General features: G+C 43.3%; 1 protein-coding gene across 1 annotated transcript; it reads left to right on the plus strand.

The window, feature by feature from the left end:
• Nucleotides 1–72,607: 72,607 nt before the first annotated feature.
• Nucleotides 72,608–101,074, plus strand: LOC142492104 (uncharacterized). Its single transcript, XM_075594805.1, has 6 exons — nucleotides 72,608–72,925; nucleotides 73,400–73,459; nucleotides 74,263–74,326; nucleotides 94,944–95,249; nucleotides 99,512–99,601; nucleotides 99,917–101,074. The coding sequence occupies exons 3-6, from the start codon at nucleotides 74,323–74,325 to the stop codon at nucleotides 100,327–100,329; spliced, it is 813 nt and encodes a 270-aa protein (XP_075450920.1). The 5' UTR covers nucleotides 72,608–72,925; nucleotides 73,400–73,459; nucleotides 74,263–74,322; the 3' UTR covers nucleotides 100,330–101,074.
• The last annotated feature ends 36,803 nt before the right edge of the window (nucleotides 101,075–137,877 follow it).

The following is a 137,877-nucleotide window of genomic DNA, read 5'->3' on the forward strand; positions in this document are numbered from 1 at the left end:
TTGCCTTGAGAATTCTGCACTAAAACCAATCCAATGCTGTGAGATTGCTGCAGCCAGACTAATGGCCCATCGGATTAACACAGCGGGGGTCCCTGCATTTGAATGGGACTCACTCTGTGTGAATCCTACCGGGCTGCGAGTCCAATTCAAACGCAGGGACTCCCGCTGTGTTAATCTGATGGGCCATTACAGCTTTCTGTGGACTATCTCACAAGTTACAGCGAGATGGTCACAGATTTTCCTTGGCAAGTGGTCTAAAAACGGCAGTTGCATCTGTATATCGGAGAAACAAAGTAAAATACACCCTATACTCATGGGAGTACAGATCTAACCATTATAACCCGTGGGTGAAAGGTGAAGGTTAGAGGTTAGAATAAATATCTATTATAAATAATTTAAAAGGTGTGTAATAAAATTTGTAAATAAATGTCAATAGAAAAATTGTAAAGATGAAAAAACACAAAATATAAACACTCAAAATGGATAAAAAATGGATAAAATGGAAAAATGGCTAAAAGTGCATGTTCAGTCCTAACAGGGACAGCCTCTGCAATGGTCGCTCCGTATTAATTCCTGCAGAAAAGACACACAGCTAATTTCCTGTCAAGGGTTCGTAGATCCGGGTCCAGTATCAGGGTTCAGCTCTGTCGGCAGCAGGTTATATTATTAGGGTATACTCCTTCCTTCCCTTCCGGTCCAGCCACTGTTTATCCCAATTGCTAGGGTCAGCTTTCACTCACAGCCAAAGTGATAGCAAATACTAGCTGTTTTACAGGCTCGAATAATGCAACACTCGGCTGCAGGCTACTATTGCTCTTACTGAGTGGCAATTAAGTTCACTTAGGTCCTGGGTTCTGGCTTCAAGTTTAGGATCCTTGTCGGACCTTTTATCGCTCACCATGATACAGTAGCTATTGAACTGTCAAGGGATTAGCAGCCTTTTGTTGCACCTCACCCCCAGCCTACAGCATCGAGCGTTCCTAGAGTCATATGCACCGTGCTACTAAGCATCTGCGCTCACAATATGAGTATACATTTACCTGTTTGTAAGTGTGGTTGTTGTCCCTATATACCTTAATTTTAGTTTGAGTCCATAGGACAATTCTTTTAACTCACCAAATAGCAACTCTGATTTCACTATACTTTGTGTCTGGGACGTCCATTGTTCTATAATACCTATGTGTAGTTTCTCCATACTGTACATCATCCATTATCCACCCCTGCTCAGTCCTTAGCCTCTGACCTTTTGTCTCTACACAGATTTGCAAGTGCATGTAATTGGGGGCTTCCTCTCTGCCTAATCTCAACCTCTGGGGTGACCCTCTGGCATTGTTATACCCTTGCTCCTAACATACCTATTGCACCCTATACCTGTTACCAACTGGTTGAGCGGGTGTCCCTCTCTTGTCCTGGTGTGCAAACCCTCAGACACCACTCTCTTGACACAAGATGGCAATAATCTTCCTACAATAAAAGGAATGTAAATAATAAAAAAAAGACTAATGTGGGTTCATTATTGTGTTGCCATAACTTACAGGTTTTGTGAGGGATTCAAGTACTGTAAGTGCTGCAGTGTCGCCCTAACTCATGTCAGTAATCAGTTTGCCTAATCCCCAAATGTAATATTATTGTGTTTATTTTTGCTTGTGTAGCCCCCTTTCCCCATAACTAAGGGAAATAACGGTGCTGCTGTCACTTTTTTGGCTACCAGAAGGTCTGAGCCTCTGCCATAGGGAGCCTGGGGTATTGCCTGTTCACCTCGGTGCAGCGCCTCCACCAGCGAGGGATCCCAGCGTAGTGGGAGTAACCCCTCACCGGAACCAATATACCCAGTAATTACACTCAGGGATATTATAAAAGTATTTACTGAACGCATATGAAACACAAAAAGAAAAACAAGGCCATGCAAGACCGCACCCATACAATAACACCTCCTGGGTGGAACCCCCAAAGTACTTGAATGCCTGGGCACTTAACCCCTTAGTGTCCACAGACTAGTCCCTCCCCAAAGAGCCTGTGTGGGATAGCGCTACCCACAGTGTGTTTGGCCATTGGTGCACATGAAGAATACCTCCCTGGTCCTTGTCCAGACCAGGTCAACAAGTAATGGACTCCGTGGATCCGCGACGTGGTCCCCCGCTGTGATCTACCGGATCCTCTGCTGTGCTGATCTGTAGGTGGTTGCCTCAGAAAGGGCCTCCAGCTGGATTGTACCCCTTTAAAATAGTCTCCGACCATATGGCCTGGATCTGGTCCCAAACCGCAGGCTGTACTTCACCACTTGTGCAATGTTCTGCTGCTGATGTTTCTCACTGAGACGTTACATGGGAAGGGTCCTTTTCTAAGGCCTTTCCCTGCAGAATACACAAACTATAGTGAGTCGTGGGATCTATCTTGGACCTGAGGGGGAAATCTGTCCTAGTCTACTGTTCCCTGGACATTACCTTCACCCTCTCCATCCTGCTCCTGACTGGCGTGGTTCCTGAATTCATGCCAAACACCTATCTTTCCTGGCCATGAATCCAGCAACCCTATTGGATGACACTGCCCACCTGATTGGCGCATCCCAGGGACACTGCGCATCCGTCCTGCTCTCTGATGGCTGCCGGGGGGTTGGGGACCCTTCTGTGCATGTGTGCCTAACTGTCATGGTGTCCCCTGCTTTCCAGGTGCATCACAGAGCCTCCGGAGCAACGGAGCTCTATCTCCTTGCACACCCGCCGCCTTGCAGTGGTCCCTGACAGCCACATGCCGAACCGGCAGCACCCGATCACTTCTGCTGCCATCCCTATAGTCATCCCCAGTCCCGCAGCCCAGAGGTAAGAGGGTGCCTGGCTACATCCTCCCCCTGGTGGAGACTCCAATTAACTCGCTTGGGAACAACGTAACACAAACATGACACAAGTTATATAATAAAAATGCAAGATAATTATACAATTTAACACATGTACAACTTTAAACAATGTTATACATTTCAATTAACATGTTTATGACTGAAGCTAGCTTGTTCTTAGCCTGCTGCTGAGACATAATGGGGTGCCCCTAGCAAATCATATGCCACTCTAGTGGGAGGACATCTTAGTCGCTGGCTCGTTCGAGTCTCTTTCTCGATGGCTGCGTCATGGGAGAGACTATCATTGGCTTGAGGCCTCGACTCTCTCATAAGGGGTAAACTTGGTTGAACAAAGTCTCTACTTGGGTGAACAAAAGTCTCTACTTGGCACAAAACTTGGACTTCTGGGATCGAGCGGGCGACTTGTTGAAGCCGCTGGTGAGGGTACTTGAGGCGTGGGCCCATTACCTGGTGCTCCTTCGGGAGATGCCCCTTGACTTCTGGGTACCCTTTGAGAGGGTCCCTCCCTAGGATCCTCTGCTTTTACGTTGAATGTCTCTTCACTGTCAATAGGATGGTTTCCTCGTTATCGTCCGATCTTTCCGGCTCACTGTCCAGTGATGTAGCCTTTATCTCTGGCTCGTCCTCTCCGACTTGTGGTATAGGTAGAAGATGGTTCCGATGTCAGACCCTTACCCGGCCAGCTGTGTCTTTTATATGGTAGACCGGGAGGCCCTGCATCTGCGACTCAACCTCGAATACTCCGTCTCGCCAGCAGTCGGCCAATTTATGTTTCACGGGGATTCCGAGGTTGCGTAGAAGCACGGTGTCTCTAGGACGAATCTCCCGATGTCTGACCTTGTGGTCATAGCACCTTTTACTGTTGGGATTCAGCTGAAAAGCAGACTTTTCGGCTAGTATAAAAGCCTGTTGCATGCTTTCTTGAAGCTGTTGCACGTATCGGAAGTGCGTCATATTGTGTACCCCATCAGTTGATACCCTCAGACGCACGTCTACCAGTAACCTGGATTCTCGCCCAAACATGAGGAAGTTTTTGGGTATAATAACAGCCTTACAGAGGCCTTCGCTGCTTCCCTGGCACTTAATTTAAGTGCCTTCGGAAAGTGCGTGGGACCTCTGTAAACCCTGCACCCCCGCAGACAATCTCGGACCCCCAGTTTGGGCACGGCTCGTGTAGGACACACATCCAGCGTTAACAGATAATGAAGGTAATGTACAGATATGACCAGATATATTATTGTAAGGAATCCGTCCTGGGTTTGGCTGGATCACTCTTACAGGGCTATAGAGTTCCAGACAAACTCCTCCCTGCACTGAACAGTCAGAATCACCTGCTCCTGCAACTAGACTGCAGCCTGCTTTTTGCTGCCTCCTATGCAGCTGTGTCCCATTGGCTGCATGTGCTATTTAACTGCTGCCCTTCCCCCCCCAGGAAGTGCTGAACATAGACTTTACTTTCTCAAAGTAACTTGCTTACCACAAGCAGCTCTGTTTTGCCGCCTACCCTGACCCTGGCTTGTGTACGGATTACCCTGCCTTCTCCAATCCTGACCCGGCTATGCATGACTATGGACTTCGTGGTCTCAGGTCAGTGTATATCAATCCCCACCTCAGCCGCACGGCCCGGCCTTGGTTTGTGGTGAGCATAATCATTACAATTACCAAGTATTCTGCCAGGAAACCGTTGTTGAAAGCTGATTGTCCACTGCCTGCTCATGGACACCCTTCCCCCCCCTCCTTATGGGAGATCTGCATTCTACATGTGTCTCTGGTGCTGATTAGCTCACCTGCTGTAGGTCAGGAAGCCTGAGTCTCAGCGAATGGTACAGATGCAACGGCCGTTATCCGAACATAGCAACAGGACCAGCTGGTAGTTCTTTGGTACAGTGCCTCCATCCTGTAGGGAGCTTCCAGAGGCATAGAGTAGACCCTACATGAACCACTTCTCAGTAACCACACAGAAGCCAGGAACCTTTAATTTGGCATGCCATGATCCGCTTCTAATGCACGAGAGATACTAATTTCCACCCGACAGTCGTAGCACATACCTGACTAGGCCCCCAAGGGCTTGAGGCCCTTGAGGCTAGTTGCCACCCACTTACCCCCAGATTGGGTAAGGTAGACACCACCTCACTCTCCAGGGAGCAGGCTACATCCTGGAATCAACAACACTAAATTTGGTTTAGGAGCCTCTTATATTCCTGGGGAGGAGTTAATAACCCTGCCCCAAACTGAGAAAAGGGAGACCAAAAAGCGCACCAGCACAAACAGAGCAGGAAGAACCCAGGACAAAAAAAATGATTAAAAGATTCTTTTTCAAGGAAAAACGCTGCGACGTTCGAAATGCATTGGATGGGTCTTTTGTCACATTAAGTGCCCTTTTAATCATTTTTTTGTCCTGGGTTCTTCCTGCTCCGTTTGTGCTGGTGCGCTTTTTGGTCTCCTTTTTCCCTGTATTGGATTGAGTAGCTGCACAGCCTGCCTGCCTGCCCTACCAGGATGTGAGTACTTGTATATTTTTCAGGGGAACCTGCCAATGAGACTGATGGTGAGTGGGTTGCACCACACACCACCTGTCTTCAGGAGGATAGTACCCATTATATGACACAATAGATACTATATCAATTGTTAGTACCCTGGTACTGCTGCGGCACAGTTTATTCGAGCATTTGCCCGTTCTGTGCCGCAGCAGTAGCCTGGCGCGCGCCCGAGAGTGACGGGCGCGCGCCGAAGCAGCGGAAGAGCGCCCTCCGATCGGGGCGCTCTCCCTACCGCTGCTGGGTCCGCCGGGTCCCCCGGAACCCCCTGCCGCTGTCCCGCGATCGCGGGACACCAGGGCTCCCTCGGGGAGCCCCTGGACGCGCGTGCAGGGGGCGCACGCTCCCGAAGACGCGTGACCGCGCGTCTATGACGCGCGGCACGCCGAGGGGCGGCCACTAGCAAGCCGGAAAATCTCCCGGCTTGCGGATCTGGCCGCAGTGTAATAAACTGTGTCGCCAGTGTACAGTGGTCTGGCTTATTATCATTTTGAGATATACCTGCATTTGAGCGCTTCAGCTATTTTCCATACTGCCCCAAACTGAGCAGGTTTTAGAGGAGGAACCGGTGTCACACCCCACTACGTGCGACCCATTAACATCCCCTCAAGGCATGACGCTCCAACTTGTCATCTAGCCTGCACCTGGCTATGGCAACAAATTATCCAGTTTACCAACGGACTCACATCCTGGCCAATGTGAAAGGTATTTAACCCCAGCACAGTTTGCACTTACCAGGACTTACATGCAAGGGACATGGAACACATAGCCAGGGGCACTAGGCTACACATAGTATTGAAGCAGGGGATCTCCGAATCTGAACCACACGAATTTCAGCCCCAGGAACACCCAGGTTCCTGAGATACAGGCCCTGGTATCTTCTGTAAGTTTAATTCTCTCGTGTCACGTGATCGGGACATTTAAAGGTGCAGAAGATATCGTCACCCCATACCGGCGCCTGTAACTCGGGAAGCAGAGGATTCCTGGGGCTGAAATTAATTTGGTTCATCTCCGGGACCCCTGCTTCATTACTATGTAAGAAAAATTGTGATCGCCTGTTAGAGATGGAGAGGGACTGCTTCTGTCTGCTCTCATCGTGCATGCTCTTCCTGACTGGTGCAGCTCGGTAGGATTAACACAACAGGAGTTTCACACAGAAGCCGGGAACCCACTGTGTTAATCCTGATGGGATATTTCCCCCCAGCTCTGCACTTGGCTGTGATCACTCCACGTTTGGTCTGCGGTTCACCAGCACATGTGCATGGCAGGGTGGGGATAAAGTTGGCTAAACGGTGTGCATTCCATTCAGTTGGCCATACTGTACCTTTACCTTGCATGCACACAAATTCAATTAACCGCATGTGTTCCATGCATTTTACATAGAACAAGCATGCGCATCCCGACATCAGCACAGTGTAATTAATGCATCTATTTTATCGCAATACTTTTGCAGGTGAACTGGACAAAATAGCTGGAAGAAGGATTTCAAATTTCCTACTTCAATACATTTTTGAGTCATCTGAAGTTTTTTTAGTGTAATAAGGGGTGAGATACATTGCATTTATATTCAAGACACACTAGCACCTCCTATAGTTACTGTACAGTTCTACACCTGTGAGGAATCAGGGAACATGTCCTTTGCTACGTGTTCCCTCCTTATCTGTCTTATCTCAGACCGCTCTGGCACCGCTCTGCTTATAGAGCGCATGCGCAGCTCTTCTAGTGTGCCACGGAGCTTAGCTCCGCCCCTTTGGATGCACCGCGTTTCTCATATGCGCGGTGCGCACAGGTGACGACGTGCACCTCTCCCCAGCTGCATGGCAAGTATTCAATTAGCCCACTTGTCTCCTGCAGCCATTCCTTGCCTCCGCGGAGGCCACGCCTCTGCTCCGCCTCCTTTGCTACTGGTTCCTGTTTCCCTTAAATACCCTGCATATCCTGTCATACCTCGCTGAGCCTAACCTCTTGTAGCCTTGAGCGCCTATGTCTGTTGTGCCCTGCTCTTTGTCTTGTGTTTGTCTTGCAGTTAACCCTTCGTGTACCGACCCGGCTTTTCTTTGGAATATCTCTGCTGATCTCTCCAACCCCAGACCATGGCTATACGGACTTCCACAATTCTGATCTCTCCAACCCCAGACCACGGCTAACGGACTTTGACTATTGTGAACTCTATACTCCAAGACCTCAGTAAGTATCGACTAACCCACTCTCTCCAACCCAGACCCAGCTACGTTTGACAATCCGCCTGCCAGGCACGCTTCCGCTGTGTGGGTGCATGGTTTTCTACCTCCCCACCTCAGTACCAGAGTCCTGTTTTGCTCATGGGCAGCGCAAGCATTAACTCCATTTTATGGCAGTGGGCCATGCCTTAGTAGGGTCCAACATGCAAATAAATGCCGAGGATTTACACTTGGTTTGCCGCAAAAAAAAAAAAAAAAACAGTAAACCTGGCTACAGCTGTACAGAACACATTTTTTTTTTGTTTCTAAGATTATGTTTGGATTTCATACAGGATGTACGTAATTTAGCATTTTTTAAACCATTGTTACAAGATTGGAAATACATAACATATTTAAAATGCAAAATAAACTACATGACATTAAAGGGTATTATTACAACATTCATTAGAAAGAAAGCATGATTCATAAAAAGTAAGTACAGTATGTAAATGTATCATTCCTCTTATTTTAGAGCTAAAATAAAGATCACTCAATTACAGAAACACAATGCCAATTAAATATTACAAAATTTGTTTAGCAGTTTATCCTACCTACATACAGGTAAACCCCGTTATACCGCGGTCCTCGGGTTCCACCCGAGACCACCGCGTTAGTAACGGGGTCGCGAAAAAACAAAATGGCCGCAGCGGAAATTAAAAAAAATAAAAATATGGCCGCTGCATCACTGCTACCGCGTCTGCCGGAGGGAAAGCTGAGAACTCTCCCACCATTCCCAGACTCGGTGGGGCAGCGGCAACCACACACAGCTCTTACCTGGCATCTGGCAGCTCTGCTCCCCGTCTCTGTTAGTGTTAGGAATGCCTAGCATATCACTGCTGTGTTACGATCGCACTGCGCATGTGCATGGGATCGGCTTTCAAAGAAGAGACTATGGCGTCCCTGCTTTGTTTACATGAGCCATGTGCCGTGACGTCACATGACCCTGCTGGAACAGAACTGCAGAGGAGCAGGGGGAACAGGCAGCCCACATCACACAAGCCGCACCGAGTGCAGCGAGTGCACAGAGTGCCCACAGAACACCGTGTGAACACCGTGTTTGAGAAGGGGGTTACTGTGAGTAAGGAGGGGGTTACTGTTTGAGCAGGGGGGATATTTTTAGCAGGAGGGTACTGTACTGTGAGCAGGGGAGGGGATACTGTGAGAGATGGGGGGTACTGTAAGCAGGGGGGGTACTGTGTGAGCAGGGTGTACTTTGAGCAAGGGGGGGCTGTGAGCAGGGGGGGATGTTTTGTCTCAATTTTGCCCCCCCCAAAAAAAATTTGCGTTATAACGGGTCGCGCTATAACGGGGGTTACCTGTATCTGTAAAAGGGCAGTCTTGAATTAAAACATGTACAGTACTGATCTAGCAGATGTTAATAACCCCAAAATAAAGCACAAAATAGCATGCACTTTATCTCCTTAACCATGGTTTTCAATAGAGTTACTGTTATATAATAAAGAAACATTAACGTAACACATTGCATTAATGTGCATACAGTAAATGTCAACTACACCTGTAGATTAGTAGAGAAGGAGAAAAACTGGAAGAGCACTACTGTACAGTAGGTATCAAAAAAGTAGAATGGAGGGTGCGTATCCCATAAAAAGATTATTTATTGGTCATGGAAAAACAGGGCAATGGAGATCCCTACCAACGTTTCACGCTTCACAGAGCGCTTTCTTGAGAAATTGGTAATTTATTTTATTCTAGCCTATTGCTAAATTAAATCCACATTTCAATGCATTACATCATCAATAATAATTGTATTATTTAAAGAATGCCATTTAAATTTTTTATAAACTACTGTATTATCTGTGATTTATTTACCTTTATTGAATATAGGCCATGGAGAACAGCATTTTTTAATTTCCCTACATATGGAACCAGTTTGGTCTATGGGTGTGTAGGTTTGTGCAGATAACTAAGTGTACTTGGTGATGATAAGGATGAAGGTTGTATGTTGGTCATCCTCTATATTCAGATGTAGCCAACATTATTGCTCCCACTGACGTGTTGCAGCTTGAAATATAATGCATGCTAGCAGACAAAGTGACTATTGTTTTATGGTAGTTCGTAGGAAAGGGGTTGGGGTAGCATACTATTTCACCTGCGGGAGAGTGAGAGTGGGTGCTATAACATTGGCTTTATCTGTTTGAGACTTCAGTATGTAGGGGAATTTGAGCGTGTATAATATAATCACATTATGTGAAAAAACTATTAAGTGTGCCTGTGTGTGAACCACTATGTGTATGTGATTGTGGATGGATTGTTCGCAATGGGTTGGGTTCAAAGGAAAAAGACTGTTAATACATGTATGTTTTTGTGAGTGCTTCACTGAGGAGGCACTAAAGTAAAAACATCTCATGGACAAAAAGAGGAGAGATGCAAGAGGGTGAGAGAAGGTGAGAACTGAGACAGCCAAAATAAACATGATGTTAGCTTTAAAACAAGTATAATATAAACATGTTTCATAAGGGATATTGTTTACTAATATAAAAATGTAAATTTTAATCCATAGATTGTGACTGTGGCTACCTAGTTCGTCAATGGGGTCTAGATAGCCACAATCAATGGTAAATTGAAGGAAATACATTTTAAATGAACAATATTAAAAAAACACTACTAGCCCCCCTCTCCCTTTGCTTACCTTAGTGGATAGTAAAGCATTGCTAAAAACAGGCCTTAAATAATGCCTCGGGCATCTCATTTGACAGGAAGACAATGAGTTAAGATCCTAGAAGAAGAAAGAAGAGAAGAAAACAATAACTACTCATCATCATCGGAAACTGCTCTTTAATCAACTTACTGCTGCGGCCAGCTTCATTCTAAGACTTACCCGTGTCTTCCCGTGGCTTTTTTCGGCTGGCGCTAAACTTGGCCGCGCGCCAGCCGCATCTTCCCTGCATCTTCCCCATCCCTCACGACCCCCTGGCTGCTCTGCCTCTGCTTCTCCGGGTTCTAGGGGTGCACACACGCATCCCCCCTTACCCTGCAACCCCTTCAACCCCACCACCCCTTCTCCGGGTTCCTGACAAGCGAGCACGCACCCTGGCATGCATGACCGGCGCACCAGTGACGTGCGGCACGTGTCGGAAAAAAAAAATCAGCCGCATCTGCCCGCACATTGCGGTGGCGGCCGCAGGAGAATGAAAGCGGCCGCCACTGTAGAATCCATTGCTTTGGGTTAGTTGATAATCCACTGATGGATACCAAGGGTGGATACGCATTGATAAAAGGCCATCGGGCAAGGATTTATTGTTCCGGACAGATTTCTTTGTTTGTTTATGTTGTGTCATTGGGCAGGCATTAATTTGTCATAGTTTTTTTTTGTTTTTGTTTCTACTGACCATAGGGTAGGATAATTTAAATTTTTTATGGTTGGCATGGCCTGTATTGGATGTTTATGTCGGTGTCCATGAGGATTAGGAGGACTTCCTTCATCTTGGCAGGGGTGTACATTGATCACAAATGTCACTATCTAGACCCACATTGTGGGCTTACAGATGCAGCGGCCGTTATCCGACCATTTCTCAATTTGTTTTTCGAAATCTCCCTGAGATCCTTGCTAGATTTGCTGCAACAGACTAATGGACTAATGTTAATCCTATCGGGGTCAACCTGTCTGTAAGAGACTCACAGTAAAGTCCTGAATCAGTCACTCTACCTGCGTGCCTCTAACAGGCGATCACACGGGTTTTATTTCATTTTAATACTATAGTATTGTAGCAGGGGGTCTCCGGAGCTGAACCATATTGATTTCAGGTCCGGGAACCCCCTACTTCCCAAGTTACAGGCCCCGTTATGGGGTGCCGGTATACCCGCCATGTTAAAATCCTGTGTCACATGACCGTGGGATTTTAATATTGCAGGAGATACCGGTACCCCATACTGGGGCCTGTATCTTGGGAAGCAGGGTGTCTCTGAGGCTGAAATCAATGTGGTTCATCTCAGGAGACCCCCTGCTCATGCACATTATGAATAAAAATGAAATGTAATCAGCTTCATTACCTTAGCGGCTAACCGCTAAGGCAATGAAGGGGTTAAGGTAGACTACCAGGTTTATTGGGGGCAAAGGGGGTGAGTGAGGGGAGTAATAGCCCCAGGGTGGGTGGTTAGGCCTCTTGGGTTGGCATTTGGAGGTGTTAACCCCTTAATTACCTTAGTGGTAGTAACCGTTATGGTAATGAAAGGGTAAACCCCTCCCACTACACACCGAGGCCTGACCACCCACCCTGTGGCAACTATCACCTTCAATCAATCCCTCTACCCACAATTAACATTACAATGGCTACTACATACTGTACCAATACACAACCCACCCCCTGCACCCCCAACAACCCCATAACACATACAGTACACTAATGGGCAAAATTACTATTATCCAGATAGGGATAATAGTGCATTTGCCCATTTAAAATAAAACATAAACCAGCAGCATAAAGTAAATAAAACTTGCACTTACTCCTGTAAGCCTGCCAGGAAAAGAGCGTACTTATCCCCATCAACATCCTTGTCCTCCGCTGTCAGCAACAATACAATAAAAAAAATACAAACTAACCCCTTAATCACTGTAGTAACCATTATAGTTATTAAGGGGTTAACCCAACCTCCCCCAATACCCACCTGGGAAGCCTAACCTCCCGCCCCAGGCAACTACCCCAACCCTCCACCCATTGATTGGCACAGTGTTAAAGCATGCCCATACAAATATGGGCATGCTTGACCACTATAGCATTAAATGGTTAAGCTAAAAAAAAAAAAACAGGCCCAAAATAAAACACAGTATTACATAGAAAAAAAGCCATTACAAATACAAATCAATTGGTTGGCACAATGGCACACCCTTGCCAATGGCTGGCATCACATGGTACTGGAACCAATAGGATTTGGGGTCATCCTATTGGTTGTAGTAAACCATGTGATGCTCGTCATTTTTTTAAAGATGATTTGAGATCATCAAGGGATGATGTCACATCCTTTAAAAAACTGGCTTACTAGAACCAATAGGATGAGCCCCAATAAATAAAAAGAAGGATTGAGTGAAGGGATAGTTGCCACAGGGTGGGTGGTTAGGCCTCGGAGAGTAGTTGGAGGGGTTAACAATTTCATTACCATAGCGTTTACTACGCCTAAGGTAATGAAGGGGTTACCCCTCCCAATGCCCACCCAAGAGGCCTAGCCACTCATCTTGGGGCTATTACCCCCTTCACTCACTCCCTCTGCCCCCAATAAACCTGATAGTCTGCCTTAACCCCTTCATTGCCTTAGCGGTTAGCCGCTATGGTAATTAAGCTGCTTTACATTTTATTTTTATTCATAGTGTAAGTGAGCAGGGTGTCTCCTGAGTTGAACTGCATTGATTTCAGCCTCGGGGACCTCTGCTTCCTGAGATACAGGCTCTGGTATGGGGTGCCTGTATGCCCGCAATGTTAAAATCCTCCGTGTCATGTGACCAGAGGCCTTTAACATTGCGGTGGTCATTTCAGGAGACCTCCAGCTCACACACTGTATGAATAAAAATAAAAGTTAAGCAGCTTCATTACCTTAGCGGCTAACTGATAAGGCAATGAAGCGGTTAAGGCACATCCGCTAAGGTAATGATTTTTTCTTTGGGTGGTTGGGGGGGTTGGCATGTTTGATACTAGTGCAGGAGCAGGGCGCCTTCTGAGCTGAACAAACTTGATTTCTGCCCCGGGACCCCTACTTCCCGAGATTCAGGCCCTGTTATGGGGTGTCAGTAGCTCCTGCAATGTTATAATTCCATGGTCACATGACCCACAGGATTTTAACATGGTGTGGATACCGGCACCCCATAACAGGGCCTCTAACTCGGGAAGTAGGAGGTCCCTGGACCTGAAATCAATACGGTTCAACTCCGGAGACCCCCTGATACAATACTGTAGTATTAAAATTAAATAAAACCCCTGCAATCGCCTGTTAGAGGCACGTAGGTATAGTGACTGATTCAGCCTCTTACTGCGTGTCTCTTACAGACAGCTAGACCCCGGTAGGATTAACACAGCATGGACCACTGCTGTGTTAATACAATGGGCCATTTAGTCTGCAGTGGATCATCTCAGACCACCACACACTACAGTGTGCGATTCAACCATAGAAATTGTCAGATAACGACCACTGCATCTGTAGGGTAGCAACAGTGACAATCAATTGATTAAAAGGTTAGATTTTGATTGTGTTCTTATTTATTGTAATGTACTGTATATTTTGTGTAATGTATTTCTGTAATGCTTTCAATTGGAAATATCCCTGTTAGCCACATTTGTTTAATTTGCCTATTGGCCATAACTGTGGAGGTACTGTAGTTGCCCCGGAGTGGGTGGTTAGACCTCCCAGGGGGATGGTGGGAAAGGTTTACCCATCCCTTACCTTTGTTGTTAATAGTACAATAATGTACTATATACTAAGGTAGTCAAGAGGGGTAAGTAGTGTATTTTATAATTGTTAATTTAATATTTATTTACATCAACTTACCATTAATTGCCAATGTGGCAAATCTAGACCCCCATTGAGGGCATAAGAAACTACAGTGACAAACAATGGATTCAAAATATGTTTTTAACATGGTGTCTTTGTTTTGTTTCTGCTTAATTTAGATTTAATGTATTTTATATTATGTCTTTCATGTATTGTATAAGCAAGCTCCCCATTAGTCACATTTGGCTAATAGGTCTATCGCCAATTACATTAGGGGGTCATTTTGTTGATGGGTGGGGATAGTGGTCCATTTTGTTGTGGGGTGGGGGTAGTGGGACTAATTATGGGGTAGGTGCCTTGGGGAAGGATTGAACGGACGGGGGAGTTAGGGTGGGGGGTGGGGGATGGGGGAAGGAAGAGGAAATGGGGGTGTTTACCCCTTGTGTGCCATAGCGGTTGTACCAGTAAGACATACAATGAGTAGTAGGATATGTAGGATGTTTTGATTAACCCATTGGTTACCTTAGTGTCCATAATGGCATTCATAAACCCTGCCTTCATGGCCACTATGTCTTCCAAAAAGTTAATACAGAGTTAATGGGTTAATTATTTGGCCTAGTCCAGAGTATTCACTTTGGCTTCCTACAGTATATAGAATGTAAAAGGGTTCCAATTCAGAAACAAGGCAAAATGATTGTCTAATACCTGGCTTTAGGTGTTTCCAGAACATAACGCCAGGTATAGCCACCTCTTTTAAAAATGCTGCTGAGGTTATGCTTTGAGGTGGTCCCCGTCTCATTGCATATCATTAGCACAAATGTCTATTAAAATGAACAACAGGTCATCTTTACTTTAACACAGCACTTAGCGCATTGCTAATGAGCTTTTAAGATACCCGTTAGCACTTAACAATACGTTAACCAAATTTAGCAGATCATTAAGTATTTAATGGCCTTCTGTGGATCTACCCCTTAATAATGTGACACTGGAAGAAATACTGTAAAGAAATTGCTACAATACACACTTCCATGACAGATGGCAACAACGCTATGTGGCTTTTAATATTGATCTAATATATTAATTCAAGTGCTTTAATTGATACTTTTGCTATGTTTTTTTTAATTTTACTTGCAGACATTACTCATAAGAAATGTTAAATTACCACACATTATGACACAAGCTGTAAATACTTAACTAATATTTTAGCAATTTTTGTCGGCACAGACACATGCCATCACAGATGGACAAGCTACTTAAAAAACAGAAACAAAGAAAACAGTAAATGTTTTATTAATGCAGTATACTAAGCCTAAGCTGTTGAATAATGCAACAGTAATTGTGTAGAGAATACATATGAAAGCTATGATTTTGTTTTGAATATGAAATATTAGTACAGGATACATACTGTATAAAAAGTGAATGATATAGGTTCATAACAGAACTGCAGTGTCACCGACATCTGCTTATTTTTCATTTATTTTTTTGCATCTCTTCTGGCTCAAGCTGCTTAAGATACTTATTTTCAACTATTGTATAATAACTGTTTGTCAAAACAGTTGTTGCATCTGATTTTTCTCTGGAAAATAAAGGTAAACAAAATATGTGAAAGCAATCATTTCATAAATTGTGTTTCAGGGGAAACTATTGCTTTTTAATATCCTTCTGCATACAGTATATCAGTTCATCAGCAATTTGAACATGTGGAGAGTTTCCATATCCATACTAAAGAGTAGAGTGTACTCTGCCAGTGTGCTTTATATGCCAGTTCATAGAATGAAGTTGCATCGTGTTCAGTATGTAAGTAGGTGTCATGAAAAGCAGAATATTGTTAATTTAGAAAATCTTTATTTAGAACATTTCTTGCAGCCCAGGTTTACAAAAATGTACACCCAATGTTGTTGATTTTCGCAAAAGTTTATACTGCTGTTAAGTTTGCTGTTACTCCAGTTGGAGATATGAAGAGAGACACGATAGAGAGACACGATAGAGAGACCCGATAGGGAGACCCGATAGAGAGACACGATAGAGAGACATGGAGAGAGACATGATGATTTAGCAAAAGTATAAAATTGGTGTACAATGTGAAAGTCTAATATTTACTCACGAATGAGAATATTTTACACATCTACTCATAAAGTAGACATAGATCTAGTAACAGTTAGAAATTATATATTTTTTGTATGCAGAATCACAAGAATTATGGACGTTTTATCAATAATGTGTTTATATGATATGTTTTGGAGTTAGTCTGCTTCATCTTAAATTCCATGTCAGCCAATTGAACAACCTATGCTGTGCATATTGTATTGTCATTTCTATTCGTGAGGATATGTGATGTTTTTAAGGCAGTAGTATGCGTTTAAACTTAGAACTTACTTGGGGTAGCATTGCAGGTGTTGGATTGCACTTAAAGTGTTCATATTCAAAATAATATTTATAAATGTACCTAGCGTTGGAGAGGAGGTGGACTTCAGTATGCCTGTATCCTGCAGCAACTTCTTCTACTTTAGGTTATTACTGGGCAGCTTTCTGTGTGCCTCCTCCTCCACTGCTAATATTCTACACTTGTTAGCCTGCACCATTACCTTCCACGCTTTCAGCAGTCTCTCTCAATACGTCTCTTTGTTTTCTCACAATCATCACACTGTGCTTTCCCGACTATCCCATCCTTAAGTACAGTATGCTCAGAAAAAAATTAAAAAAACAAGGAACACATAAGACACAATAGTGTAATTCCATAAGAACATTGATTTAATCTAAAAAGGGAACTAATTGCCTTACAATAATACTGATAAATGTATGCTTATCATATCAAGGGATTGAAATGTCTTTCAGCCAATAAATTCCCCAATTTCAATCGCCTTGCCTTGCTCTCCAGGTGAGTACTTCCCTGACGTCTGCATGTGCATCTGCTTTATTGTGTACGGTGACATCATTTCCGTACACAAAACCTCTTGCGTTCAGGTTCTCTACTCAGGACTCCTCTATGGTCGATTGTGACTGGGACAGAATTTTTTTTAGTTGGAGATTAAATGTACTGTATGTCTGTTTCTTTGTTTAATGACTCCATACGGTATCTAAAGTAGATGTTTTACTTTTGATTAAAAACCCTGTAAGCATTTAATGGAATCTGTGTCAGATATAAACTTCCTTTCTGTGTGTGTCATGGGACATGATGACAACTCCTTGCAGAAAAAAAACAGCTTGCAGCTATGCATATATGCTATATTCCACTATTGAATATAACATTTAACGTTTTAACCTGACTAGGAGCCAAAAGTCTCTTTAGATTAGTCTCTAAAGACTACATCTGGTCTTGATTGAATTAGTGGACCCAAAATAGGATCTAATTTCAAAATCCTCCAGTGTTTATTCAAAATACGTTAATTTGGACTTACTTGGTTCACTTTTTGGTTACAACGCTCTGACAGAGTTGAGATTGGGTCCTTTACCCATAGTGGGATGGTAAAATTTACATGTTATATGTTGGTATATTATGGGTTTATTATTTATTTATGTGAACTAGTGTAGTATGTATATAATTTATTGTTATATTTACATTATTTGTTGTCATTTGACTAATTATTTATGGTATTAAAATTATTGTAAACCTAATCTGTGGTGCGCAATGTGTGCATTGTTTTTTTTTGGGGGGGGGGTTAACCCCTTAATTACTATAGCGGTTACTAATCGCTAAGGTGATTAAGGGTTTAGAAGCCATAAAATTGTATTTGTTATTGTTGTGCTCCTGGTGGAAATGGACATGGAGGATGATGATGAGTATGCCCTTCATCCTGGCAGAGGAATTAGAAGTTTGATTTACTTTATGGTGGCTGAAAATATTTTATTTTGAAAGGGCAAATGCACTATTATCCATATTTGGATAATAGTAATTTTGCCCATTACTGAACTGTAATGGTAGTTTTGGGGTAGAAAGGTTGCCCATTCCTTGCTATTGGGTTATCTTTGCTCCCATTGAAGGCGTAGGTAACCACACTGGCAATGAATGAGTGTATTGTTTAGTATTGTGTTTTTATGTTTATTGTGAATAGTGCGGATGGGTGAAGGTGGTATGTGGCCCGTGGTGGGTGTTTATAGCTACAAGGTGGGTAGCAGGAGGGGTTAACCCCTTCATTACCACAGAGTTATTAACCACTAAGGTAATGAAGAGGTTAACTCCTCCCACAACTTACTTGCAAGGCCAAAATGCCCACCATGGGCCAAATACCACCTTCACCCACCCCCGCTAACCACAATAAACATGGCACTGGTAGTTAACACCTTCATTGCCTTAGCAGTTTACCACTAGGGTAATGAAGTTGTCTTTAAATGCATTTTTTTTTTCGCATCGGATTGATGCCGGGGGTCTACGGTGCTGGTATTAATGTGTATCAGCTCTGGAGAACACCCACATCAATCTGATGTAGGAAATATGCATTTTTTTTTTCTAATTCCCTCTCTTGCAGCACGTCTCTTCAGCTTTTTCTAAATCTTAGATCAAATTGCAATTCTAGAGGCCCGATAAGATTATCGAGGCTACTAGAATTGCACGATTTGATCAAAATTGCAAATTTGGGCTACTCGATTGTTCCTGCACGATGTTTGGCCGGGAGCCAGAAATCACAAGAAAATGCTTTTGTTGCATGATTTAACCACTTATCGAGACTTTCTGAATAGCTACTTAGAAAAATGTTGCGATAGCTGCTCAAAATCCTTGATATGTTGGTTATCAAGGCTACTAGAATAGGCCCCAGTGACTCTTTCTTGTACAATACAGTATCACAGTTTGTGTTGTTCACATTGGGGCAGGAGGGATTTGGCGATTGTATCGACTACCTGTTTGCATACTGTACAATAGGCAAAGCTGTTCCCCTCTCCGCCACTTGGTTTCTATCAAGTGGCAAACTCTCCCCCAGGATACATTTCAGAGGCCAGGAACAAGCATCCTTTTCTCTTTCACAAAAGAATTTTCAAGGGAATTATGACAAAGTGTTAAGTATTTGGGATAAACTGAGCAGGCCGCAGAACTGTATGGACTATGAAACATTGAAAGGACCCTAAAAATAGGCCAACATAATTATACCGGTCAACTGTTAAATCATTGGTCCAGCCTCCAAAGTGCCTCTCACCCGTGTATTTGAAAGCTACTGTACCAGGTAATTTTGACAAAGTGTCAATTTAGGAAAATTGATTCAAACTGGTCCAGCCTCCAAAGAACTTCTCAATCCTGATTATTTGAAAGAAAACTACAATGGAATTATGACAAACGGTTAAGTTATGTACCGTTTATTGGAATAAGATGGTCAAGCTTACAAATGTAGACAAATTAAGTATTGGAGATAAAGTGAATCACAGCATGAAACAAGTATTCAAACTGAATGGGACTGCGGGGACCCCCCACTGTGTTAATCCGATGGGCCATTAAGAATCTCACAGAAATGTTGAGGCATTTACTGTGAGACTGCCCCAGAATTTAAAAGGCAAGAGTTCTAGTATTCGTGGCTGCATCTGTGTGTGTGTATATTTACCGGATCGGAGTCCAGTAGTAAGGAGACAGCACACAGTTCAGTTATAATCCAAAAATGTGTATTGTAAACACAGGGCACTTCAACTGATGTTTCGGTCCACGTAGAGGGACTTTCCTCAGGATTGTGTGGTGGTTAAATGACCGTGACAGATATTTATACCCTCACCCTAGAGTATCCAGGTACCAAAGAGGCAATTAAAATCACAAAAAAACAGCGAAACCAACAGCTGCACTTGAGTATAGGAGCACCAATGAATGTTCAGGATCGGCTCACATGTACCACCATGTTGTAGCCGATTGGATCGCAGTGCTTCTATCATTCTCTGTTGTTCGTCCGTAGCCCCGCGTCATGAAGTTGTTATGGACACCGTGTGACAACAATGCTGTAGAGCTGTGCATGCGTCCCGTAAGCCATCCCATCAATAAAGGTATTATGCCCGGCTGGTTACTTCTGAGCCCTGTTTCAGGTTTTAGAATGTCAGCTCTTCAACCTGTGAATTGTACCTGTAATGTATGTATTGTATGTTAAAGGATTTATGTGTGTTTTACCTTTCCAGGCGTGCTAACCAGTGGAGATTCTCAGGCTATTTAGGCTATATAGGGGTTTTGCGTGAGTGTTGTCAGATTGTGTCTTGGTAGCAGGGGTCCAGAGTTACTGGTTACCCCAAAAATGTATCCGGGAATCAGGTCATATTCCCAGGGACATATACTGTAGACACATAACTCTGGTGAAAATCCTCCCTTGAAAACAGTTACGCGACTCACCGCCAGGTTTCCCTGCTTCAGCACAGACCAGAAAGGTAAATCAGGGCATAGGGATTTGTATACCCGAGTACAGTCAAAGTTCCCCAAGTTAGTGAGGGTCCCTCAGTATATGCTCAAGTACCCCAGAATCAGTATAGAGGTTCTGGTGTGTTTTCTCCAACTATATATTAAGTTGCGAGAAGTTTTATGAAATCTAAGTCCAAGTTTCAGTAAAGGAAAGACATACAGCCCTGGGAATGTTCCTAAGCATTTTTTGGTTCTAAAGAAAATTAGGTTTCCATAAGGGAAGGAGCGACATCTTTTCATTTCACCGTGGGACTTAGAAGAAAAATGGGAAATAATTTTCATGTTTCACAAAATGTTTAATAGTCAATGTGGCTATAAGGTTCCAGTCTTACTCAGGTTCATAGTGGATGAGGGATATGGCTAGTGGGAATAAAATGATATAGTCCCATTCTACCCCTCATAGCCCAAAGTACTTAGACAAGGTAGCAAAGTGTATAAGTATATTTTTATTAGAGTGAGATGTTTGTAAATTAATTATACTTATAAGCAAGGACTTTCAAAGATGGTTCTCGGAGGGGGCTAGTGGGCTACCAGTTTGTAGTGCCACGAGTCTGCCCTAGGGCAGTACTTCAAATTCACAGATGCTGCCAGAGGTGTTAAAGACATTTGGACAGGATGGTTAGGTTGAGTACCTTAGTCCGGGAAATAATGTCAGCCATTGCGACCGGCATTTGCCTTCCCAGACGTAGAGGCACCAAACCCAGTGGGTGGCTTCTGAATGACAAGTGGCTAGGGTGACAAACACACACATACCCTCATTCTATTCGGAACAACTGCTTGCCCAGCTTGGGAAGACTGGCAGCCCTCTGATTGACTGGTAGAAAAGTTCCCAGGCTCGAATTGGTTGTAGTATTTCATGAATGAATCTGTGTAAGGAATCGGGGGCCACGTTCCTTGCAGCGTGACCCCTCTTTACCCTCTACCAGTACTGCAGTGGCTGCTGCCCCTGCCCCCCGTCGCTACCCATGCTGCCGCCCAGCGCATACCTTGAACTCTGCCGTGGCCGCCATCTTGGATTCTGGCGCTGGTGTTACAGAGCGCGTGCTTCCTTCTAGGATTTATAACGCACACATTATGCCTGTCTCCGCCCTACGCTCAGCGTGGGAGTCTTCACCATGTCTTCAGCAATCTCAGCTGTGCTCTTCTACTTCCTGGTCTCTCAGCCACTCACGAGCAGCTCCTCAACACGCCGCCGCCATGCCCCTCGTTCAGATTGGTCATTGCCACTTTAAATACCCTGCTTTGCCTTCACTTCCTTACTCTGCAAAGCTCCCTGCTACCTGTGTTGCATGGAACCTGTGTTGTGCACTCTTTGTGTTTATTTCCTATAGCTATCGATCCGGCTCGTCTGACTACCCCCTCTGGCTCCTGGACTCGGCTTTCCTACTGACTATTCTAACCTCTAGACCCTCGGACTCGACTTTGGATTTTGACTACGGAACATTCTATATCTTCTGACTCGGCAAGTACTTGACCATTCTTTATCTACATCCAGGCCTGGCACGCTACTACGCACATCCCGGACACGCCCCCTCTGCTGTCGGTGCGTATATTCTACATCCCAACTCAGTACAGGGACTGGTCTGCACTGCGGGCTGCACAGTGTGACAATAGTAATTACTATAAGAAACCCAGCAGCCGATCAGGTCCTCAGATTCTAAGTGCCAGCAGCGGCAAATTTGAAATCACCAAAAGATGCTCTTGGAGAAATAGACGCGAGCCAGCTTCAGAAATTTCAAGGCAAGAAATATTCTAAGTCCCACTTAAAGACAACCATATCCAGGAATGTGATGCAGAATGTGATGTTGTCATACAGACAACCCCATAATCTCAAGAATATTATGGTGAGGAGTAAAATATTCAGCAGTACAACTGAATGCGGGACAAAACCATGCCGGGACCCAAGATGCAAAACCTGCACAATGCTCTACACAGCGGACACAATACAAATACCACACAGGAATCGGGAATACAAAATCAGAGGAAGGTTCACCTGTTCCTCCAGCAATGTCGTGTACCTCATCATGTGCATGAAATGCCCAGGGGGCTGCTACTACATAGGTGAGACAGGGCAGGGGCTAAACAAGAGAATGAACCTGCATTGCCATAGCATCACACGTGGAACAAGAGACAGTCCTGTTGGCGAACATTTCTCTGACTGGCCATAAGATGAACGATCTGAGGGTTGCCATACTCAAAGGTAATCTTAAAACACCGAAAGAGAGATGGTTGCATGAATACAAATGTATGCAACTGTTCGGGACACTTAGCAGTGGCCTAAATAGAGATCGAAATTTTATGAGTCATTACTGACACACGTGAACTCCCTTCCCATGAGCGCTAAAGGCCATGTCTGTACATACTGTGCTATATGTATGCACACACAGCTGTCTCACACATACTAATATTCCTTGTTTTTCCATCCCTATACACCAATAGGGACCACAAAGTATCCACACACACTTTTAGTTGTGCTACAAACTCTCACATTTCCACACCCACCCACACCATTTATATCCACTCCCACTCCACACACACCTTTTGTAAAGCACTGTATATACTGTGGGCTCTCCATTCATTTTTATTCACACTGATACACATACACACTCCTTCATCACTTGCTTTCAGGAACCTTTTCACACCTCTAGCCATAAAACACATCCACACCGGGGGAAGGACCAGCACAGATAACATTCCAAGAGACACTGTTTATAGTATACCTTTTGCTTGCTTCATTCATTGTAACATCGCCGGAAGAAGAGATCAATGTATCTCGAAAGCTCGCACAAATAAAAGCATTTCGTTAGCCACAGAACGGTATCATCTATTTATTTTTTGATTATTGAAGCTCGGCAAACACGGTACTGATACCTCTACACATATATATATATATATATATATATATATATATATATATATATATATATATATAACATATAAAAAGAACAAAAAGCACTCCGTGATAATAGTCACTGGTGTGGGTGAAGATCCTATAATGAAGAATAAGCATTACGATACCGTTTGGAAACGAAATCAGCAGGCAGCACTCCAGAATTGAACAAACAAGTGTATTGAAAATAAATACAAAACCAACGTTTCGGTCCACGAATGGGACCTTTGACAAAGGTCCCATTCGTGGACCGAAACGTTGGTTTTGTGTTTATTTTCAATACACTTGTTTGTTCAATTCTGGAGTGCTGCCTGCTGATTTCGTTTCCAAACGGTATCGTATTGCTTATATATATATATATATATACACACACACACACACACACACACACACACACACACACACACACACACACACACACACACACACACACACACACACACACACACACACACACACACACACACACACACACACACACACACACACACACACACAGTGGTGTGAAAAACAAAGTACACCCTCTTGTAATTCTATGGTTTTACATATCAGGACATAATAACAATCATCTGTTCCTTAGCAGGGCTTAAAATTAGGTAAATACAACCTCAGGTGAACAGCAACACATGACATATTACACCATGTCATGATTTATTAAAAAATAATGTCAAAATGGAGAAGCCATGTGTGAAAAACTAAGTGTATCTTATGATGATTCAATAGCTTGTTGAACCATCTTCAGCAGCAATAACTTGAAGTAATCGATTTCTGTATGACTTTATCAGTCTCTCACATCGTTGTGGAGAAATTTTGGCCCACTCTTCTTTACAACGTTGCTTCAGTTCATTGAGGTTTGTGGCATTTGTTTATGCACAGCTCTCTTAAGGTCCAGCCACAGCATTTCAATTGGGTTGAGGTCTGGACTTTGACTTGGCCATTGAAACACCTTGATTCTTTTCTTTTTCAGCCATTCTGTTGTAGATTTGCTGGTGTGCTTGGGATCATTGTCCTGTTGCATGACCCAATTTCAGCCAAGCTTTAGCTGTCGGACAGATGACCTCACATTTGACTCTTGAATACTTTGGTGTACAGAGGAGTTCATGGTCGACTCAATGACTGCAAGGTTCCCAGGTCCTGTGGCTGCAAAACAAGTCCAAATCATCACCCCTCCACTACCGTGCTTGACAGTTGGTATGAGGTGCTTGTGCTGATATGCTGTGTTTGGTTTTTGCCAAACATGGAACTGTGCATTATGGCCAAACATCTCCACTTTGGTCTCATCTGTCCAAAGGACATTGTTCCAGAAGTCATGTGGTTTGTTCAGATGCAACTTTGCAAACCTAAGCCATGCTGCCATGTTCTTTTTAGAGAGAAGAGGCTTTCTCCTGGCAACCCTTCCAAACAACCCATACTTGTTCAGTCTTTTTCTAATGGTACTGTCATAAACTTTAACATTTAACATGCTAACTGAGGCCTGTAGAGTCTGAGATACAACTCTTTGTTTTTTTGCAATTTCTCTGAGCATTGCACGGTCTGACCTTGGGGTGAATTTGCTGGGATGTCCACTCCTGAGAAGATTGGCAACTGTCTTGTATGTTTTCCACTTTTGAATAATCTTTCTCACTGTAGAATGGTGGACTTTAAATTGTTTGGAAATGGCCTTATAACCCTTGCCAGATTTATAGGCTGCAACAATTGCTTCTCTAAGATCATTGCTGATGTCTTTCCTCCTTGGCATTGTGTTAACACACACCTGAATGCTCCAAACCAGCAAACTGCTAAAACTTTGGCTTTTATAGAGGTGGTCACACTTGCTGATGATCAATTAATCAAGGGTATTTGATTAGCAGCACCTTTCTGCTACTTGGCACCTTAATTCCTATGGAAGCAGTAAGGGCGTTTGTTTTTCACACATAGCTTCTCCATTTTGGCTTTATTTTTGTTAAATAAATCATGACAAAATGTAATATGTCATGTGTTGTTGTTCATCTGAGTTTGTATTTACCTAATTTTAAGACCTGCTAATGAACAGATAATTGTTATTATGTCCTGATATGTAAAACCATAGAATTCTAAAGAGGGTGTACTTTCTTTTTCATACAACTGTATATACATACATTGTAGGTGAATCATGGCACAAGCATTTACAGTATATGTAGAAGGATTTGGAATTGCGACATCTGTACATATTTTCATTGAAAAGTGTGTAATGTTATAAACGTTCATGAAAAAGAAATAGAATTTCTAATGTATAGATTTTCTGCAGTAACATTTAGATGTAACCATAACAATCACATTCCAATCTTAAAAGTGTGATGTTCATAAAGTACCAAATATATGTAAAGAAATTCATGTTTGGTAATAAAAAATAGAAATTGCTCTTTTGAGATGAAGAAAAACATACTACAACATGCTTGTGATTGTTATTCATGATTTTAGAATTTAAGGTATAAATGCAATCCATGGGATAAATGTTTATCAGTTGTCCTTGCATAGCTCAGATTGTGTTTATTTCAAGTTTCAGATATCAAATATGACCTTTCCTGACTGGTAAGAAAAATGGCATTTGATGTAATCTCAAGTAAATTAGTCATTGGCATCATGAGAAAAGAAAGCTTTTGGTAAGTAGGCAATAACATTGTTACAGGTTTGACCCACTGTGATCTCACAAAAAGTGCACAAAAAGCAAATCAAAAAGAAAAACATGAACATGAGGGAAACTGGGTCATTTGAAAAGTAATTTTTTATCTGCTCCACAGCTACAGTATATACAGTAGGTTTGGGTTTCATATAAATGACTCCTTGTTCCTTTAGAGATAAAGTACATTAATAATACAAGCAGCCAACAAAATATATATGACGTGTATAAGATATATTATTTTTTAATATGTTCAATTATAGTATTATAATATAACTCATTACTATTTTGGTTCTTCAATACAGTATATGTTATATACTGTATGCTATAGATGAAATATCAACACTCATTTTAATGTTAGTGTACATGCTTACTGTATGTAAAAATTAGGTTATTGCTCCCACTAGCACATTTTGGCCATATATTCTATATTATTCTACATTTAACACTGGAAAATTTGTGATATTCTGTGCATCATGTCTGACACTAGTTTTTGCATGTACAGTACCTCTACAAGATTAAAAATGATAACATTCAATGTGTCTTGGGAGACCATGATTTGCTCCGGTAACTACACTGGTTGTTCTTTATGTGATGTATTGTATTGTATTGTATGTCTTTATTTATATAGCGCCATTAATGTACATAACGCTTCACAGTAGTAATACATGTGGTAATCGAATAAATAACAGATAATATAAATAACAGATCATGGGAATAAGTGCTTTAGACATAAACATAACATTAAGGAAATGGAGTCCCTGCCCCGAGGAGCTTCTAATCTAATTGGTAGGTAGGGAGAACGTACAGAGACAGTAGGAGGGAGTTCTGGTAAGTGCGTGTGCAGGGGGCCAAGCTTTATGTATCATGTGTTCAGAATGTTCACAGTGCTATTCGTATGCTTCTTTAAGCAAGTATGTCTTAAGGTGGGTCTTAAAGGTGGATAGAGAGGGTGCTAGTCGGGTACTGAGGGGAAGGGCATTCCAGATGTGTGGGGCAGTCAGTGAAAAAGGTTTAAGGTGGGAGAGGGCTTTAGATAAAAAGGGGGTAGAAAGAAGACATCCTTGAGCAGAACGCAAGAGTCGGGATGGTGCATAGCGAGAAATTAGGGCAGAGATGTAAGGAGGGGCAGAAGAGTGTAAAGCTTTAAAAGTGAGGAGAAGAATGGATTGTGTGATGGCCCTATATACAGGTAAGACAATTCAAATAAGAATAATGCAACTTAATTTTAATTATGGGAACATACACTTAATACGTTACATATTAAGGTACACTTTACTCTCTGTGGCATTTTCTTTGGCTCATTATAGATTCATTAAACTATTTACATATTCCTGTTAGCACGATCAAGAACATTAATCCTACTCCTGCCTCTATTCTATAAATGTATATTATCTTCATTGGTTCTTGCTTAGCATCAGTTTTTTCCAACCTCTCAGTACCCCAATTAGAACTGTATATCACTTACTGTATGTGATATTATTGTTCCTGACAGAAAGTATTTGGATGAACGTTCCCTGAAGTGCAATTGCATCAATGTAGTGTTTAAACCAGAGAAGTCCCATTAAAATGTATTGGAATTTATGTGCACTAGTTGCAAAATGGGCCAATCACACATAATATAATAAGGCAATGTAACTGCAACTACGCCAAAATATATTACCTGTTCTTTTTTTAAGTGAGATGGCGCTGATGCAGCCCTAATGGATGTACATTACCATCGGGCTTTAAAAAAAGACAAGACATAGAAATGAGGTTTAGATCAACATTTTTTAAAACACATATTGAAAAAATCTATTCTGACAGTATGAACCTGTGAAGAAAAAGGGGAGAAAAGCAGCGCACAGCCAGGGAAGTTGGGTCCAAAACAAGACAATTTTATTGAATCATGAATATACCTCCTGAAGTGGGTCATCTATTTCATGGTAACTGTGAGTACCTTTCTGATTGAGGATTATGTTGAGGACACACCCAATAAGGTTTTAGATGATTGTGGAGCATCTCACTCTTTGTTAACCTTCAGGGGATATTTGTCACACTGCAATCAAGTTATCATCTCAGGATTGAGAATATATATGTATCTATTTTCCATTTTCCCACTATGGAGTTCTCTGTTCATAAGAAACATTGAATATGATCTAATTTCTTGAGCACCCCAATACACTTTTAACTGACAGTACAAACATGTCTCCTCTTCGGACTATTTTGGACTGATGCCCCAACTCCCGATCCCCATCCAGCCTCTCATTTATTGGTGTAATCTGGACTTTATTGGGGGGACCTACTCTAGTCACAGTAGCATGCCTACATTACTCCGTGTCAAGGTTTGAAATAGAATCCACAGGGAGAGTCTGTAATACCATATTAATAGGGTTCGAGTACTTCTTGTAGCTGCAACCAGCTGTCCGGATTCGCAGTGCAATGAAGGCAGAGAGCTCAGGAAGGAGGAGGCCGATAGGGTAGTCAGAAGATCCAAGGTCAGGGCATGTGGTAAAAAGAAGAGTTGTCAATCAAGCCAAAGGTCAGAGCAGTGGGAGCAAGCAGCAGATCAATATTACATGCTGGATTTCACAAGAGTTAGCAGCAAGTCTCGGAGTTTCCAAGTAGCAATAGAACAGGTTACCTGCATCCAGTGTAGAAAGCTTATTTTGAATCACTGGAGGACAGTACATGTGCATTTTTATAGGCCAAGGAAAGTCAGGTGCTGTAGTCAGTATACTGTAGCTGTCTACTGAGAGTCTGCATAGAATGATGCACTTCCTGCATATGGGTCCCTACATTACTACCCCTCCCGCCCCCTCTACAAAAAGGGGCACGGGTTAGTTTCTGTGGGTATCAGGCATGGAACTGCTTAACCAACCCGTGGGTATGTACTTGCAAGGCCAGTTCCCAGGACTTCTCTTCTGGACTTTAACCCCTCCAATCTCCCATGTAGGACAGATGTCCGCCAACTCTATTAGCATTGCAGATAACCTGGACCTCGATCTCAGGCTGTCCTCTGATTTTAACTGTACTTGGGGGTCTCTGGAATCTATTTGCAAACACCTTTCCTATGGCGGGTTTCAACAAGTATACATGAAATACTCGGTGTATCCTCCAGGAAACTGAAGATGATAGGCCACAGGGTTAATTTTCAGACTGACAGAGAATTGGCCTATAAAATTAAGAGATATGTATATCAAAAACCAGGGTCCTAGCAAGAAGGAGAGTGAGCACGGAGAAGGGGAGAAGCACCCTCAGAAGGGGTAATTCTATTATAAAGTCCATATAGATACAGGTCATGGGTTGATTAGGACAGTCAATCAGGTGCAATCCTTCTGCTTGTCATTGTCATGTTTGTTTAATTTGCTTACAAGTCTCACAGGTAAGAATGAATAGAGCAGCATCCAGTGAAAGGTTTGGACAACAAAACCATTTTTGGAGCAATTTCACAGTCTCTGTGAAAAACTTGGGACCAGCAGTTTGTAGGTCAGGGTACCATTGAAGTACATATAGGCATAATGCGTTGGTGGGGATATAAATAGAGAAGGGAGAAACAGTTCAAAGCCGTTCCTCAGAATTTCCTGGATAGTTTAAGCCAAATCCCCCTCACCAAAAGCCACCAATGGATTTGGCATTAAAAAATCATTACTCTTGGTGGCAGTTGCCTAGATGTCACATTTCACTTGTCTCTTACATTCTCCTCTCACATGTTGTGAGACAGAAAAACAACCTGTTGTTTTTATCTCTGAAACTTTGCAAAGAAAAGCCCTTTCCTCTGTTACTCTACTTCTAAAACTCAAACTCAGGTCTTGTAGAAAGGTGCTGTCATGCGCTCCAGAGTGCGTACTCGATAGCTTATCTAGCTGTATGTAGATCGGGGGGAGAGATGGTATGTGGTCCGTCAGAAGAAGTGTATGTCCTGGAAACTGTGGCACTGTGGCTGCGTTCTGTGTAAGGACCTAAGAAGGGACCTGCCGATGTATGCAGCTCCATTAGTGGGACAGGGTAAGAGGAAATGGAGGTAAATGAGATCTTCTTACCTCCTGTACGTAACCTCACGTACAACCCAGAGTCCTACTGCTGGCAGTCTCAATCCACGGCAACCTCTGTAGCCTCAAAAGATCCCCCTCTCCCCCCTCCGGGTGCCAATGACAATGGGAAATGACAGTTAGAAATGTAGAGAAGAGTTGAGCACTCACGTCCTATCCACCGGTTGAAATAAGGAAAAAATGGGGTAACCAGGTATACACGAACTAAAAAAAGGCTTTATTGGAACATGAATAAAAGGTGTTCAATAAGGAACAGTCCTCCCACACGTTTCACACAAGTGTTGCACTTTCTCAGGGAGTGATTGTATACCGGAAGTAAGCACGTATATATATATATATATATATATATATATATATATATATATAGACGAACACAAAGAAAAAGGACTGAGCTGCGCCTCTGCAAATGGTTGTAGATGTATAGTGTGACTCACTAGGAGTAAAAACTCTGTGAATTAGGTGTATATAAACAAATTGAAATATGACAATAAAAATGAAAAAATATATAAAAATGAAAAATATATATGAAAATCAAAATGAATGATAAATCAATTATAATGGAACAAAACCTAAAACCAAGCTTACAATAAAAACCAAATATAAATACTCATACAGCAAATAAATATCTCCACAAATAGGGAAAAAAAGAGAGGTATAAAAACCAGTCCTCAAATAGTCCAATGAATCCAATAAGTTCTGATATAGAGGGTCTCCGGCTGCTCTCAAAGTGGACAAACCACATCCACAGGGAATCTAGAAGAAAAGGGGGAAGAGAGAGCGCACACCCATAGCGTAAAATTGTAAAATTTAATGAGGGGAAGGGAGGGAGGGGAATAAGAATTGCACTTACAAAGGTACAATATAAAAAAGCATTCTGTGATATATAATCACCACCATCCGGTTTAGAACTGCAGCCTCATGGTCTGTGCAGTCCCAGGGTGACGTCCCAATCCAAAGCCAGGATAGTAGTTCTTCTCTGCATCAATGGGGGAGTCCTGTGGAGTGGTTCCAAGCTGGGAAGCCTCTGCAACAATCGCGCGGGTCAGTGAGTCCCAGCGCGCGGTGATGACGTCAGTGTCATGCGTCTGACGTAATGACGCTCCCTGACGCGTTTCGTCACACCACGGGTGACTTTCTCAAAGGGAAGTCAGGAGAGGGGAAAGGTCCGGTATTATATACCCTGTCCATGAATAAATTGACTAATTCCAAACTCCTCTCAGCTGTAGCGATGCTTGTTTCAGTGGAGACAATCGTAATGCCTGATAATATGAATGGAACTATGGAAACCAGCGGGATTAAACTTTAAGGATACAGAAATGCATACTCGTGATTAGAAACTTAAAAATAAATAATTAAAAAAACAATATAGACCGCCACTTGCATAGGTTGGAGACAGATTACCTCCAACATAATGTTAACAGTTTCAATAGCCTGGTTACGATTGATATTGAAAATCACAATGACCCAAACCAGTATACAATGTATAATATGTGAGACTCAATATATCAATATAATGTATATACCTATAAAGAGGATGTTCTACCATAGCCCACATGAGAGCCAGAACTATCTAATATAAGTGAGACATAAGTCTATTAGGACCTATTGCAGTAAAAACTGCAAATCAGAGGTATACAAATTACCAATAGAAAGCACAGCAGGAGAGCATGGTGATACTAACAACACTTCATAAAAAATATATATACTATTAATATAAATCTATCCTAGGTCCCGCAATGAAGCAGACATCTAGGAGGGAGATGGTAATTGCCACGAACAAGGGGGATATCAGGAAATAAACCACTAATGGGACAATGTATACAAATATATATCTATAGTGCATAAAAAACAGTGAAGGAATGTACTAGGATACATTGAACCTTAATCGGTGTAAATGTACTAATCAATTATGTGTGCTACCACTCAAAGAATACAATTAGTACGTATTATTTAAAAATGAAATAAACTAATGGGTGTAATGACTATCTAAAGTGTATAATGGATGTGATTATAAACATATATATATATGTGTTTAAATGTATATATTCTTTATATATATGTTTACTGTTATAATAAATGTGTGTTTACCCAAAAATCTAAATTCTATAGAATGAGTGAATAAAAAAGTGAGTAATAGCTGGCTCCGAGCTGGAAGAAGGGTGAGAAGGAATGGGACAGGAGGAAGGGAAGGGAAGAGGAGGAAAGGGGAAGGGGGGAAGAGGAGAGGGAGGGGGGTGGGTAGGGGGGGGGGTAGGGGAGTTGGAGAAGAGGGGGAGGGAAAGGGGGGGAAAGGGAAATGGGGATGGATCCAGAAGGGATCCAGACAGAAGATGGCAGAGTGCAGAGGCAGTAGTGGCAGGAAGAACCGTCCAAGGAGACATCAAACGAGGGTGCTCACATCAAGGCATTCATTAAGTCCAGCCGGACTCAAAGTACCCATCTGGTGGATCCAAAAGGATTCCCGCATACATAGGGTCTTGAACCGATCCCCACCAAGGGCATTGGATGAGATGGTCTCAATTCCTATTATTGTCATGGTTTTGGGGTCTTGCTGGTGAAATGCTTTGAAGTGCCTGGACAGACTATGGGTACTAAGACCCTTGAGTGCATTTCTCCTATGTTCCAGAAACCTAGTTCCAAGAGTCCTAGTGGTGCGTCCAATATATTTTAGATTGCATCCACACTGGATCATGTACACAACATATGTACTTAGACAAGTGATGGAACTTTTGATAGTGTGCGTGGTACCTCTTAAAGTGGAACTGACAGTACTCTGGCTCAGAAGGTGCTTGCAGGTAATGCATCGACTCCGTCCACAGGGATGATTGCCCATTGGGCCCTTTTGAAGCTTGGCACTGATAGACAAGGGACAAGACCTAAGTCTCGTGGGAGCTAAAATGCTTTTGATACTTCTAGCCTTTCTGTATGTAACAGTGGCTCTATCAGGCAAGGTGGGTCCTAAATGGGGATCACACTTAAGAACAGACCAGTGATCATTGAGAATTTTGTTAATGGCTTTAAATGATTTATTAAAGGTGGTAATGAACCTCAAAGTTGGAGCCTCTGTCCATGAATGTACTGATGGTGTATTATAACCGAGACGAGTCCCTTTTTGTAGTTGTTTCTTTTTGGACTGGTTTAATAAAGTGGTACGGTCAGATGAGCTCACCTTGTCATATGAATCAGAAATCAGGTCAGGATCATACCCTTTAGATAAGAACTTGTTTCCAAGTGCTATGGACTGGCTCCTAAAATCAACATCCCTTGTGCAGTTCCTACGTATTCTGTGGAACTGCCCCAAGGGAATATTGTCGAGCCATTGCTTGTGATGGTTGCTGGACGCATGGACGTAGCTATTGACAGACACAGACTTGAAATGTGTGGTGGTAATAATATTCAAGTCTGTGTCTATACTAAGAGCCAGATCCAGAAAAATGGTGGTTAGATTACTAATATCGAATGTAAATTTTAACCCCAAAAGATTGTCACTGAAGGAACTCAAAATGCCAGATAACACCGATTTGTCCCCATCCCAAATAATAATGATGTCATCTATGAAGCGGCCATAGTATACGAGACCCGCCCCGAGTAAGGTGTTTTGCCATATGGTCAATTCTTCCCAATACCCCATAAAGAGGTTGGCATAACTAGGAGCGAATCTCGTACCCATGGCCGTTCCACAGATCTGTAAATAGAAATTGTCTTCAAATAAAAAGTAATTGTGTGTGAGGATGAAGTGAATACAATCTAAAATGAATGACTTATGTTTATCCGGAAATGACAGGTCCCTGTCCAACCAAAATTTGATAGCTTCTAGCCCCCTGGCATGTTCAATGCAAGTATAAAGCGATGTGACATCGCATGTTGCCCATAGGTAGGTAGATTTCCACTTGATCTCGGAGATGGAGTCGATGACATGGAGCATGTCCCTAATATGGGACCTTAGTGAAACTACATAGGGTTGGAGAAAATAATCAACATATTGGGACAGGCTCGACGTCATCGACTCCACCCCTGATACTATGGGTCTTCCAGGGGGATTGGACATGGACTTGTGCACTTTGGGTAAGTGATAAAAGATGGGAGTGCGGGGATGTGTGGAATATAAAAACTTAAATTCAGATTTCGAAATAATACCCTCACTCTGTGCAGTAGTGAGGAGTTCCCTCAGTGACAACTGATAGGTGGCCACTGGATCCGACTCTAAAAAGGTGTAGGAGGCCCGGTCGCCCAGGAGTCTGCACGCCTCGGCTATATAGGCCGACAGATCCTGGACGACCACTCCTCCCCCCTTGTCTGCCTGTCTGATTACTATTCCGTGATTGGCCTTAAGCTTGTCCAGTGCGTCCAGCTCACCCTTGGATAAATTGTGTTTGAATTTCTTGGGTTTTACACACAAAAGCTCGAAGTCAAGTAGGACCAGATTATAGAACGTGTCTACAAATCCCCCCTTGGATTGGTATGGGAAGAAGACTGACCTGGGTGCAAATGGTGAGTGTATAATATTACAATCCTCATCAACGCCAACTATATATATAGTGGCAGGATGGTCGTGGTAAGTGAGGAGACAACATGACTTTTCTGGTGAAATAGTGCTGGTGGATTTATTTGTCCAAAAAGGGTAACTAAAACAATGGGTACACTGTCCCTTTAAATTGAAACGTAAACAAAAGCCTAACCCCGGTCGGGGCACTGACTAAACAAAAGTGCAGGCTAACTACCTGGCTGGCTAGCTAACCTAGTCCAGCCCAACAAGGTTCAGCAATAGCAGTTGGCTCCTTACCTGGGAGCTTTATTCTCCCCCCTTGGGACAGGATCAATCTGAGCAGCTTGTGTCTGTCTGTCAACACTCCTCTGTCTTCTCTCTGTACCTCAGAGAGAGAGACTGCCACCCCAGAGGCATTTCCTCTTCCTGTTTTAAAGCAGGTGAACTAGCTTAATTTGAATCACCTGTGGACTGCTTAACAAGCTGGGTTAACCCCTCGTCTACTGGAAAGCATGCATACTGCCATCTCCTACTAACATATACTGAGTCAATGACCCTGTCACATATCCCCCTTCCCAGCGTAACGTTACCGAGTGGAGCGGCCCGTGCACCGAGACTGTGCACCCTTGAGAGTGCATCAGCATTACCGTGCAGTATGCTTGGCCGATGTTGGACCGTGAAGTTGAAAGGTTGCAACGACAAAAACCAACGGGTAACTCTCGAGTTCTTTTCTTTATTTCTATGCATCCACTGTAGGGGTGCGTGATCTGTAATGAGCGTAAAAGACCTGCCTAACAGGTAATACATCAATGTGTCTGTTGCCCACTTTACGGCCAAACACTCTTTTTCTACTGTGGCATATCTTTGTTCGCGGGGACACAATTTGCGACTTAAATAGAGGACCGGGTGTTCCTCTTCTCCTACAAACTGGGATAGTACTGCTCTGAGACCTACTTCGGAGGCGTCCGTTTGCAGAAAAAACTCCTTAGTAAAATCCGGGGCTACCAAGACTGGGTGACTACAGAGCGCTGTACGTAGGTCTAAAAATGCGGTCTCCGCATTACTGTTCCATTTTACAACATCAGGTTCCTTTGCCTTTACTAGATCTGAAAGCTGTGCTGCCCGGGTTGCAAAATGGGGTATAAATCGCCTGTAGTAACCTACCATGCCTAGAAATGTCCTAACCTGTTTTTTTTAAGGGGACGGGGCCAACTCTCAATGGCTTCAACTTTATTGAGCTGGGGTTTTACTGTCCCCCTTCCCACAACATAGCCAAGATATTTTGCTTCTGCTAGGCCGACTGAACATTTAGCTGGGTTGGCTGTAAGACCCGCCTCCCGAAAGGTTCTCAACACTGCCTCAACCTTTTGTAGATGTGAGTCCCAATCTGGACAATGAATTACCAGATCGTCTAAGTACGCTGAGGCGTAGTTCGAGTGTGGGTGTAACAATTTATTCATCAACTTTTGGAAGGTTGCAGGCGCCCCATGAAGACCAAAGGGTAAGACAGTATACTGAAAAAGACCATCAGGTGTGGAGAAGGCCGTTTTCTCTTTTGCTGAACTTGTTAAGGGGATTTGCCAATAACCCTTTGTAAGATCTAAAGTGGTTAGAAAACGAGTCCTCTCCAACCTCTCAATTAACTCAATTAACTCAATTAACTACCTGTGGCATAGGATAGGCATCAAACTTCGAGACTTCATTTACTTTTCTAAAGTCATTACAGAACCGTATTGACCCATCTGGCTTAGGTACCAAGACAATAGGGCTGGACCATTGACTATGGGACTCCTCAATTACGCCTAAATCTAGTATCTTCTTTACCTCAGAAAAAAGGGGGGAAGGAGAACACAAAATGGATGTGTCTCCTAAAAGAATTCACTATACTGCACTCCTACATTATCTAAAATTTAACTTTTAATAGATTTACATAAAACATATGTTACCAAAACGCCGTGTATTGTGAATTAAAAATAAATTAAATTAACAGTACCAAGCATCCGTGTCAATAAATGTGCGTTGGAATAGTCTCAAGCAACTTATTGTAGTTGAGATTACAAGACAGAGGATAATGTAGGAGTGCAGTAGAGTGAATTCTTTTAGGAGACACATCCATTTTGTGTTCTCCTTCCCCCCTTTTTTCTGATTCCCTTTTCAGTTCACAGTTTGCACCCACATTTTTGATTACCATAATTATTCACTTATTACTTTTTTCAATTGGTGTGGTTTTGTGATCACTCCCTAACCCTCGCGTTTTCTTCATCTTCTTTACCTCTGACTGAATAGCCCCTCTTCTGGCTTCTGGGATTCTATAGGGTCTTATCTTAATGGCTGCGCCTGGCTTGGTGATGATATCATGGGAAATCACCCTAGTTTTCCCTGGTACGCTGGAAAATACATCCCTGTTCCTTTTTACCAAGTCCACAGCTTCTCTGTATTGTTCAGGGGTGAGTTCTGCCGATATTCGAACAAGTGGTTCCTCCCCTTTCCCAGATTTATTAGCTACTACCGTCAGACATACCTCTCTATCCTTCCAGGATTTTAATAGATTTATGTGATAGATTTGCTCTACCTTCCTCTGATCTGGCTGTCGAATTTTATAATTCACCGGGCCGACCTGTTCTAGAACCTCATATGGCCCCTGCCAATGTGATTACAGCCTGCTTTCGGCCGTGGGAACAAGCACCATTACTCAGGCCCCTGGTCGGAAGTTGCGAACCGTAGCCTGTCTGTTGTAAAGGTTCTGTTGGGCCCTCTGTGCCTCTTCTAAATGTTGTCTGACTATGGGGGTAATATGCGCAATACGTTCTTTCAAATCTTCCACAAATTGGACGACATTTTTCCCTGGAACAGCTTGTTGCTCCCACTCTTCTTTGAGGCTATCCAGAATCCCTCTTGGGCGTCTCCCATACAGGAGTTCAAATGGGGAAAACCCTGTAGAGGCCTGTCAGAATTTCTTTCGGTATCCCGAGTCGGGAGATTACCTGTAACAGTTCCTTAGCTATAGCTTTGGATGAAGTATTACGTAAAGGCAATGCCTTTAGATAGCGAATGGCATAGTCTAGGATCACTAGGATGTATTGATGACCCTTGGCAGATTTCTCCAAGGGACCCACTATATCCATGGCGATCCTCTCAAATGGGATCACAATAATAAGCATAGGGATCAATGGGGCCCTCAAACTTGGTCGGGGGGTCTATCAACTGACACTCTGGACAAGAGGCACAGAATCTCTTTACTGCATTATATATCCCTGGCCAGTAAAATCTTTTTAGGATTCTTTGCTGTGTCTTCTCTACTCCCAGATGACCCCCCAATAAGTGAGAGTGTGCTAGCTCCAGGACCTTCCTTACTAATGAACTGGGTACTAGCAATTTTTCTATCTCTTGGCTCTCCTCTTGGCTCACATGGTATAACAAGTCATTTTTAATACAAAAATAGGGATAGGATTCCTTGGTTGTCCTTTCTACCGGGACTCCATTAACTTCTACTGCCTGGCTAAACCCATTTTTCAACTGGGGATCATTAGCCTGCTCCCTACCAAAGTTAGTCAGGGAACGTTCTAGACTTTCAAAACCTTCCTCATCTGGAGTTTGGCCGGTTACCTCCACGGGTGACTCGGACACCTGAGCATCAACAGGTCCTGTCTCGGACAACTCTTCTCCCTCTGGTCCCCCTCTGTCAGGAGTAGTGGCCAGTGCTAACTGGGGTGGGGGTGTACCTCTTTTTTTCCCTTCCTACGTTCTCGTTTCGACTTAGGAGTTTTAGACACCTCGGAGACTAATCCAGGGTCTGTAAATGGAAAAAGCTCATCTGGAGTAGGATTGTTTAAGGTGAGCTGTCCTCTGATCAGGGTGTCAAAACCCGGGAAATTACAGCCTAACACTAGGGAATGGGGTAACTTTGGTACAATTGCTGCCATAATTTGGATGACTTGCCCCTCAATTTTTACTTTTATCAGAGTCGTGGTGTACGGAAGCGTACACCCATGCACACATAATACCCGCAACTTCTCACCCTGGTGTAACCGGAGAGGCTTAACTAACTTCCCTGACACCAAGCTAATATTACTCCCTGAGTCCACCAGGGCGGAGACTGGTTTACCATTTAAAATCCCCGTGGTGAGGAAGTTGTGGGTACGTTTTCCCTCACGGGTCATACCTACCACCCCACAAAATTCAGACTTCACAGAGCCATACGCACACTCCATTGGCTCAGACAACTGTGGGCAGTGAGCCTTAATATGTCCCATCTCCCCACACTCAAAACAAACAATTGGCCCAGTTCGTTCTTGAAACCCTTTCTGAGATTTAGAGCTTCTGTCCCTATCCGGGTTTTCTTCCACCCGCTCAAATCGTGCGAACGGTCATGGGTCCTGGCGCCAGCGCTGGCGTCTACTGTTCGAATTGGTACGTGGGTTGTGGTTTGTGCGAGTTGGGCGTGACAGTTCACGGGTAGCCAGAAACTGCTCCACTGCGGCATCACAAGAGAGGGGATCTCCCTGCCCCACCCACTGTTGAAGGTCCTGGGGTAACGCTCGAAGGAAGCGGTCCAACACCACCATCTCAAGGATCCGTGTCGGGCTATATTCCTCTGGTTTCAGCCACTTGGACGCTATGTGAATCAAATCCCATAACTGGGACCTGGGTTGCTTCTGTTCCTGATATCTCCACGTATGGAACCTCTGTGCACAAACTGCGGGAGTCACTCAAATCCTTGCAAGGATTTCGCTTTTCAGACAGTCATAGTCTGCTGCGGCTTCTTCGTCAAGGTCACAATACGCTTTTTGGGCTTCCCCCAGTAAAAAGGGTGCGATAATCCCAGCCCACTTGGAGCGGGCCCAACTTTACCGGGAAGCGATTTGCTCAAAGGACCTGAGGTATCCCTCGACGTCATCGTGTGGCGTCATTTTCTGCAGGTACACATTCGCCTGGACGGGCCGCGCCGGGGCCGTACTCGACGAGTCCATTTTAATCTGGGTCAGCTGCTCAATCAGCTGTTTCTGTGTGTCTGCAATAATGTCAAGCTGGGCTGCAAGTATCCGGTTCGTCTCGCGTTGTGAGCCGTGCTTTCCTGCTGAACAGCGGTGCACTAAGGCCTTTACAACGTCCTACATACTGATAGTTACCGCGTAGACAGGTCCCACCAGTCGCAATCGGTAGCTCCGCCCCTTTTACAGGGTGTTCGACATCCCACTTCTGACACCACGTGTGGCAGGATGGTCGTGGTAAGTGAAGAGACAACACGACTTTTCTGGTGAAATAGTGCTGGTGGATTTATTTGTCCAAAAAGGGTAACTAAAACAATGGGTACACTGTCCCTATAAATTGAAACGTAAACAAAAGCCTAACCCCGGTCGGGGCACTGACTAAACAAAAGTGCAGGCTAACTACCTGGCTGGCTAGCTAACCTAGTCCAGACCAACAAGGTTCAGCAATAGCAGTTGGCTCCTTGCCTGGGAGCTTTATTCTCCCCCCTTGGGACAGGATCAATCTGAGCAGCTTGTGTCTGTCTGTCAACACTCCTCTGTCTTCTCTCTGCACCTCAGAGAGAGAGACTGCCGCCCCAGAGGCATTTCCTCTTCCTGTTTTAAAGCAGGTGAACTAGCTTAATTTAAATCACCTGTGGACTGCTTAACAAGCTGGGTTAACCCCTCGTCTACTGGAAAGCATGCATACTGCCATCTCCTACTAACATATACTGAGTCAATGACCCTGTCACAATATATATATATATATATATATATATATATGTGTTTTTGTATATATATGTATATATATATATATATACTGCTGCGGCCAAGTTTATTCGAGCATTTGCCCGTTCTTGGCCGCAGCAGTAGCCTGGCGCGCACCCGAGGGTGACGGGCGCGCGCCGAAGCAGCGGAAGAGCGCCCTCCGATCGGGGCGCTCTCCCTACCGCTGCCGGGTCCGCCGGGTCCCCCGGAACCCCCTGCCGCCGTCCCGCGATCGCGGGACACCAGGGCTCCCTCGGGGAGCCCTGGACGCGCGTGCAGGGGGCGCAGGCTCCCGAAGACGCGTGACCGCGCGTCTATGACGCGCGGCACGCCGAGGGGCGGCCACTAGCAAGCCGGGAAATCTCCCGGCTTGCGGTACCGGCCACACTTTAATAAAGTGTGTCGGTAGTGTATATATATATATATATATATATATATATACATATATATACAAAAACACAGAAAAAACAGGCGCACTCATAGCGTAAAATTGTATAACAATAAATTTATGGAATAAGGGATAAAAATACACACTCACAAACAAAGCTGAATAATATGCATTTTTGAGTACAACTCAGCCCGTTCAGACGCAGGAACCCAAGGAGAAGGACTTCGGTGTGATGTCCGCGGTGTGTCTTGCCACAATAGCCCCTCTATGTCCTGGCAGGGACCGAAAACTATGAGGGACGCTGCCTTCCCCTAGCTCCGGCGCTACACAGAGCATACACTGAATCAAGCCTCGCGTGAGCTCGATGACGTCAGCGAGGTTTCAGCCGGAGAGAGTTCACAGTATAAACAGGGACTTGAATGTCTGAATGGCTGGTAGCAAAATGCTAGCAACGCAGCACAAGTACAATATATGCAGATGAGTGTCAGTATAAAATATACAAACTGGACAGTAAGCTCCACAGCTATCTCTACGCGTTTCTCTACACATTTCGTACTTCATCAGGAGATAATATCATAGGCATTGAACACAGTTATATAGTACATAAGACCAATCAGAGCATAGAAGACAGAGGATTAGTAATGAGATACACATGATGAGTATTAGGGTTGGATTAACCCCATATATGCCAAAGCACACATAGATACGGATTCACAGTTTTAATCCTAAGGACCAAATATATTATTGCATATAGTATTAAGCGCTTCAACTAGTGTATTAAATATATTTCACAATTGTAAAACAAAAATTAAGCACACAAGTTAACCAAAAAGGTTAACCAAAAATATTAAATAAAATGTCATTGGTAGATGGTAGACTGTGGACTGCTTAACAAGCTGGGTTAACCCCTCGTCTACTGGAAAGCATGTATACTGCCATCTCCTACTAACATATACTGAGTCAATGACCCTGTCACAATATATATATATATATATATATATATATGAGAAAAACAAAACAGAGAGCGCACGCCCCATAGTGTGATACTGTAACATTTAATGTAGGGTAGGATGGGTGGGGGGATTAAAAACACTCACAATGTACAAGATAAAATTAGGCAGTATGTGATTAATAATCACCACCAGGCAGGTCCAAAACCGCAGCAGATATGGAGTCCACGAAGAACAGGAATCAGTCTCCCAAGCAGTACTGTCTCTCCGGTTCACTCAAAATCCTCCAAAACAGTCTGGTATCAGAGTTGGCCTTCATATATTTCCATGTGCTCCTCGGCCGTAAAGGATACAAACAACGTGATGACGTAGTGTCGCAAGGTACGTCCCTGCAACTTTATCAAAGGAATGTCCCTGAACAAGAATGGCAATGTATATGTACTGGAGGGTCTCAATCTTAATTGGTAGTTGTAATAGGTGATAGTGCCGCCCCTAGAAACGAGCCATGGCTTAATAGAATTATAATTAAACTTAAACCAAATCAATTTGGGCTATTATTTAATTCGATTCTAATATATATAAATAATTATAAAAACGGACTCTCCAGTAAAGATATACTGCCATATATTGTGATAATATAGATTCATAAATTATACTGCTATAAATGAGTTAATAATACACTGTGTGATAAGGAATAATAACATATATATTGCATAACAATCTAAAAATGCCTTAAATGTTACTCTGATTTTTTAATATAGTATAGTATATAAACATTTACCAAATGGTTTAAAATTACTTTAAAATTGAAAAATTCTTATATGTTAGCACTTACATGATATGCAATCTAAAATATATTGAATTATATTGTAAAAACAATAATACAATCATGAATACACAGGTGAAACTTAGAATATCTAGCAAAGACAAGAAATATATAAATTCATTTAAAATGTCCACTTGTATCAATTATATTGTTCATTATAATGTTAAGTTCAGAAGGAGGAAGGATTGGGAAAATTATATGAATTAACTAAAGTGTGGGGAAAGGAAGGGATAGTGAGGAGGGGATGGGGGGAGGAGGGGGGGTTTGGGGAAGCGGGAGGGGGGGGTAATGGGAGGGGGGGGAGGGAACTTGCAGCAGTGGACGGGGAATATAAAAGAGGGGGTAGGGCCAAGAGGAACAGCAGAGAGTAAACCAAAGAAGCCATGCCCATAATATGAACCTAGCTATACCAAAGTGCTAGTGTCTATACACTCATTCAGACCACCGGGGGTGAGTGTCCCCAACCGGTGTATCCAAAAGGTCTCCCTTCTACAAAGTTTTTTATAACGATCAGCCCCTGATTCAATAGGAGGAATGTGCTCAATACCCATAATTTTTAAGGATTCCTGATCCCTATTGTGTTTGCTAGTAAAATGTCTGGGTAAGCTATGGGTAGTGACACCATTAATCACATTCCTCCTGTGCTCCAGGAACCTGGTACTGAGAGGTCGAGTGGTGCGACCTACATATTGGAGGCCGCATCCACATTGGACAAGATAAACGATAAATGCACTGAGGCAATTGATATTGCCCCTTACACTGTATCGTTCATCCTTGTGAAGGGAGGCAAAGTCCACTGTAGTATTCAAATGTTTGCACGTGATGCAGCGACTTCTGCCACATCTGTGATTACCAATAGGGTTCACCGAAGTGGCATCTGTAGCTGCAATGGTAGATTTTAATTTGCTAGGAGCAATAATGTTTTTAATATTTTGGGCTTTCCTATATACAATTGGAATTTTCTCAGGAATAATATTCCCCAAATGGGGATCACATTTTAAGATACTCCAGTGGGTATTTAATATACCCTGGATGGATCTGTGGGATTGGTTAAAGGTGGTAATGAACCGTGACACCCCATCTACTGTTGATGATCCAACTCTTGGAGTATCATATCTGATATTTTTATTTTTAATAGTACAATTCTTAAGCAGTGATTGCCTGCTAGATAGCTTCACCCTGTTGAAAGAGTCAGATATCAGGTCAGGGTTATAACCTTTCAGCAAAAACTTATCACTCAACTCTTTGGATTGACAAGCAAAATCACTATCCCTGGAACAGTTCCTTTTAAGACGATGAAACTGTCCCAGGGGAATGCTCTTCAACCACTGTGCATGATGGTTGCTAGAGGCATGAACATAATTGTTCACTGCAACAGGCTTGAAATGTGTGGTGGTAATGATATTTCCTTCTGGATCTGCAGTTAAAACCAGATCCAGAAATACCACCGAAGTGGAACTGATATCAAAAGTAAATTTCAAGCCCATAGCATTGTGATTGAAGGAATCAAGGACACAGAAAAAACAGTGATGTCACCCTCCCAAATAATAATAATACCATTGATGAAACGACCATAGTATACGAGGCCCGCCCCCAGCTATGGATTGGGCCAAATTGATGTTTCCTCCCAATATCCCATAAATAAATTGGCATAGCTGGGGGGAAACCTCGTACCCATGGCCGTTCCACAGATTTGCAAATAAAAAAGATATATATATATATGCAAATATAACTGTATGCTCATCTGCATGTCTTAGGCAGGTCTGCAACCCCGCCTTTCCCCATTATCACCCAGCATACAGCACTTCCACTGCAGCAAGGGATTCTGGGAAATGACATGCAAATGAGCACACAGTGTCACTTTTTGCCTCAATAACCATTTTTTAACATGGTTCCCTATAGGCTTAAGCTTGCTGCATGGTCACAGCTTTGAGCACAGCCAGGGTTAAGGTGCATACCCAGAAACCACCCACAGACAGCCGTTTCGACCTTGATGGGTCTCATCAGTGTGGGGTTGATTTTACTGGGAATGCAAGAGAGGCTATGGGATAGCTTTCCTGTGGAGGGTTTTTGTCACTTTTTTTACTCACCATAACTTAACTATATATATATATATTTATATATATATATATATATATATATATATATATATATATATATATATATATATATATATATATTTATATATATATATATATATATATATATATATATATATATATATTGTGGTGCCATCGCTGTCCTCTAGGGGCTGAATAGGGCAGTTATATGACTTTGCAGCTCTCATAGAGTTAATCCTCTCTGGCTTGGCTGTTAACCTGCTGGCTAATTAATCAGGAAGTGCCTTAAAAATATTGAAGCAGCAAGGCACTGTGAGACAGTTTTTCCCAGAGAAGGGATGAGACAGAGGAGCTCCCCAGCTAATGGACGCTGGTAAAAGAAGTCTGAGAGACACTGCTGAGAGAGCTGTGCTGAAGCAGTGACATCGCCGGTTGGACTTACAGATAAGCCAAACCCTTGTTTTCGGTATACAGAGACTTTATGTGCATAGCAATAATATCTTTTGGGGGTGGAATGAGCTTAGCTATCCACCCAGGTTAGTAAGGGTTGCTGCTGAAATGTGTAGTTAGCTTTCCTAATGGAAATGGGATTTAATTTATTATTTGGTTTTTCTCAAAGGGACGGTGGGCCTATTCCTATGATTTATCCCTGTAAATAAACCCCTGCTTAGAAAGTACAGTGTTTCCTGGCTCATTTGGGACAAAAGAGACTGCAATGTGGTGTCTGCATCACAATAAATATATATATATATATATATCACTTAGTAATTAAGAAACCACATCAGACGCAGATGATTGCAGTGTAGTAGTATAGTTACATTTGAATCAATTAAAAAATAAGTATAAAAGTAACACATAATGAGACCAAAGACATTGAAAGACATTATAAGAAAAACAATTATTCTTGATTGCCATAACAAACATAAACTGCTCATACTAAATCCAAGGACCTTTAGTCCATAGATATAATTTGTATGGCAATCAATCAATGGATCAATCTAAATGTAATGCCTCAATGTATAATTGTATGTTTTACTAGTATAATGATTAATGCTACAAAATGTTGAGTTTAAACAAAAAACATGCATCGATTGAGACATAAGGAACATACACCTATCCTAAGTATCAATATTGGATTAATCTACCTTATTGTAGCATGAAATAAAAATTCCAAATATTCATCCAAGAAATTAATATAAGTATTTAAAATAAATATTCAGGATTCAAATATATAATTCTGCAATGGGGATACTTTGGGATTTTTACAATTAAAGTTGTACCTGATTAGGTACAAACAGCAATGAAGCCCAAAATCTGCTTATATAATCTCATGTGGACTGAATTTGAGGATAGATTATCATATCCAAGAAAACATCCCAGATCCCAATTGGGTTGAAGCGCTCCCAGCGTGAATATCCAGAATCAGTTTTTGACAACACAAAAGAACTTTATTGTGAAGATTCCTTTGACTTAAAAATACATTTTACTCGCTTAGAAAAATATTTGACTCAAGATTTACGCGCCTGGTGGGACATAGTTTCTCTTGAAAATTATGTTAAAAGTAAACGCACCCAGGGACTACGCCTTACTAAAGCCCCTTCTTTTGGCTTTGAGATCAGTGAGTTCGAACAGGATTGGTGTAAAATTCTTGATGATTGCAGTTTGAATCAAATAACTCAACATAAACAGCGAGAAAAAACACTCATAGAAAAACAAGTCAAAGATTTACAAACATGCACTCGTTGACAGTTTCAAGGAATTAGACTCAAAACTACTGTAGCCACAAGGATTAACAACTTGGACAAAAACATCATGATTACAAAACAAATTTGAAAGGGATAAGACTGACTATGAACACAAACAAGTTTATCTATGGCATAAACCTACACACAATGAGAAAAATCTGAATCGTGCTAAGAAAACCAACACACAGTCTGTCACTAAATCTATCCTGAAAACTCCTCAAAATAAAGATAGATCTGATCATAATGCTTCTGACCATGAATACTCAACATATAATGTCTCTTTTTCTGAAAATGAGTCAAATCAGTCATCCAGTGATGATACCCGACAAGCTCGATATTATACTTCATCTCGAGATAATCCAGAGAGACGACACCAGTCAAAAAACGACGCAGGAAATGAAGGGGCAGGAGAAAAAAACAAAGGGAGGCATGCCGGCCAAACGACAGAGAAACTAAATATTGATTAAACTAATGTCATTAATTTGTCTAAACATTCCCTTACAGATGCTGAGATATCCATACTCCACTTTGGACTTTCCTTTGCTCCAGATCATACGTTCAATTTGTTCTCTACTGTAGTGGATTTGTATAAATTCATACGTAAACTCACTTTAAAAAGGTATTTTCCCAATAAAGCTACTTGTTTGGATAACACCACTACCTTAGACAATACCATCATTCCAATCTTTGATATAGAAACATCGTTACATTCAGGATATGATTTCCAGGAACATTGTAATTTACAGGATCTAACTGATCTTTACAATGAAAATGTGCATTATGGTACTAATCCTGATTGTTTTCTAGGAAGGTGAGATTCTGGGTTTAAGAACAGATCCACATTTAATCCCACCTACATGAGGTCAGGTAATCAATACTTTTCAACAATTGGTAGAAAAAGATATTTTCCTATTGTCTGAGGGCATTTATGTATCTGGTATTCCAAGACAATTGAACAAAACTGAAAAATTGTCAATTGAATTAAGAGCTGCTATTCACGCACTTTCAGAGAATGATTCTATTTCAGTTAAAAATGTAGATAAAGGGGTTGTGGTCGTAGTCCTTGACAGTGATTACTATAAAACCGAAGCACTCAGGCAGTTACTTTAAACGATATCACCTGATATTCCAAACTCACAAATGACCCCACCTCAAGTTACCATATAGAGCTCTCAGAGCTCAATGAAGAGTGTATTATATTCCAAATCTTATCCAAAACTGAGTGTGATTACCTCAACATTACACACCCAGTGACACCCCTTTTCCATCACTTACCAAAAATACACAAGTCACTTACAGCAGGGTAGACCTATAGTATCCAGCATTGGGTCCCTTCAGGTGCACTTATCTACAGATGCAGACACCAGTATTGGAACACTTACCTGGGAAATTCTGGGAGATGCTGGGGTTGTCTTACAGTAAATGCCTCAACATTGCCTCAACATTTCTGTGAGATTCTTAATGGCCCATTGGATTAACACAGGGTGGGGTCACTGCAGTCCCATTCAAACTGAATCTGATGGGTCATTAAGAATCTCACAGAAATGTTGAGGCAATGTTGCAGCAAGGGGAATCTGTCTTGTTGCACACATGTATGTATATGTGTATATGTATATATAGCGCAAATATAAAAACCAAACGTGTAGGACACACACAATTCCAATTATATATAGGCGAAAGGAAACAAAAGGCGCAAACCACGCAAACAATGTTTAAAATAATAAACAATAAATGGATATTGTATGGAAACAATAAAGGATATTGTATGGAAACAATAAATGATCACCTGCGGTCAATGACAGAGGAAATAGCTGTTGACAAAGGTGGCCCCGACAAAAACTCACTCTCCCACATATACTGTAGGCCAGGGGCACGCAAACTTTTTTGCGGCGCCTCTCTCCCCCTGCCTTACCTCCTCTGTTGGCGGCCCCCCCTCGTTACCTCACATGGCGTAATATGACGCAGCGGCATCGTGTGAAGTCACTTCACGTGACCTGCGGCATAATTTGACGTCACGTTACAAGGGCAACCGTGACGTCACATGACCCCGTGGCATCATTTGACGCCGCATTGCCATGGTTACGCATTCTGAAGCCGGCTGAATCCGGTAAGTAGAGGTTGCAGAGGCCTCACGCGTCCTCTGGCATTTAATTTAAATACCTTTGGGAAGAGCGCGGGACCTCTGAAAACGCACATTCCCCCAAAAAAAATCTTGTCCCCCAGTTTGCGCACCACTGCTGTAGGCAATAGCCTCCAAATTCTCCAACCTACCTGCTCCTTCTAACATAGAAGGAGAAGTGCTCTGCCTCACTATTTACTGAGCATGAAAAATGTGTCCTCAGTCTCACAGAAGATAAAGAAGCAGAGACCATCTTGTCTTGGCTGCCATCACAGCACTCATAATAAGTATTTAAAACAAAATATCTCTCTGTGTGTGTAATCTCCCTCGCCCTCTCCTTTCTTTCACAATCACGTGCTAGAAAAATGAGAGAGATCTAATTTTATAAGCAATAGTTAGTTCTAAATATATATATATATATCCCCTCAAATGTCCTTCCAAATAAATTAGGGCGATATGGTTGTGCTGAAAAATATGCACACCTGGTAGATGTCCTAGAGGCGATGCAAAGTATATTTAAATGAGTCTCGCCTCACACTTTCTAAAAGGATTGCCATACCAACTATATAAAGTTGTTAATAAACTGTGCATCATCTTGATTTAAAATGTGTGTGTCAGAAAACGTGTTTTATTTCATTTCTATTAGAATATGAAGAGAGAGAAGAGGCAATCCATTAGATGAGATGTATAATGACCTGGACAAAGTAACTTTTAATACATATACAAATAAAAACAATGGCAAGTATCTCCAAAGAGCTGCAAAATAGTGGCTACATTAACGTTATACAATGTATCCGTGATGCATTAACCTAACTATTTCCCAGGTATCTCAGCTGTGTTAAGGTTTGCTCAGAGACATCTCTGCACGTGTTTTGTAAAGGAGTGTTTAAGCAGGTATATTATTCACTGTACACTCTAATAAAATACAGTATTCTTTCTCTCATAATCTGACTGAGCCATAACTTATTTTGCAAAAAAGTGTCAATATCGCATGATTCGCAAACTCAGGAAAAAGATTTGCACAGCTCTAATAATTAGTTAGTTATGATAATGTAAACTGTACCTAATGTGACTCTTCTCTGACCTTTGCATATCTCTCTTTAATAAGCACTTGATGCCTCTTTTTTTCTGTTCCGTATAGGAGGTATTAACAAGAATAGTTTAGTCATGTCTGCATATAGTAGTTTAATCTCCACTACTGTTGGATCTAATAAAATATTCATTAGGTATTAAAAAAGATTGTTCAAAACAGCTGTAAGAATATCATTTAAGCCCCAATATAAAAACATTTATACACGAGAAGCTGGTGACTGCCTCTAATGTAAGCCATACGTTTCAAATTTGAGAAAATATAGTGGATGAGCTTTATTTAATACTACAACAGGATCTTTATTTCCATATTTTACCACAAATATAGAATAGAGAAAGAAATCCCAGACTAAGCAGCACTCAAGCTCCAAAATTATAATAAATGGAATTATTAAAACTTATACTTTATTGGTTACTCTGATAAAATAAATAGCTACAAGACAGCAATGAAAAACTTGTGTGTACTAACAGATAAACTCAGATACGCGGGCCTGGGGAACTGCTGTAAAGCAAGTTATATATCTAATAATACCGCTCCATACTGCAACACTTAGCTCTCTAATAACATTGTAAATTGAATTTAGCTAAATTCACTATATTTATAGCTATACCAAATCTTTAGTGCTTGAATTCCATCCCAAAGGATGGGTAGTCAGTAAGCTCTATGTAAAAATTTCCACCCCCATATGCTTTTGCTGCAATCTCTAAATATTGGACCTAACGGGAAGGCACTTACATGTGTCCTGCCGCCTCCTTTCTGCCGTCGTCCTGCTCCTTTGAAATCCCAGCGTCAAATGATGCTGCGGTCGGCACCAATGTGACGTGAAATTACACCATGACATTGCATTTCCATGGCAATGCGGCGCCATGCGAAGTCACGATTGTGACGTCTGCGGCATAATTTGATGCTGGGATTCCGAAGGAGCAGGAGGGTGCAGCAAGGCGGGAGCTGTTAAGATGCATAGCTAGTAAACCCACCCACAGACAGCTGTTTTGACCTTAATGGGTCTCATCAGTGTGCGGTTGGATATACTGGCTATTCAAAAATGAAGCATACCCAACATAACTTATTTAAGTGTGGTAAAACCTATCCTTGCTTCATTTTGCATAGCCAGTATAACCAACCCCACACTGATGAGACACATTAAGGTCGAAACAGCTGTCTGTGGGTGGGTTTACTGGCTATGCATCTTAACCCTGGCTGTGCTCAAAGCTGTGACCATGCAGAAAGCTTAAGCCTATAGGGAACCATGTTAATGGTTTTGAAGCAAAAGGTGGCACTGTGCATGTAATTTGCATGTAATTTCCCAGAATCCTTTGCTGCAGTGGAAGTGCTGTGTGCTGGGTGATAATGGTGAAAGACGGGGTTGCTGACTTGTCTAAGACATGCAAATGAGTATAAAGTAATATTTCCATTTGCTATGTGCTTTGCTGTGGAGGGTTTTTGTCACTTTTTTAACCACCATAACTTAACTAAATATATATATATACACACATATATACAGTTAGGTCCGAAAATAATTGGACAGACACAATTTTCATAATTTTGGTTCTGTACGCCACCACAATGGATTTGAAATGAAACAACTGAGATGCAATAGAAGTGCAGACTTTCAGCTTTAATTGAAGGGGTTGAACAAAAATATCGTATGAAACGTTTAGGAATTGCAACTATTTTCATACACAGTCCCCTTATTTCAGGGGCTCAAATGTAATTGGACAAATTAACACAATCATAAATACATTTTTCGTTTTTAATACTTTGTCGAGAATTCTTTGCAGGCATTGACTGCATGAAGTCTGGAACGCATGGACATCACCAAACGCTGAGTTTCCTCCTTTGTGATGCTTTGCCAGGCCTTTACTTCAGCTGTCTTCAGTTGTTGTTTGTTCGTGGGTCTTTCTGCCTTAAGTTTTGTCTACAGCAAGTGAAATGCATGCTCGATCGGGTTGAGATCAGGTGATTGACTCGACCATTGCAGAATATTCCACTTCTTTGCCTTAAAAAACTCCTGGGTTGCTTTCGCAGTATGTTTTGGGTCATTATCCATCTGTAAAGTGAAGCGCCGCCCAATCAACTTTGCTGAATTTGTCTGAATCTGAGTGTATATCCCTATACACTTCAGAATTCATCTGGCTGCTTCTGTCTTCTGTCACATCATCAATAAACACTAGTGACCCAGTGCCATTGGAAGTCATGTATGCCCCTGCCATCACACTGCCTCCACCGTGTTATGAGTCCCTATTCTGGTGTCAGAATTCACTAGCCTCATTCTTGGCACACATTAGAAAAAAACTTTTAAACTTTTAAAACACTGCAAACAGGCTCAGCTTTATAACTTTAGCTGGAGCGTCTTCCTGAACCCCTACTTTAGGCTCAGGATACCTGGGTATGTATGTGGGTAGCTCTGCTATACTGGGGAGTCCCTGCTATACTAAGGACTCCATGTATACCTGCAGATAACTTTTAACCCATTTACCTTGTCTGGAAGATGCTACAGTAGGGATCCTGGCGGTGAGTCGTATGAACGTTTTCAGAGTCCAAGTTTGGCGGAGTAATGTGCTTAGCTGTATCTGAGGATATCAATCAATCTCCTGATACAACTTTTGGGGTATCCCATAACTCCGGAACCCCGCTCCATAGACACATTCTGCAAAGACTTTCTCCGACAAACCCACCCTGAAACTTACAGCCTAGAAATCTTTCGATCCCAGCACCCCTGTAAAGGCAAAAAACACATAGGGCCTCATGCACTAAGCACGAAAAGCCGTTTTCACTATTTTCTCACCAATATTGCCTTTCAGATTCAGTAAGCGCCGTAAAGCGCTCTAAATCGCCATTTTTTTTTTCTGAAATTTTTTTTTCGGCAGCCGCCTGCCGATAAGCCACTTTTCACCACTTATTGGCACTTTCTGAAACTGGCTGAATTCTAGTAGCCCCGATCAGCTTTTCGCTGATGATCGGCACTCTAAAATTTAGATTTTTATGGCAATCCAGCCCGCCAACTAAAGTTGGCAAGTTGCTGGGGGAGAAGCATCGGCAAGGTCGACACTTAGAAAAAATCAGGCCTTTTTCCTGCCTGGGATCGATGCCGGGGGTCTCCGGAGCTGATACCCATTAATACCAGCACCGGAGCCCCCCGGCATGCATCCGAGGCAGGAAAAATGCATTTAAAGGCCACTTCATGACCTTAGCGGCTAACCCACAAAGGTTTATTGTGGGTAGCGGGGGTGGGTGAAGGGGGTATTTGGCCCTTGGTGTTTGTTTAGGGCTTGCGGGGGTTTGCGGGTGGACTTAACCCCTTCATGACCTTAGCGGTTAATACCGCTACGGTCATGAAGGCGTTAAGCCCTCCCGCAAGCCCTAAACAACCACTGTTGGGGCTAATACCCACTTCGGCCACCCCCAATAAAAAAAATACACACACAACAGCCCCACACTAAATAAATAAATAAATAAATAAATATTTATATATATATATATATATATATATATATATATATATATATATATATATATATATATATATGTAGCCATGTGTAAAATTGGTGTACATATCTCTTTCTCATGCTGGCAGTAAACCTGGTAAGTATGCAGCATTGCAAGTAGTCATCATGGAGGTTTGCCCTCAAACCCTGGTGAGGTGTCATATGTCCCAAAGGAAGTGACAACATGCTTGGTGTCCACCCTTAGTGACATCAGAGATGTGCCTGTTCCTGAGGTGATATAAGACACAGCACTGCCTAAAGTTAGTGGTTCAGTTTCCTGTGTTGTGCTGCCTCTGTTCAGTGAGAGGCACGTGAAGGTCTGCAACAGTGTTGCAGTAGTCTCATGCTAGCAGTGAGTCTGTGCAGCTCTGAGCAGAGAGACAGAGAAGATGTTGAATCTCCCTAAGGGGAGAGGTGGAAAGCAACTCCATTAGGAGAAGGAGGAACTTTCCAGATGGAGTGCAGCAAAGGAATGAGCGGCTAAGCTGATATCTGTGAGGGGCAGCTGGCCCATACTACCATGCCAATAAAGATGACCCTGAATAAAGACATTTCACTGTGTGAGTCTGGAATTACTCAGCAGGAAAAGGCATCACCAAGAAGGAGTTCCTCATCAGAATCATCCCCTTGCGGACGCAGGGATCCTGATGAGGTGGAGGCGCTGCACTGGATATAGGTAGGACTCATGCACACTACCTCAGCTGCCTGTCTGGGTTGGCAATCCCCACACAACATCATGCGGGAGACTCAGGAGTCCTGTTGCCAACAGGTGCACCACCAGACACGACCATGTAATGGGGACTGGTTAGACCACAGGGGCCAATGTGAGATTGGGTGGGTCAGGCTAAGCCAGAAAATCCGTTACATATATATATATATATATATATATATATATATATATATTACACCAACAACCCCTATACCCCCCTAACATACAGTACATATATGCACAGCAATGATACTATAGGCCGGCGGGGGCCCTCGGGTGTTACCCGCGGGACTGCAGTACCAATTCTGTGCCCCCCCAAATTAATTTATAAACACAAACATACTTATAATGAAATAACCCCCTAACACATACAGTATAGTAATGGGTACAATTACTATTATCCACAAATGGATAACAGTGCATTTGCCCATTTAAAATACATAAAGAACAATAAATACATTCAAAACATATGGCACTCGCCCTTGTCCGGCTGCCACGATGAAGGCCATCCTCATCTTCATCACCGTCCATGCCCCCTCCGGTGCTGCAAAACATAAACAAGAATAAAAAGAGCCAATGTAATGTCCCCTAACCCCTTAATCACCATAGCGGTTATTAACCTCTACAGTCATTAAGGGGTTAACCCACTTTCACCCACCCCTGGGGAGGCCTAAATACCCTCCCCCACTACACCCTCACCCCGTGAGGCCTAACCACCCTCACCCACTACCCAGGTGGGTGGCCTACCCACATACCCGTGGGGCCAATACCCCTTTCCCCCACCCCCAGTACTCACAATAAAAACAATACACAGCCCCACAATAAATATCATTATATTTATTAAATTCATAACCCACCCCCTGTGCCCCCATAAATACATGATTTATTATTTTACATACAGGGTTAATACCCCAGGCCCACGGGAGTCCCCGGTGGGCCTGACGGGTCACCTCACAGTAGCCCAGCACCATGTTTCAAACAGGGTCTGGAGGCCTACGGGTGGTCCCCGGCAGGCACCAGGTGTCTCTGTGGGTCACCGTGGGCAACAATGGGGTCCCCACGGGTAGGCCCGATGCTGTCGGGGGGGACCCGGGTCAGACCCACAGGTGTCTGGGGGCCCTCGGGTGGTCCCTATGGGTCCGCGGTGCCCCCACAGATGTGGGGCCACCAGTTCTTCCCCGCAGGTGTCCCCCGTGGACCCGGCAGCCATTTACCTGTGAGAAGCCAGAGGAGACCGCAGGTGATCTCCATAGGTCCCCGGCAGACCTGAGGAAACAACCCTGTATGTAAAAAAAAATAAACATGTCCTATACATTAAAAACATCAACCCCCCCCCAACACATACAGTACAATAATGTGCAAAATAACTATTATCCAGATAGGGATAATAGATTATTTGCCCATTATTAAACACATTAATTAGCATAATAAAATAAATAAAGTTCTACTGACCTCATCAATAAGAAGCCCCCTCGCCAGCAAATTCTGTGTCCTCCGTTTCCAACAAAATACATAGCCAATATATTGCAATTACATTCTGATATCAATTAACCCCTTAATCACCTTATCGGATAATAACCGCAAAGGTAATTAAGGGGTTAAGCCACCCTGGCCGGCATCATCATGCAAATATATATATACATATATATATATATATATGTATGTATGTATGTATGTATGTATGTATGTATGTATGTATGTATGTATATATATATATATATATATATAGACCATACGATACCGGTTGCAACACGACATCAAGGGACAGCACGCAGGTAAGTAAATCAAAAATGTTCTATATTTGATAGAAGACACAAAAACCGACGTTTCGGTCCCCCAGTGGGACCTTTCTCAAGGTGGTGCATCACCTGCATCATCCTATTTCCTAATAAAATCATTCTCATCTGCAAATCAAAAGCATCAAATGCCAATCAAAACATTGAATTTACATTGTATACATGATGCATAAAATCTGTGCACCATGTACACTCTGCAAATCAATGTTAACAATAAAATATTCAAAAGAAAATACAATGAAATCTAAACAAGTATACTATTTAAACCAAGCAAGGCAACCAAATAAAATTACCATTCATTTATCAAATCCCAAAACAATTAAAATACCATCCAAATCAATTACACAATTAACTCTTTTAATCGTTAAACAAACCCATTATCCAACAAAGTTAACATCTGACAAATAGTAGTACCAAACAAAACCCACTATAAAAAAGCAAGCCTCACCGTGACCTAAAGTACAGCATACAACACCAAAAATTACATCTATCTAATTAAAAATTACATTATACACATTTAAGAATAGCAGCATATCAAAATACATTTAAATAGTGCAAAACAAGCATTTCCAACCAAATCATTTCTTACCCTGTATGTATATATCGATAGAGACATACATACATATATACAGTGGCAAGAAATGATAATGGAAAAAAATAGTATCACATATAATAAATTACAAAAAACTGTTAAATTTAAAAAAATAAATAAATTTTTTTTGTTAACTTACCATTAGCTGTCCCACTCACTTTTTTTCTAATCTTTTTTTTCTAATCCAAAGCGTCAATGGGATCTTGATCTGTGTTCTTCCGTCTTCTTTCTTGTTCTTCTGGGGTCTTCTGGGGGTCTTCTTACCGTCTGCTGCCACGCCCCGGTCCTCTTCTTTCTTCCGGAGGTCTGTCATCCTCGGCGTCTGCCTTCAAAATGAGACGACATAGGCTTTTATAGGCCTATGACGTCACATTATCATCATATGATTCCCACGGCCCTGATTGGGCTGTGAAAACCATGTGATTTTGGGGGAAATTTGTTTTTGATGACGTCATTTAAAGGCAATGACGCCAGCCAATCAGAATGGCTGTGCTTCAATTGCCTTTAAGATCACGTCATGAAAAGAAAGATGGCCGCACTCACATGGTACAGTAGCCAATCAGAGCGTGGGAAATACATCCCAACTCTGATTGGCTCTAGTACCATGTGACAGGCTTTGAAGCACAATGAAGCACAATGAAGCACAGCCATTCTGATTGGCTGCCATCATTGCCTTTAAATGACGTCATCAAAATTATTATTTTTTCCCCAAAATCACATGGTTTTCACGGACCAATCAGGGCCGTGGGAACCATATGACGATAATGTGACGTCATAGGCCTATAAAAGCCTATGTCGTCTCATTTTGAAGGCAGACGCTGAGGAGGACGGACCTCCGGAAGGAAGAAGAGGACCGGGGCGTGGCAGCAGACGGTAAGAAGACCCCCAGAAGAACAAGAAAGGAAACGGAAGAACACAGATCAAGATCCCGTTGACGCTTTGGATTAGAAAAAAAAGTCTTGGTTTATTTATTTATGTTTTTTTATTTTATGTGTTATTGTTGCTGTGCGTGGATTGGTTTGAGAGCTTGGTGTTCAACGGGAGTCGGTGAGTGGGACAGCTAATGGTAAGTTAACAAAAGAAATTTATTTTTTTAAACTTTAACAGTTTTTTGTAATTTATTATATGTGATACTATTTTTTTCCATTATAATTTCTTGCCACGGTGTGTATGTATGTATGTATGTATGTCTCTATCGATATAAACATACAGGGTAAGAAATTATTTGGTTGGAAATGCTTGTTTTGCACTATTTAAATATATTTTGATACTGCTGCGGCCAAGTTTATTCGAGCATTTGCCCGTTCTTGGCCGCAGCAGTAGCCTGGCGCGCGCCGGAGGGTTACTGGCGCGCGCCGAAGCAGCGGAAGAGCGCCCTCCGATCGGGGCGCTCTCCCTACCGCTGCCGGGTCCGCCGGGTCCCCCGGAACCCCCTGCCGCCGTCCCCCACATCGCGGGATACCAGGGCTCCCTCGGGGAGCCCTGGACGCGCGTGCAGGGGGCGCAGGCTCCCGAAGACGCATGACCGCGCGTCGGTGACACGCGGCACGCCGAGGGGCGGCCACTAGCAAGCCAGGAAATCTCCCGGCTTGCGGATCTGGCCGCACTGCGATTAAGTGTGTCGCCAGTGTATGCTGCTATTCTTAAATGTGTGTAATGTAATTTTTAATTAGATAGATGTAATTTTTGGTGTTGTATGCTGTACTTTAGGTCAGGGTGAGGCTTGCTTTTTTATAGTGGGTTTTGTTTGGTACTACTATTTGTCAGATGTTAACTTTGTTGGATAATGGGTTTGTTTAACGATTAAAAGAGTTAAATGTGTAATTGATTTGGATGGTATTTTAATTGTTTTGGGATTTGATAAATGAATGGTAATTTTTTTCGGTTGCCTTGCTTGGTTTAAATAGTATACTTGTTTGGATTTCATTGTATTTTCTTTTGAATATTTTATTGTTAACATTGATTTGCAGAGTGTACATGGTGCACAGATTTTATTTGTATATGCAGAGATATGGTTGTGTAGCGCACAGCATCCAAAAACGAAGGCAGGTCTGGCGAAAACTTTCTTTATTTGAAGCAAGGCATAAAAAGAGGGACGCAGCCCTTCAACGCGTTTCGTGCAAAGCACTTTGTCAAGAAGTGCCTTTACACGATATACAGCCACTTAAATACAGGAGATCGCTCAACTCTCGCGAGATGCGATGACATCATCAGACCGCTATTAACCAATGAGACAACCATACCCCGCGCATGCGCGACGCGATCGAGCCCTGCACAACAACAATCACGGCAAACCATCTGTCTCACTGCAGTTGCGTGTATCTCAGCTGGTAGACACACCGCTAATCAGGAGACCAGCCCTGGCTGCTTAAACCGTGCATACCGGACCCTCCGCCCCGCGCATGCGCAAATAGGTGCTCTCAAATGCCTTCCCTATTGATGAATCAACGCATACGAGCCGCCAAAAATAATATGGCATACTCACATACATCGTCCCACCAAGAGAGGCAATAACCAATTAATACAATACATATATAAAAAAACGATCTATTTCTACACATACTGCGATGAGTTCGGCCATCAATGTAACCATATATCAAAACATGAAATATAAATTTTTATTATCTGTAAATAAAACTAAACTAAACTTAAATATGACCTTAAAATAAAAAGTATACTGCTATACTCATGTAAAAACAAATGTGCTCCCTACTGATGACTGATGATCATTGTATCTAAATAAAGCAGTACTTGAATATTAATGTTTTACTGTTGTGGAGAACCCAATAGGAAAAAACATGAGTGACAATAGAGAACATCTATTCACACAATTATATACATGAAGCATTAGTATGAATTATTATGCTATGAGGTAACAACAATATAATACACTTGGTTGTTATATATTCGTGCCTGTTTTTGAGCAAATATTTTTCCCCATATTGGATATTTTATGTCATTAGTATAGTTAATAACAGTTTTTATCCCCATCTAATCAAGTGTTTATTCACAAAAGAATACTAAATCACTTATGCAGATTATTTTAAGTCCACATTGAATATTTCAATATATCAAGATGTGAAATAAGTTTACACTTCAATATATCAAGTTATCAAGAGATCAGGACGGTTCCCATGGACAATTATCAGATTAATATAATATTCATTAGTATACTCAACAATTTTTATATACATATGGACAACAACCATCTCTGCCCTAACATTCATACTTATTTTAAGAAATGGTTTATTGTCCACTCCACATTGATTCCCTCCGGGAACCTTGTTCTGAGTGTAAAAATCCAAAAGGACTCTCTACAATTCAGAGTATTGAGAATATCACCCCCTCTCTCTGGTTTTTTAACTTTCTCTAGACCCATGAACGAAAAGTTCCTAATGCTGCCCTTGCTGCATAGTGTAAAGTGCTTTGATACAGGATGTTCCAGATCCCCTTTACGAATTAGTCTACAATGTTCTTGCATTCTTATTTTCAGAGCTCTCGTAGTTCTACCAACATATCTCTTCCCACAGCCACAACTAATTAGGTACACTACAAAGTTTGTATTGCAATTAATATAGCTCCCAATGTTGTATTTTTTATGTGGACTGTGGGAAAAGAAATGTTGCGAGGGCCTCATGAACTGACACATGTTGCAGCTATTGCATCTATAGGAGCCTTTGGTCATGAACCGGTCAGGTTCACCCACCTTGGTGGATATGACACTTGGTGAAATGAATGCGGCTAGTGTCTTGGCTCGCCTGTATACACATTTCGGGCCCGAGTTCGTGTACTCACTTAGAATGGGATCCATTCGTAATAATTCCCAATGTTTGTTAATGATCTCTCGAACCTGACCACTTGATCTATTAAATTGAGATATAAATAGGGGGCACACCTTATCACTTTGGTGAATTGTGTTCTTCCCCCTTTGTTCGTTCCTCACTCTGGACCCAGGGGGCAAAATAGTTTTTCTATCAATTTTCATTACCTCTTGTACAGTTGATTGGAGGGTCTCCTGATCATACCCTCTTTCTATGAACTTTTTGGTCAGCACCTCAGACTGGGCCCTGAAATCACTCATCGAAGAGCAATTCCTTCGTAGTCTGAGGTACTGACCTTTGGGTATTCCTTTGACCACTGATCTGGGGTGGCAGCTGTCCGCTCTCAGAAATGAATTTCTCGAGTTCGTTTTTGTGTATACATCCGATTGTATTGTATTTTCTATATCTATATAAAATAGAATGTCAAGGTAGCTGATATGTTGTGCGTGATAATTTATTGTGAAGTGAATATCTAATGTGTTGTTATTAATATGATTGAAAAATTCTAATAGTGTTTCTGTGCTCCCGTGCCAAATAAAAATAAGGTCATCAATGAAACGTTTATTGAAAATAATATGGTGTCTAAACAGATTGGTGCTATTATAAATGAAAGTGTGCTCCCACCATCCCATAAACAAGTTGGCATAGGAGGGGGCAAAACTTGTCCCCATTGCCGTCCCCCGAAGTTGCAAATAAAACTTGTGCTCAAAAAGAAAATAATTGTGTGTGAGAAGAAAAAGTATAGATTCCATAATAAATGTAGTCATTGGTAAGGAGCTACCTGGACATTCTATAAAGTGTCGGACAGCCGCCAAGCCCAGATCGTGTTGTATAATCGAGTAGAGGGAGACCACATCCATAGTCACCCACAGGTAATCTTTATTCCAAGAAATATCTTGCATTTTGGTAAGTAAGTCCCCTGAGTCAAGAATGTGGGACGGCAAGGTCCTCACAAAAGGCTGCAGATAGGAATTGACATACCGAGACAGACCATCTCCCAAAGATCCAATACTAGAGACAATCGGTCGACCAGGAGGGTCGACCAACGTCTTGTGGATCTTTGGGAGATGGTGATATATCGGTATGACAGGTTTAGGGTTTACTATGAAATTGGATTCATCCTTATTCAAAACATGTGTTGCTGTTCCTAAGTCTACTAAATCTAGTAGCTCCCTCAAGAAGGGATCTGTGGGGTCCCGTGGTAGTACAGAGTAGGATGAGACATCCCCAAGTTGGCGAAAGGCTTCCCTGAAGTAGTCTGTCCTACTCTGCACCACCACTGCTCCCCCCTTATCTGCATTTTTAATTACTAACAATTCATTCTCCTGTAGAGATTTGATGGCTGCACGCTCATCTTTGTTGAGATTATCATATCTCCATTGAGGAGATGAGAGCCCTTGGGCTAATATTCTGAGATCCCTGATCACTAGATTCTCGAACATAGTGAGAAATGGACCTTTAATGAAGGTGGGGTAAAAAACTGATTTTTCTTTGAGTCTGGATCTCCAATCCCCAAGAGTATATGACTGTGAGTCTTCCACATTCTCTCCCTGTGCTAAAAGATCTTCCATGTCTCTAAGTGTACATTGATCCTGAAAAGAATCTAGGGAGTTAAGGGTTAATGAAGGGAGGGGAGTGGTTGTAGGCAATGCTTGACAATAATTGTCCTGTAACACCTCACCTGAATCTGTCGCCGTCAGAGATCCCCCACTGTTTGGTTGATGGAAAAATTTCTTCAAAGTCATCTTGCGCACAAACTTGTGGACATCCACCGCCACACCGAAGAGGTCGATGTCCATTGTTGGCGCGTATTTCAAGCCTTTATTTAGTAACGAGATCTCTGCGGGCGACAGCTCCATTCCTGAAATATTAATCACATTATTAACATTACTCAGTAATTCTTTTTCCTTTTGTTTGCCCTTTTTCCCCCTGTTTCTCTTCCCCCCCCTCCTTGTCCTTTTTGGTCTCTCCTGAACATCAAGTAGTTTTTTGACTGTTGGTCAGTGTGGTAAGTTTCCACTGATGTGGATGGAGTTGGATCCTCCCGGGAGCTATTGCCTCCAGACGGACGTCTCTCATCCCTGGGTTGATTGGAATTAACACGTTGTGATCCACTTGTTCTACTTTCCATGTCCATAAAAGAGACAGAGTGTGGAATTGTTTCAGCGTCAGATAGTTCAGAATCACCACTCTGGTAGTCAAAGTTACTCGGTTTAAGAATTGATTTATTTGGGGTAGATCTCCGCGACATATTCTTGCTTGGCTCCTGTGAAAAGCGATCAAAAACAGGCACAATTCTTTGCCAATTATAAATTTGATTTTTTTCATAATCAATTCGATCACGATCGTACTTGCTCTGTTTCCTTATCATTATTTCCCTCTCAGCCTCTTCTGTTGTTTTGGCTAAAATTCTATCAAAATTTGAAAAACCCTCAATGTCCTTGAATTTACGTAGTTTGTCCTGTAATTCCTTAATCTGATTATCTAGGGTTGCTTTCTCCTTTATTTTATGTTGCAGTATTTGATCCATTAAACTGAATGAACAAATGTTAAGTGTTTCAATCCAAGCTTCCTCAAATACCTTATCTGGGAAACCAAAGGTTGGGGCCTTTTTAACCCTTAAACCCCTGGGTATTCTCTTCATTTTGAGGTAGTTCTCAGTAGCAACAATGTCCCACCAGATCCGTGTTTTATAGATTAACAGTTTTTCTAGTTTCTGAAAGTATATCCTTAAGTCAGAGATGTCATTAGAGTCGGTATCTACTACGTTATCAAACACACGAAGGGCTTTCTTTTTCCTACAGGAATCATCTCCACAGTTGAACGTGTAGACTGACGGTACAGAACTCTCATTCAGATCATCAATATCATCCATTATGCCTTGCACAGTCTAATTTTGAAGTAATAATAATAAAAAAATGAAAAAACCGCACAGACCTGCTTATAGCATACAGTTCAATGAATTCTTCCTTCTCAATATAATATTTCATAGGCTGAACACATCCTTTAAGCACGAGCTACCAAAAACATGGATACACAGAGTTAGAGATAGAACAATGGTGCTCACAGTGCTGTATGTGTGCTTCTATGGAAGGGGAGAACACTGGGTATTAAGGCATCATAGATTATGTACTCAGTCCATAAAGATGGGGTGGGGGGCACCAGAAAGCCCTGAAGGTTGGGGAAGCAGCCCTAGGGCAACCTCCTTCACCTCATTGGGATAGCCCCCTATTTTTTAGGTACTCACTCCTTGTAGCCTCCAGAGTCTCCCTTCCAATGCGTGCCGCCGTGTGGTTCAAATGCAGAGATATGGTTGTGTAGCGCACAGCATCCAAAAACAAAGGCAGGTCTGGCGAAAACTTTCTTTATTTGAAGCAAGGCATAAAAAGAGGGACGCAGCCCTTCAACGCGTTGTTCGAGAATCTAGTGATCAGGGATCTCAGAATATTAGCCCAAGGGCTCTCATCTCCTCAATGGAGATATGATAATCTCAACAAAGATGAGCGTGCAGCCATCAAATCTCTACAGGAGAATGAATTGTTAGTAATTAAAAATGCAGATAAGGGGGGAGCAGTGGTGGTGCAGAGTAGGACAGACTACTTCAGGGAAGCCTTTCGCCAACTTGGGGATGTCTCATCCTACTCTGTACTACCACGGGACCCCACAGATCCCTTCTTGAGGGAGCTACTAGATTTAGTAGACTTAGGAACAGCAACACATGTTTTGAATAAGGATGAATCCAATTTCATAGTAAACCCTAAACCTGTCATACCGATATATCACCATCTCCCAAAGATCCACAAGACGTTGGTCGACCCTCCTGGTCGACCGATTGTCTCTAGTATTGGATCTTTGGGAGATGGTCTGTCTCGGTATGTCAATTCCTATCTGCAGCCTTTTGTGAGGACCTTGCCGTCCCACATTCTTGACTCAGGGGACTTACTTACCAAAATGCAAGATATTTCTTGGAATAAAGATTACCTGTGGGTGACTATGGATGTGGTCTCCCTCTACTCGATTATACAACACGATCTGGGCTTGGCGGCTGTCCGACACTTTATAGAATGTCCAGGTAGCTCCTTACCAATGACTACATTTATTATGGAATCTATACTTTTTCTTCTCACACACAATTATTTTCTTTTTGAGCACAAGTTTTATTTGCAACTTCGGGGGACGGCAATGGGGACAAGTTTTGCCCCCTCCTATGCCAACTTGTTTATGGGATGGTGGGAGCACACTTTCATTTATAATAGCACCAATCTGTTTAGACACCATATTATTTTCTATAAACGTTTCATTGATGACCTTATTTTTATTTGGCACGGGAGCACAGAAACACTATTAGAATTTTTCAATCATATTAATAACAACACATTAGATATTCACTTCACAATAAATTATCACGCACAACATATCAGCTACCTTGACATTCTATTTTATATAGATATAGAAAATACAATACAATCGGATGTATACACAAAAACGAACTCGAGAAATTCATTTCTGAGAGCGGACAGCTGCCACCCCAGATCAGTGGTCAAAGGAATACCCAAAGGTCAGTACCTCAGACTACGAAGGAATTGCTCTTCGATGAGTGATTTCAGGGCCCAGTCTGAGGTGCTGACCAAAAAGTTCATAGAAAGAGGGTATGATCAGGAGACCCTCCAATCAACTGTACAAGAGGTAATGAAAATTGATAGAAAAACTGTTTTGCCCCCTGGGTCCAGAGTGAGGAACGAACAAAGGGGGAAGAACACAATTCACCAAAGTGATAAGGTGTGCCCCCTATTTATATCTCAATTTAATAGATCAAGTGGTCAGGTTCGAGAGATCATTAACAAACATTGGGAATTATTACGAATGGATCCCATTCTAAGTGAGTACACGAACTCGGGCCCGAAATGTGTATACAGGCGAGCCAAGACACTAGCCGCATTCATTTCACCAAGTGTCATATCCACCAAGGTGGGTGAACCTGACCGGTTCATGACCAAAGGCTCCTATAGATGCAATAGCTGCAACATGTGTCAGTTCATGAGGCCCTCGCAACATTTCTTTTCCCACAGTCCACATAAAAAATACAACATTGGGAGCTATATTAATTGCAATACAAACTTTGTAGTGTACCTAATTAGTTGTGGCTGTGGGAAGAGATATGTTGGTAGAACTACGAGAGCTCTGAAAATAAGAATGCAAGAACATTGTAGACTAATTCGTAAAGGGGATCTGGAACATCCTGTATCAAAGCACTTTACACTATGCAGCAAGGGCAGCATTAGGAACTTTTCGTTCATGGGTCTAGAGAAAGTTAAAAAACCAGAGAGAGGGGGTGATATTCTCAATACTCTGAATTGTAGAGAGTCCTTTTGGATTTTTACACTCAGAACAAGGTTCCCGGAGGGAATCAATGTGGAGTGGACAATAAACCATTTCTTAAAATAAGTATGAATGTTAGGGCAGAGATGGTTGTTGTCCATATGTATATAAAAATTGTTGAGTATACTAATGAATATTATATTAATCTGATAATTGTCCATGGGAACCGTCCTGATCTCTTGATAACTTGATATATTGAAGTGTAAACTTATTTCACATCTTGATATATTGAAATATTCAATGTGGACTTAAAATAATCTGCATAAGTGATTTAGTATTCTTTTGTGAATAAACACTTGATTAGATGGGGATAAAAACTGTTATTAACTATACTAATGACATAAAATATCCAATATGGGGAAAAATATTTGCTCAAAAACAGGCACGAATATATAACAACCAAGTGTATTATATTGTTGTTACCTCATAGCATAATAATTCATACTAATGCTTCATGTATATAATTGTGTGAATAGATGTTCTCTATTGTCACTCATGTTTTTTCCTATTGGGTTCTCCACAACAGTAAAACATTAATATTCAAGTACTGCTTTATTTAGATACAATGATCATCAGTCATCAGTAGGGAGCACATTTGTTTTTACATGAGTATAGCAGTATACTTTTTATTTTAAGGTCATATTTAAGTTTAGTTTAGTTTTATTTACAGATAATAAAAATTTATATTTCATGTTTTGATATATGGTTACATTGATGGCCGAACTCATCGCAGTATGTGTAGAAATAGATCGTTTTTTTATATATGTATTGTATTAATTGGTTATTGCCTCTCTTGGTGGGACGATGTATGTGAGTATGCCATATTATTTTTGGCGGCTCGTATGCGTTGATTCATCAATAGGGAAGGCATTTGAGAGCACCTATTTGCGCATGCGCGGGGCGGAGGGTCCGGTATGCACGGTTTAAGCAGCCAGGGCTGGTCTCCTGATTAGCGGTGTGTCTACCAGCTGAGATACACGCAACTGCAGTGAGACAGATGGTTTGCCGTGATTGTTGTTGTGCAGGGCTCGATCGCGTCGCGCATGCGCGGGGTATGGTTGTCTCATTGGTTAATAGCGGTCTGATGATGTCATCGCATCTCGCGAGAGTTGAGCGATCTCCTGTATTTAAGTGGCTGTATATCGTGTAAAGGCACTTCTTGACAAAGTGCTTTGCACGAAACGCGTTGAAGGGCTGCGTCCCTCTTTTTATGCCTTGCTTCAAATAAAGAAAGTTTTCGCCAGACCTGCCTTCGTTTTTGGATGCTGTGCGCTACACAACCATATCTCTGCATTTGAACCACACGGCGGCACGCATTGGAAGGGAGACTCTGGAGGCTACAAGGAGTGAGTACCTAAAAAATAGGGGGCTATCCCAATGAGGTGAAGGAGGTTGCCCTAGGGCTGCTTCCCCAACCTTCAGGGCTTTCTGGTGCCCCCCACCCCATCTTTATGGACTGAGTACATAATCTATGATGCCTTAATACCCAGTGTTCTCCCCTTCCATAGAAGCACACATACAGCACTGTGAGCACCATTGTTCTATCTCTAACTTTATTTGTATATGCTGATGGGAGTTTTTTATATCCAATAGCATTGATTCCGTCAGTATATAAGGTAATCATGCCCCTAGTGACGTACCCCTGAAGAAGTGCGCATGCGCACGAAACGCGTTGGGCCATTTGATAGATTTTATTGTGCAGTGTGGCAGAGACTTGGCAGGACGTGGGCCTCAGACTCTACTTGCAGAGGACGTTTTTGGTGCTCGTTTTCCGCTCCCAGAGAGGTGATTTCGGAGGTGATTGCAGAGAGAGAGAGGGCTTGAGCCCCCGGAAGCTCCTGTGTCGCGGAGAGTGACGCAGTTCCGGTCGCCGAAGGAGAGAACCCCTGGGAGGTCACGTGTTCCGACGGAGCAGCAGCAAAGACAAGATACATCCTAAACCTCTGCTTATGACCTGTGGCAGTCCTGTAAGTAGGATTCTGGTTTTAACACACCGGATCCCGCATCTGCCTCATTTATATATGTGTTAATAAATTCTCATTTTATTATAGTCAGCCTTACTTGTTTTATGTAGTGTTTGTCTTGTTTGTTAGTCTTGTTTTGTAGACTCTAATTGATAGTATCAGCTGTGTTGCACTTTGATGTGTCTTTTTTGTTTTTCTCCCTGATATACATGTGGAGTAACATCTTGAAGAAGGTTGGAGCATCTAATACTTCTGCAGATAGAAGTTAAAGAGACATTGTCATCATTGGACTTTGCTTCACCTTTTGGACTATTACGGCGCCGGTCTGTATTGTATATGTTTGTTTATTTTTATTTTTACTAACTGTTTCTTGGGGTTAGTGTCACCTGGCAGCCTATGTTATATATTTTTGGTAGTGTAGAATCACTGTTATCACTTAACTTTAACACTTTTTAGCGCTATATACACCGTTTTTTTCTTTGTTTTGGTTTTCCAGTTTAGGTGTAGCAGCTTTAAACACACGCCATTATGAGCACTTTATTTTTCTCTAGAGCACGTAGGAACATTAATGTGGATCTTATTTTCCAAGACCCTGATTCGGTGCCAATAGTTGAGCCCAAAGAGGCTGACTTCCATCTGATTTTAGTCCAATTGGAAAAATCATTAATTGCAGAAAGCAAACAATGGTGGGAAGTTACAACTTTGAGTAAATACTTAGAAAACCATCGTATTCCACGTGGACCTAGAGTCCAAAAAGTACCAACAATAGATACTCAAAATGTTCCATTCATGCAGGAATGGAACGATATTTTAGACAATTGTTCTTTTTCACTTATGAAATTACTTATACATCAGCGCAAAAAAATACTCACTCAACTTGATGATGAGATTGATAATCTGAAAAGCAAGCTTGATCCCTTTTTAAATAATGTAGAACTACAACAGATTGAACCCACAATAAAAAAGAGATTAGACCAAGTAGAATTGGAAATAGTGGGTACAATACAGAGTAAGTTCTTTAGGGATAAGTCTGATTACGACACAGGTCACCAAAGGACCTGGAATAAAAAAAGTAAAGAACATGGTGTTCAAAAATTAGAAGTTACAAATAAGAGAAGTGATCATCATCAGAGAACACAGCGTAGTCAGACATAGAAAATTTACCGTACCCCTTATGATAAGAATAAAAACATAAGAGTGAATGGGTCAAAAAAACCGCAACACTTACCCCTTTTGCCTATTCCCATCCCTATTCCGCAACCACAAAGAGTGTTACCGCAACATGACACTAGTCAGTATTTAAAACAGAAACATGCAAAAGAACTGTATGATGCACAATTGGTGGCTAAAAGTCAAGCAGTTTTGGCTAATAACAAATACCATGTTCTTTCTGAAATTGAGTCTGAAAGCGAGCCAGATAGTGTTTCTTTCACCCCACTACCGACTCAGGGAGCCAAAACGAGCTTTTCTTTTTTAGAGTGGAGAAAGGAAAGGGAACACATATTCCCACAGGTGGAGATAAAAACTCACACAAATCTCCAGCCTCTGGTAAATTACAAAAAAAGAAAAATGCACCAGAGGAAGAAGGGGAGGTGTTAATAGACATAAATTAAAAACTGGAAGTTCATTTCAAAACATCTTTAATATTAGTCAACATCAACTTACCAGCATTGAAAAGAAAGTGTTAGGCAAAGGTCTCACCTTTGCACCCATCTGCGGGCCAAACAGCTTCAATCTCCATATAGATGTACATAAGTTTGCGCGCAAATTAGCACTAAAAAAGTATTTTTTGAAGGATCCTATTACGAGTCAAATGAATTCAAGGCCAAGTGAGGTAGAAACCAATTCAGAACAAACAAAAGTTTTTAAAAAGAAATCCACTTTTTACCCTAAGTTCGCACAGGGCCATTTGGTAAATACATTTGTGGACATAGTGACTAAAAAATTAGAAAACATAAGCAGGACATACAAGATACAAAGAGATAACCTAGACCAACAGGAAAAGATTGCTTTACGTCAACTGGAAGATAATAAATTAATTGTAATAAAACCTGCTGACAAGGGGGGAGGTATAGTGGTGAAGGACACAGAATATTATATTAAAGAAGCAATGAGATTGCTTGGTGACAACGCCACCTACCTCCCCCTTGCAAGCGATCCCCTGGGCCAATACGATGCAGAATTTAAGGTACTGTTAAGTAGGGGCCTAGAAGAGGGAGCAATAAACAACGATGAGTCAGAGTTTTTACTTTCACCTTTTGCACGTACACCTATATTTTATTTTATCCCTAAAATTCACAAAGATATTAGATGCCCCCCTGGCAGGCCTATCATTTCAGGAATATCATCCCTCACTTCTAATTTGTCACAATTTATAGACCATCACTTACAACCCCTGGTTCAACAGGTCAAGTCCTACCTGCGTGACACAACTCATGTTCTTCAGATCCTAAGGGACCTGGAGTGGCAGCCTGAGTACATATGGGTAACTGCGCATGTAACATCTCTTTACACCACCATTGACCATGGAAAGGACTGTCAAGCTGTGTCATGCAGGTTAGAACTGGTTTCCACCATTCCATTAGCACGTAAATCAATCCTATTAGACAGTATTAAGTTTATTTTAACCCATAATTATTTGCAATTTAATTCACAATACTTTTTGCAGATCTGTGGAACGGCAATGGGCACCAGGTTTGCCCCTAGTTATGCCAACCTATTTATGGACAGTTGGGAAGAAGACTATGTCTGGAACAACTGTCCATTTGGGGCTCACCTGGTGCTCTGGTGCCGTTTCATAGACGACATCCTTTTTGTGTGGTCAGGCAGCCAGGAGCAGTAAGATCTCTTTTTCATCTATTTAAATAATAATGATAGGGATTTGTCCTTCACCTTTAATTGTAATAGTCAACACATAGAATTTTTGGATCTAAATATATCTGTTGACATGAACAATAAAATCCAGACCAAAACATATTTTAAATCAGTACAGGCAAACAACTATTTAAGGGCCGATAGCCAGCATAACCCGTCCTGGATACGTAATATCCCAAAGGGATAACTCATTCGCCTTAAGCGCAATTGCTCCAACCAGGAGGAGTTTGCAATTCAGGCGAATGAGCTGAAAGAAAAATTTAAAGCTAGGAAGTATTCAGAGAAATTACTTGTAGAAGCTTCCAACCAGGTAGACTGAATAGACAGAGTAAGTCTTTTGGAATATAAAAAATATGTAAAAGATAAGGAAAACAATGGTAATCTGGCATTTGTCAAGCAATATAATGAAATGGCCCCCAAAATACGCCAGGTGCTGAATAAACATTGGCCAATTCTGTTGTGTGATAACACTTTAGCACATTATCTTCCAGCCAAACCATACATTATTTTTACTAAAGCGGCAAATACAAAGTCACGTCTGGCACCTAGTTTTCCATTGGGACAACCTAAACCAGGGTCCAAAAATGTAAGCAAGGGCTTTTTTAAATGTAATAAATGCACTGCTTGCTCATTTAGTCAAACTACAAAAACATTTATATCAAATGTGACTTCAAAGATTTATAATATAAATTCATTCATTAACTGTCACACGTCGTTTGTGATATACTTGCTTCAGTGCCCCTGCGGGCTCCAGTATGTGGGCCGCACAGGGAGACGCTATCAGAGAAGAATATATGAGCACATATATAATATTAAAAGAGGTCTCATAACACATAGTGTATCACATCACTTTCTGGTCCATCATAACCAGAATCCAGTTGGATTAAAATGTCAAGCTATTGAGACAGTGCAGGCCAATTGGAGAGGGGGTGATCAGCTCAAACAGATCAGTAGGCGTGAAGCTTATTGGATCTATGAGCTGTAGACCCTCTCTCCAAATGGTTTAAATATTGATTTTGAATTGGGAGTCTTTTTAAAATAATTGTTAATATTTTAAATAAAGTATTTATTATTTTATCATATTAATATATGTTTTAACAATATATTTTATATTAGCACTTGGTCACTTTATTAATATGAATTCATGTGTGGATCAGATATTGCCAAATCTTATAAATATGAGTTTGAGGTATATGTATTATAGATATAGCATTCAATATTTCATTATTTTATATAACATTGTCATAAGGTAATTTGTTTAGTGTACCTGTATGTTTAGTGTTTGTTAAGTAAGGCTGTTTGTTCATTAGGCTTGATTGACAGTTTTGTATATGCTGATGGGAGTTTTTTATATCCAATAGCATTGATTCATTCAGTATATAAGGTAATCATGCCCCTAGTGACGTACCCCCTGAAGAAGTGCTCATGCGCACGAAACGCGTTGGGCCGTTTGATAGATTTTATTGTGCAGTGTGGCAGAGACTTGGCAGGACGTGGGCCTCAGACTCTACTTGCAGAGGACGTTTTTGGTGCTCGTTTTCCACTCCCAGAGAGGAGATTTCGGAGGTGATTGTAGAGAGAGAGAGGGCTTGAGCCCCCGGAAGCTCCTGTGTCGCGGAGAGTGACGCAGTTCCGGTCGCCGAAGGAGAGAACCTCTGGGAGGTCACGTGTTCCGACGGAGCAGCAGCAAAGACAAGATACATCCTAAACCTCTGCTTATGACCTGTGGCAGTCCTGTAAGTAGGATTCTGGTTTTAACATAACGGATCCCGCATCTGCCTCATTTATATATGTGTTAATAAATTCTCATTTTATTATAGAGCCTTACTTGTTTTATGTAGTGTTTGTCTTGTTTGTTTGTCTTGTTTTTTATAATCTAGTTGATAGTATCAGCTGTGTTGCACTATGATGTGTCTTCTTTGTTTTTCTCCCTGATATACATGTGGAGTAACATCTTGAAGAAGGTTGGAGCATCCTAATACTTTTGCAGATAGAAGTTAAAGAGACATTGTCATCATTGGACTTTGCTTCACCTTTTGGACTATTACGGCGCCGGTCTGTATTGTATATGTTTGTTTTTTTTTTTTTTTACTAACTGTTTCTTGGGATTAGTGTCACCTGGCAGCCTATGTTTTATATTTTTGGTAGTGTAGAATCACTGTTATCACTTAACTTTAACACTTTTTAGCGCTATATACACCGTTTTTTCTTTATTTGGATTTCATTGTATTTTCTTTTGAATATTTTATTGTTAACATTGATTGGCAGAGTGTACATGGTGCACAGATTTTATGCATCATGTATACAATGTAAATTCAATGTTTTGATTGGCATTTGATGCTTTGATTGGCAGATGAGAATGATTTTATTAGGAAATAGGATTTTGTTTTACTGTGGCTGATATGGAGAAGTGGTATTTTTATTTGTGCCTGTTTTTGTTAACCCTTAAACATTTCTTTGTATATTGGTTCATCATGTGTGTGTATGTAAGTATGTATGTATGTATGTATGTATATATATATATATATATATATATATATATATATATATATATATATATATATATAAAAAAGAAAAGAAAAGAAACAGGCGCACACCTAGTGCATTAAAGTATAACAAATAGTTTATAGAACAATAAAAACAGTCAAATGCCCACTCACAAAAGTACAGGGTTTAAAAGCAGGTATGAGATAGGCTCTCATAAGCTAGTACTGCTGTCTGGCATCAGCAATGGAGTCCTCTCCTGTCTGCTCTCCGCATGGTCTGAGCAACCGGAAATGATGTCCCTCCGGTCGGGTGCACCACACAGGAAATCCCTCCGGAAACTAGCACCTCCAGTTTCTTGCTTCTGGTCAGAGAGACATCAGGGGAAGAGGATCCAGCGTTTCTTTCCTCACAGCCTCACACAGCCTGCAATGTCTCACAGCCCGCAAAGGTAAAGTTCGTGGGGAAGTGACAACCTCAGCCATAGCCATGCCCTACGCGTTTCGTCATCTATGATGACTTCATCAGGGAATATATATATATATATATATAGCAACTGAAAATTACATTATGTTCATTTTTATGTCTTAGACAGGTCTTCAACCCTGTCTTTCACCATTATCACCCAGCACACAGCACTTCCACTGCAGCAAGGGATTCTGGGAAATGACATGCAAATGAGCTCACAGTGCTCTCAAGCTCCTATTACAGAGCAACCCTTAAGCCAATGCATGCTGCTTTAAACACAGGTTTTAAGCAAAGGCTGGGGTATAGTTGCATGATGAAGCCACTGTGCAAATGAATGGGTGAAGGGTGGGAATCGGGCCAGGGTGTCTTAACCCCTTAATTACCTTTGCGGTTATTATCCGATAAGGTGATTAAGGGGTTAATTGATATAAGAATGTAATTGCAATGTATTGGCTAGGTATTTTGTTGGCAACGGAGGACACGGAATTTGCTGGCGAGGGGGCTTCTTATTGATGAGGTCAGTAGAACTTTATTTATTTAATTATGCTAGTTAATGTGTTTAATAATGGGCAAATAATCTATTATCCCTATCTGGATAATAGTTATTTTGCACATTATTTTACTGTATGTGTTGGGGGGGGGGGGTGGATTCATGTTTTTAATGTATAGGACATGTTTATTTTTTTTACATATAGACCCGTGGGGACCACCCAAGGGCCCCCAGACCCCCGTGGGAACCACCCGAGGCCCCTCAGACACCTTTGGGTCTGACCCGGGGCCCCCCAGACAGCCACGGGCCTGCCGGTGGAGACCACCTGGTGGACCATGGCGCCTGGCGGGGACCACCCGTAGGCCTCCAGACCCTGTTTGAAACCTGGTGCTGGGCTACTGTGAGGTCTGTGAGGTGACCCGTCAGGCCCACCGGGGACTCCCGTGAGCCTGGGGTATTAACCCTGTATGTAAAATAATAAATCATGTATTTATGGGGGGGCACAGGGGGTGGGTTATGTATTTAATAAATATAATGATGTTTATTGTGGGGCTGTGTATTGTTTTTATTGTGGGTACTGGGGGTGGGGGAAGGGGGTATTGGCCCCAAGGGTATGTGGGTAGGCCTCCCGGCTGGGTATTGAGTGAGTGAGGGTGGTTAGGCCTCACTGGGTGGGGGGGGGTTAGTGGGGGAGGGTGTTTAGCCCTCCCGAGTGGTGGGTGAGGGTGGGTTAACCCCTTAATGAATGTAGCGGTTAATAACCGCTATGGTGATTAAGGGGTTAGGGGACATTACATTGGCTATTTTTTATTCTTGTTTATGTTTTGCAGCATCGGAGGGGGCATGGACGGTAATGAAGATGAGGATGGCCTTCATCGTGCCAGCCTGACATGGGTGAGTGCTATATGTATTTATTGTATTTATTGTTCTTTGTGTATTTTAAATGGGCAAATTCACTATTATCCATATGTGGATATTAATTTTGCACATTACTATACTGTATGTTTTAAGGGTGGTGTATTGATGTGTTGAAATTTTATTTCGGGTGCCCTGAATTGGTACTGCAGTCCTGCGGGGAACACCCGAGGGCCACTGCCGGCCTATAGTATCATTGCTGTGCATCCCAAAAATGTGATGTAATGGGGGTAAAAGGGTTGTTGGGGGCACAGGGGGTGTATGTTGTTTATTGCAATGTTTATTAGGGGCAATTTTCCCCAATAAACATGCTATTATGCCTTAACCCCTTTATTGCCTTAGCGGCTATCCGCTATGGTAATGAAGCAGCATTAATGTATTTTCATAATATTGTGCGGGAGCAGGGGGTCCCCTGAGCTGAACCGCATTGATTTGTGGCTCAGCGACCCCTGCTTCCCGAGTTACAGGCCCCGGTTTGGGGCATCGGTGCCAGTGTCGCCACCATCTTTATAGCGGGCACATCGCGTATGGGATGCTATAAAGATGGCGGCGACACTGGCACCCGATGACCCATACCGGGGCCTGTAACTCGGGAAGCAGGGGGTCCCTGATCCACAAATCAATGTGGTTCAGCTCAGGGGACCCCCTGCTCCCGTACACTATTATTAAAAATACATTAATGCTGTTTCATTACCATAGCAGATAGCCGCAAAGGTAAGGAATGATTGTTTATTTATATGTGTGTTTTACTCATAGTGTAGATGTGCCTAGGGTCTCCGGAGCTGATCCGCTTTGGTTTTAGGTCCGGGGACCCCCTGCTTCCTGAGATACAGGCCTCTTTATGGGGTGCCGATAACCCTCTGCTTTGTTTACATTCCGCAGTCACGTGATCGGGTCATTTAAATGCAGAGGGATACCGGCACCTCATAAAGGGGCCTGTATCTCGGGAAGCAGGGGGTTCCCGGACCTGAAACCAATGCTGTTCAGCTCCGGAGACCCTTGCACACTAGGAATAAAAATTGATTTGAAATATTTTTATTTTGCCGATGTTTGCGCAGAGAGAGTCGCGGATCTCTCTCTGCTGCAAACACATATCGGCAGGGGACAGCGTCTCGCCAGGTTATCAGCAGACAGGCTGTCTCGGTGTGTTGCTTTCGCAATGATTCGCCAGGGATTCGGCCCTTCCTGAATACTGCGAGGGCAAGTTGCCAAAATCATGCCGATAGGGAACCCCTGCCGAGAGTGCTTTTTCGGGGCTTAGTGCTTCAAGCCCATAATTCTTTAATGTCGCTAAATCAGTATACAGTTGCAGGAATACATTTTCAACATCTGGGTCCCAGAGCTGACACTAAGACCCTAACACATGGGTCAGGGTTAACCAAGTGGGCTTGACCTTTATTATAAAGCCTGGTTAACCCCTTGACCGTCACACCAGTACATTATAACCATGATTAAAGGACATACCAGCACATTTATAACCACAATTATAGTTTACCGGTACATTATATCCACAATTATAGTACATTACAGTACATTATAACCACCATCGCAGTGCATACCAGTACAATACCACAATTACAGCACATACCAGCACAATATAACCATAATCATAGTACATACTTTTCCAGTCTGTTATAACCACGATTACAGCACATAGCAGTACATTATAACCACAATTACAGCACCTACCAGTACATTGCAACCACAATTACAGTACATACCTGTACCTTATAAATGCATGAACCGAGTATGCGAGTACACTAAAAACACAATTATAGTACATACCAGTATACTATAGTCACCATTGCATAGTACATTAGTGCATTATAACCACCACTACAGTACATTATCACCACCATTACAATTGCACTACAGTATATTATAATTCACCCATGTCCGCAATAACCATTAATGAATGTAGCAGCAGGAAACTCTCAAAGGGCAGTTGTTCCTTTAAGATTTTATTATGTTATTATGCGCCCTCAATCACAAATATCTGTATAATCCCAACTTCCCCTGCAGTGGATGGGGGAGGGAGTTTGTTCTGGTAACTAAACACTTCTTAAATTAGCCAAAAGGCTGGACCCGACACATCGCTCAGCTCTACCACCCAGTAGCGTTCGCCATAAAATAATATGCGGCCTCTGAACCACCTGGGAATACATTGGTGGGCTGGAGAAGCTCGGCCCGGGCGCGGATGGGTAAGGGACGATAACGGGGGTTGAGAGGTGGGGGGTTATTTACAAGATCTGAGGCAGAGGAATTTCACTACAGCCGGGAGCAGAATGAACGCTCCCGCTCCCGGCTGTGCTTTAATGCCCCCAGAAGCCCCTCCACCAGGTTATGACGGCGGCCCAGAGACCCTATTGAGGTGAGAGGGGGGGCTTGCCCCCTGGTCATGGCTATCCCTCGCCTAATTGGCTAGAGGGATTGCTTCTCGCATGTACAAAACATGTGGAAAAGGTTTTTTTTTTTTAGAAGCTACTTCATTTCAGCTCTGCAAATCCATGAGGAAGAACCAAACTCGCATTTTTTTGCAAACTAGCTGAATTCTAGTATGTATCTCTGAAAAGTACAATAGGCTAAACAGCTTCAAACAACTCACATTTTTTTTCTCACCACCTCAAGCAGGAAAGATATGAATTGCAAATTCTTTCCAGATCCTGAAATAAGGCTTTAAGTGGGGAAGGAGGTTGGGGAGGCAGAGTTACATTTAGTAGTATCTACAGTTGTACATACAGTACAGATATTTTACCTCAAACCTCCCTCAAAATAAATTAGGCAGAGATGCCTGTGCTGAAAAAGGAACATACCTGAGGTACCCTGGGAGATATGCTAATGACGATGCAAAATTTAGATGAATCACACCTCCTAAAATATTTCCATTCAGCAACTTCGGAAAAAGCCAAAACATCCGGTTTGGCAATGACAACTTCAGAACTACTAGAATAGGTCTGCCCCTAAAGTTAAATGAAATAGTAAGATAATTTGCCCACCACTCCTAACACCCATCCTTAGCCATAACTACTGCAACATGATTTTTCTTAGTTACTCAAATGTTTGGTAGGAACACCTATCTCTATAGTAACATCACAATTGTTTGCTGATCCCTATGACATACTTATGGTCCATCCTTGTTAAACTCTGGTTAACTATATGAATGCTGGGGGTGAAACAAAAATCTTTAGTAAATTTAGTCCTTTAGTCACAAACTGAAATTTATTGTATATTTGTAATCTTATTGATACTGTCTAAAGACATTGGCCCTTATTCTATGCGGCGTGATAAGCGCAGGTGATGTGTTATCACATGAAAAGACCCATTGACTTTAATGGGGCTTTTCCTGCGATAGCATGTTGTCTGCACTTACATATCACACCTTACAGAATAAGGCAATTGACTTGATCCCAGGGCTTTCCCTTAGCTCAAACACTAATACCACAAACAATGTTGTTTCTAAGAGTCTACCAATAGTGAATATTAATACAAAAGTTTTGTTTCTTAAGATAGATGAATTCCGGAACACATTCTACTTAACCAGTATTAGCCTACAGCTTCTGGTGATTATACTGTAAATGAAATGTGGCTACATTATATTTAATCACTACTCAGTCTATAGAAAATACTGCAGAAAGACTTCAAAATAATTTACAGTATCATGATTCTCTTGAATGTTTGGTGGTTAAAATCTACCTCACAGGGGCCAATGCAGTAAGCACTGATAAGACACTAATCGAGACTTTTTTTTGCCAAAAAGGTCTACTGCTATTCAATAAGTCCTGATAAGTCGCCGATAAAAGCCCATTTTGGCAAAAAAAATTCCCGAGAAATAAAAATTGTCAAACGAGCAGCGAGAACCCACTTATTGGCAGGTTTTCAAACTTGTGCAATTCTAGTAGCTCCGATTAGCTAATTGAGGCTAAATCGTGGCTCTGGAATAGAGATTTCCTCTCAAAATCCTCCCAACAGGAAAAGTTGTCAGGAAGGTGGTGAGAAGTCAACAAGAAGCGGCGAGAGGGGACATAGAAAAAAAAATGCATTTTTTCTGCATCGGAGTGATGCCGAGAGTCTCTGAAGCTGATACACATTAATATCCCATGCAATAAAAATGTATTTACAGGCATCTTCATTATCTTAGTGGCTAACCGCTAAGGTAATGAAAGGGTTAAGGAACAACAGCAGCTTTATTGGGGGTAGACGGGATGAGTGAAGTGGGTATTTACCCCCAATAAACATTACAATATGTACTAACCACCAATACACAACCCACCCACCCCCTTTGCCCCCACATAAAAGCATTTTTGATTTTTTTATACACAGGATTGATAACAGATGCCGGCGGCGGTCCCCGGGTTGTCCACAAGAGTGTCCGTGGGCTTCCATGTGGTCCCTGTGGGTGTTTTGGGGCCCTCAGGAGGTCCCCGCAGGTGTCTGGGGGCCCTTGGATGGTCCCTGTGGGTATCATGGGGCCCTCGGGTGGTCCCCACATATGTCAGGGGCCCTCAGGTGGTCCCTCCAGGAGTCTGGGGACCCTCAAGTGGTGTCTTCAGGTGTCTGGGGGCCACGGGTGGTTTCTGCATTTTTTTGTGGTCCCTGCAGGTGTCCAGGGGTTCTCAGGTGGTAACCGTACCGTAGGTGTCCGTGGGCCACCAGGTGATCCCTGTGGGTGGCTGGGGGCCCTTGGGTGATCCCCATGGGTTTCTGGGGGCCTTTAGGTGGTCCCCATGGGTGTCTGGGGTCCTCGGGCCCCCCTGTTGTTCGTGCTTTTATTTCTTGAATTTATTGGTTGGCTAGTGCTTTTATTTATTTAATTGGAGTGTTTAGGTGCCTGTGTTTATCTTATTATTGTGTATTTTTGGCCTTCATGCTTTTTTATTTGGGTGACCATTGACTGCTATATTGACCTATCATGCACATATTATATGGGTATGATATACCACTATGCCAATCAATGGTTAAAGGGTGGTGTAACAGGGGAGCTATCCCTGTTCAAGTAATGTGCCTCTAATCCAGCAGTGTGGTAGTTAACTGCTGGTAGTCAATTAACAAACACCACCTGCCTGATTAGATTGCTTACAAAAGCCTGTCTTTTGAGACAGGAAGAGAGACTCCTTAGCTCATACCTGAGCTGACCTTGGAGACAAAGCAGAGATTGTCTTTGACTCTCACAACTTGTCTTGAGCCCTGCCAGAAGACACAGCAGTGCTGCTTTCAAGACACAGGGAAAACTTCTAAACCTGAATGCTGACACACCCTGAGGAAAAGGGAGCTGAACCTGGGACAGAGAAGATTTTCCCTCCCAACCACAAGGAACAGATAAGACTTTCATTTAAGAGACTTCTTATATTTGCTTATTTCATGCTACACTACCGACACACTTAATCCGAGCAGGGCTAGTTCCGCAAGCCGGGGGATGCCCCGGCTTGCTAGCCCCACTCCCTCGGCGTGCGCGGTCACGCGTCATCGGGTGCCAGCGCCCCCTGCACGCGCGTCCAGGGCTCCCCGAGGGAGCCCTGGTGTCCCGCGATGTGGGGGAAGGCGGCAGGGGGTTCCGGGGGACCCGGCGGACCCGGCAGCGGGAGGGAGAGCGCCCCGATCGGAGGGCGCACTTCCGCTGCTTCGGCGCGCGCCAGGTTACTGCTGCGGCCAAGAACGGGCAAATGCTCGAATAAACTCGGCCGCAGCAGTATATGTTTTGGGGCTGGGAGACATCCTTATCTAAGGGAGTTGTGAACTGCATAGTATTTCACTAGAAATACTCCAAGTGAATAGAAGCTTTGTTTACCCCTTGTTTGGATGGTTTCCTGATGTTAAGGAAACAGGCGTAATAAAAAAGCCTTATTTAATTTCACAACGAGTCTCCCTTGCATACCTCTGTGAGCGTCTGCCCACAGGTGGGTATAGAGGTCCCGGGGTGGGTGCTTAGTCCTCCCGGGTGGGTAGCCGGGGAGTGTGGGTTAAACCCTTAATTACTATAGTAGGTATTTACTGCTATGGTGATTAAGGGTTTAGGAGCCACTAGATTGTATTATTTCTTGTATTCTTTTTGGCAACAGAGTACATGGACCAGCAGTATGATGATGAGGACACCCTTCATGATGGCAGGGGAAAGTTTAATGTTTTATTTATGCTGGCTGGATAATGTTTACTATTATATGGATAATAGTAATTTTGCCCATTACTGTACTATATGTATTAGGAAGGGGGGGGGTGTATTTATTGCAATGTGTTATAAAAAAAAATTGCCACCGGATTGGTACCGCAGGCCAGCGAGGACCCGCGGTGAACAACCGAGGACCCCCGGACACCCATTGGGCCCACCTGAGGACCCCTGGAATTACCACAGGCCCCGAGACACCAGCGGGGACCACGTGAGGGCCCCCAGACACCACAGGGACCACACAAGGGCCCCAGACAAATGTGGGGACCACCCTGGGACCCCTGTGAGGCACCCAGACACCCGTGGGGATCACCTGGAGGCCACAGACACTCACAGGGACCACCCAAGGGCCCTGAGACACATGCAGGGACCACCTGGGGGCCCATGTGGGGCCCCTGGACACCCACAATGACCTCCTGGACACACAGACACTCATGTGGACCACCCACAGGGCCCCAGACACCCACGGGGACCCCAGTGGGGCCCCTGGACACCCACGGGGACCACCTTGGTCCCCAGGGACGCCCACCGGCCTCTAGCATTATTCCTATGCAGAAAAAAATAAAAATTGTGTGGGCACATGGGAGGGTGGGTTGTGTATTGTTGGTTAGTACTTATTGTAATGTTTATTAGGGGTGGAGGGGGTGAGTGATGAGCCAAGTATCTGCTTCACTCACCACCTCTGCCTTCAATAAACCTGCTATTGTGCCTTAACCCCTTCATTGCCTTAGTGGCTATCCGCTAAGGTAATGAAGATGCTTTAAGGTGATTTTTATTAGTAGTGTGTGGGAGCAGGGAGTCTCCTTAAGCACTTTGATTTATGCCTCAGCGAGCCCCTGCTTCTCGAGTTACAGGCCCAGGTATGGGACATCCGGTGCCGGTGTCACTGCCATTTTTAAATCATCCGTGTCACGTGACCGCGGAATTTAAATAATGAAGGAGATACCGGCACCCCATATCTGGGCCTGTAACTCAGGAAGCAGGGGCTCCCTGAGGCTGAAATCAATGCGGTTCATCTCAGGACATCCCCTGCTTCCGCACACTATTATTAAAAATTACATTAAATCAGCTTCATTACCATAGCAGATAGCCGCTACAGTAACAAATTTGTTCAATATTTTATTTGGGTTTTAATACTAGTGTATTGTAGCAGGGGGTCTCCGGAGCAGAACCTCATTGATTTTGAGGTCTGGGACCCCCTGCTTTCCAAAATTCGATGCCGGTATCTTCTATGCATTTAAATGTCCCGCGTCACGTGACCGTGGGAATAAAATGCATAGGAGATACCGGCACTCGATAACAGAGCCTTTATCTAAGGAAGCAGGGGGTCCCGGACCTCAAATCAACGAGGTTCTGCTCCGGAGACCCCCTTCTACAATACACTAGTATTACATTTTAGATTTAAAAAAAATTGATCTCTGGCGACATTTGCGCAGGGAGATGCGTCTCTCTCTCTGCAGCAGAAAGAAATCGCCTGGTGAGCCCTTTCAGAGAGGTGATCATCATGTTGCCGGCTACTTGTCAGTTTTGCAAATGTTGCTATCACAGGTATTCTGGGCTCTCTGCATACCGTGATAGCAATGCTGTCAAAACTGACGATTTAAACAGCCCGGCGATTTTTTTCCCCGCGCTTAGTGCATAGGCCCCACAGTCTTTAACCTTTACAATAGCTCCATGTGATCTGATTACCTTGTGCAGACAGATCTCCTCTTAGCACAATAATACTGCAATGCCCATTCATTTTTCCCCAGTGACAGAAGATGAGATTAAACAGGAGCTTCATTTTGAAGATAAACAAACAAATAAACCTGGAGCTAAGTTTCCCCAACTCGTCCATAATTGTAAAACCAATTATGTCCCTTTGCCAATGGATATATCCCTAAAGCATAAAAATTGACAGACATTGTCTCAGTACTTTCAAAAGATATTTAAAAAAAATGTGTTTACTTACAGCTAAGTACATATTATTCAAATACAAAGTTTGGGTTGGTTGTGTGGCATTTTCATCCAACGTTATTTCTGGATTTTGCAAAGCCCATTGTCACTGTGGATCACAACATCCTATTGCACTAACCTGAAACTTCTTTTATCAAGTTGTCAGTTGCTAGCTGGCTCCAAACGGGATATTTTAGTATGTAAAAAATTCCAGGATGTGATTAGTCACATCTATTTAACTTGTGGAGTTTCCAGGGGTTCTATTCTGCTTTAGGTCCATTACATGGTGTGTGCCCTATAAACAGAATTGTATAAAATCCTTGATCCTGCAAGCAACGTGCTGTGTGACTACAGTATATTGCAGTGTGGTTCAAGTGCAGTTTGGGTTATGTGTGGAGTTATAACCAGATGGAGATGAAAAAAGGAAGGAGCCAAATCTGAAGAGGTAACTTGAAACATTGAGGTACCATACAGTCTTGAAAGGAGTATATTGCTCACTGATTAGGTCCTGGTTGGGACTAGTGGTGAAGAGGGTGGAGCTCTGACTGAGGACCAGTAAGAGGTAGGTGCTGTGTAACAGAAGGAGAAGAATGGGGTAGAGGATGAGCCAGTTGTGATCTGACCCAATCCCAATAGATTTACTAGATTGAGTGACAATATTGGGGTCGTCAGGGCAAGATTGGCAAGGCTGGGGGGGCAGAATTCCTCCTGTGGCCAGAGGAATAGTTCCTGCATCACAGAGGGGACTCAGGATACTCAGAGAATAAAGGTTCTGGTAGTAAAGGACTCCATTATTAGGAGGGAGGAAAGAGCAATCTGTTTACATGACTGCATGAATTGAACCGTTGTGTCTACAAGGGGCTCATATTTGGCACATTGCAGCTTGAGAAGACAGATTGTTGGAAGGGCTGGGACTGATTCTGTGGTATTGGTACATGTTGACACCAATGATAAAGTTAAAGAAAGATGGAGGCTCCAAAATATGGTTTCAGGGATCTAGACTGCTACAGTAGCTTAAGGCAAGGAACACTAAGGTAGTATTTTCAAAAAACTACCAGTGACATGCGGTACCAAATGGAAACAATTGGAACTTAGGAAGGTTAATGCATAGCTAAGAAAGTGGTGTAGAAAGTAGGGTTTTTTAGAGCTCAGGAGTGAACGACTGCTATATTAAGTCCAGGAACTTGTGCAGTCGATAATATCCTTCACCCTGAGCAGAATGAAGCAACTTCACCTTGGCTGCGGGCGAAAAAACTAATGTTCATCATCGTGGTATAGGCAAGGAGCTCAGGGATGAGTTAATGCCAAAGGAGGACGGAAAGATATGGTTAAACCACATAATATAGGTGATAAAATATTAATTTAAAAACATTACAGTACATTTTAACCCCTTAGTAGCCCAAGTAGGCAACAAGTCTTGGGTTTTCACAATAGGCATAAAAGGTTTAATATCAACATACACACAAAAAATACACTACTAACTCCCTTGGCCACCCTAGTGGCTATTGAAGCATTGACAACTTCTAAGGTAATTTAAGGGGTTAAGCCCTACTCCCACCCTCTGAAATAATGACCAGTAGCCAGATTAACCAAATGTGGTTAATAGGGCTTTTGGCCATTCCTACACATGAATACAAAGATAAAAATATTTTAAGAAAGAACATTCTGAAAAAAGTAATTGCTACCATAAATATATTGGCCGTCACTTTGGCTCCATAGTTCCTCTGAATGGGGGCCTAGACAACCACATTGGCAAGCAATGTTGACAGGTTATACAAATTGGATTATTTACCTAAGGCTGGATAAAGTACGTTTTCATCTTCATAGCTGAAGCTACCTTTACAAAATCCAATAAAGGTGGCCAAGAATAAAAAATAAAGTATCATATGTTTTCTCATATATAGAAGCAGGTACTAATGGCCAGATACTCAAAAAGGTGCTTTCAAAGGAATAGTCAAAAGATGTATGATAACGTTTACCAGCCTTTTGTTGATCTGGCTTTATGACAGGTGGTTTGATATTAGATAAGCCTCTTTTAAATATGTTAACATCTACAGGTAAAAGTAATAAATTATTTTTAAAAGACTTACTGGACCTTTTTAAATGAAAGTGTGTACAAGAAGAGCAATGATTATGAGATATTTATTTTTTATTTTGTCTTATTTTACTCTAGGTGATGATGAATATTAACTAAGGCCTTGGAGCCTATTCCAGTAGCTTAGATAACCAACTCATCGAGGATTTTGAGCAGTTCTTGCAAAATTTTGCTAGGTAGCTATTCAGAAAGCCTTGATGAGTTAGTTAAATGGTGCGGGGAAGGCATTTTCTTGGGATTTCGGGCTGCTGGCTAAAGACATCGTGAGGGAGCTGGCAAAAAGCTCAAATATGCATTTTTTATAAAATCGTGCTATTCTAGTAGCCTCTTTAATCTCATCGGGGCTCTGGAATTGCGATTTTGTCAAAGATTCTTCTCACCAGCAAAAGCCAAATGTTGACGAGAAGAAATGTGAGAGAGGGACTTAGCAAAAATGCATTTGTCCTGCATCAAATTGATGCCGGGGTCTCAGGAGCTAATGCACATTAATACCAGCAGCGGAGACCACCGGCATCAATCCGATGCCATAAAGATACATTTACAGGCAACTTCATTACCTTAGCGCCAAACTGCTAAGGCAATGAAGGTGTTAACTACCAGTGCCATGTTTATTGTGGATAGCAGAGATGTCTGAATGGCCTATGGGTGTTTAGGCCTTGCAGGTAAGTTGTGGGAGGAGTTTAGCCCTTCATTACCTTAGCGGTTAGTACTGCTAAGGTAATGAATGGGTTAATCCCTCCCATTACCCACCCGGTAGGTAAAACACCCACCATGGGCCAAATACCACCTTCACCCACCCCCGCTACCCACAATAAACATAACAAATGCAAACACAATACTAAACAATACACCCATTCATTGCCAGTGTGGCTTCTTATGCCCTCAATGGGAGCAAAGGTAATCCCAATGTCAAGGAATGGGCACCCCCTCTACCCCCAACAACCCTCCTCAACACATACAGTACAGTAATGGGTACAATTACTATTATCCAGATGTGTGTAAATAAAACTTCTATTTACCCCTGTAAGGATGAAGGATGTCCTCATCACATCCTCCGCATACATTTCCTCTGTTGGCAGGAACACAATAATACAAAATACAATCTAATGGCTCCTAACCCCTTAATCCATATCTGGATAATAGTTATTTTGCCCATTACTGTACTCTATGTGTTGGGGGAAGAAGGGTTGAGGGTAGAGGAGGTGGGTATTAGGGTTCTTGTATTTGTTATGTTTATTGGGGGTAGAAGGATTGGGAGAAGGAGGTAGTTGCCCCAAGGGTGGGTGTTTATGCCTACTGGATGGGTAGAATGAGTGGTTAACCCCTTCATTACGATAGCGGTTCTCATCGCTATTGTAGTGTAGGGGTTAACTCCTCCCGCAACCTTCCTGGCAGGCTTAACCACCCACCCTGGGACAACTACCACCTTCATCCACCACCTCTGCCCCCAATAAGCAGTGTACTCTGGTATAACCCCTTCATTGCCTTAGTAATAAAGCTGTTTTTATTTTAATTTGAATACCAGTGTGCATGAGCAGGGGTCTCTGGAGCAGAACCGCATTGATTTAAGGTCCGGGAACCCTCTGCTTCATGAGATATAGGCCCCATTATGGGGAGCCGTATCCCCATGCAATGTTTAAATGTCCCATGTCACGTGACCGGGCCTTTTAAATGGATAGGAGATACCGGCACCCCATACCGGAGCCTGTATCTCGGGAAGCTGGGGGTCCCCGGAACTGAAATCAATGTGGTTCTGCTCGGAGACCCCCTGCTCCCGCAATCTAGTATTAAAATTTTAATAAAAACATTGCAATCGCCTGCGAGAGATGTGCAGGTAGAGGCAGCTCTCCCTGTGCAGCTCAGAATGACGTTGCTGCTGAATGGTTTAGGCATTTTCCCGCCGCATGGTTTAAGAGGGGTTCAGATTCTTTCTGAATACCGTAATAACTTAAATGACAAACCGTTCGACAAGAACATGCCAACCCTTGCGATGTAGTAGCAAACTCATCAAACCTACTAGAATAGATCTCCTTGACTTCTCATTCCTATGGTAAATCCTGTTAATGAAGCAGAACATAGACATAATGATGCACACATATCCACTTGCAGTGTAATTGAGAGGACATTTGAGTGTTAAAAATTGTTTCAGCAAAAGATACTCACGTTCAGTGTAATGAGACATTCATTATCGATTTGGAACCAAAAGAAGTCAAAATGTAAACTACTGACAACACAATCACAATTTATCCCTATTTTCGATACCCCACGATTCCCTCCAGGATGCAACACTGAAGCACTTTCAAACTTGGAGAGATAAAATATAATAGATGTGGGAGACCTAATAATTTAGAAAAACTAGTTCCAAATATAAATTACCCAGATCAGAACTATTTTACTACCTTCAGATTATACATTATATCCAAAAGATAATCACCCAATTTTGAATTCCCAGACAACACATGTGAAAATATATGTAGATAGGGGATATATCAGAAAGGCTTGATCACTAAAGTGTATTCAGAATTAATAACATACAGGGATATCTATATGAAAAGATGGGCTCGGGAATTACATTTAGACACAAGGAATGTAGCAGGGTGCCTCCTCGGTTCCCCCCCCCTATCTCCGCTATAGCGGGGAAATGTGCAGAGGTTGCGGCGGCTTTTGGGAGCGGCTTTTGGGAGAGGCTCCCTTTGCAGGTCACTGCCATCTTGAATGTGGTCACGCATGCACAGTACAGTCACGCATGCACAGTGCAGTGTCTTCTGTAGCAGTGGCCATCTGGATGCACCTTGCGCATGCACAAAGAGGCGGAGATTACACCCATGGGCTCAGCAGAGACTACAACACCCAGCAGCCACTGGGGCTGCTATATCAGATGGTCCAGATCAGCAAATAGGGCTGCAGAAATCCCCTGCTCCCTGATATTGTTACATTTACATTGCACATGCTGAGAGCACACCAGTCGGAGCTGGGACACCAGAAGGGTAGGGTGTGCATATGCAGTGTGTCAGTGGCCCCTGCACTAGGCCAGAGACTCCCTTAGGCCCCAGCTAGGCCCTGACTCCCCTGTATAGTTTGTGGCTGCTACAGGGACAGGCCCTAAGACAGGAACACTGCCCCTTAGCCTCACTAGAGTCAGGGACACAGCAGAACACCGTGCAGAAGTTGCGGCCTGTTGTCTGGGACAAGACCACCACCGAAAGGACAGAGACTATCTTCAGTGTGGGACACTCCAACCAGATACCACGCCATCGCGGACAAAGTCACTGGATCAGCGAATCCCATTCTTCATGACTCTTTATAGAGTCAGATTCATCACACCAACCCTGTGGTGTAGTAGCTAGAGAATTGCTACTAGCATATGAAGGGTCATGGGTTTGATTCCTGCATGTGTATTATATAAAATGTATTCACTGTCGGGCTTGTGTCAGATTGTCAGAGAAGGGTTATGTGACCGTCCTCTACAGTCGAAAGTCAAATTGAAAGCCGCGTACGTGGATGCAGCCTGATTAAGCAGGGAGAGGAGAGCGTTGCAGATGCCGGGAAAGTCCTCGCTGATCGTGGTGGCTATTTCACGATCCCGTTTATAACACGATCCCAGTTATAATGCAATCCCAGTTAAAACACGGTCTCCTTATGTGGACCCCGAGCACCGCGTTATAATGGGGTTCAGCTGTATCTACAAATTATAGTTTGCTAAAATTTAAAGATGTAGCAAGACTTATGATTCACAGTTCCGTGTTCACGTGTTCCATGTTCCGACCACAGTGCAGGCATGGGCGATCATACAGAAAACAGAAATTGACCAGGGAAGATTAATTCTGCATGGGCCCCTGCTTCTTAATTAAACCACTGTAGCATTAAACTTGCTGGGCCAGCCACCAGTTTGGAAGAGCTGCACAGAGGAGTCCCGTATTTGTCCTGCCTCTTGCGGATGTAGATGACCCAATATGGATATCTGTCATGGGGGGGCTACTATAAGACATATTTGGTCATCATCATCAAGGGGGCTGGACAGGACAGTTAAATCATTTAAATAATTTTCTGACCCCGTGATGACGTAGATGATCTAATTTGTTCTATAGTTTTCCCCCTTGTGAGGTAGATACCAATTTTTGGGGCAGGGCAGACCACACTAAATTATATACCCCCCTTCAACCACTCTAACACCCCCCACAAAACTATCCCCCCCTTTAGACTAATGCCCAATATCCCTATTAGCCAAATGTGACCCAAAAGTAATATTTCAGTGGCAGACTAAGATACATTAATTTCAATAAAGGGTCGTCCCTGGGGAAAGTACCCCACCCCTCCACAGTAATGGACAATAGTCCAATTTGCCAAAACAGAAAGAAGCTAGCAGAAAAGTACTGATGGAAGATGTAAATGTAAATATGAATTAGTAAGAATGGCATGAGATTGAAGTAGGTATATTGTTTTCCTTCTAGTGTATAGAAGTGCGTTTGGTGATATAATTTGTCGAGAACAGGGGATTGTCTTCATCACACGAGGGCAGCACTATACTATTAATCTGTATTGTGTGCTGTGCTAAATGAAATCTATTTTAAGAAATGTCTTGGTGTCAGACTCACCTTCCTTCATTGGTGAACCAATGTGACAAAAAAAAGGCAGATTGCAGGAATACCCAAGTGAGTGGAGACATGAGGAACAGAGAGATTTTGGCAGGGGCTGGACCTTTAAATCGAGGGACTGGAAGTAAAAGACATGGAGAGACTGTCTGCATTTGTGAAAAGGTCCACTACCGCTTCCAACAACACTTGGGATCCGTGGTACACACGAATGACCCAGACCAATAGAACTACTACATGAATACAGACTTGGAGGTCCAAATAGGAGATGGCAATTGTTTGGGCGAATCAGGACGAGGGGGTGATACACCCGATCCCCCCCCTCCTCCCCCCTCTTTTCTCTCTTTCTCACCTTCTTTCTGTTTCAACTCCATGCCACCCCGATTGACCCCGGAGGAACAGGGGGACGTGGAGTCTCTTTCTTTCAAAATGTTAAAAACTGTATTAGGCCACAAATGACCTGTTTTAGCAAATTTGTTAACAATTACTACTGCCTAATAAAAAAAATTGGTAAAAAAAAAAAAAAAAATCGAGGGACTGGGATAGCTGACAGAGCTGTGTGTTCCACAGCAGATGGTGCCAGCAGTATCCCATGAAGGCCTGACACCCCCAGTGAGTATATGTTACAAGAGTTTTAGACTGTGAGAATCAATACATTAATAGGAGACATGGGATCTAAGGGCTAGATCATCAGAGGTCCATACATTTTTGCCTACTAACGTGGCAATACCTACAGTAATTAGGTAATATCTGTTACAGTTTTCAGCAATTTAACGAGTATCCTCAAAGATAAAGATAAGTAAAAACAACATCCGTTAGCAAAACTAGCATCATTACGTCACCTGAATGAAGGAGATTATCATTGCTGAGATGTTTTAAACAAAACACTGCACATATGCATTAAAAAAATATAATGTGCATTCCAATTAATGCACATGCATTACTGGCGTTACCTAACATAATGCCAATGAGAATAGTGCAATTTCAAATAAATACACATTGCAAACTGAATTACTCAGCACTAGCAGATGGACAGTTCAACTGTTAACATGGTTTAGCAGGCATCCACCTCTGCTGCTGGAATTAGTGCACCAGTTTGGGTTGCAAATAGGATCTTAATATTCTGATCGAAAGTAAGTGGTGGACAATCAAATTATTGGGAGAGTTGTGCTGACGCACCACCACCGCTACAAAACAAAGAAATTAGGGAAGGATCCTCACATGCATCGCAGTCTTGGGGAAAAAAATATATACAGCGTGGCATGCTGAAGAAGCACTGGGTAGACAGCAAGCGCAAGCTTAAGAGCCAGCTATCTGACCAGACGGCCTAAACTAGGAAGACAGGGGGGGATCGCCTGCTCCCCTTCATCTGACCACTATTGAAAAGTGTCTGTGCAACATTATTGCCTCCTCCCAGGTATTGGGACTTTGCTTCCTTGTGGATACTGATTATCTAGAGAGATCTAGTAAGTTAAAATACAGTACATATATTATACACTATATATCAATCTCATGTATACGTCATTTTATATTCAACCTTAAAGATCACTGTATTATTTACAGTGCAGTTACACACACAGATGTTTAGTAGTTCACAAAATAAACTGTATGTGACGTGCTTATATAAATTCCTTCATAAGATTAGAAAACACACATTGAAGTAAGCTACTGTAACAATCAGTGTAAAGTTATTCTTTGTCTATTTCCATATATCTGCTCACTAATCACAATTACTATAGTTTAATCAACAGTTAAAGTCTCCACAATCTCAAAGAGTAAATGTAAAACCTGATAATCATCTGATGATAGGTATCTAAACACCCACAGTACCCAGCAATTATCTCCTAATATTCAACCTCAGTAACCTGCTTATTGTCTTATGGTTCACTGATTCATCTTTTTGCTCTTCATTCTGCTAATAATCACTGCACTGCTTGAGCTATTTATTTATTTATTTATTCCCACAAATTATCTTCCTGTCTAAATGAATTTCAGATGTCTGATGCTTACTATTGCAAACATTTTAGAAATAGTCACTTTTAAAGTACTTAACATATGTTACTTAAATTGCTCTACAGGGTGATAAACCGAAGCATGCCTCAGCTCTCACTCATGTGCATGGGTAAAAGTCTTCTAAAGTTTAGCAACAGTTTGTGGATCAGGGCCTCTCTCTTTTGTCCTGCTACAGCTGTAGCGGCCTTTATTATAAAATGTACCCGGGTACATTTTCGTCATCCCGCATGGTGGACCTGGGATGTTCAGTTGCAGGCTACGAGACGCACCGGAGTAACACCGCAGGGCTCCCTGCTGTGTGAATGCTACTGAAGTCTGCCTACCTGTAATAGACGCGCAGTTAGAGGCTGAATCAGTCACTCTAACTACGCTCCTCTCACAGGCGATCGCGGGGTTTTATTAAATTTCTAATATTGCACTAATGTAGCAGGGGGTTTCCGGAGCTGAACTGCATTGATTTCAGGTCCTACTTCCTGAGTTAGAGCCATGTTATGGGGTGCCATTATCCCCATGTTAAAAACCTGTGGGATCTAAACAAAGCAGAGACATACCGGCACCCCATAACGGGGCCCGTATCTCGGGAAGTATGGGGTCCCTGAGGCTGAAATCAACTTTGTTCAGCTCAGAAGACCCCCTGCTCCCGCACACTAGTATCAAACACCCTCCACCCCCCCCCCCCAAATAAAAAAATCATTACCTTAGCGGATAGCTGCAAAGGTAATGAAGCTGCTTATTTATTGTTTTTATTCATAGTGTGCGTGAGCAGGGGTCTCTGGAGCTGAACAAAGTTGATTTCAGCCTCGGGTACACCCTACTTCCCGAATTACAGGCCCCGTTATGGGGTGCCGGTATCCCCGCCATGTTAAAATCCACGTAGGATGTACTGTAAACAATGCAGAGGGATACCGGCACACCATACCGGGGCCTGTATCTCAGGAAGTAAGGGTACCGAGGCTGAAATAAACTTTGTTCAGCTCAGGATACCCCCTGATCACACACAATAAATAAAAAAAAAAAATTAAGCAGCTTCATTACCTTAGCCGACATGCAATGCCACCTAAGGCAATGAAGGGGTTAAGGCACAATACCATAGCAGATTACATTACAATATATACAGTACTGTACTACCCACCCACTAATATACAACTCACATAGCAGTTACTGAGCCCCTACCAATTTTCCAATTAGTGCAGGTACATTACACCCCAGTGTCAGTCTAGACATCACCCTCCATTGAATGGTAGGTGAATGTGTAAGGCTGACAGAGAGATGTATATGTGTAAGTTGTATTATATTCACACCAGGGAATTTGTACACCCTGTTTACCTTTATAGCAAAGGTAAGTATGATACTGGCTTTAGCCAGATTTTAATTGCACTACTCACATAAGCTCATGCTTTATTTAACCCCTTCAGGGCTTTAACACTTTTTTCACCAGTCCATGGGACAATTGTTACATGTATATACAGTATAGTGTAGGTACCTGCATTAAACGGGTTGCCATGACGTGGCATGCAGGCTTACAAATGCTTTGGCCAAAGGGTTTAACAAAATACCCTTTTTCATGAGAATATTATTTTATCTTAGCCTAATTGGTAGGAGCGCAGGAATCGATCTTTTTATTTTTCTATACATTAATATAAATCAATACCTCCCCCCTCCCCCGCCCAAACACATAGAGTACAGTAATGGGTAAAATAACTATATCCAGATATGGATAATAGATTATTTCCCCATTATTAAACACAATATTAGCAAGCATAAAGTAAATAAATACTTACCAGAGCAATATAAAGGGCTTCCTCCTCTGGATACAGCAGGTCCCTCTGTCCTCCGTTGCCAGAAAGCATACTGTACACACACACATAATAAATACAATCTAATGTCGCCTAACCCCTTAATCACCATAGCGGTTAATAACCACTACAGTAATTAAGGGTTTGACCCACCCTGGCCCGCTACCCACCCTGTACCCATTGATTAGTATAGTGGTACATCATACCCATAAACTGTAATAATATGGGCATGATAAGTCACTATAGCACACAATGGGCACTTAGGGCCTCATGCAGTAAGCGCCAAAAAAGTGCAATCGCCAAGTGTTCCCTATCGGCATGATTTTGCCGACTTTCCCTCGCCTTATGCAAGAAGGCCCGAATCTCTTCCGATGGAAGCCGAAAACACTTGTTCCCACTATGCCGATTAATTGCCGATCAGACACAGGTATATCGGCGAGCATGGCGAGGGCGTGTTATGTTCGCCAATTGAACTTTTTTCTGAATCTGCCGATGCTAGCATTTTTTTTCTTGAGCGGCCCATTTAAATGCAGCGTTTCTTTATATTCATTCTCTGTGTTGTTGCGAGAGAGAGAGAGAGAGACACACACAGAGCTGGGCCATTTGCATATTTGATATTGAGAGAGAGAGTTGCTGTGCATTGTGATTGTTTTGGCCTGTGTTGTTTTGTTTACATCTTGTTGTTCTTGTCAGTTTGTAAGTGTTGAGTGTGATTGTGTTAACATTTCTTTTCTGTTCTTTGTGAGTGCTATAGGTATGTCCGAGAGGCGTGTGAGGAGTGATGCTGGTGTGAGTGGTACTGGTAGTCGTGTGAGTACGTGTCTGAGTGAACGTGGGAGTCAGGGGAGTGGTGTTGCTGTGAGTGCAACTGGTGTTGCTGGGAGTGTGAGTGCTGTTGCTGTGAGTGCGACTGGTGTTGCTGGGAGTGTGAGTGGTGTTGCTGGGAGTGCGATTGCTGTTGCTGGGAGTGCGAGTGCTGTTTCTGGGAGTGCGATTGCTGGTGGTGGTGGGGTGTCTGGTGGTGGTGGTGGTGTGTCTGGTGGTGGTGGGGTGTCTGCTGGTGCATCGGTTTTGGAGGCTCTTCCATTGGAAGGAGAGTCCATTCAGCAGCAGCCATGCTCTGTGGCTGGACGTGGTCGGAAGAAACGTGTGGAGCGGCCACGTAATCCTCGTTTCAATGATGAGGAAAACAGAGTTCTTGTCACAGGGATTTTGGAGCACTATGACAATCTGTATGGGCATTTACTGCACCGACACACTTTATTCGAGCAAATACCCAGTATGTACCTGGCAGATACCTGGAATGCGCCGCTCCTCACCTCTGACAAGCCCCGTTGTGTTTGCCTTCTCAGCCTGGGTTCATGCCTGGCTGACGGGGGGCTGATCTGTTAAATGATAATGATTAGGATTTAATAGGCTGCAATGCTTCGCGTGTCTACCAGATGGCATAAATTCATGAATTGTAATGCAGTATATATATATATATACTGTGCAGTATTGCAGCCAGCGGGAATAAAATGCTTCAATCCCTGCCTGGAAAATAACCCAATGCACTCGGGCAGAAAACAGTCACAAACCTCAATACACCCGGGTATACCCGAATTCGTGGGACTAGCCGAGCTCGAATAAAGTGTGTCGCCAGTGTATTAGGTAAGTCAATGTTTGCATTCATTGTGCATAAACTTTGTCTCGTATCTGATGTCACATTTGCTCATTTAAATCTATTAATCTGTAATATCTATCATTTATTGTTCATTGTTACACACATTATCCTTCATTGTTTACAATGAACATAAGAATAGCTATAACTAAAAAAATTTGGTTCATTGAAAACTGACGCAAGTTTCCTTAGCTTTGTATGTCTCCACGTAAATGTAATCGTCATGTGCCACCCATATTCAACCTAAACAAGCATGTTATGTATCTTTTTCAACAGTTAGCAGAATTTATCTTGACTCGTCATTAATTTACATATCAACTTAACATTATTTTTATGTATTTCAAGGACGGACTAGTTCAGCCGTGAAGAAAGAAATGTGGGATCAAATCCAATTGTCTGTGTCTGCATGTGGGAATCATGTCAGAGACCGCACCAATTGTAGAAAGAGATTTGATGATATCAAGGCAACGTTAAAAAAAAAAATCCAAGCACAACGGATGCATGCTTCTGGCACTGGAGGTGGGCTGCCATCAGCAGCTCTAATGCTAACTCCATTGGAGGAGCAGCTGCGTGACAAATTTCTTCCGGTCGTCGTGGAGGGTTTGCCAGGGGATAGAGATATCGGTATTTACCCAGAACAATTCCCACCAGGTGAGAAATCTTACTGTACTACACGTGTCATTTCAAAAGTAATATATAAATTTGTGTCAAAAATGGAACATTTTCTTTTTTTTAATTTTATATTCTCTCTCTCTTTCTAGCTCTATATCTATATATCTCTCTCTCTTTATATATATATATATATATATATATATATATATATATATATATATATATATATATATATTTATATATACAGTGTTCGACAAATCACCCAAAAATCTACTCGCCCAACCAAAAAATCTACTCGCCACCTAGTCCCGCCCCTAACCCCGCCCCTAACCCCGCCCCCAACCCCGCCCCCAACCCCGCTTTAAAATAAAATATATAAATAAAATACATTTAATAAATTCCTAGTCAGAACAACATTCGTTTTTGACAAATGTATTTATTACATTATACTACAATTAGTCCTTGTTACTTGTGTATGTGTGTGTGTGTAAGTGTGTAAGTGTGTAAATGTCGGATCTAGAAATAAAAGCCACATTTGAATGACTAGTTTCCTTAACCACTTAACCAGTGTCTGGACGTCCCCGCTTCACAATATCTAAAGCAGCAATCCCTCCTGGGATCTTACCTGATCCGCAGTCCCTCAATGTCCAGGTACCTCATTCCCGCAATGTTATAAGTTGGAGGGGATGTGTTCCCTACCTGTCTTCTGGGTTAGGGGGGGGTTCTGATATCTTCTGTGTGAAGCTTGAGTCAGATCTGGAAGAAAGCAGTATAGGTTATTTTGGTGTAGTATAGGACAGTTAAGATATATAGGGTAAATAAGATATCCAGATACAAAGAGGGGGAGAGAGAGAGAGAGGGGGAGAGAGAGAGAGAGAGAGAGGGGGAGAGAGAGAGAGAGAGAGAGAGAGGGTGGGGGAGAGAGGGAGAGAAAGAAAGAGAGAGGGGAGAGAAAGAGAGAGGGGAGAGAAAGAGAGAGGGAGAGAGAGAGGGGGAGAGAAGGAGAGGGAGAGAAAGAAAGAGAGAGGGAGAGAAAGAAAGAGAGAGGGAGAGAGAGGGAGAGAAAGAGAGACCAGAGAGAGGGGAGACCAGAGAGGGGAGACGGGGGAGACCAGAGAGAGGGGAGACGGGGGGAGACAAGAGAGAGGGGAGACGGGGGAGACCAGAGAGAGGGGAGACGGGGGAGACCAGAAAAAGGGGAGACGGGGGAGACCAGAGAGAGGGGAGACGGGGGAGACCAGAGAGAGGGGAGACGGGGGAGACCAGAGAAAGAGGGGTGACTGACTGACCGGGGCAGGGGTGACTGACTGACCAGGGCAGGGGTGACTGACTGACTGACCGGGGCAGGGGTGACTGACTGACTGACCGGGGCAGGGGTGACTGACCGGGGCAGGGGTGGGTGACTGACCGGGGCAGGGGTGGATGATTGATTGGGGGGGTACCTCTGGTGTCACACATACTCCCATACACATTCTCCCATATATAAAAACCCACACACCCACATATACACACACACACCCACATATACACACACACACTCCCACATATACACACACACACTCCCACATATACACACACACACTCCCACATATACACACACACACTCTCACATATACACACACACACACACCCACATATACACACACACACTCCCACATATACACACACACACACTCCCACATATACACACACACACTCCCACATATATACACACACTCCCACATATATACACACACTCCCACATATATACACACACTCCCACATACACATATATACACACCCCACCCATATATACACACACACACACAGACCCATATCTACACAAACACACACACACACACACACACACACACACACACACACACACTCTCCCATATACACACACACATTCTCCCATGCCCATACACACTCACTCTCTACACACCTTTTGGAAAGGCCGCGACCAGCACCAGCACCACCACACTCCCCCCCCCCCCAGCCCATCTCCTGCTCCGCGGGGACATGAGGGGGCATCCCCGCTCCCATCACCCGGCGCGCTCCCTGACGCGGGACCGGGGGGAAGCGGGGGGGGAAGCGGGGACATGAGGGGGCATCCCCCGCTCCCATCACCCGGCGCGCTCCCTGACGCGGGACCGGGGGGAAGTGGGGGGGAAGCGGGTACATTGAGGGGGCATCCCCCGCTCCCATCACCCGGCGCGCTCCCTGACGCGGGACCGGGGGGAAGCGGGGGGGAAGCGGGGACATGAGGGGGCATCCCCCGCACCCATCATCCGGCGCGCTCCCTGACGCGGGACCGGAGGGACACGGGGGAAGCGGGGACATGAGGGGCATCCCCCGCTCCCATCACCCGCCACGCTCTCTGACACGGGACCGGGGGGAAGCGGGGACATGAGGGGGCATCCCCCGCTGCGCTCTCTGACACGGGACCGGGGGTAAGCGGGGGGGGGAAGCAGGGACATGAGGGGGCATCCCCCGCTCCCATCACCCGCCGCACTCTCTGATACGGGACCGGGGGGAAGCGGGGGGGGGAAGTGCCAGGGAGGGGAGGGAGGTGGGGGAAGGCACAGATAATACTTACTGTGTCCTCCATCCTCCATGGGGAAAAGAATAGCTGCTCGTTGGGGGCGGGCTCATATAGAGCCTGGCCACACGCCCACAAAGCCTGGGAGCGCGCGCCAATCAGCAGTCAGGTAGGGGGAGTTTTTTTTTTTTTCAGCCAGCGTGAGCAGGGAAATTTAGCGCGAGCAGGGAAAATTTAAAAAAACAAAACACGTGTGCTGCTTGGGCCAATAGTTACACGCCCAGGGGTTAAATTCACCCGCCCCGGGCGTGTAAATGTATAGGATTGTCGAACACTGTATATATATATATATATATATATATATATGTATATATATATATATCATCTTGGTGATGATAAATCATAAATAAATAGATATAATATGCATATATTATATGTGTATGCTCATTTGCATGTATTGTCTGCAATCCTCGCTTACACCATTAATACCCAGCACACAGCAGTTGAACTGCAGGAACGGATTATGTGTAATCATATTATAAATATCACACAGTGCCACCTTTTACTTAATTAAACATTATAAATCTATCCCCTCTAGGTTTACGCTTCCACTATGGTCAGAGCTTTTAGCACACACAGGGTTAACATGCATACCCACTAAACACACCGACAGTCATCGTTTGTCACATTAATGTGTGTAATCTCAGTCTTCTTAGTTCTATTGTGTATGTGTAAAACAAACTATACTTCCATATTTGATGTATGTGTCTATTATATACATATAATATGTGTCGATGTATATAACACCTCCAAACAGGCCCTTACTGCATAAGAAAGTGTTGCCTGCAATATGTAGATGTTAAAGGCGAACATTAAAAACTTTCACGCAGACATTACATTATTGTTTCATAATTTTATTTTTTTGCTTGATGTTGCCTCATGTGAGCTGAAAAACCAACATGTACCCTATATAATTAAATTGTGTTAACATATAGTTACATTAATATACTCATTACGATCAAGTATCTGTGTGTGAAAACAGCTTCAACTCATATGTAATCATAGCATAGAGTGAACAGAGGGGGGGGGGGGGGAAGAGCCAGCTCATGGGGTCATGTTGAGGTGAAGTATTGGGGGAGGGTTACAGGTGTTAGAAGCTGACAATGTGAACTAAAGTTCATGACCGTCATTTAAAATGCTAATTATATGTCAACTTGTACAATATTTACACTATAGATTAAAATTTTCGTTAGTTATTAGTGTTTTAAATATCTATTGTAAACTTAGTGATATCCGAGCTTCTCACAACCGCAGCATCAATGAGCGACACACTGCATGTGGTGCTAAGTGTAACACAGATGACGCAATACCCATAGTTAACCAAAATATTCATACTCATTTATCCGACAAATTCAACGATGTTAATCAATTATGTGCAGAATTGTAAGAATACCGTATTGATTTCATTTATGGCTTAATGTCACTTATTCTGCCTCTCATAATACATAACATATGCAGTGTATGTTGAACAGGCCAGGGATTTTTAATACCCATCCCTTCATACATATCTGCATGAACATTGTCTTTATTGAAAATAATGTATTTTCATAATGTTACCATGTACACTTGTGTTATGATGGATCATCTACAGATGGAGCTAAGCATATCATTGTTGTATCCTGAAATAATGCAGATACTTTAACATCAGGACTCCCACTACAGATAGTGTCATTTGTATATAATGCAGAAATTAATCTAGTGCTGTTTATCTTCTCTATAGTTGCTCCGCAAGCTCCTGTGTCACCTGTGGCACCTCTGCCATACCATATGTCCTCACCTGCAACCTCAATGTCATCATCAAGAATGGAAGGTGAGTGTTACATGTGATGAACTTATGAATAGTTAATGACACAGACGAGATGTACGGTTTCATGACACAACATGTATTGTGTGAGTTTTCCAAGTAGAACCTAGGAGGTGTGATGTAACAACAATATTCCATTCAATCATCATTCACACTGAGTCGAGACGTTATAGTGTGAATTAATTTTTTGCTTTTATTTAGCATCAATTATACATAATATGTCAACATGTAATGTCTTCCACTATGAGAGCACCTATAATTATGGCATAAAACAATGTTCATGTGACATATGAGTTGATGAATCATGTTTTTTATTTTTAGAACAAGATATTTCCGCTCAGGGACAAATGGACTCAAGTGAACATGAACTTGTAGACACTCCTGGATTAAACCAGCATTCAAGTCGTCCTGCTCGTGACACTTTCGCAGAAATTGCAGCTTCGGAACAACGAATCTTGGATGAAGACAATCGTCGCCATTCTGAAATTATGTCACTGCATGAAAGGATGAATGAAAAGATGATATCAGAAATGACACAAATAAAAAATGTCATCATACAAATTCCTAAAGAGCTCCAAAATCTCAACAACACATTACAAGCACTAGTTCTGAATGTAAGCCAAGCCACTCAGTTGATGAGTACAGCAAGAGAGCACCAATTCCATTTTAACCCATCAGAGGATGGATCTTTACATGGTGCTAGTTTTTCACCAGACCCATCTGTCCTTCATTAACCACTTCAGGATGTTTCAGGTACACTTGCTGGAACTTCTGTGCAGATCCCTGTCAACATACTGTAGAAGCGTTGACATCATCTGTTCCAAATATTGAACCGACACCTACAAATGAGACATGCAAAAGAAAGATTGGTCAACAATTAGAAATAATCAGCTTTTGGAAGAAGAAAAAACACAAACACAAGAAACAGCTCCAGCAGTGTTTCAATGTATCTCCATTCCTGAAGCAGTGCAACAGGCCCCAACAAGTGCCCCTGACCCACTGCCACAGGCCCCAACAAGTGCCCCTGACCCACTGCCACAGGCCACATCAAGTGCCCCTAAGCCAGTGCAACAGGCCCCAACAAGTGCCCCTAAGCCAGTGCAACAGGCCCCAACAAGTGCCCCTGACCCACTGCCACAGGCCCCAACAAGTCCCCTGACCCACTGCCACAGGCCCCAACAAGTGCCCCTGACCCACTGCCACAGGCCCCAACAAGTGCCCCTGACCCACTGCCTCAGGCCCCAACAAGTGCCCCTGACCCACTGCCACAGGCACCAACAAGTGCCCCAGAAACAGTGCCACAGGCCTCAACAAGTGCCCCAGAAACAGTGCAACAGGCCTCAACAAGTGCCCCTCAACTGCCACAGGCTCCACCAAGTGCAACAGTTAGGCTTAGAGTACTTGGCACATGGAGAAGGAAACCACAACAGCCAACAAGCAGGCCTGTGACTCGCTCTCAAAAAGCAAAAAATAAATAAATGACAATCTACACTAAATTCTTTTGTGTTGTTCTGTTGTTTTATGCATACTCTTTCATGCATAGTGTATGTGTGATCATGTATAGATGGTAGCAAATATATATATACACACACACACACACACACACACACACACACACACACACACACACACACACACACACACACACACACACACACACACACACACACACACACACACACACACACACACACACACAGTATGTAACTATCTCTCTCTGTCTATATAGATGTGTGTGTATGTGTGTATATGTATATATATATATATATATATATATATATAAATATATATATACAGTATATATATATATATTTATATATATAAATGTAACGGTATTTCTGGCCCGGCCTGACCCACCCAATCTCACATTGGCCCCTGTGGTCTAACCGGACCCCATTACAGTGTAGATATGCCTGATGGTGCACCTGTTGGCTACAGGACTCCTGAGTCTCCCGCATGATGGTGTGTGGGGAGGACCCGTCAGACAGGCAGCTGAGGTAGTGTGCTGAGTCTCACCTAGTTCCAGTGCAGCGCCTCCACCTCACCAGGGTCCCTGCGTCCGCATGGGGATGATCCTGGCGAGGAACTCCTCGGTGGTGCAACCTCCTGTGCAATCATTGGACTCTCACACACAGGGGTTTCTCTGATCAGCTCCATCTTTATTGTCACGGTGGGCATAGCTGCCCTCCACAATGGGTATATTCAGCCAATCATCTCGCCCGTGCTCCCTTTAGATAGGTATATCACCTAGATCAGGGATTCACTTATTCCCGCAGGAATCACTGTCCTGTGCCAGGTCCCTGGACACAGCCTCCCATGGAGTTACTATAACATAACTGACACTCTGATAGAACTTGAACTCCTTCCTCAGCTCTGACAAGAGCTGGAACTCCTTCCTCCTCTCAGCAGAACTAACTTTTAAACACAGTGCTGTGCCTTATGTAAGCTTCTGAGGCTGACACACCTCTGACATCACTAACCATGGAGTCAGAGCATGTGACCAGTCCCAGCCATACACAGGGCACCCCACCAGGGTGTGAGGGGAAACCTCCATAATTACTGCTGGCATGCCCACACTTACCAGGCCTTACTGCCAACAGGAGAGATGACTGTAGGCATTTTACATGACCGCTACATTCTCCCCCTGGTGAATCCCATCGTCCTCGCTGGGACCTAAATTTGTATACCTCTTTCCAGGAAGCACTGTAACGGAAAACATAATTAACATCACACAAATTTCCTCATAATGCAGTACACATGAATACAGTCATCCGCCAAGCCCGCCCCGACCAGCAGCCACAGACCCGCGTGATGCGTTAGTACCCCCTAAAAATAGTGATCTGGGTCGGGTTTCCTCACCTCCCTGTTACCCATATCCAGGACCGTGACATAATAATGCCTAGGCGATCCTCTCTCTGGCACATAGGTCACCCTATGTTTATGAACATTTCTCCCTATGCTCCACACTCGCATCAGGGTGTCTATCCTTTCTTCCGCCTTCTTACCTACAATGGCGCTCCCCCTATTGACTAAATACAGCTCTATAGTTTCTTGGAGCCACGTTTCCCTATTATCCTCAATTTCATCCATCAGGGGCTCCGGAACATAGGGATACTCCAACCCATGGGATTTTTTATATTTGACTATTATAGCCCTCTCCGCCCTACTGACCCTGGTCAGATCAGCATTACCTGCCCTCCCAGGTAACACCCATGATAGGGTCTCATCAGGATCGACTGGATCTGACAGTGTGTCAGGACCCATGGGCGCTATGTCTCTACGCTCCAGTTGGAACCACCTCTCCTGTAATTCCCTGTCCCTCTGCTCGGGTGTAAACTCTCCCTCTTTCCACCAGAAATCCACTACATCCTCCCGCCGGATGAGGAACCGAGTACGGTCCATCCATGCGGAGTACCCCTCAAATAGTGGAGCCCACCACCGGGTCTCCTTAAAGGGATTAGGCCCTGGTTCCCGGTCGTCATCAAATGAAAATACCCCTGACGACCTTGTGGATCGCGAGTTGAACCACCTCGAGGACCCCGGAGCCTTTACTGCCGGTTGGGGTGCTGTATCCGCCACCCTCAATTCTCCCCCTCCCCGTGAATCGCCTTCCGTAGCTCCACTGAGCTGCCTCTCCCCAGTCCGTTTTTCCTCCCCCCCCAAAGGTATGTCCACAAGTTCCAAGCTGGGCGGTGAACCCGGTGACCGTGTGATAGGGGTAGGGGCATTAGCTAGGGCATGGGGTTGGGTATAGGGGCATGGAACAGGACCCCACTGGGTTATTACCCGCTCTTGACTGTCCGTGGACCGGTCCAAGGAAGATGTCTCCTCGCCCTCATCAGTCCTGAAACCGTCTCTCCATTTTCTGGGCAATACGAGCGGTCGGGGACCTTCCCCCAATCGCCGAAGCGTCGCTGCTTCCCCTTCCTGGGTTCCGCCGTCGCCACCGGAAGTGACGTCCTCCCCGGAACCGGAAGCGTCGCCATCTTGCGTGGGACCCCCATGCGGGATCTCTTCTTCCACGACGACATCCGGTTGCTCCGCCGTCGCCACCGGAAGTGATGCCGTTCCTCCACGTGCGCCTGAGGCCTGGCGCGGCCCTTCCAGCTCTATGCCGTCTGCTGCAACCAGGTAAGTAATAGCGCTGCTTGGCTTACCCGTCCGCAGGGGTGTAGGCGTCTCTCTCCCATCTCCGCCATGTCCTGGGGTGGCAGGACTCCGTCGGTCGGATCGCCGATCTGCGGGGGACGTCCGGTCACTCACCCCACGGGGCGTCGTTCTCCCCGTCTGTCTTTTCCGCTCCGTTTTTGCTACCGCCAGCTCACGGAGGTCCTCATCAGAGTAGTCCCCTCGCCCCGACCTAGGGGTCTCGGGGTGGGGTGAAAGTCTCTTTGCCCCTGTCGCGGGGTTTAATCCAGCCGCCTCAATGGCCAGTGACCCAGCCGACTTGACCGGCTCCAGTCCCCTGTCTCCGGGACTCGCGCGGTTGATCCTCAGCGCGCCCGGGGACTCAGCAGAGCGCCGTGTCACATCCACTGGGGGGTCAGCAGGCTGTATTGGGATGAACGTGGGCATATGCCACAGATACAAAGTCCCTAAATGAGGGCAACGTGCCACCGTATTCACAGTACCTCCGGGCAGCCCGCATTGTAGGCAGAGCCCGACCACCGTCTCTGTATTGGCCACCCTCACCACCAGCACCCCGCCGGGCACTGAGTAGGGCTGGGTGGAGACCATAGTGCCCACAGTGGAGGAGCAGGCCATTCTTTGTACAGGAGTCACTTCCTGTACAGGTCTCTCCTTCTCTGTGGTTCCTCGCAACTGACTGGTGGAAGTTGCTGGATCCGCCACTCCCTGCTTCGGCTCCTCCCTTCTCTGACAGAGTTGGAACCCGCCCCCAGGGGTTGCAATAATGGGCGGGTCCCACAGGGGAATATCATGCCCCTTAATTAAGGCCGCACCTCTCTCAGTCCTGGTGGGCGCGGTCTGCGTTTTCGCGCCAATTTCCCCACAAGGGTGGGGGTCTTTTCCCGCGGCTAGTTCCCGCCTTCTCCTGGCAGCCGCCCTCTGTGCAAGATAACCATCCTTTTTGCACGGCTCTTCCACGGCCGGAACTACTTTTTGTAGTGGCGCCGTCTGGATATCAGTCCCTGGGCCCAGTGGTTGCATCCCCACAGGCCATAGTTGGAAGTCACTCCCCCTGGTAGAAATCAGGGGAGGGTCCCATAAACTCAACGGTTGACTCAGCACAGGGGCTGAATTAGTCACTGTCCATCCCGGCGCGGCCATAGCTTTCGCGCCATGCCCCCCTTCAGGGCGGGGCTCTGCTGTTCGCGCCATTCCCGGCCAGCTCTGTGCAAGTCCTGCAGCAGCCATTTTTTTCTGCGCCTGGCCCATGCGGTTTCCCTAGCAAGCGGGAACCGCCATTTTGGTTGGTTTTGGCGCCCAAAAAGTCCATTCGTTCGCTCTCCTCGTGGGGTTCTCCCCCAATTATAACAATTTCTTCACACTCTTCAAGGGTGGCCCCTCGCTGTCCCAGACAGGATAAAAACGGGGCAGCCACGGCCTTCGCTCCGCTCCAGAGCAGATTCGTTAATGATAATTCAGCGACAGTCTGCTCTTCAGTGGGTTGCACGCCACGGGTGCCCTCCCCATCAGCCTCTGTCCGCCATTTCATGTTCTCCGCACCACGCGGATCCTCCACTCTCTCGTAACAGTTGTCGTACATGGGGCTCCACTCTGCGGGGCAGCCACCACACCGGTACAATAAAGATTAGCTTCAGATGCACCACCACATGTGTACCTTATCTAGGTTTGACTCAGTGTTGCACTACCTCAGGCTAGGCTCACTCTCTCAGTGTCTGCTGTGGCTCCTTCCTCCCAGTCTGTGCTCCCTACGGTGAGTGTCTGGAATGGGCTAGGTACTCTGGCTTTTGCCATGCAGTACTTGGGGCGTCTACCTGTCTTGGTCAGCCTAGCGCAGACCCTCTCCAGGACTCCTGACCAAGTTAACAGGCTATCCCTTCTGGCATCCTACCAACTAGCACTGCCTCAAGGTGACTCGGTCAGCTATAGCCCCGCTCCAAACCCCTCACTCCTTTCAGGCCCCTAGGTTGTCCCTGCGAACTGACAATATCCCGTCAGCCCCCTGACCACCCCTAGGTCCGTCCCTACGCAGCACAAAGTGGCAGCAGACACTCTCCCTGTTTCCAAGTGACCTAGCTAAAAGCCTGTCCTGATGACAGATCTGATCTCAGCAGCTCGCCTCCAAATGTAACGGTGTTTCTGGCCCGGCCTGACCCACCCAATCTCACATTGGCCCCTGTGGTCTAACCGGACCCCATTACAGTGTAGATATGCCTGATGGTGCACCTGTTGGCTACAGGACTCCTGAGTCTCCCGCATGATGGTGTGTGGGGAGGACCCGTCAGACAGGCAGCTGAGGTAGTGTGCTGAGTCTCACCTAGTTCCAGTGCAGCGCCTCCACCTCACCAGGGTCCCTGCGTCCGCATGGGGATGATCCTGGCGAGGAACTCCTCGGTGGTGCAACCTCCTGTGCAATCATTGGACTCTCACACACAGGGGTTTCTCTGATCAGCTCCATCTTTATTGTCACGGTGGGCATAGCTGCCCTCCACAATGGGTATATTCAGCCAATCATCTCGCCCGTGCTCCCTTTAGATAGGTATATCACCTAGATCAGGGATTCACTTATTCCCGCAGGAATCACTGTCCTGTGCCAGGTCCCTGGACACAGCCTCCCATGGAGTTACTATAACATAACTGACACTCTGATAGAACTTGAACTCCTTCCTCAGCTCTGACAAGAGCTGGAACTCCTTCCTCCTCTCAGCAGAACTAACTTTTAAACACAGTGCTGTGCCTTATGTAAGCTTCTGAGGCTGACACACCTCTGACATCACTAACCATGGAGTCAGAGCATGTGACCAGTCCCAGCCATACACAGGGCACCCCACCAGGGTGTGAGGGGAAACCTCCATAATTACTGCTGGCATGCCCACACTTACCAGGCCTTACTGCCAACAGGAGAGATGACTGTAGGCATTTTACATGACCGCTACATATATATATATATATATACATACACACACAAACACAGAGAGACAGTTACATACACTGGCACTCTGTGTGTCGGGCTGTATATAGATAGATAGATATATTTGTGTGTTGACACAAATATCTATATATATATATATATATATATATATTTCTCTCTCTCTCTCTCTCTCTCTCTCTCTCTCTCTCTCTCTCTCTCTCTCTATATATATATATATATATATGTATATATATATGCATACCCCGCATTAACGTACGCAATGGGACCGGAGCATGTATGTAAAGCGAGAATGTACTTAAAGTGAAGCACTGCCTTTTTCTCACTTATCGATGCATGTACTGTACGGCAATCATCATATACGTGCATAACTGATGTAAATAACCCATGTGTAACAGGCTCTATAGTCTCCCCGCTTGCGCACAGCTTCGGTACAGGTAGGGAGCCAGTATTGCTGTTCAGGACGTGCTGATAGGTGCATGCGTGAGCTGCCATTTGCCTATTGAGCAATATGTACTTACTCGCGAATGTACTTAAAGTGAGTGTCCTTAAACCGGGGTATGCCTGTATAGACTGAGATAGAATGTGTGTATCTCCAAATGTGTTGATGTCTAAATAAGTAGATCAGAGCAATGTTGATGAATTCACACACATTGTTATTGGAATGAAATTCTGCAAATTGTTTTTAGCATTATAATTGACTAACCACAAAGTGAAGTTTCGTTTCATGTGTAAATACTGTATCTTGCTAGAATTTTCTCAAGCAATTATTGTAACTAATTTCTTGGGGGAGATTCACGAGGCGTATAAATGGTCAATTGTATTGTAACCTTGAAAAATACCGCAGAGATAAAATGGTTACATTCTCAAATGCACCAGACATGCTTATGCTTTAAGTTGTACATTGTACACTGAAAGGGAGAAGACATGGCACTTGCCTCTACAGTGCAGAGCACAAGTCGAAAAACATACAAATTTATGATTTATGAAGCAATCGAGTCTCATTGCGACAAAAAGGCGACTGTAGGTCAAATTTATACCTTTTTCAAGGAAAAATATCCATACTTCAAAGAATCACCAAATCAAAGAAATTGGAAAACTTCAGTCCGTTTCACTTTATCCGCTAATCAATGTTTTGAGCGTGTACCTCATCGAAAAGGTGAACGATACAGCTGCTGGCATGTTGCTCCCTCATTTAAAATTACCATGGAACATATCTTCTACTAAATAGCCTATTCTTGCCAAGTACCAGTAACATGGAACGCGCACCGAATTCAGCGTCAGCTGCAATAGCTGCACCCTGCCTTACACAAGACCAGATGCAAGATGGACAAAACTACAACGGTATTTGTCAAAACTTACATCCACAATACGAGTTTGTACATGAAAACAGAGAAGATGTGTACCTACCTCCGCCTATGTGGGTTCCACAACACAGTGCGGTTCCATATCAGGATGTACCGGAGATCTGTATGAATCAGGATACAACGATTGACTCAACCATGGATGATCCTGCTGTGCCTCACTGGAGCGATTTGTTGCAGCAAATTGAGTTCTGACTTCTAGAATTATGGTAAATAAAAAATATTTTTTGCTTTTACAGTCATAATATATGGTCACAATATGACTACATAATCTGCATCATATACACTATGTATTAGCCAAATGACTGGATGAAGCGTAACATTGCATACATGGTGAAATAAAGACACTAGATAAATATAGAAAGTCCGATAACAAATGACTACATGAACACACTTTAGTGCCGGAGTTATAATTACATTTTTATAATTGATTGATAAGCAGATTTGCAAACTGTAACAGTAAGTAACGCACACACACACAATTCATTGTTCACCCTTCAACATATCAAAACAATGTACGTGTCGCCGACATGTGATGTAGGTAGATGGTCATGTCCCAATGCGTCCTGTGAACGTTTACCGATGGTCCGCCCCCCCACCTGACGTGCACACGTGACACATTATTGGATGTGAACGTAGCTTAGTGTTAAAGTCAGTGCAGTCTGTCATGCGCGCACGGCGATGGGGCGTTGCTTGCACAGCACTGTAGTACAATGTTCATTCAGTGGGAGGTGTTTTAGCATGAGTTTCATGGTGCATGAACATGACCTCACGCGTATTGTTTACACTCACTGGCTGATCATCCGCTTGTGGCGTGGCCACATGAAAATTGTCAACGTTAATCTCTGTACGTGTGGAGAAATGCAATTGTTTGTCTATCATATCTGTATGTTACGCGATCATCTGCGTCCTGCTAGCAGCACCATGGAGGGACATGTCTTGTACGCACAGCGTACACATCATCTTGCGCATGCGCAAATACTTAGTCCACCGATTCGTGATGTGCGCGCGCAACACACGTTGTGCGCGCATGTTATGATGTTTTCAGGCCCCTGAACTCACATATGTGTAATGTTGCGAACATCGCCATTTGAAACATAACATTCTTCTGTCTGATGACATTTATCCTTGGTGTTGAAACATATATGTCACTTCTGCGTGAAGGTCGCCTATCATATTCACATTAATTAATCCGTATGATGGTGAAAGATAGATACATGTGCAAAATGTAAACATAATGTTTTTGCTCTATTTCTCAAATGTCGGTTATGAATACATAGGACCAATGTATGATTTGAGATGGACCAATCATAATATTACCAGAGTGTGACGCGTCTATACAAAGAATTATAATCAATATGTTACAATGCTTGCAAACACTGTTGCGCTGATTACGAATAGACAACTTAAGTAGCCTATAGTGGTTTATTTTACTATGCACTTAATTATCCAGATGATGTTGTTAACCACCAAAAATACAACTTACATTGACATATGTATGGAATATTTTCTAACATCATATGTGTTGAAATGTAATGTGATATGTTTTCAAAACATTATCACTATTGGAACTCAAAATTAACATATATCTTATAACGTTAAAGGTTCAATGTTAAATCATGTATATTGTACTTTATAAACAGTGAACATAGTATATGAAAAGACAGTATAACATTAGTGACGTTCTTTTGACAAACATGTCATGTAAATATAATAGTATCACCTATATTGTAGTGGCAACATAACATGCATTATTTTTTAAATGTTATGGACACATGATTAACACTGTAACATGTTGTTTTAAATGAAAAACACACGATGAAGAACAGTTTATTGTTATTATTACACGTTAAACACATACATAGCTAAGTGAAGGCTTAGATTTAAAGAAAGACTAGTATATGTAAAAGGAACATTTGTGACAAATACATGCATTACGCAGAAACACGCACACACGCACACACGTAACATTTGTATGACATTTGTGCCGACCAACATTAGTACTTAATTCCTGTGAGTATCTTTACAGTTGTTATCAAGGATGATTATCATGATCCCTACATCGAATTGATGAAATGAAAATGTTGCTATGAACATTATCATTGTGTTTATTCTAAGCAAACAACATATGTGAATATTGACTAAAATACTTTTGAATGGTGGATACATTTGTTACAAATTTATATGTACGTCAAATCAACACACCCGTGCTTCCAAGCATATATGCTTTTAAGTATATATATTTCAAGTATTTATGAAGTTTAAAAAGGAAGACTATTGAATCAATCTCATCTCATCTCTTCTCTTTCCTCAGGTAAAAACATATTCCATGTTTTCTCTGTCCTGATATCCTCCCCTGCTGTGTATTTAGTTCTATTTAGGTAAAAACATAATCCAAATTGTCTCTGTCCTGATATCCTCCCCTGCTGTGTATTTAGTTCTATTTAGGTAAAAACATATGCCAAATTCTCTCTGTCCTGATATCCTCCCCTGCTGTGTATTTAGTTCTATTTAGGTAAAAACATTTTCCAAATTGTCTCTTTCCTGATATCCTCCCCTGCTGTGTATTTAGTTCTATTTAGGTAAAAACATATTCCAAATTGTCTCTGTCCTGATATCCTCCCCTGCTGTGTATTTAGTTCTATTTAGGTAAAAACATATTCCAAATTGTCTCTGTCCTGATATCCTCCCCTGCTGTGTATGGAGTTCTATTTAGGTAAAAACATATTCCAAATTGTCTGTCTGTAAATCATCCCCTGATGTCTTAATGTAATTCCGCTTTCACACTTGTGCAAGACAACACCCAATCTTAGAAAGCCATTTGCTTAAACATCCCTCACATGTGCTAATTAAGTTTGTTGTGCCAGCCAGGTGACTTTGTAAAGGTATAAACTTTGTAAAATCATAGCAGCCTTAGCTGCCTGCAGCCGTGCTTCCAAGCAGATATGCTTTTAAGTATATATGTTTCAAGTATTTATGAAGTTTAAAAAAGAAGTTCAAAAAGAAGTGGAAAAGTGGACAACACCTACTACTTTTGATTCCTGCTTTTGATCTACGTTGGAAAGGAGGATATCATCTATCACAGACTGCACATCTCAACACTTAACTATTGCTGTGATGCCGCCTTTATTTTTTGTATTTGCTGTAACCTCACTCATTTTCAAATTATGCACTTCCTTCCACCAGTCTCCTCATGTCTCTAACTCTATTCATATATCTCCATCTCTCCTTTCTTCCCCACTTCTCAGTTCACATGAACTCCTTTCTTACCTGCGTCCTCTGACAGCACACAGCAATACATCCTGCACTAAAACACACCCCTACAAATCATCCTCACACATCCTATTTCTATCCATGCTTCTCCTCCTTGCTTCTGGGAATATCGCTCCCAATCCTGGTCACTGTCTTATTTCTACTTGCTCTCGTCCTCACCTCCCACATGCAACTTCTACTCCTTCTGGTGTCAACCCCTCCAACCTCATACCCATCCCCTGCCACCCTCCCTCCTCTCTCCCTCTCTCCTGTGCCCTTTGGAATGCTCGCTCCCTTTCTAACAAGCTCCTCTCTGTGCATGACTTCTTTCTCTCTCACAGCCTGCTTCTGTTTGGTATAACTGAGATCTGGCTCACTCAGTCTGACTCTGCTCTGGAAGCTGCCCTCTCCTACGGTGGCCTTTCTTTCTCCCACACTCCGCGCCCTGATTTCAGGGGTGGAGGCATGGGGCTCCTGCTCTCCTCTCTCTGCCGTTACCGAACCCTTCCTATTCCCCCCTGTCTTGCTTTTCCCTCCTTTGAGGCTCACACTGTCCAGATCTTCTCTCCTCTCCCTGTCCATGTGGCAGTCATCTATCGCCCACCTACCCCTACTCATCCCCCTTCTGCCTTTCTCTCTCACTTTGAATCCTGGCTCTCTTTCTTTCCCTCCTCAGACTCCCCTGTTCTTCTCCTTGGGGACTTCAATTGCCACATTGATGACCCCTCTCTCCCTTGGGCTTCAACTTTCTTTCTCTAACCTCTTCTTTTGGCCTTCAACAGTGGACTGCAGCCAGCACCCAAAAGGATGGCCACTACTTAGACCTGGTTTTCACTAAAAACTTCTCTCTCTCTGATTTCTCCATTTCCCCTTTTCCTCTCTCTGACCATCAACTCATCTCATTCTCTCTATATCGCTTCTCCCCATCTCCACCTCCATCTACCCACGGTTCTGCAGAAACCTGCGCTCTATTCACTTACTTGACTTTGAGTCCACTTTACGCTCCTCCCTCTCCTCTCTCAGCTCTGCTACAGACCCTGACAACCTGGTCAGGAACTACAACTCTGCCTTGTACTCCTCTCTTGATCTACATGCCCCGCTTTCTCTCTGCCGCACTCGCCCTTCTAACCCTAGACCCTGGCTAAATTCCCACACGCGCATGCTGTGTTCCTCCACTCATTCCTCCAAACGCCTCTGGAGGAAATCTCATACTCTTGCAGACTTCCTTCACTACAAATTTATCCTATCCTGTTTCAACTCTGCCCTCTCGCAAGCTAAACAAGCGTACTTTTCTTCACTAATCAACATGCACAAGTCTAACCCACGCCCGACTGTTCTCTGTCTTTGATACTCTACTCAAACCACCCTCAGCTGCCTCTCCTTCTTCCATCTCTGCTCAGGACTTTGCTGACTATTTTAAGGAAAAGGTTTAATCCATACGGCAGAACATCCCCTCTGTTTCTCCCTCCCATCCTACATTTCTTCCTAACTCTCCTCCTGCCTTCCTTGACTCTTTTTCCACTGTCTCAGAGGAGGATGTGTCACTGTTGATCGCCTCTTCTCCCTCTACCACTTGCCCTCTTGACCCCATTCCTTCCCATCTCCTAAAACCTCTTCCTCCTACTATAATCCCTACGCTCACACACATTTTTAACTCCTCCCTCTGCTCTGGAACCTTTCCATCCTCCTTCAAACATGCATAAGTCATACCATTACTCAAAAACACCAAGCTTGACCCTACCTGTTTTTCTAACTATCGACCTGTCTCACTCCTGCCTTTTGCCTCTAAACTCCTTGAACGACTTGTATTCTCTCGCTTGCTCCATTTTCTCAACACCTATTCTCTCCTAGACCCTCTACAATCTGGCTTCCGCACTGCTCACTCCACGGAAACAGCCCTCACTAAAATAACTGACGACCTCCATGCTGCCAAAGACAGAGGTCATTACACTCTGCTCCTATTACTCGACCTCTCTGCAGCATTTGACACCGTGGACAACCCTCTTCTCCTTCATATTCTCCATACTCTTGGTATTTGGAACAAAGCTCTATCCTGGATCTCATCCTACCTCTCCCATCGTACTTTCAGTGTCTCTTCTGCGAACACCTCATCCTCCTCTATCGATCTCTCTGTGGAGGTACACCAGGGTTCTGTCCTGGGAGCTCTTTTCTCTGTACACACTCTCTCTAGGTGACCTAATAACATCTTTTGGGTTTAATTATCACCTCTATGCTGATGACACACAAATATACTTTTCAACACCTGACCTTACACCTGCTGTACAAACCAAAGTTTCTGAATGTCTCTCTGCTAATAAGTCCAGGAGAGGGAAAAGGGGAAGGGAGGGGATGGCGGATGCTCCCGCATCAGCGAGGATGAAAGCAGTAGTAGCTAGTGAGTCATGCCAAATACTGGTGCAAAAGAGGATAGGGTATAAGCAAACATACAGAAAAAAGATTCCTCCCTGAATGCACTCAGAAAGGCCAGTGATATGTAATATGAGTATATTTCTAAAAACCTTTTAATCGCAAGAGAAGGTTAAAACATATTTGTAAAGAGGGGCATGGTATATACAGTCCAGGACCAGCCCCTTAAAGGCAGACCAACAAAATCTTCCTCAATAGTAAGGAGATATTGATATTACACCACCTTAATGTGGACTACTTCGCTCAGATAATCCCCTGTATGTAGCTCCAGAATGGGAGGCCCATATCACCTATGGAAATCCTAATATCAATAATTCAATGAACCTGACATGATGTAGGTCATTGAAGCTAAATCTGGAGGGGTGATTAACTCAAAGCCGAATGGTCAGATAGTATACATCTGTGTGATGTCCCTAGACCACTAATACGGTGTGTAAAATAAATACCAGAACAGGGTGAAAACAACAACGACGCAAAAAAGAAAATAGTGATAAAAATGAATACTAAACCACACAAAAAAATAATGTATGGATGTACACATAGAGATACGTAGCTGAATAATGTGAGAGCTCTGCAAAGGGCAAGCACAAAGTGTGCTCTCGTGGACGCCCTGAGGCACGGTTCAAGGACCGTATCCAGTTATAGCCTCTGTATACTACCGTTTGTATGGTGCAGTGGTCACATATATAATAATCTAGCTTGAAACCGGTGAACAACACTAATCAGACCCAGTCAATATTTATACCTGGTTGGTTTAGGGGCATAAAGCACACTGACTCATTAGTCATACTGTGTCTCCATGTAGGAAATATGTACAGTGCATGTACAGCTAGTGCTGTTCACGGTAAGTGGGTACTACCCCAGACTCAGCCCCCCTGTTATATGGCAGTAAAGTAAGTGTCCTGCATAGTAGTAAAACTGTCACACTGGTAGCTGTGTGGGGAAGGAGGCAAAACATATAGTGCCGTCTACTCCTATTACCCTAGACAAAAATGTCTTGCACACTGGTGAATTGTACTACTTAGATCCTTGGCGCTTTTATCATCCTTTGCGCCGTCATATGTGGAGGAGAAGGGGAGTAGAATGCCAGGGGAGAAGTGTCCCGGTCTCGAGGCAGCAGCTACAATCGCGGGGGCGCCATCTTAGATGCGGTGACGTCACGACGTTCTGGTCACCTGACGCACGTTTCGCGCGTGATCGCGCTTTCTCAAAGGTACATGCACGTTGTCAATGTGCACTTTAAGTAGCTAATGGTTGCCATAGCGACCGCTGGGGGCGTGTCTCCCCCAGATCGCCTGCTGGCCTGAACTGTTGTATTGTCAGTTTTGCAGCAAATTGATTAGTCTCGATCATGACGTGGCCTGCACATATTGTGGGGATAAATAACCCCTGGTGTATAAACATATTGCAGTGCCTACATCTTAGATACACTACGTGATCATGCTGTGTTATGTGTGTTTCTCAAAAATGCAGATGTAGACAGCAGAGACCTGAATTGAATGTGTCATACTGGTTTGTCAGACCTCTTAAGGTTACAGTACCCAGTTAGTGTCGATATCCATTACATACCTAAATGACATGTGGTGTAGGGTCTAAGTCCCCTAGTTGTAACACACCATATAAAATATTTGGAATGTGGGGTAAGGGAGACACAATAGGACGTAGGTAGGTGGCCCTGTCTCCATCAGTAGTTATGGATAACACTCTGCCCACAGATAGCTAGGGCTGGAGACATGGGTGCTTAGGGGAAGGTAGGTATTAAAAAAGGAAGAAAAAGCATGTGGCCAAGGCACATGCAGAGTAAAATTGCCCTTAAAAAAGGGGGGGCATATGTATACAGAGCCAGGCAGGCTAGTTTGTTGGGTTATACTCAGCACGGAAGTACACTGTTGGATGTATGTGGATGTGAATGGGGTTGACAGATTCCAGGGGACACGTCAAATAAATGGGGAAAAAAGGAATTCCTCATTTAGTCCCCTGGGGGCCAAAGTACCCAGGGTGTAGATCCATCGAGATTCGCGTTTTAGGATCTCGTTGTCCCAGTCACCTCCTCTACTGTGATTGGATACGGCCTCAATCCCAACAAATTTAATAGCTGTAGGTAATCCCTGGTGTTGGTTATGGACGTGGTTCGCAACAGGGGTATCCCGATGGTTACGGATATCCCCTATGTGCTCAAGTATCCTGTGCCTTAGTTGTCGTTTCGTTTTACCAATGTACTTTTTCTTACAGACACAGACGATCTGATAAACCACTCCCATGGTTCTACAATTAATGAACTGACGGATGTTAAAATTGTGTGTGTTATTCCAATTGTAAAAAGTCTTAGTGGGAAGACAGGAGGAGCAGGCGGTACATTTGTGACATTTAAAGAAGCCAATTGATCTGTTAGCCAGCCACGTCCCTGTGGACGGTCTTTGATAGTGGCTGTGTACCAACAGATCACGCAGGCTGGTGGCTCTCCTGCTTACCATTGTTGCCCTATCGTTTAGGACCTCTCTCAGATCCACATCCAGATCCACATCCTCACGTAGTACATGCCAGTGTGTGTTCATGATGTTGGTGATCTCTGGCCATTGGTTGTTGAACGTACCAATGAAACGTATCACTTGTTTTTCAATGGGTGAGGTCACTTTCTCATCCAACAGTGTGTTCCTGTCTGTGAGCCTAGCTCTCTGGTACGCTCTTTAAATGTCACAAATGTACCGCCTGCTCCTCCTGTCTTCCCACTAAGACTTTTTACAATTGGAATAACACACACAATTTTAACATCCGTCAGTTCATTAATTGTAGAACCATGGGCGTGGTTTATCAGATCGTCTGTGTCTGTAAGAAAAAGTACATTGGTAAAACGAAACGACAACTAAGGCACAGGATACTTGAGCACATAGGGGATATCCGTAACCATCGGGATACCCCTGTTGCGAACCACGTCCATAACCAACACCAGGGATTACCTACAGCTATTAAATTTGTGGGGATTGAGGCCGTATCCAATCACAGTAGAGGAGGTGACTGGGACAACGAGATCCTAAAACGCGAATCTCGATGGATCTACACCCTGGGTACTTTGGCCCCCAGGGGACTAAATGAGGAATTCCTTTTTTCCCCATTTATTTGACGTGTCCCCTGGAATCTGTCAACCCCATTCACATCCACATACATCCAACAGTGTACTTCCGTGCTGAGTATAACCCAACAAACTAGCCTGCCTGGCTCTGTATACATATGCCCCCCCCTTTTTTAAGGGCAATTTTACTCTGCATGTGCCTTGGCCACATGCTTTTTCTTCCTTTTTTAATACCTACCTTCCCCTAAGCACCCATGTCTCCAGCCCTAGCTATCTGTGGGCAGAGTGTTATCCATAACTACTGATGGAGACAGGGCCACCTACCTACGTCCTATTGTGTCTCCCTTACCCCACATTCCAAATATTTTATATGGTGTGTTACAACTAGGGGACTTAGACCCTACACCACATGTCATTTAGGTATGTAATGGATATCGACACTAACTGGGTACTGTAACCTTAAGAGGTCTGACAAACCAGTATGACACATTCAATTCAGGTCTCTGCTGTCTACATCTGCATTTTTGAGAAACACACATAACACAGCATGATCACGTAGTGTATCTAAGATGCAGGCACTGCAATATGTTTATACACCAGGGGTTATTTATCCCCACAATATGTGCAGGCCACGTCATGATCGAGACTAATCAATTTGCTGCAAAACTGACAATACAACAGTTCAGGCCAGCAGGCGATCTGGGGGAGACACGCCCCCAGCGGTCGCTATGGCAACCATTAGCTACTTAAAGTGCACATTGACAACGTGCATGTACCTTTGAGAAAGCGCGATCACGCGCGAAACGTGCGTCAGGTGACCAGAACGTGGTGACGTCACCGCATCTAAGATGGCGCCCCCGCGATTGTAGCTGCTGCCTCGAGACCGGGACACTTCTCCCCTGGCATTCTACTCCCCTTCTCCTCCACATATGACGGCGCAAAGGATGATAAAAGCGCCAAGGAGCTAAGTAGTACAATTCACCAGTGTGCAAGACATTTTTGTCTAGGGTAATAGGAGTAGACGGCACTATATGTTTTGCCTCCTTCCCCACACAGCTACCAGTGTGACAGTTTTACTACTATGCAGGACACTTACTTTACTGCCATATAACAGGGGGGCTGAGTCTGGGGTAGTACCCACTTACCGTGAACAGCACTAGCTGTACATGCACTGTACATATTTCCTACATGGAGACACAGTATGACTAATGAGTCAGTGTGCTTTATGCCCCTAAACCAACCAGGTATAAATATTGACTGGGTCTGATTAGTGTTGTTCACCGGTTTCAAGCTAGATTATTATATATGTGACCACTGCACCATACAAACGGTAGTATACAGAGGCTATAACTGGATACGGTCCTTGAACCGTGCCTCAGGGCGTCCACGAGAGCACACTTTGTGCTTGCCCTTTGCAGAGCTCTCACATTATTCAGCTACGTATCTCTATGTGTACATCCATACATTATTTTTTTGTGTGGTTTAGTATTCATTTTTATCACTATTTTCTTTTTTGCGTCGTTGTTGTTTTCACCCTGTTCTGGTATTTATTTTACACACCGTATTAGTGGTCTAGGGACATCACACAGATGTATACTATCTGACCATTCGGCTTTGAGTTAATCACCCCTCCAGATTTAGCTTCAATGACCTACATCATGTGAGGTTCATTGAATTATTGATATTAGGATTTCCATAGGTGATATGGGCCTCCCATTCTGGAGCTACATACAGGGGATTATCTGAGCGAAGTAGTCCACATTAAGGTGGTGTAATATCAATATCTCCTTACTATTGAGGAAGATTTTGTTGGTCTGCCTTTAAGGGGCTGATCCTGGACTATATATACCATGCCCCTCTTTACAAATATGTTTTAACCTTCTCTTGCGATTAAAAGGTTTTTAGAAATATACTCATATTACATATCACTGGCCTTTCTGAGTGCATTCAGGGAGGAATCTTTTTTCTGTATGTTTGCTGTCTCTCTGCTATATCATCCTGGATTGCCCTCCGTCGCCTTAAACTCAACATGGCTAAAACAGAGCTCCTCATACTTCCTCCCAAACCTGGCCCTACTACCTCCTTCCACATTAATGTTGGAACTACCATCATTCACCCACGCTGCCTAGGGGGCACACTCGACTCCTCTCTCACATTCGCCCCTCACATTCAAAACATTTCTAAAACCTGTCGCCTTTTCCTCCGCAATATAACTAAGATACGCCCTTTCCTCTGTTGCTCGACTGTTAAAACTCTGACTCAGGCCCTCATTCTCTCCCGTCTTGATTACTGTAACCTCCTGCTTTCCGGCCTTCCTGCCTCTCACCTGTCTCCCCTACAATCTATCCTAAACGCTGCTGCCAGAATCACTCTACTCTTTCCAAGATCTGTCTCAGCATCTCCCCTCATGAAATCCCTCTCCTGGCTTCCGATCAAATCCCGCATCTCACACTCCATTCTTCTCCTCACTTTTAAAGCTTTACACTCTTCTGCCCCTCCTTACGTCTCTGCCCTAATTTCTCGTTATGCACCATCCAGACTCTTGCGTTCTTCTCAAGGATGTCTTCTTTTTACCCCCTTTGTATCTAAAGCCCTCTCCCGCCTTAAACCTTTTTCACTGACTGACCCACACCTCTGGAATGCGCTTCCCCTCAGTACCCGACTTGCACCCTCTCTATCCACCTTTAAGACCCACCTTAAGACATACTTGCTTAAAGAAGCATATGAATAGCACTGTGGATTATCTGAACACATGATACATAAGCTTGGCCCCCTGCAGACGCACTTACCAGAACTCCCTCCTACTGTCTCTGTACGTTCTGCCTACCTACCAATTAGACTGTAAGCTCCTCGGGGCAGGGACTCCTCTTCCTTAATCTTACTTTTATGTCTAAAGCGCTTATTCCCATGATCTGTTATTTATATTATCTGTTATTTATTTGATTACCCCATGTATTACTACTGTGAAGCGCTATGTACATTAATGGCGCTATATAAATAAAGACATACAATACAATACAACACACATCTTGAAGTTACAGATACACATGTGACAATTAATTAATGAAGATGAAGATGAAGAGAGAGAACAATTAATGACATACATTGCAATGCTAATGATGTTTTGCAGTTTTTGCTTATTTGATACAAACATGCATTGAGTGTTCACATCGCTCATGTGCATTAATTAATGAGTTCATCACATTTCAATACAGTATCCAATAACTCAAACGTCTATACAACAACACGGACACAATACACGAAGGACATATTTAAAACCTGACTATTTTTTCATGACGTTATGGATAAACATTGTCTCACAATACCTGTAGCGATGTTTGTCCCTCTTGATACAGAAGTTTATGGGAAAAAATCACAGGAACACTCATTGGAGTTATATAACTGCAAATTGACATTGAGAAAGAACATCTTATTATTTTACATCACATGTTCATTCTTATTATTACAAAATATATGTTTCAATTTACAATGTAATTTTAAAAAGGAAAATATATCTGAAGAATGTGAGCTCAAATACGCTATATGCTACACATCATTGACACACACATGTCACACTACAAGTGAACATTATTATCTACAAAGATTGCAGTAACTATTGGGTGTTAACATATTTTACATGTCTTGAAGGTGAAAAATAATTTGTATGTGACACACAATATCGATTTGCAACACATTATTCCCTCAGGTACACAGAAATAAATTTGATGGTAAAATTTTTCATCCAACCTGCTCTTGAGTGACATACCGGTGCCAGATGTAATTGTACACACAGTAGAGAAGATACAGGTGGTAGTACGATATGCATCCATGTCCTAGGTGAATGATATTTTGACATGTTTTTATCACAAACATTAATTAATACATCTATTTTGTATTATGACAATATAGTTAGTTGCTTACATGAAAAATATGTGTTGATCACATTACGCCGTGTCTCAACACCACAGGCTGTCTGCTCACTGTCAGCTGCTACATTCACGGGAAGCTCCTCCTCCAAGCCCTGACGTATGTCGCTTTCCATATTATGTCTGAGTGCCAGATTGTGCAAAATGCAGCAAGCAATAACAATATCTGGCACTTTCTCAGGTTTGTATTGGAGTGCCCCACCAGTATGATCTAAACACCTGAACCTCATTTTGAGCAGGCCAAATGTCCTCTCAATCACAGATCTTGCTCTCCTCTGCTTCAGATTGAGGGTTTGGCACCGGGGTCAAAAGCCACGGCCTAATTCCGTATCCTGAGTCACCTATAATCCATTGTGCACAAAAATTAAACAATTTGTATAAACATTATTACATGCAACATTTCAGAGAAAAACAATAGGTGCTTGTTAACACATCATAATATGTACTCACCCACCAGCCAACCAGGTCCAAAATAGCCTTGTTCGAAAGCATGGAACACTGATGAGTTTCTCAGGATAGAGGAATCGTCCCTGGAACCAGGGAAACCACATGCATAATCTTCATCGTGGCATCGCATACCACCTGTACATTCAGGGAATGGTAGTGCTTATGATTGCGGTAAGCATGCTCACTCTGACTAGGCGGGATCAAGGCAACATGGGTGCAATCGATTGCACCCATCACACATGATATCCCGGCTATGGTATAAAAGCCATTTCTCACTTCCAGCCACTCTGTGTGCTCGGTAGGAAAATGAATATAATTCCTAGCGCGTCTATTCAGGGCACATAGAAAGTGGGTGAAGCCCCACGAGAATGACGATTGCGAGACATCACCCACTATGCCCACTGTTGTCTGGAATGATGCGGAAGCAAGATAATGTAATGAGCACAGCATTTTAACAAGCCCAGCGACTGCACGACCTCTGGTTGTTACAAAATCTACATCTACACGTATCTCTTCATAAAGAGATAAGATTGCTGCAGAACTGAAACGATAACGGCGGATGATCTCATCCTCACTCATCCCATCTAAAATGGTACGCTCACGGTACACACGTGGACGAGGCACCACTGCTCTCCTCTCTCTTCTCCTCTCGTCTCCTTGTCCTCTCCCTCTCCACTCCGCTCCCCTGTCCCTCTCCCTGTCTCTGTCCCTGCCCTCTCCTGGCCCTGTGACATCCTCGCCCTCTGCTATCCTCTCCTCCAATATAATTCTCCGACTTCTCAAGAACAATCGGATCATCTTCAGGTCTGTAGCTGTCAATGCGCATGTAATTGCCCTCCTTTAAATTCCTATGTGATGATGTCACGTGACTAGAATACGTGCAAGATGTAAACTACACATATAGCACTTTCGAACAGCAAGCGTGTATCCAGTACAAATAACACGGATTCATTGTGTGTGTTAAGCAGTCAATGATAAAATGTGACTATGATGTAACTTGAAGGTGCAGAAAAATAATGAATACTAAGTATTTATGGAGTTTACAATGCATATACCAGTTATTTAAGCAACACTCATTCATGTACATTTGACAAGAACATAAAATGAACTTTTAAAACACAATGTTACAACATGTTGAAGTGTGCATGGTATTGTCACATGTTGACATGAACTAATTACAATGTGCAAATGCATCATTAAAAGGCAGCTGGATAATTGCAATTGATTATGTTAAAATAATCTGTCAATGATGTCCTATTACAGATATGTGTAGCACTTAAGATGACATGATTGCACTGCATTGTGTAAAATGTAATCATGCAATGTTATTCAGTGTGCAATTGCAGACTTCATAAAAACAGGAAGGTCACAAATAACATGTACACAGAACGAATAACAGCTATATCTTTGTTGTATCATGCGTTATCCAGTACAAACAATACATAATGTATATCAACATTACAAAACGCATGATCTGTGATATGTGTCAATTATTTTACATTATATGTTCAAAACAAACACATTTAACTAACATGTTTCACATGATGTGAACTGTTCCTTTAAGAGTTTACTATAGGACTTTCCCTTCACACAGCATAACATAAACAGTCATGTGACACGCAAATCCTAATAACATTCACAACTAAGATGTTCAAACAATAATAAATGTAACCGGTGACACGATGAAGTGAATTACATCGACACTGTAATATCAAGTAAAGTTTATTTGGAGATATACCACGTAAACACCCATATAAAGTTATACGTCTCCGCTCCATTGACTCCATAGATGTTGAGATGAGCTATTTTTTCTAAGTGCCGTCCCGCCAACCTTGCCGATCCTTCTCCCCTGCAACTTGCCAACTTTAGTTGGCGGGACGAATTGGCGTACAAATCTCAAATCTAGAGTGCCGATCAGCAGTGATAAGCTGATCGGGGCTACTAGAATACAGGCAATTTCAAAAAGTGGCGAAAGGTGCCGAAAAGTGGCTTATCGGCACCCGCATGCCAATAAGATTTTATCGGGAACAAAAAATGCTGATTTTGGAGTCTTTTCGGCGCTTACAGAATCGGGAAGGCCATTTTGGCGAAAAAATGCCGATAAACGGCTTTTCGGCGCTTACTGCATAGAGCCCTTAATCTCAAAACATTAGTGCACAAAACACACAATGATAAAACATTCCAAAATACCAAAGCAATTCATTAATACAACAGCTATGAATTAAACCAGTAACCAATCAAGGCAATTCATTAATACAACAGCTATTAATTAAATCAGTAACCAATCAAACCAAGGCAGTTGTGGAGAGAGAAAGAGACAGAGGTACCGCTGCTTGTTATTTACACACACACAGTACTGCGCACGAAACGTGTTGGGCTGTTTGTCAGAAGTTTTTATTGTGCAGTGTGGCAGAGGACTTGCTGAACGTTTGCCACAGAATTTGCTTGGAGAGGAGATTTTCGGCGCTTCCAACCCGCCCCCAGTGAGGTGTTTCCGGTGAGAGAGAGGGCGGCAGCCCCTGGTGAGCTCCAGAGTCGCGTAGAGTGACGAATTTCCGGTCGCTGAGTGAGAGAGATCCTGGGAGGTCAAGTGCTCGGACGGAGCTGCAACCGGAACACATACATCCTATCCTCTGCCTGTAAGTAGGATTCTGGTTTTAAAACACCGGATCCCGCATCTGCCTCATTTATATATGTGTAATAAACTACCTTTTTAATATAGTCAGCCTTACCTGTTTTATGTAGTGTTTGTTCCGTTTTGTTTGTCCTGTATGTTATTATCTGCATTGTTGCACTATGATGTGTTTTCTTTGTCTCTTTTTCTGAATATGTGTATGGAGTAATATCTTGGAGAAGGCTGGAATATCGCATCACATCAACAGATATCCATCACTAGAGACATTTATACCATTGGACTTTAATATTCCCTTTGGACTATTGCGGCGCCGGTCTGTATTGTTCATTTTTAGTAACCAATCAAAGCAATTCATTAATACAACAGCTATTAATTAAACAAGTAACTACAAAGAAATACATTTTAAAAATATCAGAAACAACCATTAAATGCATTAGGCAACACAACACATCATTAAGACGTAAATTAATCGCCAAGATTTTATTTCAATCAAGCAGAAAAATATCAAACAATGACAGCCACATAATAAACTAACATTGCAAAACACAGCAGCAATACAAAGCCAGAAATGCCCCCCAAATATTGTCCTAATAATATATTGATCTGTTCTCTAAAGTAGTTCAGATTAATATATTATCAGTCAATGTGCAAAAAAAAAACATTAAAAAAAACATCCAATGTAAAAACCTGTAAAAAATACATTTACAAACATTCAATATATTACTTACCATTAGAAGCGCTGGCCCTCCGATTCCCGGGGAAACAGGAAGCTCACGTACCTTGAAGGCCTCAAACAGCATCCAATGCCATCCGCCATGAAGATCCTGCTCAGGTACCCAAATCTTCTTTCTTCTTTCTTTAATCATTTAAAACCAGAGACATAACATAAAACACAGACAAAGCTCAGTGCACATCCAGAAAAACTTATATACGGTACAGTGCCTAAATATACAAGTATAAATAACTAATAAATAAAATGGTCTTTTAGTTTAACATTTTGGCCAAATTGTTGTAAGCCCTTGAGCCAAACTTCACGGCAGACCACGTTTCAAGGGTCCCTACACTAATATAAATTATTAATAACCTGTGCATTGCCAGGAAGAATGATTTATAATAAATCTGTCAATATAAGTTGCAAAAGTTCTAAGTCTGATTGAAGCTTTTATTAACCTGTACATTACCAGGAAAAGCACTCTGTAATAGATTTGTCACAATCACACTGCATGCAGGCAAGTTCCCCTGATAGTTGGAGATGCCATGGAGTGAGCTTTTAACCATTTAAATGTGGGAGGGAGTGAGCTTCAATTGGATAGGAGGTTGCCACCCTCCAAAACAGCCAAGACTAGCTGCACAAGAATTATAAAACATACAGAACACCTACAAGCTCAAATTGAACCCCCAAAATACCCACAACATATATATAAGCATATAAGTTTCACAGAGGAGTGCTACTGAGCATGGCAATATGTATTTAAAACCAGAGACATAACATAAAACACAGACAAAGCTCAGTGCACATCCAGAAAAACTTATATACGGTACAGTGCCTAAATATACATGTATAAATAACTAATAAATAAAATGGTCTTTTAGTTTAACATTTTGGCCAAATTGTTGTAAGCCCTTGAGCCAAACTTCACGGCAGACCACGTTTCAAGTGTCCCTACACTAATATAAATTCTTAATAACCTGTGCATTGCCAGGAAGAATGATTTATAATAAATCTGTCAATTTAAGTTGCAAAAGTTCTAAGTCTGATTGAAGCTTTTATTAACCTGTACATTACCAGGAAAAGCACGCTGTAATAGATTTGTCACAATCACACTGCATGCAGGTGTAACGGTATTTCTGAACCGGCCTGACCCACCCAATCTCACATTGGCCCCTGTGGTCTAACTGGCCCCCATTACAGTGTGGTAGTGTCTGGTGCTGCACCTGTTGGCAACAGGACTCCTGAGTCTCCCGCATGATGGTGTGTGGGGAGGACCCGTCCAGACAGGCAGCTGAGGTAGTGTGCTGAGCCTCACCTAGTTCCAGTGCAGCGCCTCCACCTCATCAGGGTCCCTGCGTCCGCATGGGGATGGTCCTGTTGAGGAACTCCTCCGTGGTGCTCCTCTCTGTACATTCACTCCACACATGTACACGAGAGGGTTTGTGAATGAGAACATCTTTATTGGTTGATGTGGGCTAGCTGCCCCTCGCAGTATATTCTTAGCCACTCATTCTGCAGTCAGTGCCTCCCTTTAAAAGGTGTATCTCTCCTTAAATAGGGATTCCCTATCCCCGCAGGGATCACTGCCCTGTGCCAGGTCCCTGGACACAGTCTCCTCTCAGTTACTATAACATAACCAGAACTCTTATCAACTCAGGCTAGTACTTGAACTTGAACTCCTGCCAGAACTGGATGCAGATCTCTGGCAGAACTAACTTTAGACTCAGTGCTGTGCCTTATGTACACTCTGGAAACTGACACACCTCTGACATCACTAACCATGGAGTCAGAGCATGTGACTATTCCCATCCATACACAGGGCACCCCACCAGGGTGTGAGGGCAAACCTCCATAATTACTGCTGGCATGCCCACAACTTACCAGGCCTTATTGTCAGCAGGAGAGATGACTGTAGCCATTTTACATGACCGCTACATTCTCCCCCTGGTGAATCCCATCGTCCTCGCTGGGACCTAAATTTGTATACCCTTTTCCAGGAAGCACTGAAATACAACACATAATTAGATTAACTTCACGTACATTTCCATGGTGTATAACAAAAATGACTACAGTACATTCCGCCAAGCCCGCCCCGACCAGCAGCCACGAAGCCGCGTAACGTATTAGTACCCCCTAAAAATAGTGACTCGGGTCAGGTTTCTTGACCTCTCTTCCGCCCATGTCTATGACCGTGACGTGATAGTGCCTAGGCAGTCCCCTCTCAGGCCTATATGTCACCCTGTGCTTATAAATGTTTCTGCCAATGCCCCATACCCACACTAAGTGCTCTATGCGCTCCTCGGCCTTCTTCCCTATCACGGAACTCCCTCTTCCTACTAAGTGCATTTCAATGGTCTCCCTAAGCCACCTATCCCGGTTGTCCTCTATCTCATCCATGAGAGGCTCAGGGACATACGGGTACTCCAACCCGTGGGATGATTTATACCAAGCCATTATGGTTCTCTCGGCCCTACTTATCCTGGTCAGGTCAGCCTTACCTGCCCTCCCAGGTAACACCCATGATAGGGGCTCATCAGGGTCCACGGGGTCTGATAGGATACTAGGACCCATGGGTTCTATCTCCCTATGCTCAATCTGCAGCCACCGCTCCTGCAACTCTCTGTCCCTTTGCTCAGGTGTGAATTCTCCCACAGCCCACCAGTAATCCACTACATCTTCTCGCCGGATGAGGAACCGAGTGCGGTCCATCCAGGCGGAGTACCCTTCGAATAGTGGGGCCCACCAACGGTTCTCTCTAAATTTATTTGACCTCCCTGACTCCCTATCATCATCTATAGAAAATACCCCCGACGACCGCGCCGATCGCGGTAGAGACCACCTGGAACATTCCGGGGCCTTTATCACTGGTTCGGGTGCGGTCGTGGCCACTCTCAATTCTCCCCCTCCCCGAGAATCGCCCTCCGTAGCGCCACTGCGCTGTCTTTCCCCAGTCCGTCTCCCTTCTCCCCCTGATGATATGTCCACAGATTCCAAACTAGGCGGGGAACCCGGGGACCGTGTGATTGGGGCAGGGGTTTTAGCTAGGGCGTGGGATTGGGCGTATGGGCAAGAAATTGGACCCCAAGGGGTTACGACCCGTTCCTGGCTGTCCGTAGACTGGTCCAATGAGGATATCTCACCCTCCTCAGTCCTTGGATCGGCCATCCAACTCCTGGGCCTTGTAGTTGATCGGGGACCTTCCCCCGATCGCCGAAGGGTCGCTGCATTCTTTCTAGGGGTTCCGCTGTCGCCCACCGGAAGTGATGTCCTCCCCGGAACCGGAAACACCGTCATCGCGGGTTGGACCCCTATTCGGGATCTCTTCTTCGATGACGACATCCGGAAGCTCCGCCGTCGTCTTCACCGGAAGTGATGCCGTCTCTCCACGTGCGCCTGCGGCCTGGCATGGCCTCTCCGCTCCTACACCGTCTGCTGGGGCAAGGTAAGTGAAGGGACTCCTCTTACCCGTCTGCAGGGGTGCCGGCGTCTCTCGTCCGTCGCCGCCACGTTCTGAGGCGGAGGGACTCCGTCTCTCGGCTCGCCGATCTGCGGGGGACGTCCTGTCTTTCTGACAGCTGCTGGTACCACGGGGTGTCGTCCTCCCCGGTTCTATCCTAGGCCTCGATGTCACCTCCGCTAGTTCACGGAGATCCTCGTCCGAGTATTCTCCCTTCTCGGTGCGGTCAGGAGGTGACCCGACTGTCTCGGTTGCGGCCGACCCAGCCGACTTGACCGGCTCCAGTCCCCTTTCTCCGGGACTCGCACGTCCTATCCACAGTGCGCCAGGGGACTCGGCGGCTCGCCTAGCCTGGTCCCCCGGGGGGTCAGCCGATTGTATCGGTATAAACGTTGGCATAGGCCATAAGTACAGTGTCCCGCAATGTGGGCAACGTGCCGCCGTGTTGACCGTGCCTCCGGGCAGCCCGCATTGTAGGCAGAGCCCGACCACCGTCTCGGTGTTAGCCACCCTTACTACTAGTAGCCCGCCGGGTACTGAGTAGGGCTGGGTGGAGACCATAGTTCCCACAGCGGAGGGGCAGGCCATTCTTTTTGTAGGGACCACTTTCAGTGTGGGTCTCTCCAGGTCAGTGGTCCCTCGCAACTGACCGGTAGAAGCTTCTGGGCCAGCCACTTCCTGCTTCGGCTCCTCCTTCCGCTGACATAGCTGGAACCCGCCCCCAGGGGTTGCAATTATGGGCGGGTCCCACAGGGGAATATCATGCCCCTTAATTAAGGCCGCGCCTCTCTCAGTCCTGGTGGGCGCGGTCTGCGTTTTCGCGCCAGTTTCCTCCTCAGAGCTGGATTCTTTTCCCGCGGCTAGTTCCCGCCTTCTCCTTGCAGCAGCTTTGCGTGCAAAATATCCCTCTTTCTTGCAAATCATTTCCGCGGCCGGAACTACTTTTTGTAGTGGCGCCGTCTGGATATCAGTCCCTGGGCCCAGTGGGTGCATTCCCACAGGCCATAGTTGAAAGTCACTCCCCCTGGTGGAAATCAGGGGAGGGTCCCATAGACTAAGCGGTTGACTCAGCACAGGGGCCGAGTGAGTCACTGTCCATGAAGGCGCAGCCATAGCTTTCGCTCCATGCCCCCCATCAGGGCAGGGCTCTGCTGTTCGCGCCATTCCCGGCCAGCTCTTTGCTAGTTCTGCATCAGCCATTTTCTCTGTGACTGTCCAATGCGGTTTCCCTAGCAAGCGGGAACCGCCATTTTGGTTGGCTTTTAAGCCCAAAAAGTCAGTTTGTTTGCTCTCCTCGCGGGGTTCTCCCCCAATTATTACAATTTCCTCACACTCTTCAAGGGTGGCCCCTCGGTGTCCCAGACAGGATAAAAACGGGGCAGCCACGGCCTTCGCTCCGCTCCAGAGCAGATTGGTTAACGATAACTCGGCTACAGTTTGCTCTTCAGTGGGGTGCACGCCACGGGTGCCCTCCCCATCAGCCTCTGGTCGCCATTTTGTGTTCTCCGCACCACGCGGATCCTCCATTCTCTCGTAACAGTTATCGTACATGGGACTCCGCTCTGCGGGGCAGCCTCCACATCAGTACAATAAAGATTGCTCAGATGCACCACCACATGTGTACCCGATCTAGGCTGGACTCATGTTGCACTACCTCAGGCTAGGCTCACTCTCTCAGTGTCTGCTGTGACTCCTTCCTCCCAGTCTGTGCTCCCTATGGTAAGTGTCTGGAATGGGCTAGGTACTCTGGCTCTGCCATGCAGTACTTGGGGCATCTACCTCTCTTGGTCAGCCTAGCGCAGACCCTCTCCAGGATTCCTGACCAAGTTACAGGCTATCCCTTCTGGCGTCCTACCAACTAGCACTGCCTCAAGGTGACTCGGTCAGCTATAGCCCGGCTCCAGACCCCTCACTCCTTTCAGGACCCTAGGTTGTCCCTGCGAACTGACAATATCCCATCAGCCCCCTGACCACCCCTAGGTCCGTCCCTACGCAGCACAGAGTGGCAGCAGACTCTCTCCCTGTTTCCCAGTGTGCCTAGCTAGAGCCTGTCCTGATGACAGATCTGATCTCAGCAGCTCGCCTCCAAATGTAACAGTATTTCTGAACCGGCCTGACCCACCCAATCTCACATTGGCCCCTGTGGTCTAACCGGCCCCCATTACAGTGTGGTAGTGTCTGGTGGTGCACCTGTTGGCAACAGGACTCCTGAGTCTCCCGCATGATGGTGTGTGGGGAGGACCCGTCCAGACAGGCAGCTGAGGTAGTGTGCTGAGTCTCACCTAGTTCCAGTGCAGCGCCTCCACCTCATCAGGGTCCCTGCGTCCGCATGGGGATGGTCCTGTTGAGGAACTCCTCCGTGGTGCTCCTCTCTGTACATTCACTCCACACATGTACACGAGAGGGTTTGTGAATGAGAACATCTTTATTGGTTGTTGTGGGCTAGCTGCCCCTCGCAGTATATTCTTAGCCACTCATTCTGCAGTCAGTGCCTCCCTTTAAAAGGTGTATCTCTCCTTAAATAGGGATTCCCTATCCCCGCAGGGATCACTGCCCTGTGCCAGGTCCCTGGACACAGTCTCCTCTCAGTTACTATAACATAACCAGAACTCTTATCAACTCAGGCTAGTACTTGAACTTGAACTCCTGCCAGAACTGGACGCAGATCTCTGGCAGAACTAACTTTAGACTCAGTGCTGTGCCTTATGTACACTCTGGAAACTGACACACCTCTGACATCACTAACCATGGAGTCAGAGCATGTGACTACTCCCATCCATACACAGGGCACCCCACCAGGGTGTGAGGGCAAACCTCCATAATTACTGCTGGCATGCCCACAACTTACCAGGCCTTATTGTCAGCAGGAGAGATGACTGTAGCTATTTTACATGACCGCTACACAGGCAAGTTCCCCTGATAGTTGGAGATGCCATGGAGTGAGCTTTTAACCATTTAAATGTGGGAGGGAGTGAGCTTCAATTGGATAGGAGGTTGCCACCCTCCAAAACAGCCAAGACTAGCTGCACAAGAATTATAAAACATACAGAACACCTACAAGCTCAAATTGAACCCCCAAAATACCCACAACATATATATAAGCATATAAGTTTCACAGAGGAGTGCTACTGAGCATGGCAATATGTATTTAAAACCAGAGATAACATAAAACACAGACAAAGCTCAGTGCACATCCAGAAAAACTTATATACGGTACAGTGCCTAAATATACATGTATAAATAACTAATAAATAAAATGGTCTTTTAGTTTAACATTTTGGCCAAATTGTTGTAAGCCCTTGAGCCAAACTTCACGGCAGACCACGTTTCAAGGGTCCCTACACTAATATAAATTCTTAATAACCTGTGCATTGCCAGGAAGAATGATTTATAATAAATCTGTCAATATAAGTTGCAAATGTTCTAAGTCTGATTGAAGCTTTTATTAACCTGTACATTACCAGGAAAAGCACTCTGTAATAGATTTGTCACAATCACACTGCATGCAGGCAAGTTCCCCTGATAGTTGGAGATGCCATGGAGTGAGCTTTTATTAGTGTAGGGACCCTTGAAACGTGGTCTGCCGTGAAGTTTGGCTCAAGGGCTTACAACAATTTGGCCAAAATGTTAAACTAAAAGACCATTTTATTTATTAGTTATTTATACATGTATATTTAGGCACTGTACCGTATATAAGTTTTTCTGGATGTGCACTGAGCTTTGTCTGTGTTTTATGTTATGTCTCTGGTTTTAAATACATATTGCCATGCTCAGTAGCACTCCTCTGTGAAACTTATATGCTTATATATATGTTGTGGGTATTTTGGGGGTTCAATTTGAGCTTGTAGGTGTTCTGTATGTTCTTTCTTTAATCACCTTCTTCTATCTTCATCTGTCACCATTTCTTGATCTTCTTAATCTTCTGTCTTAATTTGTCAATTCAAAAAGCCCCATGGTAGATCCCAACCGATGTTGTCTCGTCGTCTTCTTGGGCTCAAATGAGGCGTCACAGCCTTAAATAGGGCTTGTGATGTCACATTTGGGCGGGAAGTGGTTTAACAGCCATCTGATTGGCTGTTAAAACCATGTGCCAACTACATTTTTTTCTAATGACGTCACTTAAAGGGAATGATGCCAGCCAATCAGAATGGCTATGCTTCATTTGCCTTGAACATGAAATCACTAAATCCAACATGGCCGGCATCCCATGGTATTTCAGCCAACCAGATCGTGGGAACTAAATCTCCAATCTGATTGGTTGCTATACACCATGTGTACATGGTGTACCATGGGTATGGGGTGCCAGGATCCCTCTGCATTGTTTACAGTACATCCCACGCAGTTATTAACATAGCGGGGATAATGGCACCCCATAACGGGGCCTGTAACTCTGGAAGTAGGGGTCCCCGAGGCTGAAATCAACTTTGTTCACCTCCGGAGACCCCCTGCTCACTATGAATAAAAATAAAATGTAAGCAGCTTCATTACCTTAGCAGCTTCCCGCTAAGGTAATGATTTTTTTTATTTGGAGGAGGGGGGGGGGTTGATAATAGAGTGCGGGATCAGGGGGTCTTCTGAGCTGAATAAATTTGATTTCAGCCTCGGGGACCCCCTACTTCCCGAGATACAGGCCCAGTTATGGGGTGCCGGTATACCTCTGCTTTGTTTAGATCCCATGGTCACGTGACCCACAGGATTTTAACATTGGGGATACTGGCACCCTGTAACTGGGCCTGTAACTCAGGAAGTAGGGGGTCCACGGACCTGAAATCAATGTGATTCAGCTCCGGAGACACCCTGCTACTTTAGTGTAATATTAGAATTTTAATAAAACCACCGCAATCGCCTGTGAGAGGCACTCAGTTAGAGTGACTGATTCAGCCTCTAACTGCGCATCTATTAAGGTAGGCATTCACACAGCAGGGACCCTGCAGTGTAACTCCGGTGCATCTCATTAGTCTGCCAGAAAACATCATGATGTTTTACAAAAATGGCCGATTCAGCTGTAAAATGTTCTATAAATAAAAGTAAAGAGAAATGTCTGTTTATGCAAACCAAATCTATCCAAAACGTGCATATATGTACCTACATTCTTTATGACTGTATTTAATTAGAATGTGATTAAACGGACAGCAGGGATACTAAAAATAAAGATCAAATCCTTCCTGCTGTCTGTTTTCATTCGGGTTCATGTTGGGCACTGGAGTTTTGCCCATGTATTGTGTATATGCATTTCCAAATCCTGGTAAAAATGTAACACATATGAAAGTAGTTCTACTGGTTTGGCCTGTGTATGGATACTTCAACACATGTGGGTTTAGTAGTACCACTCCTGTGAATTTAGAGGGCCAAACCGAAGACACTTTCACTTTCAAAGGCATGCCCCTTGCTGGACATCCATTTTCCCATTCTGGAGATAAGGGTAACCATGGTTTGGTATGTTTTCTAAGACTTTGGAGAGTGTGGATCAAAAGCCAGTGTCCAGGGAATATTGTGTGTAAAAGGCACCCACTGGGACTGAAAACAGACCAAAAGCGGAGCTCTGCCACTCACCGCCACCTTGGCACTATCGCATTCAACCTCATTGATGTCCAGTTCGGATGATCAAGGCTGGCAATGGTGACCATAAGCGCTTCTGTGATTGGCAGATTTCATATTTACCGCTTGCTCTGTTGTCACGATTGGCAAACTGCCACACCTTTGCCCCCCCCCCTGCCTCTGATTGTCCTGTTTCAATCTCTCTCCACACTCTGATTGACTGAGGGGTGTTCCTCCATACATTTGAATGTGAGCAGTGAATCTATACATACCTAGCCTGTAGGGAGTTCATCTCGGTAAGCAAAGACTTACTGGAAATATGGTGTGAATATAGAATTTGTGGGGATGCTTTTTATTGAGGGATAAAGAAGTTGTTGGGAAAGAGGTGTATAAATAATGGTGCAATGTATGGGCACAGGCAGAGGTAGAGGGGAGGAGAGATGAAGAAATGTGGATAGGAATGGAGTGGGGAAGCTAGAGAGAACAGAAATTTTTACAAAGGAGTGAGGAAATAGTAAATAGAAAAAGTAATAAGGAGGGCATAGTGAGATGCATGAGGAGAGACAAAACCAGGTTGAGGATATGAAGCTTATAAATTATCAGAGCATTTAGAAAGTCAAGTTCTCACATTTGTAGAGTTGTTGTTGTAGTACAGAGTCCAGATATTCTTGAAGTCTTCACCTCCAATTCTAACTCCAGTATTAACTCCACAGACACTTTATAAGTGACACTTAAGATGTTACATAGCCACAAGGGTTAAATGTGGACATCGATTTGGCACCCTTCATCAAATAGTAAAACAAGGTGGCTAGCATTAGGTCTACTAACAAAATTAAAAAAGAGAATTTATGCTTGAATTCATCTGTATTTGCCCAAAACAGAATTTTACTCCAGTATCAGTTAATTGTATCTATCATCACCGTCTACTATATTACTTAGTCATTTATATTTGCATTCACTTTTTATTAAATTTGTTGTCATTTTAAATATAAAGTATATGTTTATATCTTCATGTGCTCATCAATTTTAATTAAAATCTACAAAACCACACGTATAAATTTATCTGGAAAAACAAAAGGCCTAGAATAAAATCAGTGACAATGAGTAGGCCAACGTTCTATGGAGGATTTGGTATTCCTTATTTCAAATTCTATGATATAGCAACCAGGCTGTTCAGTCTACGGCATGCAAATGAAAACCACAAAAACTCTGCCATAAAAAGAAAAAATTAATTCAACGCTGCACCACATTATTTGAATCTACCTTCCCCATTTTAGTGCTGATGGATATGGTATCAACATTATATCATATATAAGTGGAGGCTGGAGGCTAATAGTCTCTACAAACCAAATGATATAGAATCATGGGGAAAATATTAGGAGAAAAACTCCCTATTGATAAGTGGAACAGAATTTTGGAAACCACTAACAAATCTTCTATATCAACTAAAATCACAGAAAACTCATACTGTATAAGAATTTTTTCAGATAGTATTTCACTTCAGTTAAATTGAGGATTCTCTTCCTGGGGACATCCAAAAGATGCTAGAGGTAATGTGGGGGGCAGGTATCCATGCTCAACATTTGGTGGGGTTTCCTGTAATCCATATATTCTGGAAAGAGGTGATCATAAGAATTGAACTTATTTCCTATATTACATTACCGGCTAACCCATGGATTACTCTATTGAACAGAGATTTAGGGCTCTATGCAGTAAGCGCCGAAAAAGTGCAATCGCCAAGGGTACCTTATCGGCATGATTCTGGCGATTTTCCCTCTCTGTATGCAATAAGTGCCGAATCCCTTCCGAATCAAGCCGAAAACATTTGCTCCCACTCTGCCGATGATTTGCTGATCACACACAGGTGTATCGGCGTGCATGGCGAGGTGGTGTTAGTTTCCCCAATGAAACTTCTTGCTGAATCTGCCGAAGCAAGCATGTTTTGGATTGAGCGGCCCATTTAAAGGCTGGTGGCCCGCTTTTGGAGTTTCTTCCATTGGAAGAAGGAGAGTCCAGTCAGCAGCAGCCAAGCTCTGGGCCTGTACGTATTCAGAAGAAACGTCTTGAGCGGCCACGTAATCCTCGGTTCAATGAAGAGGAAAACAGAGTTCTTGTCACAGGGATTCTGGAGCACTATGACTGTCTGTATGGGCATTTACTAGGTAAGTCTATCTTTGCATTGATTCTTCAAAGACATGTTATCCTAGGTCATGTGAGATGTCTTAATATCAAAATATTATTCTATAATATCTATCAATTAAACTTAATTGTTACACACATATTCCTTCATGCTTTAGAACGACCATAACACTCAGTCTAAAAATTTGGGCAAAGTTCATACAATATTCATGCAAGCTTCCTTACATTTGTATGTTTACACGTAAATGCTCATGTGGTACACATATTATACCTAAACCAGCATGTTTGGTATCTGTTGGAACAGGTAGCAGTTTAGGAAACTGATAGTTTTTCTAATAATAATTAACGTCATATATTTTGTATGTATTTCAAGGGCGGACAAGTTCAGCATCAAAAAAAGAAATGTGGGATCAAATAACCTTGGCTGTGTCTGCGTGTGGGAATCATGTCATGGACCGGGTGAATTGTCGGAAGAGATTCAATGATATCAGAGCAAACTTAAAGAAAAAAATACACGCACAACGGATGCATGCTTCTGGCACTGAAGGTGGGCCGCCAGCACAATCTCTAATCTTAACACCATTGGAGGAGCAGATGCGGGAAAAATTTCTTCCTGTCGTCGTGGAGGGTTAGCCCGGGGACAGAGATATCGGAATTTATTCTGCTCCATTTCCACCAGGTGACAAATGTTACTGTACTAGGCGTGTCGTAGGTTACAGTTCTTATCTATATTTCCGCTGCAACTTAAACTTTCTTCCCAATATAAGCATACCTACATGTATATCTGTATATCTGTCTCTCTCTCTATATCTATATATCTATCTATATATATTTATATCTACAGTAGAGGCAACTCTTATTCGAACAAAAACCAGTGGCAATTCCCCAAAAAACCCAGGAAACACCCAGGTACATTCTGAATACATGCCTTAAACTTTCCTTAAACTAGCCCCAGCATTTCTGCATTGATTAATGGCCTATCAGATTAACAGCGGGGGTCCCTGGCAGTCCCATTCAAACTGAATTGGACTGCCAGGGATCCCTGCTGTGTTAATCCTATGGGTCGTTAGTCAATGCAGAAATACCTTAAACGTGCCTCAAACTAGCCCAGAACATACCCAGCCCATACCCAGCACATACCCAGAATGTAACCCGGCTAGTTTACGGCAAATGTTAGAATAAACGTTGCCTCTACTGTAGTTGTCCTACAAAAAGTAAAAAATAATATATATGTGGCAAAAGGTGGCACTGAGTGCTCATTTGTATGTAATTTCCAAGAATCCCTTGCTGCAGTGGAAGCGCTATATGCTGGGCGATAATGGGGAAAGACAGGGTTGCAGACCTGTCTAAGACATGCACATGAGCATACAGTAATATTTACAGTTGCTCTATATATATATATATATAGATATATATCTCTATGTGTGTGTTTGGAAACATGTATTGGCTCAGCTATTGTGGATGAAATCATTATGAGAAAACATACACAACTTGACCTGCATGAATGGATTATGTGTAATGGTCTTCCAAATAACACACACTGCAACCTTCTACCTTACAAGGCATTCAACATGTTTGCCCTATAGTTGAAAGCAGAATGTATGTGTGAATCTTTGTACAAACAATGGGTTAACATGCATAACCACAAAGCACATCCGCACTCATTGTTTGTCACAGTAATGTATAACTTCGTTATACTGTGTCTGTGCACACAAATGCCTAATTCACTTTTTCATGTATGTGTCGATACATATATACATATAATATATATATATATATATATATATATATATATATATATATATATATATATATATATATATATATAATCCAATGCACAGCCGGCACACCATATGCAAGTAAATAAGTTTTGGTGCTTATCCCATAAAGCAATAACAGACCATACGATACCGGTTGCAACACGACATCAAGGGACAGCATGCAGGTAAGTAAATCATGAATTTTCTATATTTGATAGGTTTTTGTGTCTTCTATCAAATATAGAAAATTCATGATTTACTTACCTGCGTGCTGTCCCTTGATGTCGTGTTGCAACCGGTATCGTATGGTCTATATATATATATTATATATATATATATATATATATATATATATATATACAGGCATACCCCGGTTTAAGGACACTCACTTTAAGTACACTCGCGAGTAAGTACATATCGCTCAATAGGCAAACAGCAGCTCACGCATGCGCCTGTCAGCACGTCCTGAACAGCAATACC

This window comes from Ascaphus truei, chromosome 4 (assembly GCF_040206685.1).
Source record: "Ascaphus truei isolate aAscTru1 chromosome 4, aAscTru1.hap1, whole genome shotgun sequence".
In the NCBI taxonomy this organism is placed as follows: domain Eukaryota; kingdom Metazoa; phylum Chordata; class Amphibia; order Anura; family Ascaphidae; genus Ascaphus; species Ascaphus truei.

Excerpts from the sequence above, each read along its gene's own strand:
- LOC142492104 (XM_075594805.1), top strand. Across the intron at positions 95,250-99,511 it reads CCCAGAACAATTCCCACCAG|TTGCTCCGCAAGCTCCTGTG; the intron begins GTGAGAAATCTT and ends TCTTCTCTATAG. Across the intron at positions 99,602-99,916 it reads GTCATCATCAAGAATGGAAG|AACAAGATATTTCCGCTCAG; the intron begins GTGAGTGTTACA and ends TTTTATTTTTAG.